Source organism: Tenrec ecaudatus, chromosome 1 (assembly GCF_050624435.1).
Source record: "Tenrec ecaudatus isolate mTenEca1 chromosome 1, mTenEca1.hap1, whole genome shotgun sequence".
Lineage (NCBI taxonomy): Eukaryota > Metazoa > Chordata > Mammalia > Afrosoricida > Tenrecidae > Tenrec > Tenrec ecaudatus.
This window is the reverse complement of record NC_134530.1, coordinates 312,700,482-312,844,660: the sequence shown is the minus strand read 5'-3', so window position 1 is coordinate 312,844,660 and position 144,179 is coordinate 312,700,482. Positions and strand designations below refer to the sequence as shown.

General features: G+C 42.6%; 1 protein-coding gene, 1 non-coding gene and 1 pseudogene across 2 annotated transcripts in view; 1 reads left to right on the top strand and 2 right to left on the bottom strand.

Moving 5' to 3' along the window:
- Positions 1–9,575: 9,575 nt before the first annotated feature.
- LOC142437659 (5S ribosomal RNA) lies at positions 9,576–9,693 on the bottom strand (annotated as a pseudogene).
- A 51,048-nt stretch (positions 9,694–60,741) lies between these two features.
- LOC142442141 (cytidine monophosphate-N-acetylneuraminic acid hydroxylase) lies at positions 60,742–128,735 on the bottom strand. Its single transcript, XM_075543499.1, has 17 exons — positions 128,637–128,735; positions 125,810–125,843; positions 125,496–125,521; positions 124,605–124,612; positions 118,400–118,654; positions 115,149–115,240; positions 107,228–107,337; positions 104,856–105,046; positions 98,474–98,621; positions 96,907–96,988; positions 96,047–96,184; positions 93,428–93,563; positions 89,921–90,061; positions 86,474–86,648; positions 84,149–84,265; positions 66,747–66,862; positions 60,742–60,817 (listed from the first exon to the last, which is right to left on the bottom strand). The coding sequence occupies exons 1-17, from the start codon at positions 128,733–128,735 to the stop codon at positions 60,742–60,744; spliced, it is 1,944 nt and encodes a 647-aa protein (XP_075399614.1).
- Positions 128,736–144,175: 15,440 nt separating this feature from the next.
- LOC142437690 (small nucleolar RNA SNORA13) overlaps positions 144,176–144,179 on the top strand; it is a 135-nt gene continuing 131 nt past the window's right edge. Inside the window, exon 1 of the small nucleolar RNA XR_012782223.1 lies at positions 144,176–144,179. This exon is cut by the window's right edge and continues 131 nt beyond it. This is a non-coding gene — a small nucleolar RNA (small nucleolar RNA SNORA13).

Here is a 144,179-nt window from a genome sequence, read left to right as displayed (position 1 = left end):
TATCTTCTAGGTTTTGCTTTGAGGAATGGTTGACCTTTTGGTACCATTGCAGGAGAAAGATGAGGCTGTCTGTCCCTGTAATGATTTGCTGTCTTGGAAACCCCGAACAGTAGTTCTACCCTATCCTACAGGGTCACTAGGGTCAACTGACTTGATGGCAGTGGGTTTGCAATATGATGGTGGGCAATATCCTTTATTTGGTGTGCCGCCGTACAATTTTCCTAAAAGGTGATCTCAGCGATAGGTTCACTTCTGGGTATAAAGCGTGCCTCAGGGTGATAGCCTTAGGGATTCCTCTGTTCCCTACTGTTCTACTTTGTCTGGCTTTTCTTTTCCTTTATTATTATTTTTTAAGAATTTGAGTTCTGATTCACATTTTTTCTCACATTCTATCCGAGACCATCTATTGTGGTCCAGGTCAGAATGGTCAGTGGTGAAAACCAAGAATTGACCATCTAGTTCTGATCTCAAGGTAGAAGAGGTCGTGGCTGGTGTAGATTTATTTCTCCTCTGAGCTTTTGGTTATCTGCTTACTGTTGCTCCTGGAGAGTAGACATCCATAGCTGTATCTCATATGGCTTCTTATAAGCTTTGAAGATACCACACACTAATCACTTCACTGGGATGTCGATCATAATTTTTGTGAACTACTCTAAGCCAATTGACCGAGGTGTCATGAGATTTCAGCCCCAAGCTTTCAAAACAAAACAAATCCCCCCACCCAAAAAAAAACACTAATCTTGGAGGGTGTTTGGTTATGCTTGTGGAGTACCTAAATTTGTGTCTTCCATGAATATATATGTCTGAGCAATAGAAAATTAATACATTTCAACTGTTGAGTCAATTCTGACTCATCAGAAGTGGCACCTAAGGATTTCCTGCATAGTTAGGCACTGGGCATAACCAACAGAGGTTGGTGGTTGGGGTCCATACAAAAAAAACCCCAAAACTTCAACCAAACTCACTGTCATTGAGTCAATGCTGAATCGTAAAGGCACCTTGAAAGAAAGGTCTGAAAATCTACTTTTAAAAATTCATCATTGAAAACTCTATTGAGTATAACTCTACTCTATCTGGATGGACTTGCTATGTCAGACTTGACATCAGCTGATTTGTGTTTTGCTGGTTGGTTGGTTTTTTGTTTGAGGTTGTGGGCCAAGCTAGGACATTGTGTTGGAAAGGATTTTGCTATTGGGCCTGGAGTCCTTTGAAAACAAAACAAAACAAAAAGAGATAGAGAGAGGTGTGGTTGATTCACAATGGTGGTGTAGTGGGTTACGTCTTGTGCTGCTGACTGCAAGATCAAGATTTCAAAACCACCAGCCACGCAGCAGGAGAAAAATGAGGCTTATACTCCCACAAAGAGTTACCATCTTGGGGGTGCATAAGTGAATGTGGTGAAAAAAGCTGATGGTGCCCGGCTATCAAAAGATATAGCATCTGGGGTCCTAATGGCTTGAAGGTAAGCAAGAGGCCATCTAGCTCAGAAGCAACAAAGCCCACATGAAAGAAGCACACCAGCCTGTGTGATCACCAGGTGTTGAAGGGTTCAGGTTTCAGGCATCAAAGAACAAAACATCATATCATTGTGAATGAGGGGGAGTGTGGAGTGGGGATCCAAAGCTCATCTGTAGGCAATTGGACATCCCCTTATGGAAGGATCGCGGGCCAGAGATGAGGCACTCAGGGTACAGTGAAGCAATGATGAAACATACAACTTTCCTCTAGTTCCTAAATGCTTCCTCCCCAACCACTATCATGATCCCAATGCTACCTTACAAATCTGGCTAGACCAAAGGATGTACACTGGTACAGATAGGAACTGGAAACACAGGGAATCCAGGGTGGATGATCCCTTCAGGACCAGTGGTGAGAGTGGCAATACTGGGAGGGTGGAGAGAGGGTGGGTGGACAGGGGGAACTGATTACAAGGATCTACAAATAGCCTCCTCCCTTGGGGATGGACAGCAGAGAGGTGGGTGAGGGGAGATGTTGGACAGTGTAAGATATGACAAAATGATAATTTATAAATTATCAAGGGTTCATGATGGAGGGGGTAGCTGGGAGGGAGGGGGAAAATGAGGACCAGATCCCAGGGATTACATGGACAGCGAAAGTTTTGAGAATGATGAGGGTAACGAAAGTACAAATGTGTTTTATACAACTGATGTATGCACGGATTGTGATAAGAGTTATATGAGCCGCCAATAAAAAAATTTTTTTTTAAAGAGTTACCATCTTGGAAACTTACAGGGGCTGTTCTACTCTGTCCTGAAGGGTGACTGTGAGTTGAAACATCCTCTACTCGGTGGCAGTGAGTCTGCCATGGGCAGGGCAGTAAAGCGTGGAAGCACAGGCGCCTTCCAGGGCCATTTAAAGTCTGAGTGTTTCAGGAAGGAAAGCACTCATTAACTTATCGTTCTCACTAGTAAAATAACCTCCAGGGGCAACATAGCTTTGGTTCCCAAGCTACAGGGAACACTGACCTGTGGGGAGGGGCCCCAAAAGAGAAACAGGGATTGCAGCATTGTCCCTTAGCATCTCTCTCCTTGTCCACTACCTCCTAGTTCTCCGACTTTACACATGCACAGGCTTTCCCTGGCTGGACAAATCCACCCCCAGCAAGCGCACTTGACCTTGCTACTATTTCTATCTCGAGATGACGTCAACACAGCAGCACTTTTGACCACTCTGGAGAAATGTCACAGGTTTCTGCTTCCTTAAGACACCATGGAGCCCTGGTGTAGCTGTGGGGTGAGTGTTGCTTGAATCACCACGTGCTTGGTGATTAAAACACACCAACCAGAAAGATGAGGCTGTCTGTTCCTGTAAAGGTCTACAGCCTCAGAAACCTTACACAAGGCCCGCATGCATTGCAATCTACTTGACGACGGTGGTTTGGGTTTGAGAGTCCCAGTGGTTCTCAACCTGTGGGTCGCGGCCCCTTGTGGGGTCAAATGACCCTTTCACAGGGGTTGCCCAATTCATAACAGTAGCAAACTTACGTGATGAAGTGGCACCGAAAATAATTGTATGGTTGGGGGTGCCACAACATGAGGAACTGTATTGAAGGGTCACGGCATTAGGAAGGTTGAGAACTACTGGTTTAGACCCTTAAAAAGGAGCCTTGGTGGTGTTGGAGGGTACGCATTGGGCTGCTAACCTCAAAGTCTGTGGCTCAAACCCACTGAGGTAGTTAGTTAATTTTGCCAACCTGGCTGATAAACACATGTGGGATTAATTCAAGGGCGGAGGGATAAATGGCTCGATGAACCGCGCCTATCCAGTTCTCAGGTCTCTTGCTTTCTGATGGTTGAACCAGGGTGCAGCTGCCTTAACAGTTCCCTGCTTCAGCTTGCAAGTCTCACTTCCTGCAAGACATCCCCAAGGAGAAGCTGCATGGACCTACCCCGATGCCGCCCTGGGTGCTGGAGCAGCCGTGTGGAGACCCCTGCCAGCTCTGAGATGCTTACACATTCACTGACTCGGCTTTCCTCCTGCAGAAGGCATCATTACATCTGTTTTGTGAGATGGAGGAGGACTTTGTGGATTGGTGTTGGATATATGGGTTAGTGGGTTAATATTGGCCTTGTGGGCTTGGGCAGCACTGGGTTGGGATGTTTTCTTAATGTGCACTTAACCTTTATATAAAACTTCTCTCATACATGAGTTTCTGTGGATTTGTTTCTCTAAAGTTCCCAAATAATACACCCATCAACTACTCTAAAGGTGAAAGCCAAGGCAACCTGCCCCCAATAAAGATGCACAGCCTTGGAAAGCATAGGGATCCAGTTTTATTCTGTCCTGTAGGGTTGTTGTAAGGCTGATTAGATGTGGTGGTAGCAGGGTTTTTTTATATATTTATGACAGAGATACCAGCACCAAGCTTAGATTAGTCATCTATCAATGCATCACCTTTTCTTGTTAAAATGACATAGAATCACAGGACAGTGTGCAGAAGCCGGAGCGTGTTTAGAGTGTAACTGATTGCTCATCCACACCGGGGAAGCGACATAGGACCATACAGTTCATCTTCCCTCTGCAGTGACACAGCCTGCAATTATTGTTCTCAGCCTCTGAGAGCACACCTGTTGGACTATGACACACCTGTTGGATTCTGAGGTGCCTCATAAACCAGACGTTGACCCCACTGGAGGCTCCAGTGCAAGAAGCAGTTGAACAGGAGTGGACGGCCCCGCGGTAAACTACCAAAGGCATCTCTAATGATTCAGAACAAGAAGGAAATATTTTACTTGGAATCCAACCAGACTGGCTGGCTTCTTAGACGAGTCAGCCATGACAGTGTTTGACCCACGTGCTCCTAGACGGCACATTTGTCTTAATGTGACTGTCTTCATTGGGGGCTTTTAATGCCTAAGAAAGACTCCGGGACACATCAGTAGGCCCCAGTGACACCGTGTGACAGACATGCAATGAAACCCGCGCCCAGCGCTTGAAGCAGGCTGGGAAACGGGTCGGGAGTCGGGGGATCCAGGGTGGTCACATTTTGCGTCGGAGCACAGTATTATTTGCTCTGGAGTCGCATTTTTTTCTTTCTTTTTAATTGTCATGATTTACAGTTTTCAGTTGCACATTTATCTCTTGGGTTTTCCTTTTAAACTTTTTAGAAAATCTGACAGACGGGACCCCCATTCCTCCTGACACCAATCTGAGGTGTGGAACTGTGGTTCTCTTACCCTAGCAGGGCAAGTGATCTCCCCTTGGCCACAGTCTCTACCAGTCCCGACTGCCTGCGCACACATGTGGAGGCCAAATGTTCGTTGTAATTTACCACCATGGCCGCCTCCTGGAGCTTCGTATGGCACAGAGAAGAAGAAAGCGAGCTCTTCCTGACACCTGGGCAAAGAGAACTACTTCACTCAGTGGTGGGAGCAGCCGTGGTAGTGCAGTGGGTTAAGCTTTGGACTTCTAATCTAAATGTTAGCAGTTCTAACCCTTCAGCTGTTTCTCAGGAGAAAGTGGCGGCAGTCTGCTTCCAGCAGGAGAACCTAGGATTCAGGGATAGCCTGTCCTATGGGCTGACTACGACTGGAATCAACTCGGGGACAGTGAGATTACCTTTGCTTTCTTTGCTCATCTCAGAAGCCTGGTCCCTACACAGCCACTTGAATTGGCTGATGTTTGAGCTGAATAAGGCGTTTCTGAGAACTGCAAACGGTTAAGCAACTGTCTGCCAACTGAAATTCTGGCAGTTTGGATCTACCCAAAGTACTGCAAAAGAAAGGCCTGGCAATCTACTTCCAAAAGTTTGCCGTTGGACACGCTGTGGACCATGCCACTCTGATGCACAGGGAGCTGCCGTAGATGGAATGGACTTGGTTTTGCTTTTGAACTAGATAGACGTCTACAGCCACAGACACACTCATCTCTTACTGGTTGGTAGAAGACCTCCTTGGCCTATACTTGGAATGCTTTTTCTTCCTTTGGTTATTTTAATGGCAAAAATCTCCCTGTGGGCAGAGTTCCTATTGACTTACCAGGAACTTTGGGATGCATTTAATCAAGAGAGAGGAGATCGGGTCTTTGAAGGGAGTAGACTCGCTGGCCCTAGACATTCATCCTATCCTATTGACACCTCTGAAGTCTATTTGACGCAGACATTCCGTCTTTGACCACTGTGGTCAGTGAAAGGTTCACGGTCACATGACCCCTTGACGGATGATGTACAGTTTTTATTTGTGCGATCCATGTCAATGGCGATGTAGCGGAAAGTGGCCTTCTCGCACTCACTCTTTTGAAATGCAGTGTATTGAGCGACCCCCTACCCATGGTTGCGCGAAGGGAATGCGGAGAGAACGACCAGCAGGTGGAAACGTGAATTATAAGATGATGGGAAGAAGGCATGGGGAAGTGAAAGGCAGAAACGAGGGAGGGGGAGAAGTACGCGCGCTGCAGGGAGGCGAGGAGGCCAGACACTGGGGGCGAGGCCATTGGGGGCGGGGGGCACTCACGGTTGAGCTGCCGCCTCCGGATCCGGTCCCTCCACGGCCGGTTGCGGATCCAGTGTAACCGGGAAGGGAGCACCATCGTTCCAACGTGCCGGCTAAAGCTTTCTCATGGCGGGCAAACAAAGGGTTCCTCGGTCCTTCTGGAAGTCGAGTCCAGACGTTAGAGACACAACAAAAACCAACGAACCAACCAAACAAACAAAAAGTCTTGTTTTATATCCCAGACATCGGTTGACTTTTCCTTTCTTTTTTAATCTATAGACTTTCCTTTCCTGCAGCAGCTGCCACGCTGGGCTGCCCAAAGCGAGCCTCTCCCAGCCTCCTGTGGCATGTTTTATGCATGAACGTTTCTTGGAGCTGAGACCTCGCCGGCTCCTGTGTCTGCCCTGGACTTAAAGGAGCCTGCCTGTACGATGATGGCGGAGGGCGGACAGGTGTGTGTCTCTTCAGGAGATAGTGACCTGTAAAGGGAATTCCGCTGCGGAGGCAGCAATGAAGAGCAGAGCTTGGCTGCCAGGAGCATGGAGCACGACTCAGGGCGACACCACTCCCAGGATAACCCGTGGTGAGCCGTTGTCAGTCACGTTGACTCTGACTCACGGCGACACGAGGGTCCGAGGACGAATGTTCTGAAGTCGATCACGAGGTCTGTCTTCCCAGACACTTCCGCTCGCTTGCTGTGGAATATTCGCCCTGAGTTGAAATGGACTTTGATGGCAAGGACGAACAGCAGGAGGGAAAGCTGTTCTAACAGTTTCCAGTAGCATCTGTCCACGACTGTTCATTGCAACACGCTTCTGTTCTCTAGTGGACTAACTTCTTTTAGCAAAAAAATCATTTTATTAGGTGCGCATACAACTCTTATCCCAATCCATCCATCCATCCATCCATCCATCCATCCATCCATCCATCCATCCATCCATCCATTGTGTCAAGCACATTTGCACATTCATTGCCCTCATCATTCTCAAAACATCTGCTCTCCACTTAAGCACCTGGTATCAGCTCCTCATTTTCCTCCTCCCTCCCCACTGTCCCCTCCCTCATGAACCCTTGATAATTTATAAATTATTATTTTGTCATATCTTTCACTGTCCATTGTCTCCCTTCACCCACTTTTCTGTTGTCCGCGCCCTCCAGGGAGGAGGTTATATGTGGATCCTTGTAATCGGTTCCCCCTTTCCACCCCACCCTCCCTCCACCCTTCCGGTATCGCCACTCACACCACTGGTCCTAGTGGACGTAACTTCTACATGAAGACGCAGGTCCGTTAAGATGGCGAAGGGTGCCATGCTTGGTAAAGTGGCGGAACAGCAAAAGAAGAGCAAGACCCACATCAAGATGAATGGACACAGTGGCTGTGACAATGGGCCCCCACTTAACAATCGTGAGGATGGCTCAGAGCCAGGTGGTGTTTCGATCTGCACAAAGTGGGGTCACTAGGAGTAGGGACTGACTGGGTGACACCTCACACCCACAGCACAAGTATAAGCAGGTAGATCAGGTAGCTGCCGATGAGGGAAATTAGACATGAGGGGAAACTCAAATAAATGTCACGTACTGAGCCCCAGTGGTGTAGTGGGCATGCATTGGCTGCTAAGTAAGGCTTTCTCATCCCATTAAGATACAATCTCAGAACCCACAAGGGAAGTTCTACCTGGTCCTCAGGGTCAGTAGGAGTTGGGATTGACTCGGTGGCAGTGAGTTTGGGTTGGGTTTTGTTGCTCAGGTGGCACTGTTGAGTAAGTGTTGAACTGCTAACTACAGGATCAGTAGTTCAAACTCACCAGCCACTCCTCGGGAGAAAGATGAGTCAGTCGATTTCCATAAAACTTTACAGCCTCAGAAACCCTATCAAGGGTCCTTATGAGTCAGAACTGACTCGTTAGCAATATAACTATTGAGTTAGTTAGTTAATTTTGCCAACCTGGCCGATAAACACATATGGGATTAATTGAAGGGTGAAGGGATAAATGGCTCAGTGAGCCTCACCTTTCTAGTTCTTGGGTCTCTTGGTTTCTGATGGTTGGACCAGGGTGCAGCTGCCTTAGCCAGTTCCCTGCTTCAGCTGGCAAGACTCACTTCCTGCAAGACATCCCTGAGGAGAAGCCACATGGACCTACCCCGATGCAGCCCTGGGTGCTGGAGCAGCCGTGTGGAGACCCCTGCCAGTGCTGAGATGTTTACACATTCACTGACTCGGCTTTCCTTCTGCAGTCAGTATCTTTGTGTCTGCTTTGTGAGATGGAGGAGGACTTTGTGGATTGGTGTCAGCCATGTGGGTTAATGTTGGACTTGTGGGGTTGGGCAGCACTGGGTTGGGATATTTTCTTGATGGGCACTTAACCTTTACATAAAACTCTCTCTTATACATGAGTTTCTGTGGACTTGTTTATCTAAAGTACCCTGACTAACACAACTATATCTTGTTTTCTTTTCTTTGATGATCATGCCAGGGCCCCCCTCTGTCACTTTCTTTTACTGTTGGCTCTTGACACTCCGTGTCTACAATGGAATTAGACATTGGGGTGATGAGGCACAATGAAACATGTTTTGTATTTTTTTTGCCTTCAGTATCAACCCTTCTTCATTAAGCCACACCTTTCCTACAGCTTCTGGGCTGTGAGTCAGCCTGTTTGTCTGTTGCACATTATTCACAGCAGGGCATGAAGGAGAACAGCGGGCTGGCGGGGGCGGAAAGTACACTTAGGTCTAAAAGGAGAGGCAGTTAAAGTTTGTATTTCCTCTTCTCTTGTGAATTCAAACACAAATATTGCCAACTTCCTTGTTGTAATTGTGGGACGATTGGAGAGCCGGGAGATGGAACAAGAAGCAAAAGCCTTGCCACCAACTTTTCTTTTTTAATTAATTAAATTTAATTAAAATTTTAATTGTGGTTAAAAGAAAAATAAGCACGACAACTATAGCTCTTGGTCACCCTTCAGGCCCGGAACTGAGTTCACCCCATGTTAGACTAATCAGAAAAATTTGTGTGAATCATTGAATATAAAATTGAGCATCTGCTCTGTAAACCTCCGCCTAATTCACAGTAAAAAAGAGTTTATACACACACACACATATAACAAAACATGTGCCAATTCAACCATTTTATACATATAACTGTGATATTGACTATAATAGTCACACTGTGCAGCCATTGTCATTGTCATTTTCCTTGTCAAATTTATTGAACCACCACTAATATAAGCTGCCTAAACTTAAGCCACTGCCATCAAGTCCATTGTGACTCCTTGACACCCTACGGAGAATTTTTGAGGCTGTAAAACACTAAGGAAGCAGACAGTTTCATCTTCTTTCCTAGGAGCCACCAGTGGATTTGAACAGCTGACCTTGTGGTTATCAACCCAATGTTTACCCAACAGTGCCACCAAGGCTCCTAAGGCCCACTCACTGCTATCATGTTGATGCTCTCAGTGACTCTATGGAAAGAGTAGAATTGCCCCCTGTGAGTTTCCAAGACTGTATTTCTTTATGGGAGTAGAGAGTCTCATCTTTCTCCCAAGCAGCAGCTGGTGGTTTCAAACTGCTGACCTTGCTTTAGCAGCCCAACTCAGAACCCACAAAGTCACCAGAGCTTCTTCGTAGGGCCTATAACACCAGTATTCCCAGGAGGTCACCCCTCCAAGTACTAACCAGGCCGGACCCTGCTTAGCTTCCAAGATCAGAAGAGACCAGGCACATCCGGGGTAGTACAGTGATAGAAACCCACTGCCACTCACAGTGAACTCAGTGCTCCGTAGACAACAACTTAGCTTCCCCTCCCTTCTTTCACCCTTGGTAACCAGCTACTAATAAACTTATGTTTATTTATATGTGAGGTGTTACAGTAATGATCCTTTTCTGATTGACTTATTTCACTCAGCCCAATATTTCCCTGGTTCATCTATGTAATGGCATATATGAGAACTCCATTTCTCCTTACGGCTGAGAAACATTCCATTGGACATATGTATGTACCATGTTTTGTTTATCCACTCTTCTGTTGATAGAGTTTTCCCACTTTTTGACTTTTGAAAATAATGCTAGTAATAAACATTGGTGTTCAAACTTGTGTTTTCACTCCTGCCTTTAAATCTTTTGGGGGCATCCCTAGGATTGGGTTACTAGGTGTGGTAGTTACATAATCTGGTGTCAGTTTGGGACTTGATAGGATTAAGAGTGAAGGAGTGGAGTCTAGTTTATGAATTGAATCATAGCCAATGAGGCTTATGTGTGGGCATGGCCTTCTCCTGAGAATTCTGGGAATTCCTGGATTTTTTTTCCTCCTTTGAGATGGGAGTCTCTCTGCTCCCCCCCTTGGAGATGCTCTAAGGACAAGACACATGGCATTACACTGATAGAACCTCGTGTCCTGGGAACTTGAGAAGCCATATGGAGACCCCTGCCAGCGCTGAGATGCTTATAACGCCGCTGCATCCAAAGACTTTCTACCCACTGGCCTGTGATCGTCTTGCATTTGGTGTCATTCCACGTGTTTCCTGAGTCTGAAGAGGTTCTTATAGGTTGGTATTGGACATATGGGCTGATATCAGACTTATGGGCTTGAACTGCACTGGGTTGGGATGCTTTCTCAATGTACAATTACTCTTTATATAATACTCTCTCATATACACATACAAGTTTCTCTGTATTTGGTGGTCGTTCTATGTCCATGTCTCAGAAACCACCAAACTGTGTTCCACAGTGGCGGATCCATGACTCGCCACCATCTTTTATCGTCATTATTTCTGGTGAGACTTGCAAATGGGCAGAACCGTGGCTTAAGAATGGTGTCCTTTTCTGACGGGGCCTTCCATTTTTTCTTTTATTGAGGACACTCACAAATGCCTGGAGTAAGTCATCTTGTGCAGTGTTAGCCTCCGGGGAGTGCTTTCACTCATGTGAGGGTTGACTAGCAGTTTTATTCTTCTCTAGGCCTTCCCGGCTTTTACGTTTTCATAAATTGCAGAATGTCAGGGCCGGGACACATGGACTGCGCTAGGAGCGGCGCGTGGGTGGGTGAGAAGGAAGCCATAAAGGCACAATTATGCGATCCTTTCTTACTTGCTCCTGTAGCTCATTTTCAAGGAAGGAAAGCTAAATGTTGGACTCGAGAGAAAAAGCAGCAGCAGGTCGGCTTCTCCTTTGAAACAATCATGAGGAGAAGCAGGCCCTCAATTACTCAGTGGAGAATGCAAACCGCTGAGCGGAAGCACACAGTGCTGACTCCGAAATGGGGGTATTCTGCTCGAATAAAAGCTTATCAAACACCAGGAGGAAAACCAGAGCACAACACCTGACTTGCTGTTCAGTGACACGCTGGCACAAAAACAACAGAAGTCGTCAGTTTAGTCTTTGGAAATTCTAATGTGCTTGAGAGTCATGTCTAGCTGTGCTTATCAGGTTGCCTATTCACCCATGTTTACTAGACACCAGCGAAGGAGCTTCGAAAAGTTCATGGAAACGTGGAATTAAAAGATAAAGGAGCGTTCTCGTGACTTGTGGAAGTCACTCCATCCTAAGAGATAGGGAGATGGGAATGGCCTGGCTATCAGAGAGTAATGGAGAGGCAATTATAGTAAATTTACATAAGTATGACTGGACTGGTTAAAAGCTTGTCATTTGATCTCCATTTGGATACACTCTGAGCTTGATCTGGTTTTTAATAATTTCTGACTTTTTTTGCTTCTATGCTGATTGGGGCTTATCTATAGTGTATTTTGTTATTGTTTGCATCATTCTTGACTCTCTGTTATGTATCTTTCTATGTTTTTCAGTATGTGAGCTCCAGGTTAGGTGAATCTAGAAAGACAAATGCTTGAATAAGGGTTCCCAGGGGAAATGGCAGAGGAGGGAAGGGATAATGGGGAGCCAGCATCAAGGAGTACGAAAAGGAAGAAAGTGTGTTGGAAAATATATTGGAATTGGTTGTGGTAGTGATTGTACACTTCTTGGTATTACTGAACTATTGAATGATATGCTGTCTGGTTTATGTGCTGATAAAATTATTTGTGTGTAGAAGATTATTCAGCTCTCGTGCTCATCTGTTCACCCACAATCTGTATGAACTCTTCATGCTAACTACATTTTTTTAAAAAAAGGCAGTGAAATTTTTCCCCGTATATCAGTGATTCTTAAATTTGGTGAGACTATTCCATTTTTGAAATGCCCACCCTGAAGTTTTGACAAAGACAATGGCTGGATAAAAGAAGCACTTGAAAATTTGACAATTATTAGAGCATTCCCTTAGGCGACATCACATTCTGAAATCTCAGAAAAGCTGAGAGTTCAAGCAACATCAAGTTTGCTCAGGAAGTCAGTGAGCCAGGGCAAAGTCTTACCCTCACCCATAAGCCTCAATACAATCTTCTTTCCTCGGCCGCCCAGACAAGATTTCACAGTAGATGTGGGACCTGGAATCTTTTTTTAGCGGGTGGTTTGGGGAAGATGGAGTAGAAGAGGATAACTTTGAGTTCATCTGTGAAAAGGAGCCCAGTGGTACAGCGGAGAAGCACTCACATGCTAACCAAAAGTTTAAATATTTGAACCCAAGACAAGGCTTCCTACTTTTGTAAAGAGTTACAGTTCCAGAAACCCACAGGGCCAACTCTACCCTGTCCAAGAGGGTTTTCTATGGGTTGGAATTGGCTCTAATAGCAGTAAGTTTAGCAGCTCTCAGAAAACAAAAAACAAAAAAAGACCCTGGAGTTTTGCTGCTACAAAGCTCTATTGTTGCTGTTGACAGGTGACTTTCAGTGGGTTTTGACTTATAGTAACCCTAGCTACAACAGAATGAAATACGCTCAGTCTTGCACAATCCTCCCAAGTATGATGTCGAGCCTGTTGTGGCAGTCACTGAGGCAATCCATTCCCTTGAGGGTCTTCCTCGTTTCCCCTGATTCTCTGCTGTACCAACCATGGTGTCCTTTTCCAGGGACTTGAGTCTCATAGCATGTCCAAGACACGTCACACAAAATCTCTCCACTCATGTTTCTCAGGAACACCTGGTTGTACTTTCTCCAAGATAGACTTGTGTGTTCTCCTGGCAGTCCTTGGTGCTTTCAATAGTCTTTGCCAGCATCATAATTAATATGCATCCATTCTTCTTTGTTCTTCCTTTATGTATTGTCTAGTGTCACATGCATATGGGGTGATTGAAAATGGGAATATCCTTGTTCATCAACACTTGAAGAAAAATCCTGTGCAGTGGACCTGCCCAATGCAATACACCACTTGACTTTTTGACTGCTGTTACCATGAGCAATGATTGTGCGTTCAAGTAAAATTAATTACTGGGCAACTTCAATCTTTTTGTTGTTGTTTATCATGAAGTTGTTCAGTAGTGACAAATTTTGTTTTCTTTACATTCAGTTGCAATCCATACTGAAAGCTACAGTCTTTGATTTTCATTAACAAATGCTTCAAGTTCTTCTGGATTTCAGCAAGCAAGGTTGTGTCATCTGCCTGTAGCAGGTTGTTGTTAATAAGCCTTCCTCCAATACTCATGACCCATCCTTCTTCATATAGACTGGCTTCTTGGATTACTTGCTGAGCATATAGAATGAAAAAATATGGTGAAAGATATAACCCTGATGCATACATTGCATGATCTTAAACCTTGCAATATTACCTTGTTCTGTCCAAATGACAGCCTCTTGATCTATGTATAGGTTCTGCACAAACACAATGAAGTGTTCTGGAATTATGTTGAAGTCCACACAGCCAAAGGTCTTTGCATAGTCAATGAAACAGAGATAAATAAAATCAGTTCCTGAAAGTGATTGTTTTCAGTGCACCTGAGCTTGTTGACATATTTCAATTTGTAGTGTGTCCAGTGTGTAACATTGCCCTGTGTACCAAGTCCTGGAGACTTTTTTTTTTTGCCAATGCTTTCAGTGCAACCTAGAGTTCTTCCTTCAATACCATCATTTATTCTTGACCAAACGGTAGCTCTTGAGATTGTTGAACATCAACCAATTATTTTGGGTACCCTGAATTTATATGTCCTTAGCCTATCCTACCCTACTGGCTTGCTTAACTATTCACTACCCGCTACTAAAAAATAACCCCCCAAATTGCTAACTCAACTTTCCTGGTGAATTATATTTTCTCCGAAGCCTTGTCTCACAGTCTCTCTACCCACCTTCACCTAAGGCAGGATTTCCTTCTCTAAGTTTCCATGTTGTTCTTGCTGTTAGATTTTCAAGTTGGTTCTGACTCATAGCAACCCTATGGACAACAGAATGAAGAACAACCTAGCCCAGCACCATCCTCATAATAGTGCCTACGTTTCAGCCCATTGTTGGCAGACACTATGTCACCGGGGGGTGGGGGGAATTCATTTTTTTCACAGACACTCTACTTGTGGAAACATGATGCCCTTCTCAAGGGAATGGCCCCTCCTGATAACATGTCCAAAGTACATGACATGAAATATTGTCATCTTCTCTTCTAAGGAACATTCTAATTATACTTCTTCCAATACAGTTTTGTTGGTTCTTCTGGCAGTTGATGGCATGTTTCATATTCTTCACCAATGTCATAACTTAGAGGCATCAATTCTTTTTCACTCTTTCTTAGCCGTTGTCCAGCTTTCATGCACATATGACTTGAATGAACTGTACCCTGGCTTGAGACAGCCTTCACTTTGAAAAGGTCTTTTGAAGCAGATTTACCCAGTTCAATATGCCATTTGATTTCTTGACTGAGGCTTTTATGGGTGTGGATTGTGGTAAAATGAAATCCTTGACAACTTTAATCTTCCCTCCCCTTATCATGATGTTGCTTATTGGTCCTGTTTGAGGATTTTTCATTTTTGGTGGTAAAATCCAGAATGAAGGCTATAGTCTTTGATCTTCATAGTCTCCCCCCAATTCTCTTGCACATTATACACTGTATCTAAAATTATTTGTTCTATAAAAGTCTTTCCTACCAGATTCTTAATCAGCTTCTTGATGCAGGGAATAAAGGAGATTTGTCCTTCATTGTACCATTAATGCCCAGAATGCATGGATGATATTCAGATAATAAGTAAAGGTCTTCCAGGAGAGTCCCCTTTTGTCCTTTAAGTCTTCCTTTTCTTCCCTAGCCTTCTCTTCCTTGTCACTGTATCCAAGTGTCCAGTGAGAGACCGGTTGCGTAAGGTAAAGCTGATGCACAAGACCTCTTTAGAGCATTAGAAAGCAAGAGTGTTACCTTGAGGACTAAGGTGCCCCTGACCCAAACTATGGTATTTTTTTTGGTAAGAAGTATATTTTATTTGAAACATGTATCGATAAATCAACTATCTCTCTATCTATCTATCATCATCTATCTATCATCTCAATTTCAATCTCAGCAGACCTATCTTCTAAATATTCTCTGATTAGAAAATCCCAAAACAGGAAAAGTTGGTTTTCTGAGATGATAATAGTAAGTCATCAAGAATGATTAGCATTCATAATCGAAATTGCAGCTATTTAACATTTTTTCTTTCTTTTTTTTACATTTTATTAGGGGCTCATACAACTCTTATCACAATACATACATATACATACATCAATTGTATAAAGCACATCCGTACTTTCTTTGCCCTAATCATTTTCAAAGCATTTGCTCTCCACTTAAGCCCTTTGCATCAGGTCCTCTTTTTTTTCCCCTCCCTTCCTTCTCCCCGCTCCCTCACGATCCCTTGATAATTTATAGATTGTTATTTGGTCATATCTTGCCCTATCCGGAGTCTCCCTTCCCCCACTTCTCTGCCGTCCATCTCCCAGGGAGGAGGTCACATGTGGATCCTTGTAATCAGTTCCCCTTTTCCAACCCACTCACCCTCCACTCTCCCAACATCGCCCCTCACACCCCTGGTCCTGAAGGTATCATCCACCCTGGATTCCCTGTGCTTCCAGCTCCCATATGCACAATCTCTGCCCTATCCAGTCCTGCAAGGTAGAATTCGGATCATGGTAGTTGGGGGGGAGGAAGCATCCAGGATCTGGGGGAAAGCTGTGTTCTTCATCCGTACTACATCGCACCCTGACTGACCCATCTCCTCTCCTAAACTCCTCTATGAGGGAATCTCCAATGGCCAGAAAATGGGCCTTGAGTCTCCACTCTGCACTTCCCCCTTCATTCACTATGGCATACACACACACACACACACACACACACACACACACACACACATACATATACATATATATACACATATTCTTTTTCTTTTTTTTTGCATGATGCCTTATACCTGGTCCCTTTGGCACCTCGTGATCGCACAGGCTGGTGTGCTTCTTCCATGTGGGTTTTATTGCTTCTGAGCTAGATGGCCGCTTGTTCACCTTCAAGCCTTTAAGACCCCAGACACTATCTCATTTGATAGCCGGGCACCATCAGCTTTCTTCGCCACATTTTCTTATGCACCCGTTTGTCTTCGCCGATGGTATCATGGAGGTGTGCAGCCAATGATATGATTTTTTTGTTCTTTGGTGCCTGATAACTGATCCCTTCGGGACCACCAAACCATGGTATTTTCAATGGTCTCATGTGCATGTGAAAGTGTCCCATTGAATAAAGAAGACCAGGTAAGAAAAAAAATAAAGAAGACCAAAGAAGAATTGATGCATTTGAATTGTGGTGCCAGAGAAGAATATTGAAAGTACCATGGACTGCTTCAAGGACAAACCTATCTGTCTTGGAGGAAGGGTGACCAGAGTGCTCTTTGGAGGTAAGGATGGTGAGACTTCTTCATCTTTTATACTTGGGACATGTTGTCAAGAGAGAGCAGTCCCTGGAGAAGGCCATCATGTTTGGTAAAGTAGAGACGCATCAAAAAAGAGGAAAGTCCTGGAGATGGATTGGCACATGGTGGTTGCAACAATGGGCTCAAGTATGGGGACAATTGTGAGGCTGGGGCAGAACTAGGTGGTGTTTCATTCTGTTGGGCATAGAGTCACTATGGGTGGGAACTGACTCAATGGCACCTAACAACAACAACAACAACAGCATTGAGAGACCAGGTGTGAGGGCCATGTTGACCTTGGGCACCTCTTCTCAATCAAGTTGGGTTCAAAGGTTATGTGAGAGGGCTTCAAACCATTTGTGGGACAATTCTGTTGCCTTTTAATTCCATGTGTTCATAATTTTTTGTGGAGGACTTCCTTATATAAAACAAGAGAAGACAAGCTATATTCTTCTCTTTTTCTATTACAGATTGAAATGTGTCCTTTGAAAATATGTGCTAAGGTTTTAATCCCTATCCCTGTGGAGTTCATCCTGGTTAGAAGTATGGTTTCCTATGTTATGTTATGTTTTGTTATGTTATGTTATGATGAAGTCATGCTAGTGTAATATCTACCCAGTCAATACCATGGAATCAAGTTAACTCAAATTGGCCCTATGGGATAGAGTAGAACAGAGTAAAACTGCTCCCTCCTTGGGCGCATGTTCTAAAAAGCCTAATCACTTCTGAGTGGTAAGGAAAGCAAATTAGATCCAGATGTCAGGTACACCCACACCAGTGAAGGCAGATGCTGTGGGAGAATCATCTGCAAGTCAAACAGTCAAAGCCCACCGGAGCTATCAACAAGGAAGGTCTCCAAGGCCAAGACTCAGAATTTGACTTAGCCTCCCAAATGGTGAGAAGATGCATCTCAGTCCTTTAAGACCACCCACCTGCAGTATTTCTGTTGTAGTAGCACTGGAAAAGTCAGCTTTTTTCCCTTCCTTTCCCACGCCTTCCCTTCCTCTGCCTGCCCCCTCCCTTCCTTTGCCCTTTCTTCCTACCTTCCTTCTTCCATCCTACCTTTAATACACATGTCTCTAAACGAAGACCAGAAAAACAAGGACTTCTGTGGGCTGGAGTGGCCACACAACTTTCCTTCCTTCCTTTTGAAATCATGGTAAGAGATGCAAGAGTACATAAAAAAGTATTGCTACAAAATCAGAGAAACCTTTATTAAACAAAAATATCAGAATGTGAACCTATTATTTCTCCACATAGCCTCCATTTAGGTCAAAACACTTCTGAGTGTGCTGTTTCCATCTCTGACCCTTCCACAAGGAGCCTTGCGGTTTACTGGGTTGTATGCTGGACCGGTAACCCCAAGATTAGCAATTTGAAACCACCAGCCCATTCATTTTTAAAATCATTTTACTGGGGGCTCATACAATTCTTATCACAATCCATACGTACATCCATTGTGTCAAACACATTTGTACATATGTTGCCCTCTTCATTCTCCAAATGTTTTTTTCTACTTGAGTCCTTGGCATCAGCTCCTCGTTTCCCCCCTCCCTCCCCACCCCTCCTCCCTTATGAACCCTTGATAATTTAAAATTATTATTTTGCCATATCTTCCACTGTCTGACATCTCCCTTCATCCACCTTTCTGCTGTCCGTCCCCCAGGGAGGAGGCTATTTGTAGATCCTTATAATCAGTTGCCCCTCTCTACCCCATCCTCCTTCTACCCTCCTGGTATTGCCACTCTCACCACTGGTCTTGAAGGGATCATCCATCCTGGATTCCCTGTGTTTCCGATTCCTATCTGTACCAGTGTACATTATCTGATCTAGCCAGATTTGTAAGGTAGTATTGGGATCATGATAGTGGTTGGGGATGAGGCATTTAGGAACTAGAGGAAAGTTGTATGTTTCATCGTTGCTACATCGCACCCTGACTGGCACATATCCTCCCCATGACCTTTCTGTAAGGGATTGTACAATTGCCTACAGATGGGCTTCGGGTCTCCACTCTGCATTCATCCTCATTTACAATGATATGATATTTTGTTCTTTGATGCCTGCCTGATGCCTGATCCCTCTGACACCTCATGGTCACACAGGTTGGTGTGCTGCTTCTTCCATGTGAACTTTGTTGCTTCTGAGCTAGATGGCCGCTGGTGTGTAGATAGATAGATAGATAGATAGATAGATAGATAGATAGATAGATAGATAGATTTACAATCTCACATGGAAGAAGAACACCAGCATCAGTCACTGAAGGATGGAATCCATATAACCTGAAGTCAAAGGCGGGATCAGTATCAGAGCCTAAATTGTGAGAATTCGGTGTGCAAAAGGTGATGGATGACAGTGGGCGCCCAAGATTCCTTTGTGGAACCACACAGGAAATAAGCCTCCAGAGAACCCCCACTAACTAAAATTCAGAGTTGGGAGGAAAGTGGTCACTAAACAGAGTTGTTGGGAGAGAGGAGTATAGAAGATCAAAGACATACGTCTGACCTGGATAGTTAAAACTTTGTCAGTAGATCCCACCTATGGTGTAGGCGGGACCTGATCTGGTTTGCAAATTTTCTGTATTTTTGGTTTGTAGCTTTTTTGGGTTTGTTTTTTGGGCATTTATAGTAGAGTGTATCTCAGAGGTGTTATGTCCATGGAGGTCACCCTCTTGAAGCTTTTTCCATTTTTCAGTATACGAAACCCAGGATTGCTGAGCCTAAAGGGACAGCAAGTAGAACAAGGGGTTCAGGAGAGGTGGGTACAGTGGTGGTGGTGGTGGTGGGGTAAAAGAGAGACGATTTTAAGGAGTCCATGTAGAAAAAGAATGGTTGGAAATTGACTGCGGTCGCAATTGTGCAATTCTACTTGACATGATTGAAATATGTATTAGATTCCAACTAATAAAAAAGAAAATGAAAAAAATATTACAATCTCAAAACCTGCAGGAATGATTCTACTGTGTCTCATAGAGTCGATGTGAATCATAATTGGCTCGATGACAGGGAGTTTTAATTCTTGCCTGAAGGAATTTTCCATTGATACCTCGTCAAAATAGCTGTTTTGGTTTCCTCAAGGAATGCAAACTGTGTTCTTTTGAAATGTTTTTTTCAGTTTGAGGAACAACACGAGAGCTGAACAAGGAAGACAGAGCTGTAGGGTGGATGGGGGAAGGTTTCCCAACAATATCTCCATAAGAAAGCCCATGCTACCCTCAGAGAATGAACCGATGCCTTGTCGTGATCAGAAAAAACGTCCTTGGTGTAACTCTCCTGGCCTTTCCCTCGCCAGTACAGGTTTCCATTTTTTTTAAAACTGGGTAATAAGCCCTCCTGATTACCCTGTGTCCTTTGATAATTTTACCAGGACTAGTCCTTCGAAATGCCCCACAGCAGTTACTGTAACCTTCTGAGCTGACCACTCTGCTCTTAATTTAATTGATATCTCAGATTCCCCAAAAGGAATTGTTCTGCTTTTTATTTCCTTGAAGGTACCCTAATAAGACTCAAAGGAGTACGTGACTGAGAGAAGTTGTCTGCAGCGACTGCTCGCAGAGACATGTTTAAACATGGGTAGCTTGGAATAACCTTGTGCATGTATGAACCAGCTCTCTAGCAGCAATACCTTTTGACTCATCCTTGTGCGTAACAAAGTGCCGTGGGTTTTTGAGGACTGACCTTTCAGATGTAGAGCGCCAGACCTTTCTTCTTGGTGTCTTTGGGTGGACTTGAACCTCTAGTCTCATGGTTAGTAGCCAAGCCCATTAATCAATTGTACCACCCGGGGCTCTAAAGTGATGTGAAATGCAGTGGAGAGTGAGGCTCATGTGAGCAAAGGTGAAAGGACAGGTTTGGATTGGAGAAAGAGAGAGAGTTTGGCACAGGAGTGCAGTGTGGAAAGGCAGGTGGATGTAGAAGAGTCCTTCTCATTACTGGAAAGACTAGGGAGCCTGTGTGGGACATCCATAGCCTCCCCCATCTCCCGGGTGCAGTTATGCATCGAATGTCCCACGGAGAGATATGCCCAAGTCCTAACCACTGGCACTCGTACCTGTGGGCTTCTTTGAACATAATCTTACAGGAGTCCCATGCGTCCCTAGCCAACAGGAGTGGCGTGCTTAGAAAAGAAGAGAAAAGAGACACACAGAGCAGATGGAGGCAGATTTGGAACTCTGAGCAGCTGTGGGTCAAGGAACACCTGAGCCTCCCAGACTGGGAGACACCCAAAGGCTCCTGCTGCCCAAGAGCCTTCAGAGAGCATGGCTCATTGAGTGCCTGCCTGGGGACTTCTGGAGAGCACATTTCTGCTCCTTAAACTCACCCACTTTGGGGCAAATGCCTATGAAATAAATCAGACTAGAGAGATCAGCGTTCAGTCTCCTCCTCCTCCTCCCCAGGAATGTTATTCTGTCTTGTGCTTCCTCCCACCCCACAGCTGCTCGATGTGAACCGATCAAGGATACAGTTATCGCAGAGGGTGCTGCCATGTGAATGGGCCAAAATAAGATGCTGTCTGGAGAGACAAGAGGCTGCCCATTGAGAGCCCAGGGTAGGAGAGGCGACTTGATGGAAACATCATGTTCCCGGGAATGTTCTTCAAGACTGGAGCTGAAACTAAGAAGCAAAGCAGCAAGAGATGAATGGAAGCAGATGATTGTCTAAAGAGCAGGAAAACTCCCAAGAAAATGAAACATTCCAGGGAACTGGTCAATATGTCTTTATAATAAATAAAACAAACAAGCAAACGAGCATTGAGCCTACTGCTTATTATATGCCTCATATTGTGCTATTGGGGGGACATTATCCCTCAGACAGAAACCCAAGTCACAATAAAACTGTGCTTAGTACGAGTAGAATCTCTGAGCCCAGTCAGTTAGTTGATAGGGGTGACTTGTTCACCAAATGGAGAGAGCCACTTTGTTCCGGTTTGACTATTGCTCTCCCAGCTTGAGCACCGAAAGCCAAGTGTCCTGGGAACGCCTTCCTGCCTCAGTAAACTAGGGTGGGTGGCCCAGAGGCACTGTGGGTCTACTTCTGGAATATCAGCCTTGAAACCCCCATGAAGCCCGGTTCTTCTCCAACAAACAGTTATAGCCAGTAATATAGCAACTAGTGGTAGTGCAGATTATGGTACGAGAGAGAGGGCTATTTAAAAGACGAACCCTTCAACACCAGCCACCAGGAGGGAAGGGGGTGTAGAAAAGGAGAAGCGATCTTGGGGATCTATGTGTAACCTCCTCTCTGGGGGATGGGCAATGGGAGGGTGGATGAGGGGAGATGCCGGTCAGTGTGAGATAAGATATAATAATTATTTATAAACTATTAAGGGACCAGGGGGAAGGGGGGAGCCGGGAGGGAGAAGGAGGGGAACAAAAAGGGAAACTGAGATGATTCCAGGAACCCAAGTAGAAGGTGAATTTTGAGAATGACGAGGGCAACGAATGTATAAGGGTGCTTTGCTCAATTGATATATGTATGAATTGTGATAAGAGTTGTATGAGCCCCAATAAAAAGATTTATTAATTAAAAAAAATAAAACTTTTTCTTTAAGCCAAAAAAACCCACAAACCTATTGGCAAAGCCACGCCCAGATTCCTAATGGCAGTCACTGGAATCAAGTCACTGATGCTGCCCATTCTGGTATAATGGTTACATATTGGGCTGCTAACCCGGAGGCTAGTGGTTCAAAGCCACCAGCAGCTCCACAGGGAAAAGATGAGGCTTCATACTCTCATCAAGAGTTCCAGTCTCAGAAACTCAGAGGGGCACATCAACCCTGTCCTATAAGGTCCCCCACAAGTCAGAATTGACGCAGTGGCAGTGAGTTTGTTTCTCTCTGAGGCTATCAGAATTCTAAGTTGCTGACTTTATTAGCTTTACTCAGGAAATCAGACATTTTAGTCGCCTTGCTTTATAAATAATTCTAGAGATATAAGCTACAATTGCATTTGATGTGAGGAATTGAATAATTATTGACGTAAGCTCTTGAGGAATGTCAATGCTCTGTCAAATATGTCTTGCTCAGTAAAGATAAACAAATGAAGATTAAAGAATATTTACATTCTAGTGATATTTTGTATGGTGATTGGCTTCTGAAACATAAGCCCTTGAATACCCTATGCCGTACTTTTATTCTGATAAACATGTATGTTACCATATGCACACACGTACATGTATGTATCTATTTGTATATGTGTGTGTATAAACACACATATATGGGAGTCCTGGTGGTGGGGTGGTGATGCGTTGGACTGTGATCCTCATGGTCGGCAGTTCAAATCCACCAGCACCTCCTTGGGAGAAAGATGGGGCTTTCTACTCCCATAAACAGGTACAGTCTCAGAAGCCCACAAGGGGTCGCTATGAGTCAGCATTGACTCAATGGCAGTAAATTTAATTTGGATATACTTATGCAGATAGACAGAGGATTTAAAACATTTATGGGATAATTCCATTATCTTTTAATTCGTTGTTCCAGGAGATCTTCCATAAGTTTAAACATACACATAGTTCACTTCTTATAGTAATGATGACAACTTTTCTCTCATATTCAACCGGAGCCCTCATGGCACAGTAGGTGAAGAGTTCGGCTGCTGATTCTAAAGTTGGTGGTTCAAGCCCGCCAGCCGATTCTTGGTGCTCCTGTAAAGATTTACAGTCTTGGAAACCCCCCAGAGCCATTCCACCCTGCCCTACAGGGTCACTATCAATCAGAATAGACTTGATAGTGGGTTTGGATTTTGTTTTGTTTTAAGACTCAACAGTTTTAGAATGAAATTCTATTTAATCCTCCGTGAAGCTTGTAATGTGTGTTTATAATAGGAAATTCTATTTTTTGATTGACTGTAGAATATGAATATCACAGGAAGTAGAATATATAAAGCTATGAATGAAGCCCTCTATCTACCTGGAGTTAATGCTCTTTACACTAGGCTTATGATCAGCCTCTATTGTCTGACAGAGACCCTTGGGATGGCCCTTCCTGCGGCTGTTGAAAGCCATGTGGCCCCAATCCCTATAAAACACAGAGCACGGATCCTTTGCAGCTGTGGAGCAGGGGCTCCTCATTGCCTCTCCTTTATAGTACCTACACCTGAACAGGCTCCTTTCTCCTGGATGGTTCTTACTCTCCCCTTCACAGGAGGACCACAGAGTGGGGTTGCCATGGAGATGTCCAAGGCCATCCACTAGCTCACCTCACCTGACTGAGGCATTGCCTATTCTGACAAGACAACCTCAGTGTCCAGCCTGTGTGAGACGCCCAGGCATTGGGCTTGGGTATGAGGGTGTGTTAGTCTGGGTACTTTAGAGAAACAAATCCACAGCAACTCATGTATAAGAGAGTTTTATATAAGGGTTAAGTGCACATCAAGAAAACATCCCAACCCAGTGCTGCCAAAACACACAAGTCCAACATTAACCCATATGTCCAACACCAATCCACAAAGTCCTCCTCCATCTCACAAAACACATGCAATGATGCTGACTGCAGGAGGAAAGCCAAGGCAGTGACTGTGTAAGCATCTCAGCGCTGGCAGGGGTCTCCACATGGGTGCTCCAGCACCCAGGGCTGCATTGGGGTAGGTTCATGTGGCTTCTCTTCGGGGATGTCTTGCAGGAAGTCAGCCTTGCCAGCTGAAGCAGGGAACTACTAAGGCAGCTGCACCCTGGTATGACCATCAGAAAGCAAGAGACCTGAGAACTAGAAAGGCGAGCCTCACGGAGCCATTTATCCCTCCGCCCTTCAATTCATCCCACATGTGTTTATCGGCCAAGGTGGCACAATAAACTCACTAACTCAGAGGGCACAAGAGAGAACTCTCCACCTGGTGGAGAACTGAAAGCACCTTTGGCTTTCTCATTTCATCAAGAGCAGGTGTCCGTGCTCAGAATCGTTTCATTGCAAGCAATAGAGATCTACCAGTGGAACCTGAACTACAGAAAAGCAGTTAGGGATGGTTTACATAAAGGCAACAGGGCAAAGTTTCAACCTGGTGCCTGAGGAGTGAGGACCAACTGCCATCAGGGAGCCAGGCAGCAGCCTCAATCAGTCTCTGTCTGACCCTGGCTTGCTCTGGGAGCTGCAAGGTCTCTCAGCTGGGCTTCGAAGCCCACTGAACCCCGAGCCCACCCTTTCAAACTGTGTGACCCTGGGTAATGTCCGAAGCCATCTGAACCTCAGAGAGAGTTGCTGTAACTTGTAGGGTTGTGGGAAGGATACAAAGAGCTCAACCACGTGAAAACAGTGCTGGGCTCACCACGGTGCCTGTTAGTGCATTCTGACTCACAGCGACGCTTCAGAAAGAGTGGAACTGCAACCCCGCCCCCTCCCGCTTGCCAGCTGGAAGAACAGTTTTAGCTTTCAGGGGAAAAAAAAAAAAAGATTCTTCCTGCCAAGTCTGACTGTTTGGCAGCTAAACATGGGATGGACAAGACGTGGAGGCAGGACAAGGAATGACATTTCGAGGACAAGCTGCCACCTTAGCTCATTCTCACTTAGTCTCCATCCTAATTCTTCTTGCAGGGATTGCTCCTGCTGACTGTAAGGAGCAGCGCTTGGGATGGACTTCAATGAGAAATGTTCTCGGATGACAGCCTCACACAGGACTGGCATGTTTCCTCGGGCCTGAGGCCAACCGAGAAGCTCCTTGGAGCCAAGTCGGTCAATTCTTTGAACTGGACCAGTCTCAGTCCTAGACAGAGTAGGCAGTCGCTGAGGGGCTGTGATCTAAGAGTCTCTTGTGCCTAGCCCCACTTCAAAGCCTTCTGGCCACTGCACATTGGCACTAATGACTGGAAGCCGGCCCCACAGATTAATCTGTTTGGGCTGAAAACGTGTGTGTTGTTAAAATGTAAACCTTCCGAGCGCAATGAGACTTCTTTCTCTTGCATTAACCAGAACTTTGTTGGTGGCATGTGGCAGCACTTAGCTCAAACTGGAATAAACAGAAAACAGGATTGCATTCACTCCATCTTCGGGGTAGATTGGTTTCAAGCACAGCGACCCCAAACAGTATCGTCCCTCTATCTTTCTGCATTCACTAGCTCTGCTGTTGTTCTTGTTGGCTGCCGTGAGTTAGCCCTCAGCTCATGGTGACCACGTGCACAGCATGACCAGACTCTTGTGACCCAGAGGACTTCCATTTGCTGGCTTTTGGCAGTATGCCACTGTAGGGAACTACGTGTCTCCCTACCCTGGATTTAAGCCATGAATTTACTCTCGGTTTCCTGCCATACAAGCTACCCTGAGGTTTTACTGCCCTTTGTTTCTTTCCCGCCAGAGGGTGGCTGCCCTGACCCTTGCTAGGATTGGTTCTCTTTCACCAGCAGCTGCTATGCTCATTGGTCAATACATGTCTGATGGCATCTCCCCCCAGGCTCACCAGGAACGCTTCATTAGCATACTTACCTGTTTGATCAGTTGCCCTCCATTCCTTCCTTGTTTAGAGATACACGACTATTGGCTACCTCAGCTGTACCTTATTTTACATGTGACATAATGCTGCCAGCCCCTCGCTGGCTATTTAAACCTCTGCTCTCAACTCAATAAATGAGGCTTGATCAGATTCCTGTCTTGCCTCCATCTCTCTGCGCCCTTGCCCATCTTCATTCCCAGTCCCTCTTTCAGGTCCACGTTGTTGATGTCCCGTAGGACGGGACAATGCCACCACGCTAGGATGAGCCTTCAGTCAGACAAGAAGAACACTGTCTTTTGGCTGGGAATGGAACCCAGGTTTCGTACCGGGAATGTCAGAATGCTACCACGGAACCACCACTATCCCCTTCATTTTGAGGTCCATTATCCCCAACCTTGGCCTCTCACAGCTTCCTACCTTCTTAGCAACCACAAAGGAATGCGTGCCTTTTATTGTCAGCCCAGCACAAACTCAGGGATGCTTCTCATTGGCTCATACTGAGTCAGATGCCCTTCCATGAACCAATTACTGTGACTCTTGTTGATGGGTCCATGGTTGGGCTGGGAAAGAGAAGTGTCCCCAACCAGACTACATATAATAGGAATGAAAAGAGTGGCTAAGCAAGAACAAGTCTTATGATGAGAAGAGAGCATGGATATGATGAAGGCAAAACCAACACCCGTCCCCCCACCACACTTATTACCAATTGCCCTATCAGCAGGAGCAGTGTCCTGTAGGGAAAAAGACCGTTTGAGGCTACAAAGGTAAGTCCAGAGCTAAAGGGACTATAATGGGAAAGTAGGCATGGAGTTGGTGCAGATCTACATTAGGGTTCCTTGAGGAGTGAAGGGCAACCCAGAGGCTGAGAAAAATTTAAGATGCATAAGAAGTAACAATGTGACCCAAGGTCATGATTTGCCAGCTAGTACATGGTAGAGCCATGGGAGAAAGATGAAGCTTTCTACTCCTGCAAACATGTACAGTCTCAGAAACTCACAAAGACAGCTCTACTCTGCCTATCGGGTAGAATAGAATCAGAATCAGCAAGGGAAATTGTAGAGGCACTATCAGTCCATTCCAACTCACTAATGCTTAGAACATAACTCATTATGCATTCCATTTCATTTTTGATGACTTCCAATTTCCCTAGGTTCATACATAATATATTGAAAGTTCTGAGTATTAGTGGATGTTTGCAGATAGTTCTTATTTTGAGTCAGGCCCCAGCAGCAAAGGAAGATTCTGGAAGCTTTAGTCAATTCGCAGCATGAAGATTGACTCTACTTTGTGGAGGCAAGTCTTTTTTTTTTTTTATACATAATTATGCTTCTTTTTATTTATTTTTTTTAACAATTTATTGGGGCTGATACAATTCTTTTCACAGTTCATACATATACATACATCAATTGTATAAAGCACATCTGTACAGTCTTTGCCCTAATCATTTTTTTTCTCTTTTCTTCTTTTACATTTTATTAGGGACTCCAACAACTCTTACCACAATCCATACATATACATACATCAATTGTATAAAGCACATCCATACATTCCCTGCCCCAATCATTTCAAAGGCTTTTGCTCTCCACTTAAGCCCCTTGCATCAGGTCCTCTTTTTTTTCCCCCCTCCCTCCCCTTTCCCCCCTCCCTCATGTGCCCTTGGTAATTTATACCTCGTTATTTTGTCATATCTTGCCCTATTCGGGGTCTCCCTTCCCCCCTTCTCTGCTGTCCCTCTCCCAGGGAAGAGGTCACATGTGGATCCTTGTAATCAGTTCCCCCTTTCCAACCCACTCACCCTCCACTCTCCCAGCATCGTCCCTCACGCCCTTGGTCCTGAAGGTATCATCCACCCTGGATTCCCTGTACCTCCAACCCTCATATGTACCAGTGTACAGCCTCTGTCCTATCCAGCCCTGCAAGGTAGAATTCGGATCATGGTAGTTGGGGGGAGGAAGCATCCAGGATCTGGGGGAAAGCTGTGTTCTTCATCGATACTACCTCACACCCTAGTTAACCCATCTCCTCTCCTAAGCCCCTCTATGAGGGGATCTCCATTGGCCAACACTTGGGCCTTGGGTCTCCACTCTGCACTTCCCCCTTCATTTAATATAATATAATATATATATACACATACATATATACATATACACATATATACACATACATACACACACTTATATCTTTTTTTTTTTTTTTGCATGATGCCTTATATCTGGTCCCTTGGGCACCTCGTGATCGCACTGGCCGGTGTGCTTCTTCCATGTGGGCTTATTTGTTTCTGAGCGAGATGGCCGCTTGTTCACCTTCAAGCCTTTAAGACCCCAGGCACTATCTCTTTTGATAGCCGGGCACCATCAGCTTTCTTCACCACATTTGCTTATGCACCCATTTGTCTTCAGCGATCCTATCATGGAGGTGTGCAGTCAATGATATGATTTTTTGTTCTTTGATGCCTGGTAACTGATCCCTTTGGGACCACTCGATCACACAGGCTGGTGTGTTCTTCCATGTGGACTTTGTTGCTTCTGAGCTAGATGGCCGCTTGTTTATCTTCAAGTCTTTAAGACCCCAGTCACTATCTCTTTTGATAGCCGGGCACCATCAGCTTTCTTCACCACATTTACTTGTTCACCCACTTTGGCTCCAGCCGTTGTGTCGGGAGAGTGAGCATCATAGAGTTCCAATTTAATAAAAGAAGGTATTCATGCATAGAGGGAGTGTTTGAGTAGAGGCCCAAGGTCCTTCCGCCACCTTAATACTTGACCTATAAATATCGACACAAAGATCTATTTCCCCAACCTCCTATATATATTTGCATGTACATGTCTTTGTCTAGACCTCCATGAATGCCCTTTGACTCCTAGCTCTTTCCTCCATCTCCCTTGACCTTCCTCCTGCCCTACTACCATGCTTCATCGCCACCTGGGCTAGAGTATACCTCTTCTCTAAGCAACCTTACCCTTGATCATTTCCCATCAGGCCTGCCACTCCCCCTTCTCTACCATTTGGGGTCCCATATTTTTCCCTTGTCCCTGGGTTTGTTAACACCACTTCCTTACCCCCCCTACCCCCCACCCCAAGTCCCCCCAGAACTGTCGGTCCCGTTGTTTTTCATCCAGATAGTTCATCCAGCCTGTCCTATTCAGACAGACCTGTGGAGTCACTAACATGCACGAAAACTAGACAGAGGAACACAAAGCAACAGTATACAACCAGACAACAAAACAACCAAAACAAACCACTGAAAAAGAACAGAACAAAACAGTTCACAAGAGAAAAGCTTGTAGTTAGTTCAGGGATCTTTGCTGGCCCTTAGGAGCGTTTTCCAGTCCAGTCTGTTGGGGCACCACGCCCTGGCCCCAAAGTCCACTTTCAGCATTCCCTGGGGACCTTGCCACTCCATTCCCTTGCTGTTCCGCTGCACTCCCCCAGTGATTTGCCTCGGTGTGGTGGGATCAGGTCAGGTGCAATTCCCACACTGTGTCTCCGGTGCTGTCCCCTGTATCGCCCTTAGTCACTGAGGGGCATCATGTCTCATAGTAGGGCCAGCCATGTTGTTCTCTCTGTGGACTGGCTGCTCTACTCAGGAACATCATCATCACGGCCTGGTGGGCCAGGCTGTGCTCCACTCTCTCCTCCTGCCCCTTCATCTGCTCCCGTGTGCTCTGATCAAATATGTCCATCTCCCATAGCTGCAGGGTCAATGTCGTCCTTTGGAACAAGTTCTTTTCGGGGGAGGGGCAGGAATCCACTTAATTTATGGTGCTGGGGCCAGCCTCCCAGACCTCTCCACCGGTTCCGTCCTCCACGCCGGGATATTGCATTCACACCTTGCGACACTGGGTTGAAGTCTGGTCCCACTTTCCCTGTGGAGATATAAACCATACCCTCCCCTTGGGTGGATTAATGCCCCATTTCTGTCATGCTGATTGTACTTACCTCAGGGGACTCATGTTGTACCTGTCCCTTTGGGTCTGGCTTACCTCGCTTAACATAATTCCTTCCAGCTCTTCCCATGAAATAACGTGTTTCATGTGCTCATCGGTGCTTTTTAGTGCTGCATAATACTCCATTGTGTGTATGTGCCAAAGTTTGCTAATCCACTCGTCTATCGATGGAAACTTAGGCTGTTTCCAAGTCTTTGCTATTGTGAATTGTGCCGCAATAAACATTGGAGCGCATATGACTGGTCGTGTTTTATTTGCTGCTTCAACCGGGTATATGCCCAGTAGAGGGATGGCTGGGTCGTAAGGTAGATCAATTTCCATTTTCTTTAGGTATCGCCAGATTGCTTTCCACAGTGTCTGTACAAATCTGCACGACCACCAGCAGTGGAGGAGGGTTCCTATTTCACCACAGCCCCTCCAACACTTGTTGCTCTCTGATTTACTGATCTGAGCTAGCCTGAGGGGTGTTAGGTGGTATCTCATGGTTGTTTTGATTTGCATTTCTCTTATGGCAAGGGACTTCGAGCACTTTCTCATATATTTATTGGCCATATTTATCTCCTCTCTAGTGAAAGTTCTTCTCATTTCTTTTGCCCACTTCCTTAGGGGGTTAACTGTTTTCCTCTTTTTGCAGGTCATGATGGTGTTGTAGATTTTAGTAATGAGCCCTTTGTCTGACGTGTCATTACTAAAAATCTTCTCCCAGTCTGTGGGTTGCCTTGTCACCCTCTTGGCAAAGTCTTTCGAGGTGCACAGGTGTTTTATTCTTATTAGATCCCATTTGTCGATTTCCAGATCACCTGTGTGTGTCCCCTTCCCTGTTGCAGTGAGCCTATGTGCTCCCTGGGCCAGTGCTCTGAGATTAGTCCCGATTCCCTCCTTAATGGTCCTGATGGTTTGGGGTTTGACTTCTAGATCTGTGATCCACCTTGAGTGTATTCTTGTGCATGGGGTGAGGTAGACGTCTTGTTTCAACTTTCTACATGTGGATATCCATTGTTTCCAGCACCACTTATTAAAGAGGGCATCTGCTTCCCACTTGACGTTTTTCGGACCCTTGTCGAAGATCAGTTGTCTATATGCTGATGATTTTACTCCTGGGCTTTCTATTCTTTTCCACTGGTCTGAGTGTCTATCATTGTGCCAGTACCATGCTGTTTTGACCACTGTAGCTGTGTAGTAGGCATTAAAATCAGGCAGGGCGAGTCCTCCAATTGTGTCCTTCTTCTTGAGGAGTTCTCTGCTAATTCTGGGTTTCTTCCCTCTCCATATGAAGTTGGTGGTCAGTTTTTCCAATTCTTTGAAGAAGGTTGATGGTAATTGGATTGGTATAGCATTGAACTTGTAGAGTGCTTTAGGAAGAACTGTCATCTTTACTATGTTCAGCCTACCTAACCATGAGCAGGGGAGCTTCATCCATTTGTGAAGGTCACTTTTGGTTTCCTGTAATAGGGTTTTATAATTATGCTTATATAGGTCTTTAGTATTTTTTGTTAAGTATATTCCTAGGTATTTCAGTTTGTTCTTGGCTACTGTGAAGGGTACTTCCCTCTTAATCGTGGAGGCAAGTGTTTCACAGTAATATTTTGAGTTCCTTCCAACTACAGAGCCTCATTCTCTGTCACTCCATCAGGCAGGGTTCTACTGCTGTTCCTATGGTTTTCAGTGGCTAATTTCTCAAAGGAGGTCTCTCTTTTCCTTCTTCCTAGTTTTGTGTGGGTTTTGTTGAAACTTGTGCACCATGGTCAGAGGCAGCATGACTTCCAGTATTACAGCAACGTGCAAGCTACCCCAGTCTGACCAAGTGATCAGGTAAGTGTTGGCATATTGAAGAGGAATGAGAATGAAGAGGATTAAATTCACCATCAAACAGAACAGCTCAGGATGTATGTTGAAGCCAGTACTGTCTATGATAGGACAGTATCTGTATATCTACTGTGTTAGTCTGGGTAGTCTAGAGAAACAAATTCATAGACACTCATATGGGTATAAGAAAGAGGTTTATATACAAGAGCAGTTGAATATTGAGAAAACATCTCAGCCCAGGCCAGATCAAGTCCATAAGTCAGATATTATCCCACATGTCCGATACCAATATATATAAAGTCCTCTTCAGATTCATGAAAAACATTCAATGACACCGAGTGCAGGATGATCACAAACACATGCAATGATGCTGAATGCAAGATGATCACAAGCCAGCGGGTAGAACATCTTTGGATCCTGTGGTGTAAGCATCTCAGCATCTGGCAGGGGTCTGCACGTGGCTTCTCCAGTTCCCAGGGCACAGGCTCTATCAATGTAATACCATGTGTGTTGTCAGTAGAGCATCTCAGGGAGTGAGTTGAGGGAGTTTCTTGACAACTAGGATGTTTCACAGGGACTGAGCAGAGAAAGCGAGGTGTTGCCGCCTCCAAGCAGGAACACCAGGAATTCCCAGAATTTTCAGAAGGCCATGCCCACATAGAGATCTCATTGGCTATGACCCAATTGACAGACCACACTCCACCCCTTCACTCTTAATCCTATCAATTCCCAAATTGACATCAGATCATGGAACCACCATACCTACAAAGAGAGTTGTTATGAAGATTTACACGCCAAGCCCTAACGCCAATGATAAAGACACTGAAGAATTCTAATTTCTACAGTCTGAAAATGATCAACCATGTGATCAAGATGCAGTGATAATTCTTGTGATTAGAATGTGTAAGTTGGAGGCAAAGAGTAAGGATCAGTAGTTGGAAATTATGACCTTGGTGATAGAAACAAAGCTGGTAATCAGATGATAGAATTTTGCAAGACCAATGGCTTCATTGCAAATATTTTCAACAGCATGAACGGCGACTCTACCCAAGGACGTCACCAATGAAATACTCAGGAATCAAATGGACTACGTCTGTGGAAAGAGAGGATGGAGAAGCTCAACATCATCAACCAACACAGAATCGGGCTGACTGTGAAACAGGCCATCAATTGCGCATATGCAAGTTCGGGCGGAAACTGAAGAAAGTTAAAACAAGTCCATGAGAGCCAAAATACAACCTTGAGTATACCCCACTTAGATTGAGACACAATCTCAAGAACCAGTTTGATGCACGCAACACTAGAGGAGTTGTGGAGTCAAATCAAGAACATCATACGTAAAAAAGGAGAAAGGTCACTAAAAATAGAGAAAAGACTAAAATACACATCAGAAAAGACTCTGAAACGTGCTCCTGATGTCAAGTAGCTAAACAGGAAGAAATAATGAAATTAAAGCCCTGGACAGAAATTGTAAGGGCAACTCAAAAATACTAAGCCTCAGTAAAATGGCCAAAGTTCTGGAGTCAGGAGAAATCAAGGGCAGAGGAGAACCTGGGGATTTTTAAGTAGAGGGTCAGCAAAATGAAGCAGCCCCTCGAGAAGCCGGGTGACACAGTGGCTACAACAACAGAAGGAAACAACAATTGTGAGGATGTGCGGGGCTGTATGTTAAGTCGATATACTGACTTGATAGCACCTAACAATTTGGATCATCTATGGTAGTGTAGTGGCTTACACAATGGGCTGCTAACCAAAAGGTGACCATTCAAAATCACCACCCACTCTGTGGGAAAAGATGAGACTTTCTACTCTCGTCGAGATTTACAGTCTCGGAAATCCACAGGGACAGTTCTTCTCTGTCCTATAAGGTTACTATGAGTTGGAATTGCCTCCATGGCAGCAAGTTGGGTTTGAGTTATCTGAATAAAATCCTTAGTGCTTCCCAATATCCTAAGAAAGGAACCTTGGTGGCACAATGGTTAAGTGCTCATCACTAAACTACTGAATGAAAATTCAGCCATTAGAACTCACCCAGCGTGTCGACAGGGGAAAGTACAGACAATCTCCTTTGGTGAAGCTTACAGCCTAGACACCCCTGGGGAGCTGTTCCACCCTATCGCGTGGGATTTTTGTGAGTCAAAGACTTCCTGGCTTTGAAGATGAAGGGAACCACTTCATCTTCAACCCCCACCCCCCCACACACAACAACCCCCACCCCCACCCCCAACAACAGCCAGTAATTCACCTGAATGAACCTGGAAGGAGATTCTCCTCCGGACTCTCCATAAAGGAGAGGGAAAGGCTGAGGGAAACAGGGCATTGCTTTATTGAAACAAGGCATCTAAGCCCTGGCCTCATGAGGACTCACCAAAAGAAAGCTTCCTTCCCCAGCACCTGCCAAGTTCCGGAACAACAAAAGGGCAGGAGAATGGAGACCGAGTGTGGTTTCTTTGAGGGCTGCCTGCACACTTTTAAAGGACCCGGGCACAATGCAACACCATGTTGGGCTAATTAACTGGGTTGGCCCATGAAAGCATGGCCCGATACCAAGGTGTTTGGATTTACATAAGCAGACTGTGTGTACAACTTGAAGAATGTAGTCGATGTCACTGAAGTACACGTATAGAAATTATTGGATTGGCACCTGCTCACTGTGCATATTTTCAACAGCATCAGCATAAGGGTCTTCAAAATATTTGGAGGTAAATTCCATACATTAAAAAATTTTATTTTCTTTTCTTATTTTGTAAAATCATGTTGACCCCTCCTTGGCATATCATGTACTTGAATGGTTTGATCATATTAAGAAGCTTGGTATAATCATCCCCACAATCTATTTCGGAACGTTTTCTTCTCATGCCCATCGTTGTTAGCTTCCCACCTCCCGGCATCCTCCCCACCATGCCCCTGGTCGATTATCACTCCAGTTACTGTCTCTGTAGATCTACCTCCGTTTCAAATACAGAGAGTCATGCAAAACACAAATAAGAAGCAAACCACCCAAAGCACCTTAACAACAAGCATTAGATAAAACATAGAAAAGAATCGACAAAAAGAAAGCAGAAAATATTAAAAATGGAAACAACTTTAAAATGAGTCAAAAGGGAGATTACATGTATGATTGAATGTCTGAACTATTGAATTGTATGATATGTGGATTAGGAGCCAATAAAATATTTTTTAAAAAGTGTGTGTGGGGAGATCCAATAATAAGGTATTTTTGTCATTTAACCTAACTACATCTGTCATAATTGATTTTATGATGCTCTCTGTCTGAGAGCATAGTTATTCACATCTCCTAATTCACCAGAGGATTAATCCATGTGGGAACCCAGCCAATGAATTATGGACATCATCGTCAGCCACAGCCTTCTACAAACTGGGTGTTCCCAATTGAAGCTCTGATACCATTCCTTCTGATTTGGATTTTATTATTTACAATCCTTGGATCACAAAGGCTGATGTGCTTCTTCCATGTGATGCCTTAAATGATGACTATGTGTTTGAAGACAAGCCTTCAAGACCCCAGACACTCTTCTTTCTGACAGCTGGGCACCATTTCCTTTCTTCACCAGACTTCGTTTTATCACCTATATTTTCAGTGATGTCTTTATGGGGTGAACATTGAGCAGGGCCAAGTCAAAAGAAATAATTATTTTTAGATTGGGGCTAGAATTAAGTGTGAGCCCAATATCTTGTATGAATATATATGTGTGTGTATATATGAAGTCACTGATGGAAGATGAGAGCAGTGTTTGGTATTTTGTGCTCTTAAAGAGAAGAGTAGCTTTCAGATGGGGATCAAGCTCAAAACGGTTCTCCCTTGGGGCAGGATAACAATAGTCATCTTTTTGGGATAGTGTTATTGAATCGCCTGTCTGATTTCATGAATGCTTTGCAAAAGGATACAAGGATATCATGAATGTTAGCATTATTATTATCAGACGTGCCATTTTCAAATTGACTATAAGTTCTACAAAGATGTGTCTGGGTAGGCTGCAGCTGGGACACACTATTACAATACTCACCAATGTCCCGGTCATTGTATCCCAAAAGTCTAGTTGAACTTAATCCCCAATAATGTGGTCTACCTACAGGTCAACGGGTTTGTTCTTGGTCTTTGAGTCTATTCACATTTTAATTCTTTCCACCCCAGAGAAATATTGGCCAGAGGCCCCTGAAAGCATTGCCTAGCCTTCTAAAACACTTGCTTGACTTATTTTGTGGAGGCAAATCAACACTGGTCGTGGAAGGGTGTTTGTTTTCTTTCTTTTAAAAGGACTAAATGAACGTTTCTCCTGCTGAATAGGCCCCATTGGCCTGAGTCGGTGTCAATCACTAAAATAACCAACTCTGTAAAAAACTTTTTAATGGAAACGAGACCTTCACAGGTCCAGACTGGTTATGAGTAAATCGCATTACATTTCTCAAAATGAAAATGATCCGCTTTGGTCCGTTAGCTGGATGAATGAGCATAAACCCCACTTAAAGGTCACATTACCATGAACACTCTTCCACCAGGACCCATGTCTTCCTACCTTGGTTTTCATATCATTCTAGGAGTCCTGATGGTGATGTTGGGTAAGTGTTCGGCTGCTACTCTTAAGGTCAGTGGTTCAAATCCACCCATCGCTCTTCAGGTGAAAGATGAGGCGGTCTACTCCAATAAACATTTATAGTCCCAGAAACCCTATATTGGGTTGCTATGTTGGAATTCCAAATCCAGTGGGCTTATTTAGCGGGTGGGAGGAGATCCAAAATTCAAATATATTTTATTTAACACACACACATTAAATCCATTTTTGACTCACAACAGCCCTATAGAACAGGGTAGACCTGCCCCTGTGCCTTTATAAAGCCTCATCTTTCTCTCTCAGAGGTGCTGGTGGTTTCAAACCGATAACCTTAACAGCCCAATGCATTACCATTACACCACCAGTGATCCTTAAAAATACTGTATAGAGATCCCTTTATTAAGTCTTGAATAGGCCAAAAATAAGACAAAGACAAAAAGGAATCATTTAGATGAGGTCGTCATGGCGTGCATGGGATTCACAGCCACGGGGCTAAATTATAAAGCAGGGAGGAAATTCTCCCCAGAATCCTGCTTGGCAGCAGATGAATTCATCGCAGTTGCAGGAGGCACTGCAGAAATCGGAGAGGGGCCTTGACTGGGTTAGGTGCACTGCCGCAGAATAGAGAAGTTCACAGGATGGTGAACTTCCACATCTTGGTCCGGGTAAGGCTTATATATAACCAAGCCATCTTAGTACTCTAATTGCTACCACAAGCACATGGGAAAATCCCTGTCGGTTAGACTGCCCCTCCCAGGAAACACTGCCTAAAGTCCATGCGGTTTAGCTTGCCGGGCCGCGGTTACAAGGAAAACACAGCGGAGACTAACTCCTTCAAAGCTCAACATAGATGTAGGTCTCCTGTTGTAAACCAAGCCTCCAGTCAACCTAGCATCCGGCTTTCAGCTCTACTACTGTGATCAACGTAGAATAAAAGTCTCTTCCTATCCATCCACAGGCTGAGAAAGACATCAAAATTCTCACCATCACAAGAAGAGATTTCAAAGGGAAAGGATTCTGGTCTTTGTTGCCCCAACTCAAACTCACTGCCACTGAGTCAATTCCGAATGATAGCAGCCCTATAGGACAGGGAAGAACTGCCTCTGTGGGTTCCCCGAGACTATAACTCTTTACGGAAATAGAAAGCCTTGCCTTTCTTGCAAGGAGTGGCTGGTGGTTTTGAACTACTGACCTTGGGGTTAGCAGCCCAACTCGTAACCACTGTACTGTCAGGGCTCCTGTCCTGTGCCCAAATAGATCTGTTCAAAATGAGAAGTATACTGCAAGTACTTCCTTCCTAGCAGACCCAGGGTGAACTCAATACCAGCGGAACTGCCAACTCTTTAGTTAGCAGCTAAGCCCTTGGCTGTCAGCGCTATCCGGAGATACTGAAGAGGTGGACAGTCCAGCTACCGGGTCAATGGGGAGCCTTTCTGATTTGTGGTGTCTGGTTGTCGTCATACACCTCATCTTCTCCCCCTTTGGGCATGGAACCAAATTAAGGCACATGACACACCTGCCATCCATAGCTTAGATATGCTACATATCCCAGGTATTTTCCCATGAAATAGGGATGTGGGTTGGGGAAGCACATTTGGGGCACAATGTTAAGTTTTCCCCCCCAGCTTCATAATTATTGCTCCAACTTGTTTGAAGGGCACCACACCCACCCAGCCCAAAAGCGGTGGGGTAGATGTTAGGGTAACAGGGTGTCGGTGCCCTGCAGAGAGCAGTGGCTGCAGCGCCACAGAGAAACTGGAGAAGCCATCCAAGGGGAAGGCCACTGGAGGTCAAACCAAGCCCCTCTCTTCTTCCTTGTAATAGGGGAAGGAGGTTCTTGAAAGGGGGAGCGGCATTAAGTTGAGGTTATCAGCCAATCGGCAGTAGCGTACAGCATGCACCTTAGGGCTATGGTTTGTTGTAGTCCTCTCCTGCCACCTACCGATAAAACTAGATCATTACAGTTTCCAAAAGCATCCAAATATAGTGTTAATGAGAAAACAATTCAGAATGACAACCAATTTAGGACATTTTCAATTATTCAGAGCCACATTGTCTCTGTTCACATGATTTTATTAAATCCGTGAAGGAAAAGGCATACTTGGAATCTGAGTTGGCTTTTCGATTGTGTAGAAGAAAATCAATGAGAAAACTACCCTTAATTCTCCGCTTCTACAGTAATATGGGTTGCAGATTGGATTAGGAAACAAGATCCATAAATCTTCTGCTTCAAAAGAGACACCTCAAACTCACGGACAAAACAAGACTGAGAGTCAAAGGACGGAGAAAATTTACCAAGCCGATGTCAAACACTAAAGGTAGGAATGACAATATTAATCTCTGACAAAAATATTTCAAAGTAAATGACATAATGAGAGATAAGAATGGACACTATTTAATGACCAGAGGATCAATAGACCAATACACATAGCCTCAATAAACTCACATGTTCCTAAATTAGACTGGGTCGACTAGAGAAATAAATACAGACATTCATATGTGCGTAAGAGACAGCTTTATGTCAAAGAGCAATTGTATATTTGGAGAACACCCCAACTCAGTCCAGATCAAGTCCATAAGTCTGATATTAGCCCATAAGTCCTAAACTAGTCATAAGTCACTCTTCAGACTCAAGCAGCCACATGCAATGATGCTGAATGCCAGAATATCACACGAGGCTGGGTGGAAAGTCTTGTGGATCCAGTACCAAGGAAGCATCTCAGCCTGGCTCCTTCAGCTCTCTGAGTGTGGTTCCTCAAGAGGAAGGTGAACCAGAGAGATAGTGCAGCCCACCTCCCCAGAGAAAAGAGGAAGTTTCCAGAAACCTCATGAGAAGGTCACGCCCACAAGGAGAAATCATCAAGCTGTGACCTGATTGGCAGGCTTGACTCCACCCCTTCACACTTAATATCCTCAAGTTGACAAGAGATTATGTAACTACCATAGTGCCAAATGAAAGATCTTCAAAATATATTAACCGAATCCTCAAAGAGATGAAGAGAGAAATCACCAGATCAACAATAATAGTAGATTTCAAAACACCACTCACAAGGAAAGATAGATCAACAGGAAAGCCATTCAATAAAGAAACTGAAGAGCTGCACAACACAGTCAAACAACTCAATTTACTAGATATTTACAGAGTTCTCCAACCAACAGCAAAAAAGTACACATTCTTCTCCAATGCACCTGGCTCATATTCTACAATAGACCACCTTCTGGGCCATAAAGCCAGCCTGAACAAATTCAAACATGTGGAGATCACTCAAACCATCTTTTCCAAATACAGTGCTACAAAGCTGGAACTCAACAAGAGAAAGAATAAATTTAAAAAGAGACCAACACTTGGAGACTTAACAACACATTACTCAAAAAGACCGGGTATTAGCTCAAGTAAGAGAAGAAATTAGGAAGTTCATAGAAACTAATGAGAATGATAACACAACATACCTACACAAATGGAAGCATATCCTATGCTCACAGATAGGAAGACTCACTATTGTGGAAGTGTCAATTCCTACTAAAGTCATCTACAAATTCAATGCAATCCCAATCCAAATCCCTGTAAAGAAATGGAAAAATGAATTACCAACTTCATATGGAAAGGAAAGAAGACCAGGATAAGCAAAACCACAACCAAAAAAAAAAAAAACTCCTCTAAAAGAACATGGTCTTTCACAACCTAACCTCAAAACCTACTATACAGTCACAGTTGTCAAAACAATCTGGTACTGGTATAATGATAGATGCATGACTGAAGCCTCAGAATAAAAACAGGACTGAAGCCCCAGCATAAAATCCCAGACATCTGATCTTCGACCAATGCCCAATAAAAATTAAATGGGAAGAGGATGCCCTCTTCAACAAATGGTGCTGGGAAATATCCATCTGCAGAAGAATGAAACAGGACCCATACTTCACCCCACGCACCAAAATGAACTCAAGGTGGATCAAGGGCCTAAATGTCAAGCCCAATGTTATCAGGATCATCAATAAGAAAATTAAGCCAAATGTATTGGTCCTATGATGGGGCATATATGGGCTACCGATTATAACAAAGGAAACTCACACAGTGGAAGACAAGATAGATGACTGAGACCTATTAAAAAGAACACACTTGTGTACATCAAACAATTCCATGAAAAGAGTAAAACAAGAGTCCACAAATTGGGAAAAGATATATAGCAATGGCAAAAGGGCAAAGTACTAATTACTAAAATCTATTGAAGACAGCAAGCCCACAAAAAGAAAAACACAAATAACCCTCTTAAAAGATGGGCAAAGGTCTCCAACAACAAAGGTGGGGTGGTGGTGAGAATCACATCACCGTGAAAGAGGGGGAGTGCATGATGGGGAACCAATGCCCACCTGTAGACAGCTGGACACCCCTTCCAGAGGGGTAGTGAGGAGGAGATGGGCCACTCAGGGTTCAGTGTAGCAACAATGAAACTCAAAACCTTCCTCTAGTTCCTGAACGCTTCCTCCACTCCCAACCATCATGACCCCAATTCTACCTTGCCTTGCGGACCTGGTTATACCAGAGGATGTACAGCGGTGCAGTGGGGATCTGGAGGCACAGGGAATCTAGGACAGACGAACCCCTCAACACCAGCGGTGGGAGTGGCGACACCAGGAGGGAAGGGCGTGTAGAAAGGGAGAACCGATCTCGGAGATCTATGTGTAATCTCCTCTCTGGGAGATGGGCAATGGGGAGGCGGGTGGGGGGAGACGCCAGGGAGTGTAAGATAAGATATAATAATTATTTATAAACTATCAAGGGACCAGGGGTGGGATCGGGGAGGGAGGGGGAGGGGGGAAAAAAAGGGAAACCGAGCTGATTCCAGGAACCCAAGTGGAAGGTGAATTATGAGAGTGACGAGTGCAACGAATGTATAAGTGTGCTTTGCCCAATTGATGTATGTACGGATTGTGATAAGAGCCATATGAGCCCCAATAAAAAGATTTTAAAAACAAACAAAAAAAACAACAAAAAAAGGTGGGCAAAGGACCCAAATAGACAATTCACAAAAGAAGACACCGAATGGCAAACAAGCACATGAGGAAATGCCCCCATTCATGAGCCATCCAGGAGCTGCAAATTAAAACAATGATGAGATACTATCTAACACCTACAACCATAGCTCAGTTAAACAAAAAAAGAACAACAACAAAAATACTAGAGAGTGGAGAGATCGGAACCCTTATACACTGCTGGTGGGCTTGTAAAAACATACACCCACTGGGGAAAGTGATATGGCGATTCCTAAAGTATCTAGCAATAGACATTCCATAAGATTTGTCTGTCTAAATAAGACAGGCTGGATGAACAATCTAGAGGAGAAAAACAACAGGACCAACAGTTCTGGGGGGACATGGGAGAGGGGGAGGTTGGGGCAAAGGTAGTGGTGTTAACAAACCCAGGGACAAGGGAACAACAAGTGATCCAAATCCGTGGTGAGGAAGGCATGGGAGGCCTGGTAGGGCACAATCAAGGGTAATGTAACCAAGAGGAATTGCTGAAACCCTGGTGGGGAATGAGCATGATAGTGGGACAGGAGGAACGTGAAAGGAAACAGAGGAAATTGCTGGGAGGCAAAAGGCATTTACAGAGATCTAGATAAAGGCATATACACATGCAAATACATTTATATATGAGGATGGGGAAATAGATCTATGTGCATATATTTATAGCTTTAGAATTAAGGTAGCAAAAAGACATTGGGCCTCCACTCAAGTACTCCCTCAATGCAAGAATACTTTCTTCTATCAAATTGGCATTCTATGATGCTCACCTTCCTGACACAACCACTGAAGACAAAGCAGGTGAATAAGCAAATGTGGTGAAGAAAGCTGATGGTGCTGGGCTATCCAAAGATATAACATCTGGGGTCTTAAAGGCTTGAAGGTAAACAAGCGGCCATCTAGCTCAGAAGCAACAAAGCCCATATGGAAGAAGCACACCAGCCTGTGTGATCACAAGGTGCCGAAGGGATCAGTTATCAGGCATCAAAGAACAAAAACTCATATCATTGTGTGCTCACCTCCATGATATGATCGCTGAAGACAAATGGGTGCATAAGCAAATGTGGCAAAGAAAGCTGATGGTGCCCGGCTATCAAAAGATATAGCATCTGGCGTCTTAAAGACTTGAAGGTAAATAAGCAGCCATCTAGCTCAGAACAACAAAGCCCACATAGAAGAAGCACACCAGCCTGTGTGATCACGAGGTGTCAAAAGGATCAGGTATTGGCAACATAAGAACAAAAATTTTACCATAGTGAATGAAGGGAGGGGGAGAGTGCAGAGTGGAGACCCAAAGCCCATTTGTAGGCCACTGGACATCCCCTTACAGAAGGGTCTTGGGTAGATGAGCCAGTTAGCATGCGATGTACCAATGATAAAAAATACAACTTTCCTCTAGTTCCTAAATGCTTCTTCCCCATCCCCCACTATCATGATCCCAATTCTACCTTGCAAGTCTGGCTAGACCAGAGGACGTGCACTGGTACAGATAGGAACTGGAAACACAGGGAATCCAGGACGGATGATTCCTTCAGGACCAGTGGTGTGCGTGGTGATATTGGGAGGGTAGAAGGAGAGTGGGTTGGAAAGGGGAAACCGATTACAAGGATCTACATGTGTCCACCCTGGGGGATGGACAACAGAACAGTGGGTGAAGGGAGATGTCAGACAAAATAATAATTTCTAAATTATCAAGGGTTCATGACAGAGGGGGGAAGCATGGAGGGAGGGAAAAATGAGGAGCTGATGCCAGGGGCTTAAGTGGCGAGCAAATGTTTTGAGAATGATGAGGGCAATGAATGTACAAATGTGCTTTACACAACTGATGTGATAAGAGTTGTATGAGCCCCTAATAAAACAATTTTTAAAAAGAAATTCCATAAGATCAAGCAATACCATTGATGGGCATGTATCCCAAAGAAATGAGACAGATCATGAACAGAGGTATACTCTCCCATGTCCATTGTAGCAAACTTCATAATAGCAACAAGTTGGAAACACACCAAATCCCCATCAGTAGAAGCATGGATTAAAAAAAAACACAAAACTTTGCTATGTACACAAATAGAATACTACATATCCCTAAAAAACAGTGATGAAACCCCTCATGACATGGAGGGACCTGGAAACTATTATGCTACATAAAGTTAGTCAATCCCAAAAAGGACAGATACGGTCTGAGTCCACTACTATAAAGATTAATACCAGATGGGAGCGGGCTCAGGTTTTCAGGCTGTCCATTCCGGTGGTCAGGCTGGCCAGGCAGTTCAGCAGAGAGTCTGATGGGTGTCCAGGAACTGTGCACTATCTTCTCTTTGTGTGTATCATGAAGGCCACACACTTTGTGTGTGTGTGTGTGTGTGTGTGTGTGTGTGTTGGGGTCCTCATGTCAGCTGGGATAAGATTTTCGAGAGAGGGAGAAGATGATTGCTTAGTCATGCAATGATGTGACAACGTCTGCCCAGACTGGCAGAAATTCCCAACAAAGTGATGAGGATACTTATGGGAAAATCAAGTCAGTAGTGGAGAAAAAGAGCATATATATCTTGGAGAAGATGAGTGCTTGTCTGTTGGTAGAAAAGGGGAGAGGATCAACTTAATTGCAGGGGAAAAAATGATTGTGCTAGGCAGGGTTCTGTAGAACCAGGACATTTATGACTATAAACATGAGGATAGGTTTATATAACAAGAAGGACTATAAGAGCTAATTAGTCCACACAGCAGTACAGAGGACTCAGTTCAACTCACTTTTGTGCAATAGTTAATATACTGGAAGTCTTTCAACTCACGAGGGCTGCCAGGTCCAAAGTCAAGGAAGTAGACAGCAGAGTCTTCCCTCAGGCAAGGCATGCAGAGTCTGCCCAGAGGCAACAGACAGCATGATGGGTTAGCAACAGTCAGTAGCTTGGTGACAGGATCCACTAGATACAAGCTCAAGCAATGTATACACCAGCAGCGTGGTGAAGCAGGACTTGAAGGAGCTTCACGCTCAAGTAACATGACCCACTGGTTGGCTAACCCCACAGGTAATATAGCATACAGGTTGAGGCATAGAACTAGCTAAAGCAGCAGAATTATGGTTTGATCACCAGGGAGCAAGAGAAATATGGGATGCTGGCAGCTGGCGTTGGGGTGGAGGCAATCTCCATCACCTCCCCCACCCCAAATCAAGGTGTAACCTGATAAAACTCCACCTTCATGTTCCTATTAGCATAGTTGACACAATAAACCTAACCATCACACTGATTAATAATACTTTTAAGAACAATATTTGGGGGGGGGGAGTATGCTCCTAATAAGTCATATCGTTCCAAGTTTCTGTACACCCCTGGGGACCCAAGCTATGTGCCATATAACATTGGGACATTGAAGCCAGGATCTTCAAGACACACATCCTCCAAGGCCATACCAGAGGCATGCGATGTGGACACCCCCTAGATGTTGCCTCAAACGCATCTGTAATCTGGGGATTTAAGACTGAAACCATGTGGTGTGGGAAGAAACAGAGGACAGATATACCACGAGTATTCAACTGTTGGTGATGGACTACCATTGATTTTCTACTTCAATGACCTACTTCCTCTATTAAGATGTGTATTACAAGACTATACTTTCAGGGATCATTTCTATAGTCGGTTGAAGCTGTGTATTTTTCCGACAGACAAGTGTCTGTCATTGTCAGTGAATAGTATTCTAAATTTTGCCTGGCCACCAACTTCCAACGTCTGTGTAAATTGTGTACACTCAAACACTCAACTAAGGATTTATTCTGTACAAGTCCATAGTCTCTGTATTGCAATTTGTAGTGAGCCTACCCTTATTAAATCTCCCTTTTTCAAACTCTTCATATTCCAGGGATATAATACCAGACATGGCCCTGCTCAATATGAGGTCTCATGAAGGAAAAATAGGCAAGATGTGAGTGCTATAGCAAAGTGTGGTGAAGAAATTGGATGGTACTCAGTTATCAGATAGTCTTAAAGGTTTGTTTTAAACAAGAAGCCATTTAAGTGAGATGTCAACTAAGCTCACACGGGAGAAGCACAGCAACATCTGTGATCCAAGAATTGTAATTTATGTAATCCTAATCCAAAGGCAAGAATAGTATCCAATTTTAAATTGTGAGATTCTGGTGTCCTATGGATGACAATAGAATCCCAAAATACATTTGTTGGATTGTGTTAGGCCAAGTTGACTAGAGAAACAAATCAAGTGGCATTCCTATATATATGAAAGAACTTTATATCAAGATATAGTTATATATCAAGAAAACATCCCAGCCTAGTCCAACTCAAGTTCATAAGTCTAATACTAGTCCAGGAATCCATCTTCAGACTCACACATTCACATGCAATGATGCAGAATGCAAAATGATCAGAAGCTAGTGGGTGTAAAGACATGTGGGTCCAATGGTGGTGTACACATCACAGGGCCCTGGCAGAAACCAGGGCCAGCCAATAGGAAGATGAAGGCAGAGACAGGGGTTAGGAGGAGGGGGAAGTTCCCTGAGGCCTCCTTATATCTCTTTTTTTTTTCTTCTTTTACATTTTATTAGGGACTCATACAACTCTTACCACAATCCATACATATACATACATCAATTGTATAAAGCACATCCATACATTCCCTGCCCCAATCATTCTCAAGGCATTTGCTCTCCACTTAAGCCCCTTGCATCAGGTCCTCTTTTTTTTCCCCCTCCCTCCCCATTCCCTCCTCCCTCATATGCCCTTGGTAATTTATACATTGTTATTTTTATTTTGTCATATCTTGCCCTATCCGGAGTCTCCCTTCCCCCCTTCTCTGCTGTCCCTCTCCCAGGGAAGAGGTCACATGTGGATCCTTGTAATCAGTTCCCCCTTTCCAACCCACTCACCCTCCACTCTCCCAGCATCGTCCCTCACATCCTTGGTCCTGAAGGTATCATCCACCCTGGATTCCCTGTACCTCCAACCCTCATATGTACCAGTGTACAGCCTCTGTCCTATCCAGCCCTGCAAGGTAGAATTCGGATCATGGTAGTTGGGGGGAGGAAGCATCCAGGATCTGGGGGAAAGGTGTGTTCTTCATCGATACTACCTCACACCTTAATTAACCCATCTCCTCTCCTAAACCCCTCTATGAAGGAATCTCCATTGGCCGACACTTGGGCCTTGGGTCTCCACTCTGCACTTCCCCCTTCATTTGATATGATATATATACATATATACACATACATATATACATATACACATATATACACATACATACACACACTTATATCTTTTTTTTTTTTGCATGATGCCTTATACCTGGTCCCTTGGGCACCTCGTGATCGCACTGGCCGGTGTGCTTCTTCCATGTGGGCTTATTTGCTTCTGAGCTAGATGGCCGCTTGTTCACCTTCAAGCCTTTAAGACCCCAGACACTATCTCTTTTGATAGCCAGGCACCATCAGCTTTCTTCACCACATTTGCTTATGCACCCATTTGTCTTCAGCGATCCTATCATGGAGGTGTGCAGTCAATGATATGATTTTTTGTTCTTTGATGCCTGGTAACTGATCCCTTTGGGACCACTCGCTCACTCAGGCTGGTGTGTTCTTCCATGTGGACTTTGTTGCTTCTGAGCTAGATGGCCGCTTGTTTATCTTCAAGCCTTTAAGACCCCAGTCACTATCTCTTTTGATAGCCGGGCACCATCAGCTTTCTTCACCACATTTACTTGTTCACACACTTTGGCTCCAGCCGTTACTGTTATGTATTTTTCTATGTATTTTTGGTTTATGAAACACAAGATGAATCTATCAAAACAACTAGAATAAAGGTTTCTGGGAGATAGGGCAGGGAAGATTGGGGTTAAGGTAGAGGTGATATCAAGGAGAATGAGGAGGAAGAAAATGTTTTGAAACTGATTGTGGTAATGATTGTACAACACTGCTTGATACAATTGAACTATGGAATGATGCTGTGACAGTTACATAATTTCATCTCAACTTGATAGAGGGAAGGCATGGAGTATTTCCCGTCAATCAGGTCTCAGCCTGATGATGCCTCCTTTTGGGTCTGGCCTTCTCAGGAGGATTTTGGGAACTTCCTCTCTTTCTCCCTGGAGGTGGGACACACACTCTCTCTGCTTCACTTTCCTACTGCAGAGAGAGTTGGAGGAGCCTTAGAGAGTTGGAGGAGCCACGTGAAGACCCACACCAGAGCAGAGATGCTTCCACCAGCATTGTATCCATAAGACTTCTCATCCACCAGCCTGTGATCTTCCTGCATTTGTCATCATTGCATGTGGCTACATATGAGTCTGAAGAGGAAATTATGGACTAGTATCGGGCATATGGGCTAATATTGGACTTATGGACTTGATCTGGACTGGGCTGGGATGTTTTCTCAATATACAATTTCTCTTTGATATAAAGCTTTTCCTTATACATATATGAATGTCCCTGGACTTGTTTCTCTAGTTAACCCAAACTAACATAGGTATGATGTCTAGATTAGGTCTTAATAAAATGGTAGGAAAGAAAAAAATATGGGCATAACAAACCAAAAAAAATCAAATTTGTGGTTGAGCAGATTCCAACTCAGAGCAAACCTATGTTAGAGTAGAATTTCACCTCTGAATATTCTGGGCTGTGTATCTTAGAGAACCATTGCTGCATGTTGAAAATGGTTTAACACTTGGCTGACAAAGGTTGGTGTTTCGAATCCACACAGAGCTGCCTCAGAAGATGTAACTGGTGATCTGCTTATGACAGGTGTTTTAAAACTGTATGGGGCAGTTCTACACATGGGTTGAATATGAGTTAGAATTGTTTCCAAGGCACAAAGTAACAACTGTTGTCAGATATTTCTTCCACAAAGCCTCAGGGTGCGTTCTGAGATGTAGTCACTATGACCTTCAAGCCATAATTCCTTATGTGAGCAATAATTCTGGACTCGATACAAGTGAAATTGGGGAAGACATTCAAATACGTCGATTCTTCTCTTTTAAAAAATCATTAAAAATAATTTTATTGGGAGCGCTTGCAGTTCTTATAACATTCCATACTTCAATTGTACCATGAGTATTTGTACATAAGGTGCCATCATCATTTCCAAAGCATTTTCTACTTGAGTCCTTGTATAAGCTCTTCTTTTATCCCCTCCCTCCTTGATCAATTATATATTGTTATTTTGTATCTTACACTGTCCATTGTCTCCCTTCACCCACATTTCTGTTATTTGTCTCTTTTGGGGGTCGGGGGGCTACATACCCAATCTTGTGATGGGTTCCCCCTTTCTCACCCTTTCTCCTCCCTGCCCATCCCCCTACTCTCATGATGTAACTACTCCCATTACTGTTCCCGAGGGGTTAATTGTTCCTGAATTCCATGTGTTCAGTTCTCTAATCTGTACCAGTGTGTGTTCTCCGGTGTAGAAAGGTTTGTAAGATAGAACTGGCTCATGGTAGTGGTGGGGAGGAAGTGTCCAGGAACTAGAGGAATGATGTGGGATTTATTGTACTGCACATCCCTCCCTTATATCACTTCTATGGGGAAATCTCCAATTATCTACAGATGGGCTTTGGGTCTCCATTCCAACCCCTCTCTTTTGCATTGATAGGGTTGTTTATTTTGACTCATTTGATACCTGACACCTGAGCCCGTTGACACCTCATGATCACACAGGCTGGTGTGCTTCTTCCAAGTGAGCTTATTTGCTTCCCTGTTAGATGGCCATTTGCTTGACTTTAAGCCTTTAAGACTCCAGATGCTATCTCTTTGGATAGCTGGCACCATCTGCTCTCTTCACCACATTTGCTTAGGCAGAAATTTTGTGTGCAGTGATCTTGTGGGGAAGGTGAGTATCAAAGAGTGCCAGGTCATCAGAATCAAGTATTCTTGTGTTAAGGGAGGCCTTGAGAACAGGTCCAAAGTCCATCTGCTACCTTACTACTTATCATATAAATACATGTGCATTGGCCTCTATCCATTTTGTTATAAATTATATTTACATATATATGTCTATAGCTATACCTCTATAAATAGATTTGCCTCCTATTTGTTTCCTCTATTTCCTTTTACCTTCCTCCTATCCCACTACCATGCTCACCCTCCATTTGAACCTCAGTTACTCCTATCGGATACATTGCTCTTGATCAAGCCCTACCCGGCATTATACGCCCTCTTCACCATCAATTTTAGATTTCTTGTTGTTCCATTATCTCTGCATTTGTTGACTGCCCACTCCCCCTCCCCGCCGCCTCCAGTCCTCTGCACCTCCTCCAGAATTGCCAGTCCAATAGTTTCTCCTGCATATTGGTCACCCTGCCTATCGTATATAGACATGGCAAAACAACAAACAAAACATAACAAAACAAACAAACAAAACAAAATAGAATGAGAAAAAAAAAAGAGAGCTAGTTCCAGGTCTGTCTGCTGACTCTTATGTGTGTTTTCTGATCAAGTCTGATGAGGTGGCAAGCCCTGCTCCCCAAGTCAGAGGTCTATTTTCAGGATTCAATTGGGACTTGGTTGCTTTGCTCCTCTTGCTGCCCTGTTGCACTCCGTTCCCCTTTCACCCCCACTGTTCATGGGGCAGACCGAGTACACTTTCACCACAGGGTTTCCAGTGCTGTCCCCCACAGTGCTATGAGTCCGTGAGGGAACGTCATGTCTCATGGTGGGGCTGGCCCTATGATCCTTTCTATGCACTGGCTGCTCTGAGCAGGAATATTGTCCCTGGGGCTTGGTGATCCATGATGAGGCGCTCCCGCTCCCGCTCCTGCTCCCGCTCTCTCACCCCCTCTTAGTGCACTCCTGTGTGGTCTGGACAGACCCTAATTTCTCCCCGGGCTATATCTTCAATGTGGTCCTTTGTATTGACTTCTGGGGAGAGGGTCAGCATAGCGCAGCCTGACCAGCTTGGACCTGGCCCCGTCATCTTCTCTGTTCGTTTGCTGCTCCATGCCAGTGTATTACTCTCAAACCTTGGCGTTCTGGGGTGGGGTCTGCTCCCTCTCTCCCTTTCCCATGGAGACATAAATAATACCGCCCCCCAATGGGTGTATTCGTGCCCTGTTCCCCATCACCCTCATTTTCTTTTTTTTCTCTCTCTCTTCCCTTCCTTTTTTGGTTGGCTGCCATTTGTATTTCTGAGTTGGGTCAGACCCCTGCCAAAGTACCTGGACCTCAACCCGGGATTTATGCATTAAGTAGCTTATCCTCTATGCGTATTGTACTCAGTGAACTCATGTTGTACTTGTCCCTTTGTGATGGGCTAACTTTGTTTAGCATCATTTCCTCCAACTCTTCCCATGAGGCAAAGTGCTTCATGCATTTGTCACAGCTTTTTAGGGCTGCATAGTACCCCATTGTATGTACATAGCAGAGTTTTTTTAATCCATTCGTCAGTTGACGGAAATTTAGATTGTTTCCAGGTCTTTGCAATTAATGAATTGCACCGTGATGAAGATTGTAACGCAGATGTCTGGTCTTGGTCTGTTTCTTACTTCTTCTGGGAATATGCCCAGGAGGGGGATTGCTGGATCATATGATAGCTCGATTTCCATCTGTTTTTAGATATCGCCAGATCAATTTCCGTAGTGGCTGCATGGATCTACAGGGCCACCAGGAGTGGATAAGAGTTCCTATCTCACCACACCTTCCCCAGCACTTGCTGCTTTCTGTTTTTTTTTTTAATTGGGCTATCTTTGAGACTGTTAGGTGGTATCTCATAGTTATTTTCATTTGCATTTCCCTTATGGAAAATGATCGGGAACATTTTCTCATGTGTTTATTAGCCATTTGGATTTCTGCCCTTGCGAAACTTCTGTGCAGGTCTTTTGCCCACTTCCTCAGTGGCCTGTTTTTGGGGTTTTTTTTCTTATTGTAGGCTATCAAAGTATTGGAAACTTTAGTAATAAGTTCTTCGTCATTGATGTGTCATTACTAAATATATTTTCCCACTCTGTGAGCTCTCTTATTATTCTTGGTGAAGTCTTTTGATGTGCACAGATGTTATATTCAGTATATCCTCTTGCCAATTTGTGACTAATCTGTACTGGTGTCCTATTTCTGATAGCCAGTGTATTCCCTGTGCCAGATTTCTTAGGTTTGCTTTTCTTTCCTCATTGATGGCCCTAATATTTTGGGGTTTACTTCAAGGTCTGTGATCCACCTTGACTTTATTCTTGTGCATTGAGTGAGGTGAGGGTCTTGCTTGATTTTTCTGCAGGTAAATGTCCATCTTTTCCAGCACCATTTGCTGAGGAGGGTGTCCAATGCCCATTAATATTTTGGGGGCCCTTATCAAACATCAGTTGTCTGTGTGCTGATGTTATTTCTGGATTTTCTGTTCTTTTCTTCTATTGGTCTGAGTATCTGTCATTATACCAATGCCATGCTGTTTTGACCACTGTGGCTGTATGGTAAGTGTTAAAAGTCAGGCAAAGAAAGTCCTCCTACTTTGTCCTTCTTCTTGAGGAGTTCTCTGCTAATCCTGGGCTTCTTCCCTCTCCATAAGCAGCTGGTAGTCCGTTTTTCCAATGCCTTGAAAAAAGGATGTTGGTATTTGTATCGGGATAGGGTTACATTTATATAGTGCCTTGGGTAGGATTGACATCTTTACTATAGTGAGTCTTCTGATCCAAGAGCATGGAATATTCTTCCACTTGTGGAGGTCACTTTGGTTTCTTATAATAGTATTCTGTAGTTCTCCTCATACAAATCTTTTGCTTTTTTGGTTACGTATAACTCTGGGTATTTCAATTTGTGCTTGTCTATTGGAAAGGGTACTACCTTTTTGATCTCTTCTTCCATGACCTTGTCTGGTGTATCTAGCACTCCAATAGACTTCTGTTTGTTGATCTTGTATCCTGCCACTCTGCCATATTCTGATATCACTTCCAACACTCCTCTTGTGGAGCTTTGGGGGTTTTCAAAATATAATATCATATCATCTTTGAATAATGATAGTGTCACCTCTTTTTCACCGATGAATTCCTTTATTTTTCCTTTGCTTTATGTTGTTATCTAGGACTTTCAGTATGTACATCAATTCTTCTTGAATCTTTTTTATTTAATGTCCAACTTTCACATACATAGGAGGGGCTTGAAAGCACCATGCCTAGGGTCAGATGCACCTCAGTGGACAGAATCAGGATGGGATTACGACCTGACCTTAGTAGAAGGGGTGAACAAGCCCCACCCTTTATTTCCTTGGTTGCATCTTTTACTCTACTTTAGTAGATAGTGTGGTTTAAAGCCCCACCCTTTGATAGCTACTGGTACCATCACATAGTTCTAACACACATTACCTCACCTGGAGAGCCATCTCCTGACTAAGCTTTGGCAAAAACAAGAAGACCTGCTTTGACTTTCATCCATTTTGGGCTTCTGGCTCTGGATCTTGTATTTGGCTTGCCTCTGCCTGACCTTCGGATCTGGCACTGAATGGCACCCAACACCACATGGGACACTTCCTCAAAGTTTTGTGAGTTTCTATGTGACTTTGAGAACTCAGAATCCAGGAAGATGAGGGAATACACTCAAGGGAGGACAGTGGGGAGAAATGAAGCAGAAGAGGGTCTTGGAAAAGCTGGATATTTGGTACATCTTAATATCCAACTCCTTGGGTATAATCTGGAATTGATTCTTCTAAAAGAAATTGTTGCCACAGGTTCCAACCACCAAACATTCTGTTAGTAGTTGGATGCAATTTTTTTGTCTCACCCAGGGAACTTTTGGATATAGCAGGAATGCAGAATTCTAGTGATCTCCCGCCCCCTTAATTTATAGCTTTAAATTTTATAAAGGGATTACATAGCTGGAATCAATCTCACAGCCAGCAGCAAGCACAACTGAAGGTAAGGTGGCCCGCACGTTCACAGGACGGTTGAGATGTCATTACAAGCCATAGCTATCGCATCCTCTGGCTCCATTATCCAACTTTGGGAATTTTACCTGGAAAGAGTAGAAAACCCTGAAAAAAGAAGTGGATATGACATTCTTCATTAAATTGTTTAAAATAGAATCAAAGCATTCCATGACAGAAGATCAAAAGTTGTAGTTCACTCTAAATATGGAATATTAGATAGAAAATAAATTTAATATGAACAAGATGAGATATAACTTACTTTGTGATGCCTCACAATGCCAGCCACAGTGATATGATGCATGCATACCTGAGAAAACTTAAAGCATATGTTAAAATGGAAATATTTACCAGAGTCGGAAAAGTATGTTAAAAATAACGCTGGGACCACTTCTGGTGCTGCTTGTGTGCTCGTTCAGTGCGGATCCGATCCTTCTGTTGTGAAGCGGCTTGCTGAGGACAATGAGGAACCCAAGGAAGGAGCCAAGACTGAACAAGGATCCTATTCATTTGAAGGTGGTGCGGCAGGATGGTGCCGTCGCAATTTAAACCGAAGAGACATTGGCGTCATTTAGTAAACTAATGAAAGCCGATTGCGAATGACAGTTTGTCAGTGAGGCAACTCAGATTCTGATTTGATGGACAGCTTATTCAATGAAAAGACATGGAGGATGAAGGTACCATCGACGTGTTCCTGCAGCAGGCAGGAGGCGTCGTCTAAAGGGGAGCCTGGACCTTTCCCCCTGGACTCGATTCCTGCTGCCCAAGAACCCATTCTCAAACAGAAAACCATAATTTGGTCCCACAACATCCTCACAACAAGAGTATCATTTTCTCTCTTCTCTCATTTCCCCTTCTCTGTTCCTTCGTTGTTGGCAAAGTAACCGGTGCACATACCCACGCACACTGCATTCTTTCCCTTTTATTTTTTAACGAAATGGCCAATAGTATGTTTTGATCAACATCCAGGGGAAATGAATGGGGAAAGTACTGGTTCTGGGAAAACAACCTCTTCCCCACTAGTGGCATGCTCACCCAGCTCTTATCTGTATATTCCAATAAGTTATTTTGCTCTTGGTGCTTCACAAAAACAAAACAATAAAACCAAAAAAATCCTTGCACACTTTGTTCGATTGGAGAGTTTTATTGTTTTTCACTTATCATTGTAAAATCAAGGATAATTTATAACAAATTTAGAACACAGGGGTGGTTCTGCTGTGTTCTATGAGTTGGCCACCGTGAGTTCAAGTCCACTCAATGACAGTGAGTTTGTAACAAGTCTTCTAGATTTGCTTTCTTGGAGTTAGTTACAAACACACATGTACCCACTATTATATATAACATTTTTACACAAAACAAATGCTCTTGTATTTCTTTCAAGCTGTGCATTATAGAGCTTTCTGGATCAGTAAATACAGATCTACCTATTGTCTCTTACTGCTATATTATACAATGTTCCACTATATATATTTATCACTTACCTGAGAGTTACTTATTTCTTTTAATTTTTAAAGTGTTAATTTTGCAAATGATCTTTAGCTACATTTCTCTTGGAAGGCTCTATTAATGGGGTCAAGTTTCTTCCATTTATCGTATCCATTGGCATTTGCATTTGCTCTTTAAAAATTCCCTACTCATCTCTCTTGCAAACTTTAACATTTCCTTGTTTATCTTTTTTGTCCTTACTTGTGAGAGCTCTGTGTGAATTTTAGATTATTGAGATTTCACTGAATTTAGAGATGTCTCCACATGGAATATTTCCATCCAGAGCATATGTCTCCCCAATTGGCCTGGTCTTCTTTGAATTCCTTTGGCAACATTTCATTGTTTTCTTCATTCAAGTCTTAAACAATTCTTGCGATGAATTGTTACACACCTAAACATTTTCACTGCTTTCTTCATAACTAAAGTACATTTTCTTGAGATAAATACCTGTTAAAAGAATTATTTGCTTAAGGCTATAATTACCTATCACAGAATAACTCAGAGGAGAATAGTTAATGTGCTTGTATGGAGGCATTGAGGGTTCCATGTTAGAATTCTCTCCTTCTATGGTTTCACTTCCTGGCCAGTGTGCCTCATGTTCGGTCACCATTCTTCTGTCAGGGGAGGCTTTTGTGTTGCTGGGATGCCCAGCAGGTTTGAGTGGAGCTTCCAGACTAAGATGGTCCAGAAAGATAGGCCTAGTGACCTACTTATGAAAACCACCTAGTAGAAGTCCTATGGATAACAACGGTCCAATTGATTCACAACTGATCCTGGAAATGGTGGAGGATCAGTGTGTCATGATGATGTACATGAGGTCGCTAAGAGTTGGGAACCACTGGATAGCAGCTAACAACAACAAGATGGTAGGAAAGAAACTGAGGACTTCAGTGGTTGAAGTCTGGTCAATGAATTAGATGTCCTGGTAATATCAAGGAATTATTGGTGTTAGACTATGAGAACGAGAAAATGAGAAACTATAGGATGAGCATATAGATAAATTTGGTAAAGAGAAAAACAACTCATATTTTTAATTCTTTATTTGTCCATCTTGTGTTTTATAATGTGGGTTTTACTGATATGCATTACATTTATTTCACAATGACAATAGGATAATTATAAATTAAGATACATGATCCCTGATGACAAGCATTTCTATAGTGCATAGTGTCTGAGTGAATTGGCATAATCAACCATCACTGATGTCAACAAGTAGTTAATCAGCAGTTCTATTACCAAATGTGAATTCAGATATTTGTAGAGACAAATTCCAGTATTAGCTAGTATGCCATTTATTCAGAAGTAAAGAGGTATGTTGTGTGATCACAAAAGAGATTTTGGTGCTGTGGAATATGCATGTACTGGAAAAATCAACATGTAAGACAGATGCCTAGGTTTGCAATCATGTTTTCCTGGGAATAATTGTGTATATGTCTTAAATACTTATACGAATCATCAAAAACTACAGGCATTAACAAAATGAGTTAAAATATGTCCATTTAACCACTAGAATTGTATTTTTCAATGTTCAGAATCAGAATTGTTAAATTTTTAAAGAGGTGACTTCATAGTGGGGGTGAAGATCTTTATTACTATTCCTTCTGTTTATTTTGAAAGATTTATAGTTGCCAAGCTCACTGTAGTAAGTAAAAATTAGTGTTAATATTTTAACTCATCAAAGACAACCTAATGGTTAGAGCTGCTAAGTTGCTTTAAATAACATATTTGGTCCCTAGCTCGATATCAGTTCATTTACCCAGTGAAATTTGACCTTGAGGGAAGCCTCTCTGTCTTGATTTCAGAATAGAAGAGAAGGAAGAGGAGAAATAGATTTCATGATTTCAGCATGGCACTTCTCTTTTTTAAAGGAAACGTTCTGAGATGCTTCCCACCCAATGCTCTTGGTCAAAGACCTGGGTACTCAGTCTATTGAGGAACAAGAGGCTGACAGCTTTACAGTTTCCACTTAATTTCAAAGACCATCTTAGTTTTGTCTCCTTCCCAGTTTTTCCCCCTTCTGGCTTTTCATTTATCTATTTCTCCTCTTCCTTCCCTTCTTTTTCTAACCTAACACCAGGTCATGAGCCCCTTCCCCCTATGTCTTCTTTCTCTTAAGCTTTGATTTTCAAAGGCAATGTGTTCCTACTGGGTCTAGTGGTTCTTTGATCAGAGAATTGCGGATGGCATGAGTAAAACATGTATGAATCTCTGTAGGGACCTACAGACACAAGGCAGACAAACATCTCACAAATGCAGCATGTGATTATCAAGGTCAAGAAGGCGTGGTCTCCTTTGGTATGAGCTTCCTGAGTTCAAGATGTAACATCAGTAAATCCTTCGCTGTCTCCTCCCTGTGAACTAAAAGCATTAACCATGAAGAACAGTATGCAAAGGTTTTTCTATTGTAAAAATGTACATAACAACATGTGCTAATTCCTTTCCCACATGTAGAGCTTAATGATATCGATCACACCAAATGCTGTGCCACCCTCAGCAATAGAGTACTGATAGTCTTTCTTATCTTTAATATCAGGAGATGGGTTGTGATTCTCATTCTTTAGTTCAAAGCATGTATGAACGAAAGAGGAATTAAGATAAAAGCCTCATTAAGATGAATGGGAATCAAAAATTATCATGAGGATGAAAGTATGACTCTCTTCAGAACTTCTTACTGCTTTCCCAAGTGACTGCCTGCCTTCACAATGACTCTCTTGTTTCTTTCAGAAGGCCAATAGATTTGGCTTTTATTTTTCACGTTGTGCCTACCTGTCATCTGCCAGACCAAGCACCACCCTGCAAGGGAGGGGCTGGTTAGAGACAGGTATGCGAGAAACATGGAGGTTTGTTCATTGGCCCCAGGCCCCATAATTCTAAGGCAAGAGGTTGAATGACAACTGATTATATTGCGTATCCTTCAAAATATATACATTGATCTCCCAATTCCTATTATCTCCACTTCATTCTCTCACTAATGAAGAAACACTTTTAAGGCCACGTTCCCACTGAATTTCTCCATCCCCAAGACCTTGAACTTGGAGCACTTCTTTTCGGGCTGCCTCGTCTTTCCCCACTCTGGCTTTTTCTTAGTGCATGAACCTGCTTCACATCTTCATTGAACCCTCTTGACTGTTGTTAGTCTAGAAGACTCCACTCCTGCCCTTTCCTGCTTCCTTGACTTCTCTGATCCACCAGGATGGCTTGCTATTGTTCACCTCCATGCTGCACACTCTCTGTACTTTGACCTCCCCTATCCATTCTGCCTGATATATTCTTTTTACCTTCTCTCCCTCCCACTTTGACTTTTTAAACCTTTAATCCATCTTCCATCCCCACTCTCTCCCCATATGACTGCCTTCTCCTCAATACCCTTCCTGGTTCCCTCAAAAAGGCACGTGGAGTCCCTTTCTCTTCCATAATCTCAACATTTAATTTGTCCATCAACTACGAAGGGGCTTCAAAAATTCTGTGAAAAAAAAATAACACTATCTTTTAATTCCATTTCCCCACAATTTTTCTGAAGTTCCTTGTGTAGTACTTATAGAATCTTGCATGACATGCAACTCCATTGCATGTGTATCTTCCTTTCTAGCCAATAATTATAACTTCGCTCAATGCCTTGGACTAATGCAGAGTGTGGAACAAAAATTTTACAACTGAAAGAATGTTAAAGATATTCTAACTTGACTCCCTAATTTTATTAGTAAGGGCATGGAGGCCTTTTTCTTTCTTTTTTCAGGAGGCAAAGCAAGAAGGAGACAGAAATTATTTGTTTCTCCTTCTGCTGCCACCATATGTTTGAAATGAACTAGTATGTCAATAAAGACTCTGAGTCCACTTCAGTCTGACTTTCCCTTTTCGTCTTACTAATATTCAGACCAATATTTAGGTAAGAGATTTGGAAGGATTCTGTTTTTTTTGTTTTTAAACAAGCATACTCTATATACGCAGCCTATTTCAACAAGTGAGACCAGTAACAATATCCCATTAAATCCCTGTAAGTGTGGTTCTCTTTCCTTTATTGTTCCTGGCATCCTCCCTCCCTCCCTCCTCAATATCCTCTCCCATCCCTCTCCCCTCTCCCTCACCCTCCGTGTAGTCATCAAGTCTTATCCTTTTTAGAAATTTTACTAGTTGGGATTTAATACATATTTCAATCATGTTGAATAGAATTGTACAATTATAGCCACAGTAAAAAAACACGTTTCTTTTTCTTTGTTTTTCCGTATAGTTAGGGTATTATTAACTATGTATCTTTGTAAGATCAACCAAGTTCACAAAGCAGAGCATTCTCTCATTTTTTTCCATGTCTTGCAGTGTTTGCAGAGTTGTCATTGTTCTTTCTCACTGTACTGCAGTCTGTGCGTAAATGTACCAGGGATGTTTGTTCGTTCATGAAGCACCTCTTGTAAATACAATTGTGTGGGTGTGTTAGGCAGTGTGCCGGGTACAAAAGATGCACAAAGTATAATCTCTACTTTTAAGAATCTCAGTCTAGATGGAGAGAGACTACATTAGTATGATACATTGCAATGGGATACTTCCCCGTGAAATAAATACATGAAGGCATAAAGAAATAGCGGTGCGTGGGTCAAGGGATTGATTCTCTTATAATTAATAATAATAATAGTACACAGTGCTGAAGGCATGCAGCTGATAACTAGAAAGTTGGCTGTTCAAAGCCATCAGCTGCCTTCTGAAAGAAAGATGAGGATGCCACCTCCATAAACATGGACAACCTTGGTCACCCTACAGAGCGGTTCTGTTCCGTCCTGTAGTGTTGCTATTAGCTGCCATCAAGTCAGCAGCTGTGGGTTTAGGATGAGGAGAGTAATAATAATATGATTGTTTCCACATGGACATGGGTACAGATAAGTGCTCCCAACACAGGGAATCTAGAACAGGACCAATAAGGGGAGTAGCAATACTAGCAGAGTAATGGTAGCAGTGGGGGAAGGACATGGACAGCAGAAGAGTGGCTGAAAGGAGACCGCGGTCAGTGTAAGACATAAAAAAAAAAAAAGAAGAATTCATAAATTATCAAGGGGACATGGAAGAGGAAGGGTGGGGAAAGGGAGGGAAAAAAGAGGAGCTGATGCCAGGGGCTCAAGTAGAAAGAAAATGTTTAGAAAAAGATGATAACAACATATGTACAGATGTGTTTGAAACAAGGGATATATGTATGGAGTGTGATAAAAGCTGTAAGAGCCCCCAATAAAATAAAACTAAAATAAAACGTAGAGCATGGACACAGGTTTTATCACTCAGTTAATAAAATCACATCCCAGCTATAGAGGAAATGCCAAATCAGATGGATGCCTGATAAACTGCTCTCTCCCACCTGTCAAGACAATGGATTACTGGAAACGGAGATGTGATATTTTCCATCTTACTCTGTGCATTTTAGTTTTCCTCCCTGCAGTGTTTGCTGCTCCTTTCCTTGTGTACCCAGAATTTATCTCTGAACACTTGCTGACAGCCTGAAGCAATTTCCACTGTGCTGAATAATCGTTCACTTTGGAAGAGCCAAGATACCATGACCTTTGGGCTGAACACATATTTTGTTCATTTTATTTATTTGTTTTTGAACTTGAAATTCCTTCCTGTAAGTTTAACCAGCTGATGACCAATTGATTCTGACTCCTGGTGACCTCGTATGTGGCAGAGCAGGCCTGGGCTCCCCAAGGGTTTTAATGGCCAACATTTGGAGAAGTCCACAGCCAGGCTTTTCTTCCAAGGAGTCTCTAAGTGGACTCCACCCTTTCATGTCTCACTTAACAGCCTATCGTACCAAGTGTTTTCATCTCCCAGGGCCTCCTCTTGCGGTGTTAGCGTCACTCATTCTCCCTTAAGTTACGTCCTCAGAGAACAATGGCATCTGCTTCATCCAGGTGCCAAATAAAAGGTTACAGACACATCATTCAGGTGTGGCTCAGACAGACGGGCGACCTTACCTGTGAGATTCCAGGTCTGCTCTATCCACAGTGCATCAGGAAGGCCCTCCAGTTGGGCGGCATGAGGGGGAGTTTTATTTGAAAATGGTTCCAAAACCTGTCAGAGAGATGAAGCAGGGAATGTGATTTTTGGAAACACCCAGGCCTGTCCCTTTGCCAGAATCTCTCTGGTTCCTGGTACTCAGCTATCCGCAGAGATCAAGTTTCTGTGGCTTAGCATTTTCAGGCTGTTGAATGTGACCTCTTTCAAAGTTGGTAGTGGTGCCTTGTTTTTATTTTAGCATAATCTTTCTCACTTTGAGGCATTCTCATACACAAATACCTAGATGGCATGCTGTATACAAACAATTGGGATGTGGTGTCTGTGTGCGGGGCCAGGGGCAGGGGCAGGGACATGGCTTTTGCCTGTGTCATTGATGGGAGGTTAAAACAGGCTTCCTGGGGTGAGATCAGCTAGAATGCCTCAAAAGCCTCCAACTGCCCTGGATGCAGTGGACCCAACATCACAACTCTAAATAATTGATAAAAAAAGAAGAAGAAGAATTGATCCCAATGAAAAAACATGCATTTCCTTAGGAAGACACACCTACCAAATAATTGTTTTGAATAGAGAAATGTTAGAAATCAAGTTCGACCAAGCGTTGGGTAAATAATGGATATAACAAAAAACCCATTGCTATTCAGTGGCTTCTGACTCATAGTACACCTATACAACTGAGTAGAATTTCCCCCTTTGGGTTTACCAGGCAATACATCTGTACAGGAGCAAACAGGCTCATTTTTCTTCCATGGATATGCTCATGAATTTTGAACCACCGAACATCTGGGTAGCAGCCTCATGCTTAGTTCACTGCACCACCAGGGCTCCTTTCCCTAAAGGATGGCCATTGAGTGGATCTAACTCATAGCAACCTTGTATATGACAGAACAAAACCACCCATTCCATGTAGAAAATAACCAAAGTATATTGTTCAATAAACATACTCGACTCACGGTCAGAGTTGATTCCAACTCATAGCGACCCTATAGAACAGAGTAGAAATGCCCCAGTGGATTTCCAAGACTATAAATCTTTATGGGAACAGCAAGTCTCATCTTTCTCCTAATGAGCACCTGGTGGGTTTTCACTTCTGACCTTGAGGTTAGCATTCCAACAGGTATCCCACTACACAACCAGGACTCCTTTTAATAAACACATAGGTACAAAAATATGTGCATTAATACCCAGTTGTATAAAAAGTCTAAGGGTATATGTGTGTGAACAGATAAAGTTTACCTAGACATTTAAGTATAAATTTCTCTATCTGGTTGATGAGATTATTTTGTGGCTTCCTTTATTTTTCAATTTTACAAAATTTCTTCAAAATTTTGAGTGTGTTTATATGATTTCTGTGACCAGAAAAATGACTGCTTGACTGATAGATCCAAAGAGAAGCAACAAAGATTAGTTGAGCTGTGACTGCTCACAGCATTTATGTTGGACCCTCTTATGTTGATGACACATGACACAGTAGTCTCTAGCACCAGTGTCTGAGAAGTTCCCAAAACAACAACTCAGCTCTCTGCCATCAAGTCAATTCTGACTCAGAGCCACTCTATAGAAGTTCCCAAGATAGAATCAATTGCTTTGGAAAAAGAATCTCCAGAATCCACTTATCTCCATTGTTGCTACACTCCTTTCTTTTCAGAACAAAAATCTAGGTAGGTGTGCTGTTGAAAATGACCAAAAAATAGCGTGTTTTAAAACCCTTAGAAGGTTTGAGGTTAATTTGTGTGATACTTAAAGAGATGGGGGGAAGGAGAGAAACATCGATGAAAGAAAGCAAGTCCAGGGAGAAAGCCATGGGACCGACACTTCCCGGAGGACTTGGGGAGAGGGGGAGACAGGAGGAAGGGAGTGGTGAGCAACCAATGATATGGATAGGGGAACAACTAGGGAATTAAAACCAATGGCAAAGAGGGTGTAGGGTCCCTGGTGGTGTTGGAGCAACAGTAATCTAGCTGAGGGGAATTACTGAGAGGCAAATGAAGGGTGAGCATGCAAGTAGGGCAGGAGGAACATAAAAGGAAACACAGGAAACAGCTAGGAAGCAAAACAACTGACAGAGGTAGAAACATAATTGTGTCCATATGTAAATATATTAATTCAAACAAATAGAGGTATGACCTATGTACATATTTTTATATGGCAATATTGAGGAAGTAGGTGGACTCTGGGCCTCTGCTTAAGCCCTGTCCCAATCTAAGACAATCACTTTGTTCTAGCAACCTGGCATTCTGTGATGTTCACCCTCCCAGCATGATCACTGAAGACAAAATGGGGCATAAGGAAATGTGGTGAAGAAAGCTTAAAATGACTGGCTATCAAAAAATGGCTTGAAGTTAAACAAGCGGCCATCTAGCAGAGAAGCAACAAGCCCGCATGGAAGAAGTATAGCAGCCTGTGTCATCACGAGGTGTCGACGGGATCAGGTACAGAAAATGCAAAACAATCATATCGATGCAAACAAGGGGTGTTGGGATGGAGACGCAAAGCCAAACTGTAGACAATTGGACATCCCCTCACAGAAGGGTCACAAGGAAGGGATGAACCAGCCAGAGTGCAGTATAGCACCAACGGAACACAACATTCCTCTAGTTCTTTGATGCTCCCACCCCTCAACCCCCTCTATCAGGACCCCCGCTCTAACAAATCTGCCTAGATCAGAGCATGTACACTGGTACAGATAAGACCTCTGGACACATGGAATCCAGGACAGATAAACCCCTCAGGAATAAGAGGGTAGGGGAAGGTGGGGGGGGGGGGAAGGGGGTTAACCGACAGCAATGATCGATGTATAACTATCACCAGCCCGCAAAAGGGAGGAACAACAAAAACAAGGTTGAAAAGAGACAGCGGCTGGTGTAAGATACGAAAATAATGATAACTTATAATTTATCAAGGGTTCACAAGGGTGGGAGGGTGGGGGAAGGAGGGAAAAAGAGGAGCTATTACCAAGGGCTCAAACAGAATGAAAATGTTTAGAAAATGATGATGGCAACACATGTACAAATGTGCATGATACAACTGATACACGTTATAAAAGCTATAACATACATCATGATTGGAAAAAAGATTGAAAAAGTGCAAATTGCAGAACATGTGTGTGGAGATTACATTAAAAACCCAAAGTAACAATAGCACCCCTTCTATAACTCTATAGACATTTTCTTGAGAGGGCAATATATTTAGAGCAGCAGTTCTCAATTGGGGGTCGAGAACTCACAGTTCTCAATTTGGGGGGGGGGTCGAACGACCCTTTCACAGGGGTCGCCCGATTCATAACAGTAGAAAAATTACAGTTATAAAGTAGCAACGAAAATAATTTTATGGTTGGGGGTTCACCACAAGGTGAGGAACTGTATGAAAGGGTCGTGGGGTGAGGAAGGTTGAGAACCACTGCTTTAGAGAAATAGGTCCAGGGGAACATTGAGTGAATTGTTATCAGGAGTTGTCCTGGACAGTGGGAAACCAAGATAGGGAAGAGTTTAGTGGGTGGTGCCAGATGGGATTACTTACTTTTCAATTGATGATTTTTTACATTATTAGCATCTTTCATCATTTAAAAACACTTAAAAGCATTTCAGTTAGAGGCATCAACTAAGTATACATGAAAGAAACACACCAGCCTATGTGATATAAGGATTGTAAATAAGATAATCAAATCTGAAGGAGGAAATGGTATCAGAGTTAAAATTGTGAACTCCTGGTTTGCAGAGGTGATGGACAGCAGTGGAAACCCAAAATCCATTTGCAAGGTCAACACGCGGATTGAACCTTAGTTGAATCCCCTCTGACCATAGTTGAAGGATGTGAACAGCTTTCTTTATGGACAGTTGGGTGAAAAGGTAATATCTTATCATTTGATCTCCTTTTTGACACATTTTAAATTTGTTCTAGTTCTTACTATTTTCTACTTTCTTTTCAATTGAGGTTTTTCTCTGTTTTACTGTTATTGTTGCTATTTTTTCTGTTTGCTTTTTATCTGTTTGGGGTTTTTTTTTAGTATAAAGACAGTAACTTGATTAATGGTTGTTTGGAGATATGACAGAGGAGGTTGAGGGCAAATGGAGAGCTAATAACAATGAGTAAAAAAAAGAAGAATCTTCTAAAATTGATTGTGATGCTTGTATAACTCTTCTTGATAAGATTTAATCATTAAATTGTATGATATGCCAATAAAACAGTTTCTAAAATAATAAATAAATAAAAATACAACACCCCCCCCAAAGCAAATTTAACATATTTAATAAGTACTTGTGCTTACAAACAGCTAATTAGTGGCTGTTGCTGATATATTTTAGATGATTAAACTTTTAAAAGTTACAATTCCTCTACTTTCAGAGGATCAATGGTAATGAAAAGAAAGTACTCCCTTTTTCATATTGTGCAATATGAAAAGGAAAACAAGACAATGATGACCGGGGTCTTAAAGGTCATGAGCAACCATCTAAGGTGCAACTATCAGTCTCTTTCCATTAAGAGGAAAGAAGCCTGATAAAACCAGAGAGACACATGGAAACAATTCTTCCAGAGGACTAACTGGATCACACAAACATCAATCTCCACCACTCTGAGACCAGAAGGACTAAATGGTATGCAGCTACCAATAGTAATGGCTCTGAAACGGATCATACTAGAGAGTCCTGGCTAGAGAGGGAAAAAAATATGGACCGGAACTCAAAATCATACAAGCGATCAAGCTTATTTGTCACATAGAGATTGGTGCAAGCACATAAGATGATAAGTCTTAGTTAATCTAACGGTCCTGAACTGAGCTCACCCCTGTGAGAATACTCAACCATTTACTATCAAAAGGGCAGCACTTATCCAAGGGCAGAGTACAAAGGCTTAGGAGAGAAGAAGAAATGGAAGTAGGAAACATTCAGAAGTAGGATGCTCCATGGTACATTGAAGGGATTGCAATGTGTGTAAATGGTGGAATGTAAAACTAGTAGCTGCTCTAAACCTTCACCTAAAGCACAGTGGAAAAATTTAAAAAGAGAAAACAAAAAGGCCCAGCTGAGACTTCCACACAAACACTCCAAAAGAATCTTAAACATAGTTTTTCAGTGAAAGAGGCAGACAGGAATCCAAGTCAGTCAGCTAGCTTGCCTAATTCATACTCAGGGTTGGGCACAGATAGGCATGTAATATGGGAGATGGCTGTCTTCAGTGACCATGATCTTGAGACATACATACTCACCCCTTCCTCATTATTGTCCTGGAAAACCACATCAATCCTTCCAATCACACCCTTCCCTTTCTTAAACCAAACACTATTGTACTGGAAAGGCTGGGAAACACACTCACAGGAATGTCTAAACAGTGACTTAAAATTGTTGTTAACCAGATTTTCTTTTTCAAAGGCTAGTGTGGCACTTACATAATCTGATGTCAATTTGAGACTATTAAGAGTAAAGGGGTGGAGCCTAGCCTTTCATTCAGGTCACAGCGTGATAAATAGCTCACTGGAGGCCAGACACACACTCTCTCCTTGTGAGGCATTCTTCTTGACAAGCCCCTTGGAGCTCCTTGAAGCTCCTCCAGAGCCATGGAGCCGGAAGAGCCACGTGCTCTGAGATACTTCCACCACCACTGAATCCACAAGACTTTTCAACCACTGGCCTATGATCTTCCTGCATTCAGTGTCATTTCACGTGTTGTGTGGGTCTGAAGAGGAACTTACAGACTGGTATTGGACAGATGGGCTAATATTGGACTTATGGACTTGATCTGGACTGGGATGTTTTCTTTATATTTGCTTTTTCATGTAAATATCTTTTTCACACACATATAAGCCTCCCTGGATTTGTTTCTCAAGTTTACCCAGACTAACACAACTAGCAAAGGAAGGAAGCTCTTGTGAGGAAATTCCATATATCCATCAGAATTTGGAGGCATAGGGAGGTGCTGGAGCTGCCAACCTCTCTATCCATGGCATTCTCTGGTGTGGCCTAGGCATGTCAGGGGTTTTCAGACTTACGGGTGATGGTATATGTCAGGATCCCTCTGGAGTCGAGTCTGGAACCCTATATACAGGTCATCCCAGAGCAGACCATTCTTCACCACATGTCTCATTACATCCACCCTGCTCCGGATCTGAAACAGATACAGAACAACATGCAGTAGTGGCCCAGGCAGCATGGAGTACCTCATGCCCCGTGACCTGGGAGAAGAAATACGGGGAAAGGAGCCTACCAGAGCAGTCATCATAGGCTGAGGGAGGAAGGAGGGACTCTGTGCAGGATAAATTGAGGGAAGGAACACTGAAGGCAGATCAAGAGCTGGCAGAATGGAGTGTCCAAGCCCAAGACTAAGGTCAGATTACATGCTCAAATCCAAACTCTAGCATGTGATCTTGGTGACCGTATTAAGGCTCAGTTTGATCGTCTATAACATGAAAATAATGATAGCAAACGCTTCATAAGAGTGTATGTTGGAAGGACTAAAACAGTCAATGTATCTAAAATACTTATAATTATGTCTGGTATATATTTGACTTTCAATAAATGTTCACTTTCTTCTTCTTCCTCTCCTTCTTCTCCATCATCATCATCATCATCATCACAGTCCTCATCAGGAGTAGCGCATCATTACCACCCTATTATCATGATTCTCTTCAAAGTGGAATGTTTGTTTCCTTTCTGAACAGTCGCCGGCAAAACAGGGTCTTCTAGTTTGTAACAATCTGTTGTGTTCCAGATCTACTATAATGCAGGATTAATTTGGGTCAGTTTGCCAAGGTTTTTCCTTAAAGAATCTCTACCTCTGATATTGAACCATGAAATAACACAGAATTTGGAGTCAAGTAGAGATGGTTGAGAGTTCCAACTTGGCTCTCACTTTTTATGACCTTAACCTTGCTAAGCCTTGACTTTGTTATATAGGACTGTTGAGAGAGAGATCATTTATGTGAAGTGGTATAAACAGAAGGTTTTCTTTTAAGAATTCATCAGTGCCCATGTTAAAGTGTTACTAGGAATTGCTCCTAACTTACCTAAATGGGAGTGTGAAATGGCCAGTAATCAAGACAGCAAACGAGGAGTAGTTTAGAGAAGATGATGAGTTGGATTTTGAACAAGTTGAATGAGGTGGCACACATTGACTCCAGCACTCAATGATATTGGTGGAAGGCAGGGAGAGGTCTGGGATGAATTTCTGGGCTTTGGAGGGAGGGTAGCGGGAGAGTGGGTTGGAAAGAGGGAATCAATTACAAGGATCTACATGTGACCTCCTCCCTGGGGGATGGACAACAGAGAAGGGGGTGAAGGGAGATGCCGGACAGGGCAAGATATGACCAAATAATAATTTATAAATTATCAAGGGCTCATGAGGGAGGGAGGGGAAAAAGAGGACTTAATACAATGGGCTTAAGATGAGAGCATATGCTTTGAAAATGATTAGAGCAAAGAATGTACAGATGTGCTTTATAAAATTGATGTATGTATGGATTGTGATAAGAGTTGTATGAGTCCCTAATAAAATGTTTAAAAGAGAGAGGGGGGGGGGTCTTAGTAGATATGTTCACCCATGAGGAGATCTGAGAGCAAAGACCCTTGGTAGAAACCAAGTCCGTTAAGTAATAGGTGAAGTGAACAAGAAAAGCCCGAAGAATGTATACTAATCAGGAAGTGAAAAAGCCAGGGCACAGTTCCATGGAAACCAAGGGGAGACGACCCTCGGGTTCAATATGATGGCAAATTGTACGCATAACATGTCTTCGCAACACTTCCTGGTCCAGCTAGAATGCTGACAAAACCGAACAGAATGCCACAACAAAGAAAACACAAAGGGAATTGTTGGCAAGCACAATTTGAGAATCTGAAAAGCAGATAGATAAATAACAAGCAATGAAGCAGGGTTGAGACAGCTGAAACCTCTGAGTCTGTGGAGCAGTGGTCAAACCTGGAAGTGACACAGATGACAGAGGAACAGAGGAATGCACAAGACACTGTTAGCCCTTCCTGTTCCCTCTTCTTAAGGAGCCCTGGTGGGATTGTCAAATAAGTGTTGGGACTGCTAACCCTAAGATCAATGGTTCAAATACACCAGTGCCTCTGAGAGAGCAAGATGAAGCTATCCATCCTGTAAAGATTTACAGCCTCTGAAATTCTCTATATGGTCCTGTGAGATGGACTTTACCTGATAGCAATGAGTTGGGGAGGGGTGTTAGGGGTGGGTTTGTTTGTTTTTATCACTCTGCATGGCTCCTAAATAAATGAAAGCCATTTGGGGAGAATAACTAGAGCAAGTAGTATAATAGGGGTACCTCAGAGCAAGATCACAATTTTGGCACCTAGGGATCCCTCAGTCTAGTAGTCGGCTCCTCACCTTTAAAATACAAGCCAAGTGGTAATTCTTTGGTCAAATAGATCCTTTAGCTCTTTTTCATAAAGCCTAAGTTCTTTTTCCATCACCTACCTGTCAGTTTGTTGTACTGTGATGGCTTACACCTTGCTAAGATGCTGGAACCTATGCCACCAATATTTCCAATACCACTCAGACCACTCAGCAGAGCTTCCAGAAAGAGCCTAAAGGGGAAAGACCTGGTGACCTACTTCCAAAAATTAGCCAATGAAAACCTAATGGATCACAACAGAACACTTTCCAACTCACTTGTTTGGACATGCCCCCAGGAAGGATCATTTTCTAGAGGACATTACGTTGTGAAATGTGGAGGATTGGCACACTAGCCCCAACAATGGACTTGAATATTTCGCTGGTAAGGATAACACAAGACCAGACAACGTTTGGCTCTGTTATACCTAAGGCTGCCATCAGTCAGAGTTGGCTTGATAGCAGCTAAGAACAGCACCACACACTTCCTTAAAATTGAATGAGCTTTCGACATTTATAAATCTGGATATTTCAGGTGAAAATAGAGAAGCCTAAATTCTCTCTCTCAAAAAAAATAAGAAACACAGTTGAATATAATTAGAAGCCCTTCTGACGGGAATTTACTTACCACTTGACACCATTCCCAATCAGTTCCACATATTTACAACAAGCCTTGAGCTAGAGGTAACGCCTGTTGTCAATAAAGCTCACTAATATCCCTATGTATGCTCATAGAACCTGTTCCATAATTTCATATCAACTTGAAGATATGTAAAAGGGCAGGAGTGGTATCGAACCTGTCAATCAGGTCACAGCCTGATGGTACCTCCTCATGGGCATTGCCTTCTCATCAGGAGGGCCTCTCTCTTTCTACCTTGATCTTCCTACTTGCTGGACACTCTGAGAGTCGTCTGAGAGCCTGCCATGTTCACTGATCTTGGATCAACATGATTTTGCAATCACTGACCTGTGATATTCCCGCATTCTGTTTAATTGCATGTAGCTGCATGAGTATGAAGAAGGATGAATGGGCGAGTATCGGACTTATGAAATGAACGTGAGTCGGACTGGACTGGGTTATTTTCTTGATATAAATCTCTTTTTTACACATATATGAGTGTCTCCAGATTTGTTTCTCTAGTCAACCCGGCTAACACAGAACCTTAAACTGGTTTCTAAAGCTCTTTGCATTGGGCAGTGTGAAATAACTCCTTAATTCTTACTCCTCTACAGAGGAAGGAGGATCATCCCGGCATCTTGTCTTATGAGAAATATGGTGTGAAACTAGAAACCAAAGTAGAAATCCCTTTGAGTATCTAAAAGAAGGACTACCACCTGGAATGATAAACTCAAATTATCAAGCAGCATGAGACAGTGAAGTCCTTTGTGTTTAACTCCCATGAACCCTGTCTGAGGAAGTGACTTAAGGAGAAAAGCCCACAACTAAATAAAGCAAGGAAGGGGAAGTCATGTGTGAGTTTGGGAAACATGATAGGAAATCCCAGGTGAGAGACTTTCAGTTGACTAAGATAGGAGCCTACCAATAGCAGAGCATAAAGGTGGAGAGCTACAAGAACCAGGCATCTAGAAATGATGCAGAATTTAGTGCTTAAATGGGAACCTGAAGGCAACTAGTGCCCCCCAAACCCCAAAAGGGTAAGGCAATATGAGATGTCTCTGGGTAGCAAGAAGAGGAGGTCTTCCAAGTATAGGTACAGTTCTCTTTGTGCAAAGCCTTACATATATGGTCATGTCAAAATCCTGGTAGATAAAAATACGGAAAGAGATATCGCAGACCGCCACATCTAAGGCAGGTGGAATAGAACATCTGCTAGGGTTCTTGAGTACAAAGCCCTGTACCACCATCTGCTGATTGTATGGCTTGGGGAAGTTATTTACTTTTTGATATGGAAGCTTTATCATATATAATGTGGGGCATATTATAATTCACCGGGTCTGTGAGTTGTTATGTAGCTTAAAACATGAAATGAATCACTATTTGTAAGGTGTTTCAACCTGCACTTACTCTAGAACAAGCTGTTTGCTCATTAAATAAAGTAAAATAATAGATTCCAACAGGTGTGAATGTGTTTTTTATCTGCAGGGTAATTCACATGGGGTTTGCCTGTATGTGAAAACCAAGGTTTTATTTTTAATACTCACAAATCAGGAAGTAGGTTATTGGTTTTACTAAAGTTTCATTATAGGATTCTCTTCAATAACAATTGTGAAAGTGCCTCAAAAAGTTCATGGGAAAATGGAATGGAAAAATGATGTCATTTCTTCATGAACTTTTTGAAGCTCCCTCGTATCTTACTGAACATAACAGATCTAAATCACTTTGTTAAAATGTACTTTAAGAACATACCTATCCCCACTTTCTCTCGGTTCCTCCCTTGACCTCTCCTCGGCTCCCTCTCCTCCCCTGTTTTCCTTTCCCCTTGTCTTCCTTCCCTTCCCCCTCTCTCTCTCCACGTGGACCACCAAGCAGGGCTGAGGAAAAACTGAAGAAACGGGCATTCCAGGAAGATGGTGAGGGAGTCACATACCAGAAGGACTCCACAGAATTCAGCCCAAGAACGTTGTTTAGAGGGAAATTCAATGCTGCTGGAACACAGAAGGACCATGATAAAGATAAGTAGGCAAAGACCCATGGGGCTGTGAGGAGCTGGGGACTTTTGGCTTACCTCAGTAGAGGCCGGATGGGACATGGCCTTGGCCTGCCACTGTCTCTGCCCCAGCTGGGACCATTTGGAGCCCATAGATAAAGTGACCAAATTTTAACATTGGTAAAGCAGGCAGCCAGCGGGACACCATTGATAAAACTCATATGCTGGCTTAACAGCCACATGGCAGCCGGAAACTGTATACCCTAGCTTGTCATGCATTCTTTCCAAAAATCGGGACTTTTATAAAATGCCGCAGGACACAGGAAAAATTGTTAAAAATTGGGACTGTCCGCCAAAAGTGGGACGTCTGGTCACCTTACCATAGGAGGGCTTGGTCTCAACACAGTCACAGTTTGTCGCCACCTGCCTCGGAGAAGGGAATGGACCCTTGCAGCTCCAGGGGCAGGGATCAGGGTTCAGCTTCATTGTTACTTTTACTTCCATCTCTTCTCTCTATCTGCCCAGTCTTAGAAAGCTGCGCAGGTGCTTTTTCTCAACACAGCCGGGCATCCCCTGCCCACCCTCCGCAACACCGAAGTAGGCAATCCACCAGCCTTCTGGGGCACTCCCCTGAGAAGGAGAACAAAGTGGTAGGTTAATTCCATAGCGAAATCAGCTATAGGCAGTTCAAAGAATAATTCCTACCCCAAAGAGAGCCAGTGCTCTTCAAATCCCTGTAGAATGACACCTGGCTCCTCTAAAACAAGGCAACGCCAACAGCCATCAGCCCCAATGACCTCAACAACAAAAAAACAAAAACAGGAGAAACAAAAGACAATGGCAGAAGATGTCCCGAACATAACGACATACATAGAAGAAGCAGACATTGAGTTGCCACAGAGATAAATTTTCAGAATGCTGCTTGGAGTCATACAGGATATGAGGGAAACAATACAGAAAAAGGATGAAATAATAGAGTAGATAAAGGCCATACAACAAAGGGAAATACAGGAGCTTAGGGAGGAGATAACCAAAACCAGTTGCAGAAACACGAGCCTCCAGAATTGACAGGAGGAAGCAGAGAACCACACCAGTGACTTGCAGGACAGCCAAGCATACTTTAACAAACGTGAAGAAAAATCTAATAAGATCATCAGAGAAGCTGAAGAAAACTTAAGAACTATGTCTTATGCTATGAAGTGGAACAAGATTAGAATTATTGGCTTACTGGAGGAAGAAACAACAAAGAAATCGTCTGCAAAAATAGTGAGAGAATTCTTGGAGGAATACTCCCCCAGCTTAATGAATGAAAACCACATAACCATTCAGGTGGCTGAAAGAACACCAGCTAGACTGGATCCCAAGAAGAAGTCACCAAGGAACATAATAGTTAAACTATCCAACTTTGAGAAAAAGGAGAAAATAATGAGAGCAGCTAGGTAAAAACAAACAATTACATATAAAGGTTCCCAAATAAGAATATTATCAGACCTATCAGCAGAAACTATGAAGAAGAGGAGAGAGTGGAATAACACATACAAAAAAATTGAAGAAAAACAATGCAAACCCAATAATACTCTACCCAGCCAAATTATCAATCAAGATGAATGGAGAAGTAAGACTCTTCCAGATAAGGAAAAACTCCAAGAATACGTTAGAAGAAATCCAATCCTAAAAGAGATCCTTGCCGACCCAGTATGGGCAGAAGAACAACACTCACCAAGCATAAATAAGAGACCATCATATATAACAACCTCACCCAGAGGGCAATAAAGAGAAAACAGACCCCAAGATAGCACTGGCTTAAGGATGGAAAGAAGTCAAGAATGATTCATGCAAACACACATGCACAATACACTAATGAGAAAGGGAAGTAGGAAAACACCCAACACAAAAGGTATAAGAGGACTTCACAGAGTCCTTGGAAGGAGATAATAACCCTGAAGATCAATGGCCTTAACCCAGGCATCAAAAGACTGAGACTAGCAGACTGGCTTAGAAAACACAACCCATCAATCTGCTGCCTACAGGAGACACATTTCAAGGCTACAGGCAAAAATAGGCTAAAAATCAAAGGCTGAAGAAAGGTATATCACGCAAACAACAATTCAAAAAAAAGCAGGGGTTGCAATCCTAATCTCAGATAAAGTTGAACTCAAAGTGAAAACCATAAAAAGAGATAAGGAGGGACACTATATAATGCTCAAGGGGATGGTAGACAAAGAACCACTAAGCACTATAGACATATATTCCGCAAATGAAAGACCCGCTGAATACATTAACCAAACACTCCAAAAGATGAAAAATTAAATCACAGCCTCAACAATTATATTAGGTGACTTCAATAAACCACTCTATGAGAAAGATAGATAACAGGAAAAGACATTCAACAAGGAGACTAGAGCTCTAAACACTACAATTAGACAATTTGGCCTGATAGATATTTACAGAGCTTTTCATCCAAATTAAAAAAATTCACATTCTTCTCAAGGCCACATGGCACATATTCAAAGATAGACCACATGCTGGGGCAAAAGGCAAATCTATGTAAATTTAAGCACATTGATATCATAAAGACCTCTCTCTCTGACCACTGTGCCATAAGGCTGGAAATCAACAAAAGGAAGATGACGAAAACAAGAGCAAACAATTAGAGGATGAATAACTCTCTACTGCAAAAGGAGTGCGTACTGGTGCAGATCAGAGATGAAATTAGGAAATTTCCAAAAATTAACGAGAATGAGCAAACAACATAACAAAACATATGGGACACAGCAAAGGCTGTTATCCAAAGAAGTTTCATAGCAATACATGCACACCTGAGAAAGGAAGAGAGACTCATGATTGATATGCTGGACAAAATTTACAACTAGAGCAGAGTCAGCAGGACAATCCTACTAATAGCAAAAGAAAAGAAACAATAAAAATCTGGGCTGAGATTCAGTAGAGGGAAAATAAGAAAATTATGGAAAAAATTAATGCTGCTAAAAGTTGGTTCTTTGAAAGGATAAACAGAATCGACAAACCTAACCGAAGAAAGGAGGGAAATTTTTTCAATAACAAGAATAAGGGATGAAAGAGGGGACATTACAACAGACCCTAATTAAATAAAAAAGATAATTACACAGTACTATGAAGGACTGTACTCCAATGAATTCAACAATTTGGAAGACATGGACAAATTTCTCAAAAAACAATCCCTCCCTAGACTATCCTCAATGTATGTCATGAATCTCAACAGACCCATAGCAACAGAAGAAAGAGACAAGGTTTTCAAGGGATTACCAACAAAAAATCCGCTAGACTAGATGGCTTCACTGGAGAATTCTACCAAGCATTTAGGGAAGAACTAACACCAATCCTACACAAACTTTTCCAGAACATAGAAAAGACGGCAAACACCCGAACTCCTTCTATGAAGCTAGTATAACTCTGATACCAAAACTGGACAAGGATCCCACGAGAATCAAGAACTACAGACCAATATCCCTCATGCACATCGATGTAAAAATCCTTAACAAAATACTAGCCAACAGAATACAAAAGTATATAAAAGAAACAATTCACCATGGACAAGTGGGATTCATACCAGGGATCCAGAGATGGTTCAACATATGAAAGACCATTAGTAGTATTCATCACATTGACATGAAAGAGTATAAGAATCACATGATAATATCAATAGATGCAGAAAAAGCATTTGACAACATCCAACACCAATTCCTGTTTAAGACACTTGAGAAAATAGGAATGGAAGGAAAATTCCTCAAGACAATACAAGCTATATATGAAAAACCAACAGCCAATGTGGTAGTCAATGGAGAAAAGACTAACACAATCCCACTGAAAAAGGGGACCAGACAAGGATGCTCCTTGCCCCCACTCTTATTTAATATTGTGCTGGAGGTTTTAGCTAACAGCATAGGGCAAAGATAATACATCAAAGGTATTTGTCTGGGGAAGGAAGAGGTGAAACCATCTTTATTTGCAGATAATATGATTATATATATATGGAAAATCCCAAAAGTCCCACAAGGGGAGTACTGGAAGCAATAGAGGAGTTTGACAGAGTGGCAGGATACAAAATCAACAAACAGTCCATCGGACTGCTATACACATCAGATAACACCACAGGAGAGGAGATCAAATAGGTGATAACTTCACAATAGCCGAACACAAATAGAAATATCTAAGGATATACCTTACTAAAAGAACAAAAGATCTATATGGGGGAAACTACAGAAAACTATTTAAGGAAACCAAGAGCGGTCTCAATAAACGGAAGAATATCCTGTGCTCGTGGATTGTAAGACTCAATATAGTCAAGATGTCAGTTATAAATTTAATGCAATCCCAATACAATTACTATCATCTTTCTTCAAAGAAATGGAAAAACTGATTACCAATTTTATATGGAGAGGGAAGAAGCCCAGAATTAGCAGAGAACTCCTCAAGAAGATGGACACATGGGAGGGCTTGCTTTACCTGACCTTAGCACATACTATATAGCCACAGTTGTCAAAACCACATGGTATTGGTACAATGACAGATACTCAGATCAATGGAACAGAACTGAAAACCCAGAAATAAAATCATCAGCATACAGACAACTGATCTTTAATAAGGGCCCAAAAATATCCAATGGGAAGCAGATGCCCTCTTTAAAAAGTGGTGTTGGGAAAAATGGATATATTATCTGCAGAACAATGAAGCAAGACCCTTACCTCACTCCATGCACAAGAATAAACTCAAGGTGGATGATGGACCTTGAAGTTAAACTCCAAATTATTAGAGCCATCAGTGAGGGAATTGGGACCAACTTGAGAACTTTGGCACAGGGAAGATATACCGTATATACTCGTGTATAAGCCAAGTTTTTCAGGACATTTTTTTTTGTGCTGAAAAACTGGGGTTTGGCTTTTACACAGGTCAGTGGTACCCCAGCAAGGTGTAACATCTCACTGCCAACCCCCACACCCACCCCCGCCCTGAGGTAACAGGACAAGTGCCCGTTATCTCATGGGCGATTGCAGTTTCTCCACTGTTCATTCAAAGCCCCACTGACACTGTAGGGCTTTGCATGTTTGTTTACTCACATCTTACCAATCAGAGCCATCCTATGACGTGGATGGCTCCAATTCGCAGAAGCACCTGTAGTGATTCAGTTATGCCGGCATCTGAACTGGTAAGGATGTGTCTGTGGCTGCGCTCCATCTCTCCCCTCTGGTCTCTGAGTTAATTCACATCCTGCATCCCCCACCCGCACGGACTCCGCCCCCCCCACCCTGCTAACACGTCGGGGTGGGGACATTACCTTGAAAGTTCTTTTTCAAAGTCTTGGTTTTTTATCCTATTAAAAATGGATACTCCTGAACCCAAACAAAAATGCCGGTTATATGAGGCTGGTTTAAAAATGAAGGTTGTGTCAAGAGCTGAAGAGAGCAATAATAGTATTGCAAATAGGTAATTCTGTGTTGATGAAAAGCAAATGAGGGAGTGGTGGAAAATAAAGCCTGATTTGGAACAGATCCCCAAAGCTAAAAATGCTCGTTGTGTTTTAACGTCTTTTTATGGGGCTCTAGAGAGTGAATTGCATAAATGAGTTATGGAGTGTCATCAAAATGGTTACTGCGTAACACGCATGCAAATCTGCATACATGCTCTACAAATGGTTAAGGATGACAAATATAAAGCACCAGGCATAGAAAATTTTGCTGCGTCAGCAGGATGGTGTACCCGCTTCATGAATAGGTTTGGCCTACTGGTATGTTTGAGACAAAGAACAAAGATTTCCCAGAAATTGCCACAAGACCTTGAAGAAAAAAATACCTTATATCATTCCAGCCATTTAATATAAAACTAAGAAGGATTTATAATTATGACCTGGCAGATATTGGGAATATGGATGAAACCGCCATGACTTTTGATCTTCCGAGCAACAGAACTATGGCAAGTTTAGGAGAAAAAAACATTTTTCTCAAAACCACAGGAAATGAAAAAAAAAAACAACAACAACACTTTGCAGTTGTTCTATCATGTTTGGCTAATGGAACTAAGCTGCATCCTGACATTATTTTTAAAAGAAAGACCTTGCCTAAAAAGATCAATTTCCCACCAAGAATTACTGTGCGTGCACATGTTAAAGGCTGGCTGGATGAAGATGGAACGAAAAAAATGTCTGGAAGAAATTTGAAACCGACGACCAGGAGCAGCCTTAAAGAAAAAGCCATCGTTACCCACCTATCTGATGACAAAAAAAATTGGCAAAATGTAGTAAAGTTACTTTAGCTATTATTCTGGGTGGGCTTACATCTGTACTGCAGCCTCTGGATGTATCTTTGAATAAGCCTTTTAAAGACTGTGTGCGAAGGATGTGGCATGAATGGATGTCATCTGGTCAAACACAACTATGAAAAGGCGGAAATCTCATGAAGCCTGACATAGAGTTACCGGTAATAGCAAAGTGGGTTCGAGATGCATGAGAAGACATTCCAGAAGACATGGTGCAACGTGCTTTCCAGAAATGTAGTATTAGTAATGCTATGGATGGCAGTGAAGACTGCGCTTTGTATGAAAATGATAGCAGTGATGGTGATGACGGCAATCTCAGTGAGGACAGCGTCTATGATGACCTCACACCAGCTGAAGCTCTGCATTGGGATACAGATGATGATGAGGAATCCAATTTTGAAGGATTTTAATTCTTTACATTTTAGCTTGGTTGCTGATTGAGCTCAGGGAATAGTACGGTTAAGGTATCATTGTTGATACCTTATTGTTTTTGTTGAACCTATTTTCCATTTTACTGTGCAGGTTTACTAATGTTAAATGACTTGTTGTTCTTTTATTTAAAATAAATATTTAAATACATTAACCCACTGATGTCTCAATTTTTAATAATTTTATTTTCATTTGTTTTGATTATTGAAACTCACCAATAGCTTCTGCATTTTCCACCCTAGGCTTATACTCAAGTCAATCAGTTTTTCTGGTTTCCCAGGTAATAATTAGGTACCTCGGCTTATACTCAGGTTGGCTTATATTCGAGTATATATGGTAGGCTATAAGAAATAGGGAAGGATACAAACACAGAGGAGGCACAAGTTGACTAATGGGATATACTGAAGATAAAACACCTGTGGAAATCAGAATTCACCAAGAACGTAATAAGAGAGTCTACAGACTGTGAAAACATCTTTAGCAATGACACATCAGACAAAGACCTTATTACTAAAATCTACAATACTCTGCTAATTTCCCAAAAGAAAAAACTAATTGCCCACTGAGGAGGTGGGCAAAGGACCTGAACAGAAGCTTCACAGGGTCAGAAATCCGAATGGCCAACAAACATATGATAAAATGTTCCCGATCTTTAGCCATAAGAGAAATGCAAATTAAAACAACAATGAGGTACCACCTAGCACCCTCAAAGGTAGCCCAATTCAAAAAATCAGAAAGCAACAAGTGTTGGAGGGGCTGTGGGGAGACAGGAACTCTCATCCACTGCTGGTGGACCTGTAAGTATGTACAGCCACCATGGAAATCGATCTGTCAATATCTAAAACAGATGGAATTCAAGGTACCATATGACCCAGCAATCCTCCTACTGGGCATATACCCAGAGGAGGAAATAAATAAACCAAGGCCAACCATCTGTGCTCCAATATTCATTGCGGCACAGTTCACAATTGCAAGGAGTTGGAAACAACCCAAATTTCCATCAACTGACGATTGGATTAAAAAGCTATGGTATATAAAACAATGGACTACTACGCATCGCTAAAAAGCAGTGATGAACGTATGAAGCACATCACTTTATGGGATGAACTGGGGGGAAAGCATGCTTAGTGAAGTAAGCCGAGCACAAAAGGACAAGTACAACATGAGTCCGCTGAGGTAAGGTTTAAAAAAAAAAAAAAAGCAAAATTGGCATAGGGAAAAAGCTATTGTATGCAAACATTCCTGGGGTGTGGACCAAGTAATACGGCAGGGACCAGACCAAATAAGGGAATACATGGTAGACAACTAAAAAGGAGATGGGGAAAGGGAATAAAAATAATAATAAAAAAGAAATGGGTAATGGAGACACAGGGCACTAACACACCCAATGGGATGGTATTATTTATATCTCCACAGGGAAGAGGGACCAGATTTCAACCCAGTGCTCCAAGATGTGAATGCAACATGCCATCACGGAGTAGGGGACTGGTGGAGAGGTCTGGGGCCTGGCCCCAATCCCAAGTACTACGTGGACACCTGCCCCTCCCCCCAGAAAATTTTATTTTAAAGGATGGCATTGAATCTGCAGCTCTGGGAGAGGGACATATCTGATCAGACCACACAGGAGGAAATGAAGGGGGAAGAGGAGAGAGTGGAGCACATCCTCGCCCACCAGGCCATGAAGATGATATTTCCAATTACAGCAGTCCACAGAGATGACCAAATGGCCAGCCCCACCATGAGACATGACGCCCCTCACTGACCCATAGCCCCACAGGGGACAACACCGGAGACACAGTGTGGGAATTGCACCCGATCTGATCCTGCCACACTGAGGCAAAACACCAATGAGGTGCAACGGAACAGCAAGGGAATGGAGAGGCGAGGTCCCCAGGGAATGCTGAAGGTGAACTTTGGGGGCAGGGCATGGTGCCCCAACAGACTGGACTGGAAAACACTCCTAAAGGCCAACAAACAATCCTTGAACTAACTACAAGCCTTTCTTTCTTGTTGTGGTTTGTTTTGTTGTCATTGGTTTGTTGTTGTTGTTTGTTGTATATTGTTGCTTGGTTGTGCTGTCTTGTTTTTGTGCATGTTATTATCTCTGCAGGTCTGTCTAAATAAGATAGGCTGGATGAACAATCTGGACAAGAAAACAATGGGACTGACAGTTCCGGGGGGATATGGGAGAAGGGGAGGTGGGGGAAAAAGGTAGTGGTGTTAACAAACCAGGGATAAGGGAAAAACAATGATCCAAATTGGTGGTGAGGTGGGTGTGGGAGGCCTGGTAGGGCATGATCAAGGGTAATGTAAGCTAGAGGAATTGCTGAAACCCTGGTGGGCCCTGAGCATGATAATGGGACAGGAGGAAAGTCAAAGGAAATAGAGGAAAAAGCTGGGAGGCAAAGGGCATTTATAGAGGTGTAGATAAAGACATGTACATATGTAAATATATTTACATATGAGGATGGGGAAATAGATCTATGTGCATATATTTATAGGTTTAATATTAAAGTAGCAGAAAGGCATTGGGCCTCCACTCAGGTACCCCCCCAATGCAGGAACACTTTGTTATTAAATTGGCATTGTATGACGCTCACCTTCCTGACACAACCGCTGAAGACAAAGTGGGTGAATAAGCAAATGTGGTGAAGAAAGCTGATGGTGCCTGGTTATCAAAAGAGATAGCATCTAGGTCTTAAAGTCTCGAAGGTAAACAAGCGGCCATGTAGCTCAGAAGCAACAAAGCCCACATGGAAGAACACACCAGCCTGTGCGATCATGAAGTACTGAAGGAATCAGTTATCAGGCAACAAAGAACAAAAGTTCATATCATTGTATGCTCACCTTCAGGATACGTTTACTGAAGACAAATTGGTGCATAAGCAAATGTGGCCAAAAAAGCCGATGCTGCCCAGCTATCAAAATATATAGCATCTGGCTTGAAGGTAAACAAGCGGCCATCTAGTTCAGAAACAACAAAGCCCACATGGAAGTAGGACACCAGCCGCCTGTGTGATCACGAGGTGTCGAAGGGATCAGGTATCAGGTATCATCAGAACAAAAAAATCTTACCATAGTGAATGAGGCGGGTAGTGCGGAGTGGAGATCCAAAGCCCATTTGTAGTCCACTGGACATCCCCTTACAAAAGGGTCTCGGGGAGGAGATGAGCCAGTCAGGTGCAATGTAGCAATGATGAAAAATACAACTTTCCTCTAGTTCCTAAATGCTTCCTCTCCCCCCGCCCACCATCATGATCCCAATTCTACCTTGCAAGTCTGGCTAGACCAGAGATGTACACTGGTACAGATAGGAACTGGAAACACAGGAAATCCACGGTGGATGATCCCTTCAGGACCAGTGGTGAGAGTGGCAATACTGTGAGCGTGGAGGGAGGTTGGGTTAGAAAGTCGGAACCGATTACAAGGATCTACATGTGACCTCCTCCCTGGGGGATGGACAACAGAGAAATGGGTGAAGGGAGGAGTAGGACAGGGCAAGATAGGACAAAATAATAATTTATAAATTATCAAGGGATCATGAGGGAGGGGGGAACAGTGGAGGGAGGGGATAAAATGAGGAGCTGATGCCAGGGGTTTAAGTGGAGAGCAAATGTTTTGAGAATGACGAGGGCAATGAATGTACAAATGTGCTTTACACAATTGATGTGTGTATTGATAGTGATAAAATGATTTTTTTAAAAAGAACATACCTGTCATAGGAAAGCACATTTGAACCTCTACAAGCAGGGCACCATACAATAAAATTCTTAAGGACAAATGGGGTGTCCTGAACCTTGTTATAGCACTTCATTTGATTTGGGGAATCTAATTAGATTTTGGGAGCCCTACTGGCACAGCCAGTTACATCTTTGACCGCAAGGTTAGCATTTTGAAATCATCAGCCTCTCCATGGGAGTAAGGCAAAGCTTTGTACGCCAATAAAGGATGAGAGTCACACAAGCCACCAGTGGCAGGGCTGCCCTGTTCTATAGGGTTTGTCAGAGTCACAGTGGACTTGTCAGCAGTAAGTTTTTTGTTTTGAGTTAGATTGATTAATTTTATATCCGTGTAACTAACTAAATCCTTGCAGCAATTTAATGATAATGCTTGGGCACATTAATGATGTTACTTGGCTCTCACCTGGTAAGACTAAGTCCTATAAAACTGAAAAAAAAAAATCTCCGGTCAATTACACAATGTCTTCACACTCAGAGTTAGCAGGTAGGGCACCAATAGTGAGACTTTCTACAAAGATACAGCTCTCTCCTTTTCTCCATTTCAGTTAATGGATTTATTCAGAATTGACCCTCAGCAAAATGCATGGATTTATGCGAATTCCTTCTCTAGAGCCTCCCATTGGATACATCTGGGGAAGGAGACATCACTGTAGAGAAGGGAGTTGAAGGTAGAGATCACTGCTCACAGACTTTGGAATAGTTTCTACTGATCAGGTGTTTGAAAGGGAGCAGGCTGAACAAACCTGATGTTCAAGAAAAGCTTGAAAATAAATAAAAATGCACTTTATTTAACAATAATGTCACACACCAAAAAAGAGGACCTGATGCAAAGGGCTCAAGTGGAAAGCAAATGCTTTGAGAATGATTGGGGCAGGGAATGTGCGGATGTGTTTTATACAATTGATGTATGTATATGAATGGATTGTGATAAGAGTTGTATGAGCCCCTAATAAAATGTAAAAAAAAAAGAAAGAAAATGATTAGGGCAAAGAATGTGCAGATGTGCTTTATACAATTGATGTATCTATATGTATGGATTGTGATAAGAGTTGTATGAGCCCCTAATAAAAAGTTAAAACAAAACAAAATAATAATGTCACAATATTGGCCCACTGTCCTTGTTAGAGGTCCACAGTTAGTTTTGTCTCATAACAACCCCATATATAACAGGACAAAATGTTGCCCAATGCTATGTAGGTATGTAACCACTGTGCCTGTCCATCTCATTGGGGGTCTTCCTCTCTTTTGCTGACCCTGTGCTATATCAAGCATGATGTCCTCCAGGGAAAGGTCTCTCCTGATAACCTGCCCAAAGTACGAGACAAGGTCTTGCTATCCTTGACGCTCAGGAGTATTCTGGCTGTACTTCTTCCAAGATGGATTTGTTTAATTTTCTGATAGCCTGTAGTATATTCAATATTCTTTGCCAAAATCCTAATTCAAATGTGTAAGTTCTTTTCCAGTCTTCTGTTTTCATTGCCCAGCTTTGGGATACGTATCAGGCACCTCAAAAGGCCATGGCTTGGGACAGGGGCACATCAGTTATCAAAATGACAGCTTCCTTTTCAGATTTGAAAGAGTTCTGTTGTACCAGATTTGGCCAATCACTGTTTGATTTCTTGACTGCTGCTGCCGGCGAGGCTGCTGACTGATCCACGTAAAATGAAATCCTTGACAACATCAATCTTTCTTACATGTATGCGGATGTCGCTTATTGCTCCTGTTGTGTAGAGTTCTGTTTTCTTCAGGTTGAAGTTGCAACAAATGTGCTATGTTAATGTTGGGGGCTAACATTGTTCTCCTTACTAGCTTTGCGATTTTTCTGTAAATTTAAAACTCTTCTAAAATAAGTTTCTTTAAAAGGAATGAAAGAAGGAAGGGAGGGAGGGAGGAAGGAAGGAAGGAAGGAAGGAAGGAAGGAAGGAAGGAAGGAAGGAAGGAAGGAAGGAAGGGGCACTTCCACAGGTGTTGCGGCTTACTTCCTCATAGGGATGATCCCGGCTTGGTCTTTTCTTTGGAAAGGATAAATCTAGAAAGTCAACCAAATAATCGTATCCTCCAGGATAAGGGTTGAAGTCCTCATCTGTCTCAACCATCTGTGCAAAAGGCAACATGGTCAAGGGAACAGCCATAGCAATCCGGTGATCAAGGTCTTTACAAATTTCAGACTATGTAAAATTCCACCCCCTTTGAATTAGCAGATATAGGGGAAAAAAACTCCTTTTCTCTCTCTTTCTTGAACTAATAATATCAAAATCCTAGTATTTATCCCTAGCAAAATCGCTGCATGCCATTAACCTCCCTCAAGTTTAAAGAGGAGCTTGTCATTACCTTAAGTACTGTTATTAGTAATATATCAGGAATAAATAAAAGAAGGGGTGTCATGGAGGAGCAACATTAAAACATTTCATTGGAAGTTTTCTAAGTGTTCTCTTTTCCACATTAATTGCTCAATTCAGATGATTGTTTAAGCCAGTATTTTCCAACTCCAAAACCAAACTCATTGCCATGGAGTCAATCCTGATTCCTAGTGACCCTACAGGTCTTTGGATTTCAAAGGCATATTCCTAAAAATTATTTGGGATCTAATGAAAAAAAAAAGAAAAGGAATTTTAGCTCCGGTGGGGGCTGAAAAAATCCTATGTCTGCTATCACTAGTGTCTACTATGCTTTTGTTTTATGAAAGGATGTTTTAACCACTCAAAAGTAGCAAGGACATAATCTTGAAATAATGACAGTTCAGTCCATGGAAAAAGAGTTGATATCTTTGCACAAACAACATATTCATACTCACTTCATTAATACAAATGGGAATTTGGACTGCCATGGACCGCCAGGGAGGTTTGGAGGTGTCACTGCATTAGAGAATGGGGAGTGCTGCCTGACAGCGATGCTCAGGCGATGAACAGTGCATTTGAGAAGAGTGCTCACTACGGGGATAGCGATCCCTGTCTTTAGAAGCATGAATGATGCCCATTTCCCAAGGCCTGGCCTGAACTCTGCTCTTCACACAGAACCTCAGGCACGGAGTGTGAGCCAGACGTGGTCCGTTACTCACCAACCTTGCAGTTATTCCTGGCCCACTTCTGGTCTCTTATTTCTCCTACAGGGGTCCCCATTGTTGCTGCAGAGTCAAATACTATACACGAAGACCCCACGTGTGTCAGAGGAGAGCTGTGCTCCATGAGGTTTTCAATGGCTGTGACCTTTCAAAGGGTTATTGTCAAGTCTGCCTTCAGAGGCAAAGCTGGGTAGATGTAAATGGCTCACTTTTCAATTAGTGGCCAAGCACATTAACTGTTTATACAACCTAAGGACTCCTACAAGCACTACCTGGGTGCCTCAAATGGCCAAGCCAAGATCTGTGAATATTAGATCAAGAAAATAACTAAAAAGAAACCAAAAACCAGTGGTCCAGCCAAAAGTTTGACAGTGAGCCATTCCTGAAAGGTCAGGGCCATCAAAAACCCTCTGGAGCCCAGCCCTGCTCTGACAGACATGGGGTCACTGTGAGGTGAAATTGACTGTTTGGCTTTTTTCCTCTAGCATCTCCTCTATGTTAGGACTTAAATGTTGCTTTTGGAGACACCCCCATTTGGTGAGCAGGTGACAACTGAAACGATTTGGCCCATGTGCTGGAGCTCAGCTTAAAGTCTAGCTCTAGGTTGACCTCTTTGTCTGGGCACTGCAATCCTCATTGCCACTGCCGAAGAAAATAGTTAGCTACTGCTTGCCTGACCCTTTCCAAGACACTCCCTTGCCAAAGGGATCCCAGCTTCTAGTCCAAGTGGATCCCAGTTTCTAGTCCCGTAGTGTAAATAGCTGTTTCTACCATGCTAAGTAAACAAATACACACATATCCTCTAAAACAAAAAACGACAAACAGATGTTGACAGCAGGTAACAGCATGCTCCAAATGAGAAACCAAATTGAACTTCCCAACGGTCTCCAAATGTTCAATAAGGGATGGTTTATCACCCTGTGAAGCCTGTTATTTGCTAGGCAGGCTGCAGGGCTTATGGAAGAAGGCCTAGTGACCCAATGGGTTCAAATCAGCAGTTCAAATCTACCAGCTGCTTCTGAGGAGAGAGACAAGGCAATCTGCTCTATTAAGTATTTACAGTCTCAGAAACCCAAAGAGGTTTTTCTATTCTGTGCTATAAGGTTGCTATGACCTGGAATCGACTCAATGGCAGTGGGTTTGGGTTTGATTTTTAGGGTTTGAGAAATAGTTTGGGTTGAGAATGGGTTTTTAATATATTATAATAATAAAGAACAAAGATAAATCATACTTAGTAGCTTACCCTGACCACAAGGTTATAGTCCTTAAATCCAGCCCAAGTGTAGTATTCTTTTATCCAAGAGGAGTGAAGAAATATTTCATCTCCTACAGCAGCATTCAAAATTTTTAAGTATGGTCCAAAGTCCCAGGAATCCTTGTAAATTTTAGTTCCTTCTGGAGGCTCTGTGATGCCCTTGCTTAAAGACACAAGAGAGAGAGCGGGTGGTGAAAAAAGAAAGTTGAAAATATGGACTGAGAAGGTAAAAGTTGTCACCTGTATATTAAATATCAAAAATTGGCCAGGCTAAGAGCTTTGAGTAGCTCAAGTGATCTTATAGGAGTCCCACAGAGCTGCCACAGGGATGGGGATTTGGGGTAAGCTTACATGTAGGCCCTAAGCAGAGCAACTCCTGTTAATTATTTAATATGATGGTTTTAAAACTCAGATCCCTTTGAAGAAAGATGTCCATGGCTGAACAACAAGCATTTGAAAACCACCAATTTGGACCTTCTTGCCCCAAATAAATAAACTTGAACATATTTATTATCCTCTGATCAGATTGACTTTGTGGCTGTCTATACATCCTCCCTGGCTGCCCCACCCTCCAAAGTAGGATAATAAGTTCTGTAAAAGTAGCAACCACAGTTGACCAGAACATCTAAGGGGTTCAATAACTGTTTGTAAAACATATGAATAGCTTTAACCTATTTTTGAGATAGGTTTACAAAAAAGGTATAAATCCAGAAATTTGTATTTTCAGCAGTACAGTTCTAATACTGTACTAATCAAACAATTACCAGCAAACAGATGGGCAACTGGAACCTTATAATAATATGGAGAAGACAATTCCACAATATTCCTAGAGCTTGTCCATCCCTTGTGAGGATGTCTCATTGCATGAACACGCGAAGTACAATCCTATGATATTGCAATGCTATGATTTCCCTAGAGCTTATGTATGCTGTGTGAAAATGTCTCATTGCAAGATGGGAAAACAGATTTGTGTGCCTATATTTATAGGTTTTAATGTAGCAGATGGACATGGGGGCTCCACTCAAGTCCTCCCTCAATGCAAGAATACTTTGTTCTATTAAACTGGTATTCCATGATGCTAACCTTCCCAACACAATTGCTGAAGACAAAGCGGGTGAATAAGCAAATGTGGTGAAGAGAGCTAATGAAGCCCAGCTATCAAAAGATATAGTGTCTAGGGTCTTAAAGACTTCAAGGTAAACAAGCAGCTACCTAGCTCAGAAGCAACAAAGCCCATATGGAGGAAGCACACCAGCCTGTTTGATCATGAGGTGCCAAATGGATCAGTTATCAGGCATCAAAGAACAAAATGTCATATCATTGTGTGCTCACCTTCCCGATACGATTGATGAAGACAAATGGGTGCATAAGTAAATGTGGTGAAGAAAGGTAATGGTGTCCGGCTATCAAAAGATATAGTATCTGGGGTCTTAAAGGCTTGAAGGTAAACAAGGAACCATCTAGCTCAGAAGCAACAAAGCGCACATGGAAGAAGCACACCAGCCTGTGTGATCACGAGGTGTCGAAGGAATGAGATATCAGGCATTAAAGAACAAAAAAATCGTACCATTGTGAATGAGGGAGAGAGCAGAGTGGGGACCCAAAGCCCATCTGTAGGAAAATGACATCCCCTTACAGCAGGGTATGAGGATGAGATGAGCTAGTCACGGTGTGATGTAGCAACCATGAAACATGCAACTTTCCTCTAGTTCCTAAATGCTTCCCACCCCCCCTCACTATCATGACCCTAATTCTACCTTACAAATCTGGCTAGACCAGAGATGTACACTTGTATAGATAGTAACTGGAAACACAGGGAATCCAGGACAGATGCTCCCTTCATGACCAGTGGCGAGAGTGGCGATATCGGGAGGGTGGAGCAAAGGTGGGGTGGAAAGGGGGAAGCGATTACAAGAATCTGCTTCTAACATCCTCCCTGGGGGATGGACAACAGAAAAGTGGGTGAAGGGAGACAAAGTAATAACTTATACATTATCAAGTGTTCACGAGGGAGGGAGTAGTGGGAAGGGGGGGCAGGTAAAATGAGGAGCTGATGCCAGGGGCTTAAGTGGAGAGCAAATGTTTTGAGAATGATGTAGGCAATGAATGTACAAATGTGCTTTACACAATTGATGTATGTAGGGATTGTGATAAGAGTTGCATGAACCCCTAATAAAATGTGTTTTTAAAAAGAAAAGAAATTATCAGCTTAAAAAAAAAGATATAGCGATTGGAGTCTTAAAGGCTTGAAGTTAAACAAGCAGCCCTCTAGCAGGGAAGCAAAAAATCCCACATGGAAGAAGCACACCAGCCTGTGTGTGATCATGAGATGTCAATGAGATCAGGTACCAGGCATGAGAAGACCCAAAACAATCATATCGATGCAAATGAGGGGGTTCATAGTGAAGACCCAAAGTCCATTTGTAGATGATTGGATATCCCCTCAAATAAGGGTCACAAGGAAGGGACGAGTGAGCCATGGTGCAGTATAGCACTGACAAAACACGCATTATTCAACATTCCTCTAGTTTTTTTAATGCTTCCTTCCCCACCCCTCCCCCACTTTCATGACCCCAGTTCTACCTTACAAATCTGCCTAGACCGGAGCATGTACACTGGAACAGATAAGAGGTCTAGACACAGAATCCAGGACAGATAAACCCCCTCAGGAACAATAATGAGAATAGTGATACCATGAGCATAGGGAGAAAGTGCGGGGAGAAGAGGGATAAGGATGGAACCAATCTCAATGATCAACATATAACATATACACAGCCCAGGGGGACGAAAAACAGAAATGTGGGTGAAGGGAGACAGCAGATGATATAAGATATGAAAATAATAATAGTTTATAATTTATCAAGGGGTCACAAGGGTAGGAGAGTGGGGCGGGGGGGCGGAGCTGGTGCCAAGAGCTCAAGTATAAAGAAAATGTTTTGAAACGATGCTGACAACATATGTACAAATGTGCTTAATACAATTGATGTAGGGGTTGTTATAAAAGCTGTAAGAGCCCCCGATAAAATGATTTATTTTAAAAAATGTAAATGAACTCTCATGCTCCCTTTAGGAACATGCAGGTGCCAGCACTCCAAGGATTGCTGGCAGCTATCCTGAATATGTATTCTAGCACATTACATGTACCAGAAGCTGAAATAGACCAAGAAAGATCTCCCCACTCGTGCCATGACCTGAATAAGGACTTCTGGTTTCCGGAGATATGTTCAAATACATTTCTGTTTTTTAAGCTGCTTGCTTGTGTTGGTTTTGTTTTAGCAACATTAGATAGTAAGACAGTATGTTACTCAACAAAATCACAGTATTGGTACAAGTTAAGAGCTGTGTCAGGAGGTAAGGTGTAAGGCGTGTACTTTCTCATAAGATTGAGAGGGATTCATGAAAACATTTTTATTCTCTAGAAACATTAAGGAACACCTGTCTGTGGGATCCTTTAGCATCCTCCCCAGATCAAGGGTAGCGCCTGGTCGTGGGGTCCACGTCACCACATCAGAAATTTTCTTGATGAGGTTGTTGAGTTCATTCGGATCATTCTTGATGTTTGTTTCCTTGATGTACCTGAGAAATGAGAGCATTCCAACCATGTAAGGAAGTTTATTCACAGCGGCACGGGCTGCTTTGTCCATTGACCGAACTGTTTCCTCTATAGTCCTACTTCTCAATACCGCTCCTTGTACAACGATAGGATCATAAAGAGCATCCTTGGGCTGGAGTCTATTATTAGGGAAGAATTATTAGTTGAAGAGGGTTGTACTTATTCTTCATTTAAAGGTTTAGTCATAAGGTGGGTGGCATTTAAGTGGTAAATACTGAGGCTAATTCATATAAATACGTGGGGCTGCAGACACATGTATTTACTATTAAAGATTTTAACCAATTTAATCTTTACATATTCAGTATTGCTTGCAAGCTTTATCCTAAGTGCATAACAGGAGTGAAGCAATTTTATCTCGACCGTGTGCTTTGGAGAGGGTGGCCTCTATTATGGTTATTTTCTAGGAAAAGAAGGAAGGAATTGCTGGGTGGTGCTAATGGTGCTAAGGCTCATGGCTGCTAACTGAAAGGTTCATGGTTCAAGTCCACCTAGAAGCACCTTGGAAGAAACATCTAGGGATCTACTTGTGAAAAGTCAGTCATTGAAAGCCCTGTGGAACACAGTTCGACTGCTACCCACAGGGGTGGACATGACTCAGAGTCAACCCGATGACAACTTGTTGTAGAGAAGGAAGCTTTGCGGGGCCCAAAGACTTGCCTGAGCTCACCCCAGGAGGAGGCAGTCCAGCCCCGCTCCAGCTCCGCACCCTGCTCTCTGTTGTGTAGCTGGGTCAGGGCTCCGCTTTCATGGGAGGCCAAAAGGAGATGTTCTCCCCAAGTCTGCAGGTAACATCTGAAAAGTCTCTCCATTCAGGGCCATTAAAAATCTACCCACATTTTTAAAAGCATTCATATTCATGCTGAGATCTAGTGTCAGGATGGCAGGGAAGGAGGTCCAACCTTCTCATTTCACCTCATCCCGGGAGAGTGAGAATTTTTCTCTGCCTCACCGATCCAGGGCTGACAGCAGCTGGTCCGACCTCAGCACTCTCTACATCTCTACGGGGTTCATTCATTCATTGCAATGGCCACAAGCACTCACAGACCTCTGTTATGACCAAGTGTTATGAAGGTGTTTGTTTGTTTGTTTGTTTGTTTTAGATCTACTGGTAAGTTTTCAGAGGCACTCCATTCCTCAACTAAGCGTCAGCCCAAAGGTGCTTGGCCCTCTCAAGTGTGGGCCAGGAAGCCCACTGCCTGGTCTCTTGCCAATCTCCTGGGTCTGCTGCTATTGTTCCTCTGTAACTTCTTCTTGCCACCTCTTGTCTCCAGTGTTACAACTTTCTCAATTCCTCTAATCTCCCTCTCCTTCTTTCACTCCCTCCTCCCCGCTTGGCCCTCAAAATGAAAATGGCATTTAAGGGTACGCAAAGAAAATTCATGGACCTCTGGGCATCTCATTGGAAAACAAGACCTGTAAGTTGTATTGCTACAAACATAATCATTTCAGTTATCCAAAATATCAGACTTGAATTTGATGATGATACAATTCTATTCTAACCAAAACTCATGCTAAACCGAACTAGTAAAAACACAAAACAAAACAGAAACAAGAAAATGTGCCCACAAGTTGATTCTGACTCATCACACACACACACACACACACACACACACACACACACACACACTCACACACACACTTCCACAGAGAATTGTGCTCCAAATGAGGCAAACTAGCAAAAAACAAACAAGCAAAAAACCCTCCATTTTTGTTAGCTGCTAAGTGATTGTCCGCCCTTCCCTCCCATCTCAGAAAGTTGACTGCTGGTTGACCTGCCCGTTTTCCCTCCCCTTATGGGAAAGTCTCTGTTGATGATTAATTTTAGAATGAACTCCCATGTTCCAGGGTTCTGGACAGTACAATTAGTTTCGACTAGTCTTCAATAGATCGTTTGTTCTAATTACTTTTCAATATTGTTCCCTTTGATGTTGTCATCTGAATGATGTAGTTAATCTTGTCATGGTAACCAGGATGTTACAATCAATTTTGTATTGTTTCTTTTAAGATAAGAAATGTACCTTGTAATGCATGCTTAATCTTCTTGAAGTTACAAGCAATTCATTAGCTTTGCTTTCTACTTCTTTTCACGCTTGCTTGAACCCTAGACGGGTGATAAATGAGTTTTTCCGGCCTTAAAGATGGGCTGAGACGTTCACTCAGGGTTGCTCTGAAGGGAAACGTCTTTAGTTTCTCTGTAGGCCAGCTCACTGAATAAAGACTCTCCCAAATGTCAAGACATTATAGTGGCTGTCATTTCTTTGAATCCGCAACCCATAGGGTTGCCAATGACTTTCAAGTATGTTTCAAGACCTTCCTTCCACAGTGCTGCTGGGTAGGTTTGAACCAGCAACCTTTCAGTTAGTAACAGAAAGCAAACCATTTGAGCCTCCCAGGGACCTAAGCTTGCATACCAGAAACAACAATAAAACGTGTCAATGTCAAGTCAATTTTGACTCATAGTGACCTTCAGGAGGACCATATAGCACCGCCTTCAAGACTGTAAATCTTTCCAGATGGAACTCTGGGGGCACAGTGGGTTGTGCACTGGGCTGCAAGGTCAGCAGCTCAAAACCACCGGCCACTCTGAAGGAGAAATATAAGGCTATCTACTCCCGTATGGAGGGACGGACTCGGATACCCACAAGGGCAGTTGTACCCTGCCCTGTGGAGTCTCTATGAGCCAGCTTGCACTCAATGGCTGTGAGGTAGGGTTTTCTGGAAACCATTATGGAAGCACATTTCTACATCTTTCTCTTATGGAATGACTAGGGGTTTGAAGTGCTGACCTGCTGGTAAGCAGTTGAGCCATTTAACCACTGTATCACCAGGGCTCCTCTGAGCTAGTTTAATCCAGTACCAAACCCATTGCCATCAAGTCCACTTGAACTCCTAGTGACCCTGTATACCAGGGATCGATTCTTAAATCCAGTGTGTCCAAAGGGTGCCTTTGAACAAGTTTGTTGGCTGCTCTGAGTTTCAGATGCCCTATCTGCTCAAAAGCCATAATGACACCTAACTCACAGTGTTACGCAGAGGACTGAGGTAGAAGATAGTTCATTAAAATTCCCCAGTTTGATTTGTAGCATGTGCTGACTGCTTATCTGTTGCCTTCCGCTTCCCTGGGGATCCTTTCAGAGAACATCTGAGCGAACTCTGGCCGCCAACCTTGCCTTTCATTCACGCCCTCTGTTCTCAGGCAGCTTGCTTAGATCAGTTCAGGCCTCTACTAGCACTCGCTGTCTCCTCTCACGAGGCACACACAGCCAAGTCAGATGTTCTCACGCGCTTCCACTCATGCATAGACTGTGGAACAAAATGTCCAGCCGTACTTGTCTGATGGGTGGGATTCCACGAAATACCCAGCAAAGGGGCAATAAATCCGGGGTTGCAGGTCCTTCACCAGCCGAGCCTTGTAGTTAAGAAGCTTCTTCCTTTCTGTTCTAACGAACTGGGCTTTCCATTCCTCTGAAAGAGCAGGGTGTGGGTTAAAGTCTCGTCTGATTGCAGAAATAACAGAGAAACAAATGTTCTGCTCTATTGGAACTCTTTGGGGGCAATAACACAGATCGATAACGACAGCAGAACTAGAACAGAGCTCCCTGTCTCACCTGCGGACAGTCTTCTCCTGCTTTATTTTTCTCAATCCACTTCGGGAAAGAACTACAGCTTTGGAAACCATCCCAGCAGATCTCTGTTGTCCTGTGGGGTCACTGTGAGCTGCAATAGACTCAATAGCAGCTCAGGGACAGCGAGGGGATCTTTTGAGGACTGAATCCCACACATAACTAATATCTTTTGGTTAAAAAAATAGCCAACAGTATCTTAGTTGTTCTGGGTGCACACAGATCTGCAATGACTGCTCTGGGTGATCCAATTTGCTGAGAATTTCTACATGCTCAGCTCTGCAGTCTGTCCTTCTAAGGGGGAACCTGCCCACAGCAAGCAAGTGGTCATTTGCCCTTCTCTATGCTTTAAGCTTTTGTAGAGAGTCACTGTTGACAGGGACACCCCCCAGTCCCCCATCCCCATCCCCACCCCCTGCCATTCATAACTACCTGAAACAGTGTCAGTAATTCTGCCAAATTCTAGGACTCAGGATTATCAGGACCCAGTGCCTAACCAATGCAAAGCCCCATCCTCAAGTCTGGCCTGGATCCATTGTGAAGATGATATTATTTTTTACCAGTTTTGTCGACATATGATTCACATCTCAAACAAGTAACTACTTCATCACACTAAAAAGGATTGTGCAATCCTCGCCACAATTAATTTCAGAACATTTTCTTCTTCCTTGTACTCGTTTTAATCCATTTCACGCCAGCCTCCCCTGCCATAATCCTAAGGAACTATTAATCCAGTGTTATTGCTATAGATTTACCTATCTTGGGTTTAATTTACAGAAAATGCTTCAAAACAAAAGGAAAAAGAAAAACAGAACCCAACACCAATAACAAAATAAAAACCAAGAAAAACCTCAACTGAAAAGAAAGCAGAAAATATTAAGAACTGGAACACATTTAAAATGCTTCAGAAGGGCAATCAGACAATAAGGGGCTAAATTTTAACCTAACTACATTTGGAATGATCCATTTTCCAATGCACTCTGCTTTATAATAAGGCTATATGCATCCCGGGTCTACGGTCAGAGGGGTCTCAGCACAGACTTAATCCATGCGGGGATCGTACAAATAGATTTGGTACTTTCACTGTCTCTCATAGGGCGCAGGCTATAGCTTTACTCCAGCCTAGCTCTTCGTTTTATTCCCCAGTTTATTTTAAAACTCAAGTGGGCCTCCTTGGTGAACAAAGCACATTAGGAGTCTTCAAAAAGTTCATTGGAAAATGAAAGCTAAAGATAAGCTAGTTTTTCTATACATGTTTTGAACCTCCCTTGCATATTTAATAAAACTCAGGCTTGGGCCATAACCAAACCAAACTCATTGCCATTGAGTCTAGTTGATCTCATCTTGACCCTACAGGACAGAGTAGAAATGCCCCTATGGGTTTCCAAGATCAACTCTTTACGGAAGTAGACAGCCTCATCTTTCTTCCTCAGAGCAGGTGGTGATTTCAAACGGCTGACCTTGCAGTGAGCAGCCCAGTGCATAACCCCTAATACACAAGGCAGGGTGTGAAATTTGAGACTATCTGTCTCCTTGTTTCCCCCACAGCCATGGGGTTTTTTGTTTTTGTTGTTTTTAATTAATTTCTTTAAAATTAGAAAATGCAAACACAGTATCTTTCACCTAGTGGGAGTTCCTCCCAAAGAGTATAAGCTTCCTATATGTAGAGACCTGGTCTCTTTATCTTTGTACTCATCCACAGAGTATTTGGCAAAGCGCTAAATCGATAGTGCTGCTTTTTACTCAAAGTACCCTGGTGATGTAGTGGTTATACACTGAGATGCTAACCACAGAGTCAGCAGTTCAAAACTCCCTACTGCTTTGAGGGAGAAAGATGAGGCTTTCCATTCCCATGAGGAATTAGTCTTGTAAGCCCACAGAGACAGTTCTACCCTGTCCCACAGGATTACGATGAGTCCGAATCGACTCCTTGGCAGTGAGTTCGTTTTCTTTCTTTCTTTCTTTTTTTTTTTTTTTGAGTTGCCATTTACTATACACTGTTAAATTGTTTTGCCTCCTGGTAACCCTACATGTGTTCGAACAGCATTGTACTTCATAGGGTTTACATTGACTGAGCTTTGTCCTCTTTCTTCTGTGGTCCCTCTGTGTGGATTTAAACCTTTATCCTTTGTAGTCCAAGGCATTACCCATTTACACCATCCAGGGCTTCCTTGCTTTATATGGTCCACTGCCATAGAGCTGATTCTCACTCGTAGCAACCCAGTAGGACAGAATAATGCTATGCACAGCCTTTCAGAGAAGGGCTTAAACCACTGAGCCCTCAGGTCTGCATTGACTTTGTGTTGCTGCAGTATAAAATCATACCAGAAAACTTTCCACCGCTGAAAGTCATTGGGAAACCAGATGCTCCCCCAGCAAAATCACTCATCATGAGGGCAGCTTTTGTAGGCAGCCTTCCCCCATTGGGTCTGGTGCAGTCCACCGTATTGAGTATCTTATGACCTGTGGAGAAACAAGAAGGTGTGGGGAGGAACTCTCCAACACGGTGGGCTTGACTTTCTAAACCGATGTGCATTGAAAGGTATATATCCTATACAGACTGCAGAGTGTATAACCTGCAATTATGGAATAACTACTTAGGTAAAACAGTAAGATGGCAAGAAAAGAAAGTCTTCAGCAGCATATCTTCAAGGGGGTAATTTCATCCTGTTTGACCTGGTGGGTTCCAGGCATCTCAGTGGGATAGTTGGTTTGGTCTCACTCCACGTCTGTAGACAGACTGAATTGCTGCCTTCAGGCGGCTGCCTGCAAACACTGAACTCTAAGGATCAAGGGGAGTGACTGGGTCCACCCAAACTCTTCATCCAACTTTGGCAAATTTCAGGAAGAGCTCAACTGATCATGGGGTCAGTAAAGATACCTCCTTACACAAAGGGTAAACATGTATAAAATATTATCATGTCATGTCGTATTCAATCGAGGCAGGTTTTAACAAATACCGTGGGTACAATATGAAATATCTATTGCCTTACAGGCAAAGCTTTGCACCACCACCATGTGGATTACACTACTAGTAATAAGTTCTCTGGAAAGATTATCTAAACAATGGCCCACTCTCCTGAGACAAGAATACAATATACTATATTCTACGAAATTTTTGAATAGCTAGTGTTATCCTTTCTTGCAGCAGTATTTTGCATTGCTGATGAGGAATTAAAAAGTACCTTTGTACTCCACAATAATGCAAGTATCCATCTCTGGATGAACCCCATCCATCAAGATCATGAATCGGAGATTCTTGTCCACCTGAAATTTAACAGTAAAAGCAACAACCGTGTATGGCAGTTTGGCTTCTAATTCAAGAAAGGGCCCCTCACTTCCCAAAGGACCAGTTTTCAGCCACATCATAGACAGCCCAAACCACAATAAAAACAAATTGAAATGGGGGGGGGACACTTGATAAATCTTCTGGATAGACTGGCAAATTAGTAACTTAAAATAACTTTCCTTGGCTCTTTCCATCAACCAATGAATGGATTAAAAAAAAACTCTGGTATATACATAAAGTGGAGTACTATGCATCCCTAGAAAGCAGTGATGAATGCATGAGGTATCAATGGGGTCAGGGATCAGAAGACCTGAAACAAACACATATACAGATGCAGGTGGTGGGTGTCTGAGTGGAGACCCAAAGCCTATCTGTAGACAATTGGACATCCCCTCACAGAAAGGTCACACAGAAAAGAACAAGATAGCCAGGATGCAGCATAGCACCAACGGAACACGCATTCCTCTAGTTCGTTAACGTTTCCTTTCCTCCACTCTCATGACCCCAGTTCTACCTTATAAATCCATCTAGACTGGAACATGTACACTGGAAGAAATAAGAGCTCTGGACACATGGACTTCAGGACAGATAATGGGAGTAGTGCAATACCATGAGGGTAGGCGGAAGATGGGAGGAAATGGGGGAGAAATGGGAAACTGATAACCATAATTGACTTATAACCCCCACTCCCAGGGGCGGGGGATGAACAACAGAGGTGTGGGAGACAGTGGACAGCATAAGATATGAAAATAATAATCATTTATCAGGAGTCCACAACTGGGGGGTGGGGAATCGAGGAAGAGAAAAAAGAGAAGTTAATATCCAGGGTCCAGACAGAAAGAAAATGTTTTGAAAATAGGATGGCAACATATGTACAAATGTGCTTGATACAATTGATATATGGATTGTTATAAGAGCTGTAGGAGCTGCCAATAAAGTGTACTATATGGTAAAATAATAATTTATAAATTATCAAGGATTCATGAGGGAGGGGGGAAAAAAAGAAAAGATATATGAGGAGCTGATTCCAGGAACCCAAGCAGAAAGCAAGGGTTTTGAGAATGATGAGGGCAACAAATGTTTAAGTGTGTTTTACACAATTGACATATGCATGGATTGTGATGAGTTGTATGAGCCCCAATAAAATGATTTTTAAATGATTTATAATAAAATAAATGAATATATTTCCTCATTCATAATTGGATTTATGATTAACCTGTACTCCAATGATTTTACTCTATCATTGTAAAGTAATAAAGAGAAATGAAAGAGAAACATCTTTATCAAGGACAGTTTTTCCCCATCCTCGGAGTTCCAACAAAGGTCGTATTTTACACTGTAACAAATAAGATGAAACTGATCATTGTTTTCTTAATAACTACCTACTACCTTACCTAAAACTCACCTGGAAAGGTTAACTGAAAACTGTGGACAAAGAGGGGGGAAAGAGGCAGATATCTGACCTGCTGCCACACTCCAAATTGTACAACCTTGATATTCGTCAACTGGACACCGCTCTGACTCAGATTCCAAAAGACGGGTCTTTCTGTGTTTCCAACATAAATGGGAACATCTGGTCTTCTCTTAGCGAGCTTATTCAGAGTGGGGTAACTAGGATCAGAGAGATGGAAAAATGGAGGGGGTTTATAAAATAAAGAAAGATCGTCTAGTACAATACAGTTCCCCATGTTATGGTGACCCCTTTTGTGGGCATGTCTGCATGTAGGCGGACCCACCTGGAGATGGATAAAGAGGAGCGATGTCTTGGTTCCTAAGACCATCAGAAATATGGTCTTAAGCGACCCCTGTGAAAGGATCGTTCAACCCACAAAGGGGTCGTGGCCCCAGGTTGAGACCCACTGATCTAGTACGTGATGGTTTGCGAACATGGTAACTAAGAAGTGCAGAACTTAAGCAACAGACTCTCACCAGATTCTACCCTTGAGTTCCTGCTCAAGAGTGCCTGTAATAGTGAGAGGGATTTTCTGGAAGATTCTTCTCTATCATGACAAGATATCATATGTCATCATGGGTGCACCAGCCAAGTGCAAGTTCCATCTTCTACATGGATGCTGTTTGGAGTAGTGAGAGTTCTAACAAGTCCAAAGTGGAAAAGTCATGCTGAAAAGGCTGTGGGCTAATGGGGATCTCCATGATCTCCATCTCTTCTTTACCAGCTTCTCTCAGTGAGGTAGAAGATTAGCACACAGCACCAGACGAGGATTACCCATGACTACGACTTTTACAACCGTCAAAGCCCCAGTTCAAAGGTTCATAGCCAAAGAAAGTGCTTTGTCCATAAGGAAGGTCAGCTAGGTGAGGCAATACATTGTAGAGGGAAATTACATTGAACATTTATAGTAATCCTGACTCAGCACACAATCAAGTATTTTTTGAATACTAGACCCTAACTGACTTTAATTCATCAAACATTAATTTATATTAAAGGGCTAGATATAACTGTGGTTAGTGTTAGATGAATAATAAACAAATCAATATCTCAAAACCAAACTCATTGCCATCAAGCCAATGCCAACTCATAGCAACCCTATAGGACAGAACAGAACCGGCCCTGTGAGTTCCCAAGACTTCAAGTATCTCTTGAAGATAGTAGAAACTCCCATCTTGTTCCCTGGGAGCAGCTGGCTGTTTCAAACTACTATGTTTGCAGTTAGCAGCCTAATCCATAACCACTATGCCACCAGGGTACGGGGAAAGATCATTTAAAAACAATTTATCTTCTCAAAAAATAGTTTTAAAAAACTGTGTTCATCGATGTAGAAAAACATGCAGGACTATACAACTAACATTGATAGCAATTTGATAGTCAAGTTTGAGTTTTCTGATTCTGAGCCTAGTGTTCCTTTGATTACATGTTGTGGTTGTGGTTGTTAGGTGCCATCAAGTCAACTCACACCCATTCATTCAAAGAGACGGAGACCCTGGTTGGTCCTGTGCCATTCTCACAATGGCTCTTACGTTTGTACCCATTGTTGCATCTATTGTGTCAATCCAGCTTATGGAAGGGCTTCCTCTTTTACACGGATTTTCTAGTTTACCAAACACGGGGTGCTTTCCCAGGCCCTGGTCTCTTCTGATAACATGCCCAAAGGAGATGAGTCTTGCCATCCTCAATCGGGGAGCAGCATCAGGAGGAGCAGTCTGACTCTATTTCCTCCAATAAAGATGTGTTTGTTGTTATGGCAGTCCATGGTTCTTTCAATATGCTTTGTCAACACCATTGTTCAAATGCATCAGTTCTTCTCTGGGCTTCCATCGTCATTGTCCAGCTTTCACATGCATATGAGATGATTGAAATTACCATGGCTTACATCAGGTGCACATTAGCCCTCAAAGTGACACTCTTGCTCTTTAATACTTTAAAGAGATCTGGTGCAACAGATTTTCCCAACGCAAAACGTTGCGCCATTTCCTGATTACTGCGTTGATAAGCATTGATTGTGGATCCAAGTAAATTGAAATCTTGACAACTTCCATCTTTTCTCCATTGATCATAATGTCTATTGGCCCACTTATGGTTTTTGTTTTCTTTACATTGAGTTGCAATCCATACTGAACACTGCAACCTTCATGAAAGAGGACTTTGAGTCTTCTTTGCTTTCCGTGAGCATAGTTTTCATCTGCCTATCACAAGTGGTTATGTAGTCAAGCTTCTCAGATGATGTGTTCAGCAGACAGATTGAATAACTATGATGAAAGGATACAACCTTGATGTTTACCTTTCCTGATGTTAAAACCATGCAGAATTCCTTTGTTTTGTTTGCACAACCGCCTCTTGGTCTATGTATTTCTGCATGTGTTCTGGAACTTCCATACTTTGCAAAGTTAGCCATAGTTTGTGGAATGTCTTTCCATAGTCAATAACACACAGCTAATCATCTTTCCGACACTCTCTCCTTTCAACCGAGATTCATCTGATGTCAGTTATTGTCATATGCAATCTCTTGAAATAAGTGGCTGCGTAGCAAATTATAAGACAGTTCTCATTTTTAGTGAAACTTGTACACAGATAATAATGTCAGGTAAAAGCATATCAGAAAAGTTTACACAATAGCTGCTTATCAGCACCTGTCATGGTAGTCAGGTTCCAACAGTGTGTTAAAAGTTGTCCAAATAGCAGAATCAAGAGAGGGGAGAATTGGATGGATTCCCTGCCCACCCCCCAGCATTTATCACCAAAATGATGTCTTGAAGGAGTTGCATGAAGTCACTTTAAAAGGCACCTATACTAGTTTTGATTTCTTTCACGGCAGATAACTCTTACCGATGTTTGCTAATAGCTTCTTATATCAGAGTACTCTGAGTAGTAAAGTCACATGTCTTTGAATAAAGGCTGTTTAGTGAGGCACTTTGGTCTTTCTCTGCCCCCTGAATCAGAGAGGTTTTATTCTATAAGCAATGGGCAACAGAAAGGACATAGGCTCATTGGCAAATAACCCCCATGTTTTATCAGTGAATTATTACCGAGTCACAGAATAAGGACCTATCGAGGAAAGAGGACCAAAACAGTGAAAATGACAAGACTTGGCAACGTTTTGGCATCACGCCATTTATGACATACTGCCCAGTAGTGTGCTGTGATACTGCGGCTGGGAACTGGCATTCCAATCCTTGGCATGCCTCTGTCCACACAAGGCTCTGAATCTGGAAGCAAATTCGATTTTAGGCCAGGGTGGAGGATCCCTTTAGGACCAGTAGTGTGAGTGGCAATACTGGGAGGGTAGAGAGAGAATGGATTGGAAAGGGGGAACCGATTTCAAGGATCGACATGTGACCTCCTCCCTGGGGGATGGATAACAAAAAAGTGGATGAAGGGAGACAAAATAATAATTTATAAATTATCAAGGGTTCATGAAGGAAGGAGGAGTGGGGAGGGAGGGGAAAATAGGAGCTGATGCCAGGGGCTTAGGTACAGAGCAAATGTTTTGAGAATGATGAGGGCAATGAATGTACAAACGTGCTTTAGACAATTGATGTATATATGGATTGTGATGAGTTGTATGAGCCCCTAATAAAATGATTTTTAAAAAGAAAAATAGATATAAATATATAGATAAATAGATAGATGGATGGATAGATAGATAGATAGATAGAGCTCAGTGTACGGAAGACCAAAATCCTCACAACTGGACTAATTGGTAATGTCATGAAAAAGAGAGAAAGTTGAAATTATGAAGGATTTTGTATTACTTGGATCCACAATCAGTACTCATGGAAGCAGCAGTGAAGAGATCAAAAACCTTATTGCACTGGCTAACTCTGCGGCACAAAACATCTTTAGATTGTTAAAGAGCAAAGATGGTACTTAGAAGACTGAGGTGCACCTCACCTAAGCTAGGGTATTCTCTAGTTCAGCGGTTCTCAACCTGTGGGTTGCGACCCCTTTGGGGGGTTGAATGGCCCTTTCACAGAGGTCACCGGATTTATAACAGTAGCAAAATTACAGTTTTGAAATAGCAAAAAAATAATTTGATGGTTGGGAGGTCACCACCACATGAGGAACTGTATTAAAGGGCCACTCCATTAGGATGGTTGAGAACCGCTGCTCTCTTGCATCATATGCATGTGAAAGTTGGACACTGAGGAAGGAAGAACATAGACTAGATACATTCGAATTGTGCTGCTGGAGAAGAATACTGAAAGCACCATGGACTGCTAAAAGGACAAACCAGTCTATATTTGAAGAAGTAAGGCCAGAGTGTTGCTCAGAGGCAAGGAAAGCAAGACTTTATCTTACATACTTTCGGATGTATTTTTAGGAGTAACCAGTACCTGGAGAAGGACATCATGTTTGGTAAAGTGGAGGGCCGGTGCAAAGGAGGATGGTCCATGACGAGACGGATTGATACCGTGGCTGCATCAATGGGCTCAGGCACAGGAGCAATTGTGAGGATGGCACAGGATTGTGCAATGCTTCATTCGGTTGTGTAGAGGTTCGACTCAATGGCACCTAACCACAATGCCAGTCCTGTCTTCGGAGGCTCCTCCGAGTGGACTCAAATGGCCAACCTTTTGGTTGGCGGTTAAGGACATTAACTGTGCCACCCAGAGACCAAACTCCCAAATTCCTTACCATCGGACATACCTCTGTATTCTCACAGAATGTCTTTCAATGGGATTTGGGGCAACTGTATCTTATGTTATAAAAGAATCACCACACTTATATGCTATTTTTCCCACCCCTACCCCAAGTACCAACCACGACTCTCTGGTGGTGTAGTCCGTTCCTCATTGGGCTTCCAAGTGCAAAGTAACCCTTTCTATTCCTGTAAAGAGCTCCAGCCTAGGAAACCACAGTGGCAGCTTACCTTGTCTCACAGGGCCAGTATAGTGAGAACCGACTCAATGACCGTGAGTTTGGTTCTTTTTGGTTATAAAAGCTAGTAAAAAATTGTCACCACCCATTACTGTTACTACACAATGCATAGACCCGGGGCTCTTATAATCCTGGAATTGTCCAAACTTGGTTCAAGAGTTTTTGTGGGACAAAAAGATAGCATAACAGGCAAGGAATTTGTAATTAGATCACCACAATCTACTAGCAGGCTGGATGTATAAAGAGGTGTGTTGCAGATAATTCATCACCAAGATAGCTTGTTATTTATGTGTAAATTATTTCCTTTAAAAATCAATTTAGGACATATTCATACCTCAGAAGAACCATATGCTAGGAGTCAGTTGGCCAGGAAATGACATCTTATCTTGGATCTTTCTATCAAAGGATCCCCTACATATGAACTTTGCTTGTCAGAGAGCTCACAGAAAACGAAAAAGCTGAAATAACTTAATTGGCTCACTGTGGGAATTGCTGTGTGTTTATATTGGCAATCGAAACAAGAATAAAAGACTATGACCCTGTAATTAAGCAAAAGAACAGGGATCATAATTCCTTCCACCCACTTCCGGTAGCCCAGTGTTTTTACAAATATGCTTGGCCTCTTAAGTGGAAGTTGTTCTTTCTGCCTTCTAGTCAGGTCCTGTCATATCATTTTGCTCTGGTTTCAATCATCATTGGATGAGGCACACTTGCAGTGAAAATGTCTGGAGCTCAGAGTTGTTGTTAGTTGCCGTGCTCAAATGGATTCTGACTTCTGGCAATGCAGTTTTCCAGATCGTGATGTTTGGGGATCAGATCACCAGATAAGTCTTCTGACGCATCGCTGGGTAGGACTGAACCATCCATTTATCATTGCACAGTCAAGTGCTTAGCCGCTTGTGCCACTCAGCGTCCAGCTCAGTGTGGAGATATTGGATACCAGGAGATGGCAAACTGAAACTCGTGGGCCATAACTGACCTGCTGCCATATAATCTGCAAGCTGAATGGCTTTAACCTTATTCAATTGCTGTCCAAAGAAACCAGAGGAAAAGAGTGCTTTGTGATGTGTGAAAAGTATATGATATCAAAAAAATAAGAAAGTGATATAATCCCCAAAATTAATTGTCTCACAGCCATGCTCATTCACTTCAACAGTGACAGAACAGGCAGTGTTCCAGCTGGTGTATATATGGGAGCCAACTTGGCAGGACCTAACTACAATCATGGTTACTCTTGTGCTTCAAGGGCAGAGCTGAGTCATTGAGGGAGTAAGGGGAAGCCTTGAATAGCTTAAGAATTCTATAACAAAAGTAAACAAATGCATCACCATCCAGTCAGTTCTGACTCATCAATACCCTATAGGACAGAGTAGAACTGCCACTGTTGGTTTCCAAGACTATATATCTTTACAGGGGTAGAAAGCCTCATCATTCAACTCTGGGAGGGACACTCTAAAATGGAAAACCTGCTATGTCTTTCCTGGAGCTCTCTTGTAAGACTTGTTTACCTCAGGTGGTCCGAGTGCATATGACTGATGTAAATTAAGTCGGCTTGGCACAGCCTCTCCAGCCAATCAGAGGGAGGCTCATGGAGTAACCACCATCCTCGGGCGAAAGCAGGACCAATTAACCAAGGGTCAAACACCATCCTCTTGTCTCCCAATTTGAGGTCCATGCAAGCATGAGTGAGGTATGTCACCTGTTGGAAGAACATGCAATTCATAGTCCTGAATCATTACTAGCTGGCAACAATGAACTGGTTCATTGAGAAATCACACTGGTGAACTTTGCTCCTAAGCACAGTCAGGCAAAAGCATAGGACTCGAGTAAAAGTCAACAGATTCTATTTGAAGATTGATGTGGTGCCCGATGCCAAGCACAGGCAAATCCGGTTTACCTTGGAGTCCGTTCCAACTCCTGTAACCCTTTGGCTGTAAGAGTAGACCTAGGTTCCAGAAGGGCTTCAGTGTGTGTGATCTTTCCCAAGAAAACTACCAGGTGTCTCTTGCAAGGTACCTCAGAGTGGACTTGAACCTCCACTCTTTCCGTTAGCAGATGAGCACTTGAACCATTTGTACCACCAATGGAGTCCTTCGGTATCAAGTCAATAGATTGCCTATTTTTGCTCTGAAGCACCTACCTGTACTGTGGTGGCTTGCATCTTGCTGTGATGCTGGATGCTGTGAGCAGAGATATCTGTGGAAAATTTCAGCAGAGCTGCTACACTAAGACAGACTAGGAAGAAAGCCCTGGTTTCTGAAAATTATCTGATGAAGGCCCTATGGGTCCCACCAGAATATTGTATAAGCTAGGGCTGGAAGAGGGGAAGCCTGCATTGGAAAGCGCTCACAATACACAATGACTATGGCAACAGGCTCACACATATCAAGGACCATGAGGCTGGCAATGTTTCCACCTGTCATACATGCAACCACGCTGAGTCACAGCAGACTCCGTGACCACTAACAAGCTCTACCCTGCTTAAAGTTGCTCCTACGTACTTATCTACAGTTTGCACTGCAGAATGACTCTTCTGGCCATGTGCTAGTTTATAAGCAAAGGCAGTAGATGTGTTATGACAGGCACTTGGGTATTTAAATGCCAGAATGGGTAAGAATGAAAACATGGGTGAATGACTCTGTGAGCTTGGGAAGCTTGGCACAGGGGACTGGCAACTGGCTCAATATACTTGGAAGACTTTCTCTTCCAAACCTCCTCCTAAATCACGCTTTCAGGATGTCATGGTCCTCTGAGAATGACTGCAGACAATGGCTTGGAGGCAAGAACAGGCTTGGAGACTCCCCACTCCCTGTCCATGCCCTGACTCATCCATGGGGAAACGAGAACCATCAGGGAGCAGAGACAAGATTATACAAACTCTAGTGTGGAGAGCCAAAATAGTGCGTGGGGAGAGGTCAAAGACCTGTATAAGTCTTATACTCTTCCTATTCTTGGTACAAAGCGGCTGGGGACTGCTAATGACTGAGCATTCAAGTAGAAGCCCAAATGTGGGCAATTCAAACCCACCTACCTGAAAAGGAAGGCCTGGCAATCTGTTTCCCAAAGACCACTGTCTTGAAACCCTGAAATATATGCCATTGCCAGAAGCGGGCTCCACACCCGACCGTGGGCTCGTTCGTGTACTGTCGTTGTTGTCGTTTAACTCTGGGGACAATCCCACTTGCTGCCTCAAAAATACTTGCTATTTTCATAAGCTTCAAGCATCAAGAAAAATGAAGCTCTGCTGGTTGATATCTCCCAGACTACCGCGGGATTTCTGGTGGAGGAACACTCCAGACAAGGTCAAGAGAACACACCAGGAAGGTTGTATACAGTATGCTAACAGGAAGGGACAAGCGGCCATGCTGTCAGACACAGAACTGCCATTAAGAGTCACTTCTGACATTCCTTCATTTGTTTGCATAGCTTGCTTTGGGGAGTTTCCACTAAAGTTTCTTTCTGACTCTATTTCCTTGCAATTCTTGCCGAAATCTGGAAGTCCCTAAAAGAAACCTATTCAAGAGACTGATTTTATTATATGTTCTTACTAGCTTGTCGGATCAAAGAGTACTCAAGATCATTTACTCATCACTGCTATCAAACAGGTTCCTATAAAGATCAGCCCTATTGGACTGGGTAGAACCACTGTGGAAGATTTCTGAAACTGGAAATCTTTGAGAGAGCAGAATGCCTTATCTTTCTCCCATGGCTCGACTGGTAGATTTGAACCATCAAACGGTGGGCTAGCAGTCCACTGCTTACCCCACCGGGCCACGAGGGCTCCTTCAGAGTAATATAAGGTATATAAACATCTATAGCAATAATAAAGACACATCTGAGTTTTATTTGGAAGGATATGTTCATTATAATATTTCCTTACCTGTACTTCTCCAAAAGCCAAATCTTCAATAGTTCTGGGATCTGAATCCCAGGGATTAGGAGGATTCAGTTCAAGCAGTGTAAGTCCATTTTTTTCATCCATTTCAACAACTAGAAACAAAGGGGCACAAATCTGGATTAACAACCAAAATATGACATTTGAGAAGCATCACTGAAATAGATGTCCACAGTCCAGATATGCCAGAGTGTCCAAATCAAAGGAATATCAAAACAAACGGCAATGTTTCTTGGGCCAAGAAATACCTGCTGAGATGATGGGTTAAGGCCAACACCAATTCATTTCCTTGTTCAAATTTCACCCCAGACCTCATGAGAACCCAGCCATAGCAAAGACACAGACACACACCACTTCACTACAATTCAATTAGCCCTATAGAGATGAATTAAGATAGCTTAGTGAGTGATGTGTTGGGCTGCTAACCACAAGGTCAGTGGTTCAAAATCACCAGCTGTTCTGAGGAGGAGAGATACACTGAGGTTGTGAACAGACTTCAGACCTCAGCTCATCCCCTCCCTCAATACAAGAACACTTTGTTCTAAAAAACTGGCATTTTGAGATGCTCACCCTCCCAGCACAATTGCTAAAGACAAAATGGGTGCGTAAGCAAACATGATGAAGAAAGTAGATGGTGCCCAGCTATTAAAAGATATAGTGTCTGGGGTCTTAAAGGCTTGAAGTGAAACAAACGACCATTCAGCAGTGAAGCAACAAACCCACATGGAAGAAACACACCAGCTGGTACAACCACGAGGTGTCATCGGGACCAGATAGCAGGTATCCGAAGACCCAGAACAAGCAAACAAACAAAATACTATTGTTGAGAATGAGGGGAGTCACAGCATAGACTCAAAGCCCATCTGTAGACAATAGAACATCCCCCACAGCGGGGTCGCAGGAAAGGGATGAGTCAACCAGGGTACAGTAAAGCACCAATGGAACACACAATATCCCTCTGGTTCCTTGAGGCTTCCTCACCTCTACCCCCCACCCCCACCACCACTATCATGACCCCAGTGCGACTTCTTACTCTGGACTAGACTGGAGCATGTACACAGGTATAGATAAGAGATGAAATCTCATGACACACGGAATCCAAGAACAGGCATGGGACTAGTGATCCCAGAATGGTAGGGGGAAGGGGGGATGAGGAGGGGAAGAAGGGGGATCTGCTCACCATGATTGACACATAAACTATACACCACTCCTGGGTAAAGAACAGAAACCATGGAGGAAGGCAGATGGCAGTTTGTGTGAGATATGAGAATAACAATAATTTATATCTATGAAGGGGTCATGAGGGTGTGGGGGGAGGGTGGCGAGAAGGAGTTGATACCAACAGCTCAATAGAAAGCAAATGCCTAGAAAAGAATGATGGCAACATATGTACACCCCCACCACTAATCACGGGTCTGGTAGGTGCAATTGTATGGTTGAGAGAGATATGTATTATAATAAAGTCATAGAGAGCATGAGATATAAAAGAGACTGAAATAATAGAGTCAGACACATTTCATGGTAGCATGCTTACCTCATTCCTGCTTGGTGGTCCATGTGGAGATAGGAGACTGGAGGGCAGGGTGGGGGGAAGAGGACAAGGGGAAAGGGAACAGGGGAGCAAGGACAGGGGAGAAGAAGGGGAAGCCAACCAGAGGCCAAGTGGGGGGGGGTGGTGCCTGAGAGGGCGTTTTATTGCTAACGCAGGCCTATACACCTTCAGAGGGGCATGCAAGCTCCCTAATTACAGATAAAGACATAACTCATAGGAAGGGGTTGCACTACAGGTTCTACAGCAATGAGAGGGGGACAATCTAGGGATATACACATAATAGGAACAGGAGGGATTGGGGTATACATGTGACAAGATGGGCACATCCTAGATTCAGGTTGGCAGCCTATCTTTGAATGTCACTGAGCATGTTTGACCTGTTCTCTGGATCTCCATAGGAACCATCGCAAGTAGGGTGTAAACCCACCCTACAGGAACCAAGGGAATGGTTGCAAGCCTTTAGGGAGAAGTAGCCTATTGTCCTTAGCAGCAGGGAGCGGGCCCTACCTATGGTGGGACCAGACAGTTGTCTGGCAACTGACTGCCTTCAGGAGGGATGTCTCTAAGCATGTCACCTCCCCCCATATGCTGGCAAAAAGCCCCTAATGTTTGGCAGGTCTTTTGGGGAGACAAAGCTGGGGAAAAGTCTCTTTATAATCCCACAAATATGCCTGATACAGTTGACATATGGAATGTTATGAGAGCTGTAAGAGCCCCCAATAAAATGATTTTTTAAAGAATTTTTTTATTAGCATCTCAGAACTCACAGGAGGCAGTTTTACTCTGTCCTATAGGATTGTCATGCGTTGAAATCAACTGGGTAGCAGTGAGTTAAATTTATAGATACATCATGAGGCGGGATCAATAATTAGAGGAGGGCCTCAGATTTGGTGAAGTAAAGTGCGCACCAGGGCATAGGAGATGCTTTGTGAGCTGGAGGAGCACAAAACGGACTTGAACATGCTGGTGATCATGAGGACGAGGCAGGAGTAGACAGCATTTTGTTTCTGTTATCTATGCAGTCACCCTGAGTCAGAGTCCAGTTGGAACAACTAACATTATCGTGGCGGTATGGAGGAAGATGCACTTGGTCAGTTTCCAAGAGTCAAGTAAGATTTCAAATAGAATCTCACCCTTGAACTAGACATGACAGATGAAAGATATGGAGGCAGACGAAAGAAACATGATCTTGTAAGGTAAATACAATGAAAGAACAGCCTGTGTAAAGGTGTGGAGACATTGGAGAGTTGGTTGGCACAAAAACAAAATCAAACTCACTGCCACCCTTTTCAGAAAGCAAAGCTACGTCATCTGCATTTCACAGGCTGTTAATACGTCTTCTTCCAGTCCTGATGCCACATTCTTCTCATAGTACAATGTCTCAAATTATTGATTCAGCATAGGAATTGAATTAGTATGGCGATAGGATACAGGTCTGACCCACCCTTTCCTGAATTTAAGCCACAGAGTATTCCTTTGTTCTATTCAAGAGTGTCTCTTCGTCTGTGTCCTGGTTCCAAATGATCAAATGAAGTGTTCTGGAGTTCACATTCTTCTTTTATTTATCATTATTATTTTTTAATCATTTTGTTGGGGGGCTCGTACAACTCTTATCACAATCCATACATCCATGTTATTCACAGTTTGTTATGATCCACACAGTCAAATGCCTTTGCATAGTCAATATACACAAGTAAACATCTGTGATATGTTCTGCTTTCATCCAAGATCCACTAGGCATCAGCAATGATATCTCTTGTTTCACATCCTCCATGTGCTCAGATATAAATTCAAATCGACGTGGGAGAAAATTAAAACAAACCCACGAAAGCCAGCTGCAACCTCGAGAACCTCATCTCAAAGCCACCTTATATAGCGCTCCCAAGAGTGTAAATCTTAAGGGTGCAGACAACCTCATCTTTTCCCTGCAGAACTGCTTTGAACTACCAGCCTTGCCGTTAACAGCATTCTTCGGTGTATACACAAAAGATCTGAAAGCCAGACCACAAACAGACATTTGCATACCAGCGGTCATAACAGCCCAAAGATGAGAATAACCTAGTTGCCATCAATAGATGAACGGATAAGAAAAATGTGAGCGCATATTTAAAATTGAAAACTCATTCATAACGAGAAAATAAGTTCTGATACATGTTTTGTTGAGAGATATGAAGCTTGAAACTATTGTGCGAATTAAAATAAGTCAGAAACAGAAGGATAAACATTTTATGATCCTATTATGTGAGATATCTCAAAAGGCCAAATACAGAGAGATAATGGCAGATCAGTAGTTTCCAGGAGCTGGGGAAGAGGAGAGTGGGGAGTTAGCCATTAATTGGTGCAGTTTCTGTTTGGAGTGGTAAAAAGTTCAAAACAGATTGTGGCTGTGGATCTAATTAATGTCACTGAATCGCACATTTTGAAATGGTGAAAAATGGCAAACTTTATTATATATAATTTTTACCAAACTTTATTATATATAATTTTTACCCTATCCATAAAGACTTTACACAGACCTTCCAAATCAATATTGACCACACTCATACTGAGACAACTACTTTTGAAAGACACTGAAGCAAAATATTTCCCATCAAAGAAAAATCTGCTATTTCAGAAATTTTCTCATGAGTTTTGATCTAAGACACATCTTCCAATTTTCAATTTTGTAGAACATCTTAAAGGATTTGCTTAAAAGGTATGCTGATGGAATGAGAGCGAACACCGGACTATTCCTGTCTACAGGCAGGTCAGTAACTTCAGTTCACAACTGAAAATAAAGTATGAATTTCATAGTATGAAAAGCCTAGTAAGTTGAAAAATCTCCATGAAATGACTTTTCTTTCTAAAAATAAGAATTACTCAAACTGATTATTTTCCGTTCAGACAGGAGCACAATTTAGTGTTCCGGAATTCTCATTCTTTGCCATATTATTGATAATATGCTTTGATCCAAAGAGTCAAATGCCTTTGCATAATCAATAAAACACAAACAAACTTCTTTCTGGTATTCTCTGCCTTGGGCCAACATCCATCTGATATCAGCAGTTATATTCTTTGTGGGATACTAGCACTGAGGGAAACAGAACTGGGATTTAGCCCTTTAGTTCCTGACTGGTACGGAGGGAATCTGGAAGACTAGCATTCCACGGCAGGAAGACTGCCACTCTGGTCGTTGGAGATATAGTCCAAGTACATTTTCCTGAAGTAGTCTATCATCTCCACAGCTTCTCCCCCTAAAGCTGTGCTACTTTAAAGTAAGCAAAATAGTTGTTGATCTCCCTATAGAAGCAGACATTCCTATTGGCTCTATTTCTTCCCATCAAATCCCTCTCATACCTTCCTCCAATAGCAGATGGGTATAGGGGGACTTTATCCCAGTACCTGAATTCAAAATGTTTATGATAAGCCTGAATTTTGGGCTATATTAGTTTGATCATGAAGTTTTGCCTTGACAGCCTTCAATATGTAGAAAATAACCATGTCGCCCATGTGGCTCTTTTGAATTATATATATATAAAACAAAAGGGGGAATTGTGGGAAACAGAAAGATTTCTCCCAAGTCGTCTCCATATGTTATTCTTAGGGCACTGCTTGCAGCTAATGGTAAATGATTGTCAAGTTACCTCCCTGAAGGCAGTCAGTTGCCAGACTACTGTCTGGTCACACCACAGATAGGGTCTACTCCCTGCTGTTAAGGACAATGGGCTACTACTTCTCCCTAAAGGTTTGTGGCCATCAGTTGGTCCCTGCAGGGTGAGTTTACACCCTACTGATAATGGTTTCTATAGTGAGCCAGAGACCAGGTCAAACTGGCTCAGGGACATCCATAGTTAGGCTGCCATTCTGAATCTAGGATCCGCCATTCTTGTCACATGTATACCCTCACTTCCTCCTCTTCCTATTACGTGGATACCCCCTCCCATTACTGTATTACCTATAGCAGAACCCTTTTCTGTGATGTATGTCTTCACCTGTAATTAGGGGGCTTGCATTTCCCCAGAGAATATAAAAGCCTTGGGTGGCAATAAATCTCTCTCTCTCTCTCTCTCTCTCTCTCTCTCTCTCTCTCTCTCTCTCTCCACGTGGATCACCAAGTGAGGCTGAGATGAACATGCTACCATGAAATGTGTCTGACTCCGTTCTTACAATCTTTCTTCTATCTCTCATGCTCTCTATGACTTTACTATAATCTGTACTTATTATTGCTGTACAATTGCACATACCAGACCTGTGATGATGTGTTAGGGGCTGGCCTTTCTCCTGGCAGTTCTTTATTTCATGTCTCTTCTGAATCAGCTTGGCTTTCTGGCAGTTCACTCTCAAAGTGAACTGCTGGAGCTGCTTTGATTTATCCTCAGCAAGACTTTTATTTGCATTTAATATTAATAATATTGCTCAATAATTTCAATACTGTTGGATGACCTGTCTTTGGAATTGGCACAATATAGATCGCTTTCACTTAGCTTGCCAGGCATCTACAGTTCAAATGCCTTGGCCTAGATAAATGAGCACCTCCAGCACTGTGTTTGTTAAAACATCACCTGTGGTATTCCAGCAGTTGCTGGAACCTTGTGTCTTGCTCGTGCCTTTAATACAGCTTGATTTCAAAGTGTCCTCAGAACTAGACCATCTAGGGAAAATGAGTTGTCATTCCTTGTCCTTTCATTTCAGCCCATGGGACCCTTCATGACTGTAATTGCCATAAAGCTTATATTGAGAACCATTGTGAGTAGGTGTGGGGGTGTAGAAAACACTTAGTAGTAGGTGCTAGTAGTCATCTATTGTTCTTGAGTAGACATTGCAGGTGTGTCTGTTTCCCTCCCCTCTTTTCCTCTGACTCATCATTATAACTATCCGATATTTCCTCCAAACAAACTTCAGAGTGGCTGTTAGAAGAACTAGAAGGTGGCCGGCTATTACTGCCTAACTTCATCTGAAAGAGATTTTAATAGAAGGTCCCGGTGGGAGTTGGAAAAAGAGGGTGGAAAAAAACAAAATCTGTTAAAAACAACAACAACAACAGGCTTACTCATCTGATAGAGATTGCTAGGACCCTTGACACCAATCCATTCATAACTCTGTGGCTTTAGAATTGAAGTCACCCCCAAGCTCAACTTTCCGCCAAACCATAGGCTGATCTATAAGATGAATAGCAACACACACTGCTTAGAACCATCAGCCACACGAGACCAGCAGGGCAGCACCTGCCCAGGGTTAAAGAAGCCCAGGAAGGACTAGGAAAGAAGAATGGATGGAAATGGGAAGCACAAGGAGGAAGTGGGAAGAGTCTCATCACAATGCAGTCAATGTCATGAAACAAAATGGGTACAAATTGTTGAATGGAAAACTAATTTGCACTGTGAACTTTCACATAAAAAGTTTTTAAAGACAAAGAAAGATATGGTTCACGGGGAGGAGACGAGCCAGTCAGGGTACGGTGTAGCAACGATGAAACATATAACTTTCCTCTAGTTCTTAAATGCTTCCTCCTCCCCACTATCATTACCCCAATTCTACCTTACAGGTCTGGCTAGACCAGAGGATGTACACTGGAACAGATAGGAACTGGAAACACAGGGAAGCCAGAGCGGCTGATCCCTTCAGGACCAGTAGTGGGAGTGGCAATACTGGGAGGGTGGGGGAAGGGTAGGTTGGAAAGAGGGAACTGATCTACCTATAACCTCCTCCCTGGGGGAGGGACAACAGAAAAGTGGGTGAAGGCAGACGTCGGACAATTTAAGATATGACAAAAATAATTTATAAATTATCAAGGGTTCATGAGGAAGAGGAGAGTGGGGAGGAAGGAAGAAAAATGAGGACCTGATGCCAGGGGTTTAAGTGGAGAGCAAACGTTTTGAGAATGATGAGGGCAATGAATGTGAAAATGTGCTTTATACAATGGATGGATGTATGGATGGTGATAAGAGGTGTATGAGCCCCTAATAAAATGATTTTTAAAAAGAAAAAGAAAGACGCTTCTCTCAGTGGTGCAAATCTTAGTTGTTTACAGACTTGTCTTAGCCACCACTTCCTGTAAGTAGAATCTCATTTATGCTAAGGACTATTCTACGCACCTTTCTGTCTATTAATAGCCAGCACTATATTTACACATAGTATGACCTCAACAAGTAATTGCAGAACAAATGAATGAAGGAATGAAGGCCTCTCTTGATGAAATCCTCTATTTACATTTGCCGTTTTATCATTATAATATCTATAGATAGATCACTTATGCTCACAGTTTAAAATCAGAATATACCCCAAAGTGGCACATGAGACTGGAAAGAGATTGACAGGAAAGACCTTTGAAATCATTTACAAGAGAATGTACTTATCAAAATTAAGAATATTTACCCAGTTCTTCTTGGCAGAAGCTTCCTGGAGGGTTGATATATCTCATGGTGCTTACATCTAACTTCCAGTTATGCTTCGTGCACCGAACAGCCCTGGATGAAAAATGGTACTTATATTGAGCAAATGGTGAACATAAAACATAGTATTGTTTAGGCTTACAGGTACTCTTTTTGCATTTAAGTTAAATTAATGGGATACATGTTGAAAATGCAGGAAAGTTACTAATTCCCAAACGCTCGGGAAAATAGAAACAAGTCGTTAATCAGAGGATATTTTTAAAATGGAAATTAACTCTACATCGCTAAATGGCACTTGAATAAATGCCAGGATAGATTGGTCTTCCCCAAAAGGCTGTCATATAAAAGCTACACTAAATGAGATCCAATTGGGGCCAGGAGAAGGAAAGAAGCTCATGGAAAGCCCATGCCTATGATTTACAAACCCACCACTGCCTTTGACCCCTTATGTAAGGCTGGAGTGAGTTTTAGTTTTTCAAAGAGAAAAGCTGCTCTTTGCAGTTTAAGCTTTCAGAGCAGGGCTTCTTAGATAAAATGCAGGATGCCCAATTAAATTTGAATCTCAGATAAACAACAACTAATTTCCTAGATAAGTGTATCCTACACGATACTTGTGGCAAGCTATTATAATGAAAAAGTCATTGCCGATAATTAACTTTAACTGAGTGCCTTCCATCCTCCTCGGCTACATCTGGCAGCCTTGTTTAACAGTGAGAAGCAGATTTGAACCAAACCAACTGCTTAGTGTTTTTTCCATTTCCTACCACAACTTTGGGGCAGGGTATGTGATAGTTAGGGATGGAGTATGACAATCTCCATGTCTTTGTTTTGGTAGAATTTTCCATAATGTATCTTAGAGTTAAAAATATTGTTTTTATAAAGATATGCAGAAAAATATGTCTCAAACCCGAAAGAGTTTTTTAAAAAAAAGAAGAGAAACCACTGAGATGTCTATTTTTAGCATATAAATAACTCATAGTGATATTCTTCAACTGCATTAGGCCCAGATTTTTTTTAAATCTCCTTCTCAAGGTGTATGCTCAAACTGAAGAAGGATTATAAGGTGGCCAGGACCGGGCAGCAGCTCACTCAGTGACACGCATGATTTCGACAAGTTGTAAGGGACTCGACAGCACCTAACAATAACAACAGCTAGGGAGGCACAGTGCATAGTTCATGTCTGAATTGATTTTGATGATTGGCACTCCCTTCTGACTGATGAGTGCCCATCAGCAGGCCTCCAGTAGACTGGGCCATGAAAGAGGAGCAAATAATGGTAAGAGTTTCACAGAAGAAAGGGTTATTTTAAACAACTTTTGTTAAAACTTTAAAAATGAGCACCACAGCCTATGAAGCTTGCTGATCTTGCACATTAAGTTCCAAGAAGCTGAATGACTGAGGCAGATAGTGTTTAACAGGTAAGCCTTTGCTCTTGATGTTTCCTGGGGGGAAAAAGAATTTTCAGATAAATGACTTCCCAGAAAACCCAAGTAGAAGGAACCAAATTTGGAGAGGCAAAGGGTAGAGTGGTATGTAAATTTCTGTGGAAGCATTTTCAATACATAAATGCTTGGTGTGTTACATATGGGTTAACGCTGGGTGAACCTGGCTCCTGGTATCCAGGAGAGTTGACAGAGTACGATCCCAGATTAATTGGGACTGGTCATCACCCGCCGAGGCTCTGGATTAAGGCGAGAGGCGCACGTGTATTTAAACTATCACTATGTTCTGATGAACAAACTAGGTTTGGATAAAGAGAAAGAAAAGCAAGTTCCTTTAAATAAGTCACTTGGACCTAAGATGCATATGACATTTCTGGTGTAATCATACTAGTCATGAACATTGCATTAAATGTTCACCATACTACAGGCATTTTCTTAAGTGCTTCATGTGTTTGAAATTATTCCCTCCTCTCATTAGCAGCCCTACGAGGTGGAGAATGGTCTCATCCTCATCCTGTTGACTGAGATCTAGAAGAATAAAGAAACTGGTTCAAACTCACTGGGATGGAAAGTGACAAGGCCAGGCTTCTCGCCCAAGCAGGCGAAGATAAGAGATCAAAATCTTCACCACTAAATTAACCGTTCAACTCTACATTTCCTGTATCCAGCTGGCTACATGGGTACAGTGTAAAACCACTTAAGTAGGAGAGGAAGACCAGAGATGGAAGAAGAGAAGAAAATTGGAGTTTCAAGCGGCAACATTTGGAAGAGAAAACCCCTATGTCCTTCAGGAGTGACCGGAGTGACCAGTGATGGTCCTATGTTGGAGATACCCCTGCCTTAAACCCACTGAGAAGGTGGAAGGAAGTCCACCTTTAGCTAGTTGTTAGCTAAAGTATGTCCCACTTGGGCCATATGTATAGTAAATACATGCAGGTATACAAGCATGCATGTATGTGTACCAATTACATATCTATATATCCTTCTGTAAGTGTACATGTAGTGTCTACCTGAGATTCAATTTTCCTGGGGCACTCTATATTTTATTTGCTGAATCTGGCACACCTCTCTGAGGAATCAAGCAAGATGTGGAGCAATTCTGACCAGGTTTCTGGAAACAGACAGTCTCTTCTTTTGACCAAGGTGGATTCAAACTGCTGATCTTGTGGTGAGTTGCCCAATGCACAGCCCACACCACCACCAGGGCTCCCACCCAGGACGAGTGGGGCTGATCTGCAGTAGGTATCCTCTACGGACACATTAGAGAGGCACAATGCTAGCTCTCTGAAGAAGCGATAGAGTTACTATTCCATTGGGACTCTGCTTCTTATTCTTTCTTTCTTCCTTCCTTTCTTTCTCTTAATTGCAACCATTGTGTCGTGGAAATACTACAAGGGTTTAGTAAAGTGCTCCCCTCCACCACCACCCAACTCCTACACAGAGAGAGAGAGGGAGAGAGAGAGAGAGACAGGGAGAGAGAGAGACTTCTAGGTCAAGGGGAGAGGACCTAGGAGCCTGTGTCTGGAGACCACACCAACTAATCTCTCACACACATACCACAGAGCCTTCCTGTTCAGTGAGCTAAGAGCTGGTTTTTACATGAGAAGTCTTAGGACACAAGAAAGCAAGTAAAGGTTTACGAACTTTTGAAATCCGAGAAATTCCCTAAATGAGCAAGAAGTGCTTTGGCACGTAGTAGAGAGAGGCACCATTAACAGTTTCTAAGAGAACACACCCCCATCGAGCCTAGTCCCCCACAGTGACCCAGGAGAAAGTGAACGGTCCTTGGTACCTTCCATGGAAATCTTCGATATCTTTTATGAACAGCCCCCCTTGGTGCTTGCACAGATTCTTGCATGCCTTCAGGTGGCTGTTACTCTTGTATACAATGTAGCTTTTGCCAGTACTCTTATTCTGCACAAAATTGATTCCTTCTTTGAGGTTGTCAACTTCAGCAGGTGACAGGTGCAGCAGGGTCTCGGTTGTTTGTTCGATGCTATGGAGAGAAGGGGGGGAACATTTTGAGGGGAGACGTTTATAATACAAGCTTTCAAGAGGTAATCATTTAGAACGGACAGCTCGAGTACTTCTTACAACCTCCCTCTAATTGCCAAGGACCGAGGGTGGAGCAAAGAGTGGGCATTCAACCAGCCTCTTCAAGGTTGGCAGTTCAAATCCACCCAGCCGAGACGCAAAGAGGACCACCGAGAAAAACCCACAGAGAAGTTCTCTGTGCAACGCGCAACTGCCAGGAGGGCCACCCGGCTCGATAGCAAGCCGTTTGCTTTCTCCTTTCCAAGGACCCGGCTGGGGGCTAAAGGGTGTACTTTCTCCTTTCCTTTAAAAGTTCAGTCTACCTCTCGTACTTCTCTCTCCAGTCTCCTTGGCTGCCACTGCCCTTCTCACGGGCCTGCACTTGCCAGCCCATGGTCTGCAGGCTCCTCTCTCTGGGTAGTAGCTGCTTGTGGCTTCAGCTCTTCCTGTCTCTCATAAGGTGTCTCCCCTGAGAGAGAGGTGTGTCCCTTTCACCCACATTTCCGTTGCCGCTGCTTCCTCTGTGCACCACACCTAACCCTGAAACCCACCAGTGCATTTGCCGCCACCACCCCACAAGGCTCTTCCACCTGTATGCCTTTGAGCCTGGATTCCGTTCTGCTTGACAGGCAGGCCCTTCCCCATCACCTGTCACCACCACCCACTGGTCCTTGTCTCCTCGTTGTGCTTTCTCCTCCCTAAGGGGCGGTCTCTCATGAGTCGCTGGAACATTGGAACCCAGTGTGTTGGCTTCTCTGGTTTTCTAAGCCAGTGTTTTTGTCAGTCACCTTCCACCGGATTTATCATCAGAAGCCATCTGCCTCTCTCTCTGGCAGCAAAGGAACATGTTGTTTTGTTTCCAAAGAAACTTCAGAGGTGACATCGCTCAAACTCCGGGCTCTAAACAGCCAGTCTCTGTCGTGTAACCCGGAGGATACAGAAGAAGACCCATTGAGCCCCCAGTGTCCCCTTATGTTTGCTGGCACATCCTTGAGACCAAATCAGGGTATCGTTTGTTCACCTGTGCACCCCACTCCATACCAAAATGGCTGAAGTTCACTTTGTATTGTAACTTAACACTAATTGGGTCCCCAGGCCCATTTGTTGGTTTGATTTGGTTTGGTTTTGAAGAGCAGCAAAATTCCCCAAGGGAGGGGATAAAATCCTCTCAAAGAAAAACAAACACCGAGGTGTAAAGACTGCCAGCGAAGCAATTTCGAATGTTAAACAGGTAAAGATAGATAACTGGTCCTCCTTGCCTTTTCTGGTCTACGTTCCTGGGAATCAGATTTTCAACAGATGGGAAATATCTCCAAGAGATAATGAAAAGTTTCTGTAGCTCACAGACCCACTGCCATCAAGACAATATCAATCCACAGCCACTCGGTAGGGCAGAGCCCCACTGCCTGCCGTAAGGTTTCCAAGACCATAAATCTTTATGGAAGCAGACCACCTCGTCTTCCTCCTGCAGAGCAACTGGTGGAGTGTAATTGACTTTTCAGCTAGCATTTGAGCATATATATATATATATATATATATATATATATATATATATGATTATAATAATATAACATATAATATAAATTATATATTATATAATCATTTTATTGGTGGTTCATACAACTCTTATCATAATCCATACGTACATAGCATTTGGGCACTTTAACCACCTTGTCACCAATGTCCCTTGCCCAGTGGAAGAATGGGGAGATGCTTCTAGAGGTCACAGATCCACAGGGATAGGAGTGGCGAACCCAAACAAGTAGTACAGACAGGGTGAAAAGGTCAGCTCAGGAAAGTTTGAAAAATAAATACAAAGTAAATAATAGCCCAGTAGACATACCGATGGCAAGTAAACCAACAGATGCTCAGCATCATTGATTCTTTGGGACTTTCGAGTTAAAATAGCAATGAAATACCATTGAACTCCTATGAGAATGATCCAAATCCAAAACAATCAAAACCCTGATCATGACAAAGAGCGTGAGGGTGTGAAGTGTCAGGGGATCTAATTCAATCCTGGAAAGCAAAATGTCACTTTGGAAGACAGACCGACCATTTCTTAACCATGTTATTACTCTTAGGTGCCATCAAGTCAGTTCTGACCCACAGTGACCTTATGCTCAACACTGCCCGGTCCTGCACCATCCTCACAACTGTTCCAGTGCATGAGCCCATGTTTGCAGCCACCGTCTCAGTCCGTCTGGTGGAGGGCCTTCCTCTTTCTCGCTGCCCCTCCACTTCGCAAAGCATGGCGCCCTTCTCCAAGGCCGGTTCTCATAACAGTATACGGCTACTCTGCCCCTAGCCATTTGCCCAAATGAATAAGAAATGTATATCTATACAGAAACCCACACATAAACAAAGCAAGTTACTATTTTGAGCAACTTTATTCCAATATTCTAAAATGCCAAGGAAGTGGCTAAACTCCTAGAAAATAATAAGACTCCAACAAAATTTAACCCAAACTAACGAACTCAAATATCCTTCAGTTACTAATTTTTTTTTAACAATTTATTGGGGCTCATACAATTCTTTTCACAGTTCATACATATACATACATCAATTGTATAAAGCACATCTGTACAGTCTTTGCCCTAATCATTTTTTTCTCTTTTCTTCTTTTACATTTTATTAGGGACTCATACAACTCTTACCACAATCCATACATATACATACATCAATTGTACTAATTATTATGGTTGGTGGATAATACTCTTCCCACAAAGAAAATCCCAGACCCATTCAAAGATTCCATAAGGAAAGAACTTCAATCTTCTTTTTTTTTTTTTAAGAACTTCAATCTTATTAAAAAGACCTTGAGAATTGAAATGGAAGAAATCCTCTCCACTGTAATGCATGAAGTCAGCCTAACGTTAAGACAGCAAAACTGTATGACAAAGCATGTATAAAACAAGCAAAATTAACCTACAACAAGTATCCAAGATGACATGTTGAAAACTTTCCCTTTAAGATAGGGTACCTGTAATTACTACTGCTAGGCAGTAATGCATTAGAAAGCCTTGCCAGGGTATTCAAGTGGGAGGGTGTGAGGCAGGTGGTAAGAAAGAAAGGAAAACAATCAAAGTATTGGAAAGGGCAAAAAAGAAAGCTTTCCTTAGTTAAAGGTCAACTGTGTGCATAAGACTACAAAAAGCGTTCGTAAATAAATTATGAGAATATATAACAGAGTTTAGCAGCGTTGTTAGATATGTCATCTACTGTTTAAATGACTTATTCTCCTATTCCAGCAACAAACAATAAGAAAGTGGATTTATGAATGTGTCTTTAATGACCCAGGAATGAATTCATCGGGAGACAGAAGGATCCCTTTGGAGAACATGACAGAGCTGTGGGGGGCAAAAGTAGGGTCAACCCGCTGTTGTTGGGCATCATGGGTGGCTGGGATTCACACCGACCCGACAATAAACCACTCCATCTTCTTCACTGACTGGCTGTCCCTCCATTCTAAAGATGTTCGCCACCGCAAATCGATTTATGGATTCACTATCATTTCAGTCAAAATCTCAGAATGTTAATTCGTTTGGTTTGATTTTACGGTGTGCTTGAATTTTTGTGACTTAAAACCTAGTCTCAGTCAGACTTGGAGGCACTGTGGCCTGTGCTGCCCTGAGCGTGAACGCTATACTGAAAAGTGACCCCGAGAAACCAAAGGGCAAAAATGCCTGCTTATGCCTTTTGTGTGCAGACATGCAGCGAAGACCAGAAGAAGAGAAACCTGGAGATCTCTGTCAATGTTACCTCATTTTCCATGAAGTGTTCAGAGTGGGGGAAGACAATGTTTGGCAAAGAGAAATTCAGATGCCATGAACTGGTAAAGGCGGACAGAGTGCCCTGCGATGGGGCAATGAAGGATTATGGACTAGCTAAGGGTGCATCTGGAAGAAAACCTGCCCCTCCCAGAGCCCTCAAAAACCACCATCTGGAATTTTCCTCTTCTGCCCCAAGATCAACTCTACAGGTCCCCGCATCACAATGTGTGATGTCGCCAAAGACCTGGGTGACATGTGGAATAACGCAAGCGGCAGCGAGTAGCAACCCTGCATTGACAAGGCAGAGAAGCAGAGGAGAAGTGGGGGAGGATGTGGCCCCGTCTGAAGTCTAAAGGGGGGTTGGTGGCTCAAAAGGTCCTGCTAATGTTACCTTGAAAAAAGCAGAGGAGGGAAAGGGTGAATAGAAACCCTTGTGAATCCCCTTGTGAACACTTTAGGCCCTGGAGGGTCATGATTGACCAGTCTTACTGAGCCTTGTCTGCTGTCCTGGGTTTCATTCCACAATTGCATCATGCCAATTGGAGTATCTCAAAGGGCTTTGGAAACCATCTGTCATTTACCAGATGCAGTCAAGGGTTCCTGGAGCGCCTGGAGCTTGTCTCAAACATGTACATATTGCCAAGCTTTTTTAAAAGAAAAAGGGCATCCATGGTCTCATTGCTCTGTGCACTTGGCTGTTGGTGTGGCAAAGCATTTCAAGTGGTTCCTGGTGATTTTGTTTGTTTAATGTGTACAGTGGTGTTAACTACAAAGCCTGTGTTATCAACGCTACATAGGGTACAACTGTACGAGTGACAAACTCTTGGTGGGCCATGCTTGTCAGTGAGGTTGGGGGTGGAGGGGATGTGCCCTTAGGAGGGGCCGGAGCTCAGAGCATGCACTGGGAAGCAGACCCGTTGACCCTGCAGTGGTCATCCATTTCGCTTCCAGTTGTTTTGTTTTTGCATAGGGCGACGTTGTTGGCATAAAAAAAACTGTTTGGGTTTTTTTTTCTTTAGCTAAGTGCTGTTGTGTGTAAGCTATTGGGTTGTAAACTTGTGGACCTCTTCCCTGTCAGCTAGAGAAAGAAGCCCTGCATGGATGGGCCCGTCTGTCCTGAAACACGCTTTGCAGTCTGCTGCTCCTTGCTGCATGTTTAGAAGGCTGAGGTGTTCGTGAAGTTAAATAAACAGTATCACAGTCTAAAAATAAACGAATTAAGTTAAATCTATTTTGAAATGCAAAGGATCAAAAAGATAAATAACTTTCTTTAAGAATAAGATGGTTGGGTGTGTTCTTTCAAATCCTAAGACATAAAATAAAGCTGCAACAATTAAGATACGATAATATTGGCTTAGTTTCGGTAAAATGCAACAAAAGGAGAAAATACAGGCTTGAAATAAAACTCACAACAGCAAATCGACTATACTTGGTTATATAATACATGTGATAACAGAAATCATTTGGGAAAGATAAATTCATTCATAAATGCTACTGGGATAATTGGTCATTCACATTAGAAAAAATAAATTAGACCCTGCCTTTTATTGCAAATAAAAATCTAACCCGAACAGATCACATAAAAGGCAAACAATAAAGCTTTCTGGAAAATAATCCTGGTGCTGTAGCTCAGATGCTGGCCTGCTAGCCACCAAGTCAGTGGTTCAAACCCACCAGCCCCTTTGCAGGAGAAAGATGAGATTCTCTGGCCCCATGAAGATGTGAAGTCTTGGAAACCATATAGAAAGTCTCTATGAGTCAGAATCAACTCAATAGCAGTGAGTTTGCTTTTTAAATTTTGGAATATAATATAGGGAGATACCTTCATGATCTTGGAATAGATTGGATTTTGTAAAAACAAAATACACAAAGTGCTACTAAAAAGATGATTGATATCTTAAAATAATAGCATATGTTCACCCAACATTTTCACAAAAGAATGAAAAGACAAATTACAAAACAGGATACTTGCAATACACATGTAGTAAAGGACTTGATATAAAGAATACTCAAGAACATCTATACGTTAATACTTTTTTAAAAGCCTACTTTTAAAAGGCCAAAATTTTGACCATACATGTCACAAAAGAGGATATTCAAAGATTAGAAAATATGTAAAGATGCACTCAACCATAGTGGTAATTGAGGAAATGAGAACTAAAACCACATGTGATACCACTATATATTCACCCAAATGGCTAAGGTTAAAACAAGCGAAAAGACCAAGTGTTTTTGACAACGAGAGCAATGGAAACTCTCATGTTATTGCAGGAATGTAACTTGGTTCGATCACGTTGAAAACAATGTGGAAGATTCCAGTGAAACCGAATATACCCTGTAACCTCAGTTTGACCCTTAGCTAAGCCTCAACCTTAGAGAACTTCTTCTCTGGCATACACGGAAAGGATGCACACCACAACATTATTCAAAGTAGCCTCAAATTGCAAACAACCAAAATATCATCACTATAACTGATAAATGACATATTTTGTAAGCAGATGGAGACCGGCTATCAAAAAATATAGTGTCTAGGGTCTTAAAGACTTCAAGGTAAACAAGTAGCCATTTAGCTCAGAAGCAACAAAGCCCACATGGAAGAAGCACACCAGCCTGTGTGATCATAAAGTGCCAAAGGGATCAGTTATCAGATACCAAAGAACAAAAAAATCTTATCATTGTGTGCTACCCTTCCCGACACAATCACTGAAGACAAATGGGTGCATAAGCAAAAGTGGTGAAGAAAGCTGATGGTGCCCAGCTATCAAAAGATATAGTGTCTGGGTCTTAAAGGCTTGCAGGTAAACAAGCATCCATCTAGCTCAGAAGCAACAAAGTCCACATGGAAGAAGCACATCAACCTGTGTCATCATAAGGTGTCGAAGGGATGAGGTATCAGGCATAAAAGAATAAAAAATCAAATCATTGTGAATGAGAGGGAGTACAGATTGGGGACCCAAGACCTATCTGGAGGCAGAGAAACAAATGAATGGAAACTATGAAAGAGAAGTTATAAAAGATATAGCACCTGGGGTCGTAAAGGCTTGAAGGTAAACAAGCCGTCATCTAACTCAGAAGCAACAAAGCCCACATGGAAGAAGCACACCAGCCTGTATGATCACAAGGTGTCGAAGGAATAAGATATCAGCCATCAAAGAACAAAAAATCAAATCATTGTGAATGAGGGGGAGTGCAGATTGGGGACTCAAAACCCATTTGTAGCCAATTGGACATCCCCTTACAGAATGGTCATGGGAAGGAGACAAGCCAGTCAAGGTGCAGTGTAGTAACAATGAAACATACAAATTTCCTCTAGTTCTTAAATGCTTCCTCCCCCAGCACACCCCCTGCCCCCACCACCAACTATCATGATCCCAATTCTACCTTACATATCTGACTAGACCAGAGGATGTACACTGGTACAGATAGGAACTGGAAACACAGGGAATCTAGGACAGATGATCCCTTCAGGACCAGTGGTGAGAGTGGTAATACCAGGAGGGTGGAGGGAGGGTGGGTCAAAAGGGGGAATCGATTACAATTACAAAATCAATCTACACATAACCTCCTCTCTGGGAGATGGACAACAGAAAAGTGGGTGAAGGGAGATGGACAGTGTAAGATATGACAAAATAATAATAATTTATAAATTATCAAGGGTTCATGAGGGAAGGGAAAAATGAGGAACTGATACCAAGGACTCAAGTAGAAAGCAAATGTTTTGAGAATGATGATGGCAACAAAAATACAAATCTGCTTCACACAATGGATGGTTGTATGGATAAGAGTTGTACGAGCACCCAATAAAGTGATTCTTAATGACATATTTTGTATTATATAAATAATGTGATTTCATTTGTGGCATACCACAAATGGAATATGAATAATACATAAATACAAATGTACTAATCAAGACTACTTGTAACAGCATACATCTGTCTTCAAGCATAATGTAGAGCAAAAGAAGTAAGTCTCCAAAAAAGGGAAAAAGAAAGCCTCCTAGGAGGGGGGGGTGGGAAGTTCACAAACAGACAAATTAAACTATGCTGTTGGGGGGAGGGGGTTTACAAAAGGCAGAGTAGCATATAGTCCTAGTGAGGAGAGAGATCATTACAATCAGAAAGGGATATGTGACATAGAACACAGCAAAAGCAGGACATTGAGGAAAATGTATAGCTTTCCATGGCTATGTTAGAAAAGAAGAAAAGCTCTCGATTAATAACCTAAAGTTTAACTCTAATCTGAGGATGGGGGAGGGGACAGATTAAACTAAACCCACCATAAGTAGAAGGACAATTAGGCAACTAGAACATAAATTAGTGAGGTAGAAAACAGAAAAACAGTAAAATAAATAAAACTGAACATATCCTTTGAAAGATCAGCAAATCAATAGGTAGATTGTCCAAGGTAAGGATGCTTCTACAGAAATTAAAAGATCCATAAGGAAATACTATAAACAACTTACTCTGAACAATCGGTTGTATGCCAACTGATTAGATAGGTCAAAAATTTACATGAAATGGGTAAATTGCTAGAGATGCAAGTTGTTAAAATGCAGAAAAATCTGAATAAAGCTATAACAAATAAAGATAGTGAACTGGTAATTTTAAATATTTCCATAAGAAAGTCTCAGGCTTATATGGCTTGATTGGTGAATTTGAACAAACATTAAAAAATAAAAGGATTAATACTAACCCTTCAGAAACTCTACCAGACCAAGTGGGATTTAACCCCAGAAAAAAAATTGACTTACATCTAAAAATCTATTAATATAATATTAAGAAAATCAAGATGGAAACCACATGACCTTCTAAAAACCTACAGACAACCCTCAGACAAAACAATATCCTTTTCTGATTTACAAAATGAGACCACTCAGCAAATGAGGAATAGAACGAAATCCTCACAACTTAGTAAAGGACATCCATGAAATACTCAAAATTGATCTGATCCTGAATAGTGAAAAATTGGATGTTTTTCCCTGATACCAGAAATAAGATGAAAAAATGTCTGTGGTTGACCTTTCCACATTTTGCTGGTGGTTCAAGCCAGGGCAATTAAGCCAGAGAAAAGAAGAAAGAGAGAGAGAGAGAGAGAGAGAGAGAGAGAGAGAGAGAGAGAGAGAGAGAGAGAGAGAGAGAGAGAGAGAAAGAAAGAAAGAAAGAAAGAAAGAAAGAAAGAAAGAAAGAAAGAAAGAAGCATCTATATTAGCCAGGAACAAGTACCATTATATTTGTAGTTGACAATCTCTCATATTAAAAATCCTAACAAATACATTATTATTTTTCCCAGAACTAATAAACAAGTTCACGGAGGTTGTGATATAAGATCAGCCTTTAAGGCTCACTGGCATTTCTACATGCTGGCAAGGAACAGAAGTTCTGGTGATGTTGGAAGTTGAGCATTGAGCTCTTAACCACAAGGGTCAGTGATTGGAATCCACCAGCCACTCTGCAGGAGAAAGATGAGGCTGTCTAGTCTGATAAAGATTTACAGTCTCAGAAACCCAAAAGGGCACTTCTACTCTAAAAGGGTAGCTATGAGGTGAGATTGACTTGAATCCAGCAAACAATGAACAAATCCAAAAATGAAATTAAGAAGACAATTTTATTTCACAATTGCACCAAAAATAATAAAATACTTAGTAATAAGTTTGGCATACATGCCCAGCTAGCCTTACTGAATGTTGTAACTGAGGAGAAGATTTCTTGATTCAAAGGGTGGAGGTAGAACAGAATTTCAAATCCTCAGTGGAATCTAGATTTTTCTGGAGCCATTGAAGTTAGATGAACCCATAAAACTTGTTCTTAACTAATCTTAAACTACAAACCTTAAACCAAAACTTTCCACTGAAGTCTTCTTGAACTGAACAATGTCTTTGCCTGCCTGGTAATGTTCACCTTAAGCATTGCACTCTTTATAAAGTTTTCTATGTGAGACCAAACGAGATTAGATGAAAAGGGTAGAGGTTAGTGACTTTGTGGCAGTGGTGGTAGAGGATAGCTAGAATGAGTAGCAAGAATGATTGCAGAATTTGAATAATGTAATCAATCTCACTGCATTGTACATGTAGAAAGTGTTGGAATGGTGTCTGTCGTTGGGTTTATTACCAGAAAAAGAAATTTAAACATATGTTCACATAAGTCTTGTGACATGAATGATTGTTTGGCTATTACAGGCAGTCCTAGATTTCAAATACCTGACTTGTGGACAACTCCTACTTACCCTGTAGCATGATGCAAATTTGCCCTCACTGAGCAATGATTTGACCAACCTCTCCAAGCCAAAACCAAACGCACGGCTCTGAAACCTATTCTGCTTCATAGTGACCCTACAGGACAGAGTAGAATGTCTCTCGAAAGCCCTGTTGAAGCAAGAGATGGCCAGTGCCGCTTCCAGCCAAGCAGGTGGTTCTGGAAACTTCCATGGTGGCCAAGCAGGTGGTTCTGATGGGAATGACAACTTTAGTTGGGGTGGTGGGCGTGGTGTCTTTGATGGCAGCCATGGCGCTGGTGGACATGGTGGCAGTGGGGACGGTTACAATGGATTCGGAGGTGGCAGAAGCTACGATGATTTTGGCAATTACAATGAATCGTTCCATTTTCGATTGATGACGGGAGGAAATTTTACAGGCAGAAGCTCTGGCCCTTATGGTTGTGAAGGTCCATAATGTGCCAAACCACGAAACCAAGGTGGTTAAAATGGTTCAAGCAATAGCTGGTGCTGTGGCAGGAGGAGATGATTTTAATGACAACCAGGAAACAAAGCTTAGCAGGACAGGAGAGCCATAGAAGTGACAAGGAATCTACGGCCAACAAGTGATTTGTGAACTCAGCCAAGCACCGAGGTGTCAGGGAGGGCCCAGCTGCTACAAAGAGACATGTTTGGGCAAAAGATCTGAGAAAGGTATTTGCGACTAATTGTATAGCATGTTGTTTTAGTGTCTGTTCTGTGGAAAGTGGAAAGCATTCCAACAAAAGGTTTTAGAAATTGTGCTAAGTGAAAGAAGCTAGGCAGCAAAGACCGCGTATATTCGGATTCCATTTCTATGAAATGGCCAGAATAAGTAAACCTACTTGGGGGGGGGGGGCAATCCCAATCCCAACTACTAAGTGGACACCTGCCCCTTCCCCAAGAAGAATTTATTTCAAAGGATGGCATTGAATCTGCAGCTCTGGGAAAGGGACATATCTGATCGGAGCACACGGGAACAGATGAAGGGGGAGGAGAGAGTGGAGCATATTATGGCCCATCAGGCCATGAGGACGATGTTCCCAATTAGAGCAGCCAGTCCACAAAGAGGACCACATGGCCGGTCCCACCATGAGACATGATGCCCCTCACTGACCCATGGCCCTGCGGAGGACAGCACCAGAGACACAGTGTGGGAATTGCACCCGATCTGATCCCTCTACACTGAGGCAAAACACTAAGAGGGTGCAACAGAACAGAAAGGGGATGGAGAGGCGAGGTCCCCAGGGAATGCTGAAAGTGGACTTTGGGGCCAGGGCATGGTGCCCCAACAGACTAGACTGGAAAACACTCCTCTAGGCCAACAAACAATCCTTGAACTAACTACAAGCTTTTCTTTCATGTGTTTTGTTTTGCTTTGTCATTGGTTTGTTGTCATTTTCTTGTATATTGTTGCTTGGTTTTGCTCTGTCTTGTTTGTGTGCATGTTATCTCTCAGGTCTGTCTAAATAAGATAGGCTGGATGAACAATCTGGAGGAGAAAACAACAGAACCAACAGTTCTGGGGGGACATGGAAGAAGGGGAGGTGGGGGAAAGGAAGTGGTGTTAACAAACCCAGGGACAAGGGAATAACAAGTGATCCAAATAAGTGGTGAGGAGAGTGTGGGAGGTCTGGTTGGGCATGATCAAGGGTAATATAACCAAGAGGAATTGCTGAAACCCTGCTGGGGACTGAGCATGATAGTGAGACAGGAGGAAAGTCTAAGGAAATAGAGGAAAGATCTAGGAGGCAAAGGGCATTTATAGAGGTGTAGATAAAGACATGTACATATGTAAATATATTTATATATGAGGATGGGGAAATAGATCTATGTGCATATATTTATAGGTTAAGCATTAAGGTAGCAGAAGGACATTGGGTCTCCACTCAAGTACTCCCTCAATGCAAGAATACTTTCTTCTATTAAATTGACATTCTATGATGCTCACCTTCCCGATACAACCAATGAAGGCAAAGCAGGTGAAAAAGCACATGTTGTGAAGAAAGTTGATAGTGCCCGGCTATCAAAAGATATAGCGTTTGGGGTCTTAAAAGTTTGAAGGTAAACAAGCGGCCAACTAGCTCAGAAGCAACAAAGCCCACATGGAAGAAGCACACCAGCCTGTGTGATCACGAGGTGTCAAAGGGATCAGTTATCAGGCATCATCCGAACACAAAATCTTACCATACTGAATGAAGGGGATAGTGTGGAGTGGAGACCCAAAGCCCATTTGTAGGCCACTGGTCTTGGGGAGGATATGAGCCAGTCAGGGTGAGATGCAGTAATGATGAAACATACAACTTTCCTCTAGTTCCTAAATTCTTCCCCACCTCCACCCACCATTCATGATCCCAATTCTACTTTGCAAGGATGTACACTGGTACAGATAGGAACTGGAAACACAGGGAATCCAAGGCAGATTGTCCCTTCAGGATCAGTGATTTGAGTGGTAATAATGGGATGGTAGAGTGATGGGGTTGGAAAGGAGGAACCGATTACAAGGATCGACATGTGACCTCCTCCCTGGGGGTCAGACAACAGAAAAGTGGATGAAGGGAGACATCGGGCAAGGCGAGATATGATAAAATAATAATTAATAAATTATCAAGGGTTCATGAGGGAGGGGGAAGCGTGGAGGGAGGAGAAAAAAGAGGAGCTGATGCCAGGGGCTTAAGTGGAGAACAAATGTTTTGAGAATGATGAGGGCAATGAATGTACAGATGTGCTTTAGATAATTGATGTCTGTATGGATGGTGATAAGAGTTGTATGAGCCCCTAATAAAATGATTTTTAAAAAATAAGCAAACCTAGAGAGATTAATTAATGGTGGCCAAGGGTTGAGTGAGGAAGAAGGGCATGTAAGGGACTTCACAACGGGACCGGTGTTATTTTAAATGAACTGAGAGATTCTAAACTTAGGTTGTGTTGATCACGGTACCATTCTGTAAATGCGCAAAAGCATGTTTGCATTGTGTTCACATGCAAACCAAGTTAGTTTCTGCTAACTTGCAGATCCATAAATCCATCTTTCTAAAGGGAAAGTCATGTGAGAGACTTTTACAGTGCTTATCCTGTTGTATTTTTACCTGGGCTGGACTGGTGTTTGCTGTATCATTTTTTGTTAAATTGTTAATTCATGTTTTTGAAGCCTTTTTATAGGTTGTATTTCCCCTCTGTGATAGGTTATGTTTCACAATAGAAGTTATGGGAAATTGGTATAAAAATATGCCTTTTCAAAGTGCATGATCAACATGGAAAGTCCTGTTACAAGTAAGTTTGACTGTTTAGGCCAAGCTTCTCCTGGTTAGTGTTTTCTACTGATAAGACATTGGGGGATATCTGGTTAAGGAGGGCTCCCCGTCCGTTATACATGGGTAATGAATGATGATAACTAATAAATAAGCTGAACCTGAGGGGCAAACACTAAAGAAAAAGATATTCCTCCAGAATATTTTTACTAGATGAATTTTCTCTCTCCTCTCTCCTCTCACCTTTTTCTCTCTTCTCTCCCCTCTCTCTTCTCTCTCCTGACTCTGTGGGTTAGGCATTAGGCTGCTCACACAAGGTCAGTGGCTCAATTCCAGCAGCCCTTACAAGAATGAATAATGAGGCTGTCTACTTCTCTAAAGATTTAAAACCTTGGAAATCCTCAGGAGCTGCCCTACCCCACCCTATGAATTCCTATCACTAGATGGCATGGGTTTGATACCTTTCTCCAAATTGCCCCCGAATGGTGCTGTTTTATATAAGTACACTACCAAGATCAAACCAGGACATTGATTCTATCTATTGTTGAAATGACAAAATTAAAAGGATGGAGAACAGGCCAGTGACTTTATTAATCAAGAGCTAAGAGAGTGACACACTAGATCCTGCCCACAAATACAGTGGTGGTCTAGCTACTTCCGCACCACCTGCTGAGCGCTTCACTCCTCTGGCCATCCCTCTCTCCAATCTATGACTCTCCTCAGCAGAGGAAACAAACCACACACATTCGATCTTGTTTGAAGCTGGTTCGCGTGCTACAAAAGGACGGAGCTCAGTTTCAATGTGATTATTTCTCCCTATCAGATCTTACCTTTATCCTTAAAAGAGCTAACCATTTGTCAACATTTCAGGCTGTCTTAAAGACACCTGAAAGTTAGTATGTCCAAAACCAAGCTCAACACTTTTCACGCATGCCCAAACCTTCAGATGTCCTTCATGTATCAGGAACACTTCCTTTTTCTTACGACCCACAGTCAGCCCATAGTTAAGCCCTGCCCATTCTATGGCTTAAGGCGAATTTTGAGAATGACGAGGGCAATGAATGTCTAAGGGTGCCTTACTCAATTGATGTATGTATGGATCATGATAAGAGTTGTATGAGCCCAATAAAAAGATTTATTAAAAAACACAACCATCTCACAGTCATTGCCATCTCCCACGTTCTCCAAGCCACCGCCATCTCCCTGCTAGCAGCGCCATGGCCTGCGCCTCCACGCTCAACTGAGTCCTCTGCATTCATTCTTGTCCAGTTTGTTCTTTCCACGGTAGCAGAGCAACATATTGTGACCTTTCAAAAGGACATCATCTGGTCTCTCAAGATGCGTCTGGTGGTTTAAGAGTACCAAGCTCTCAGCTAGCAGGAAAGCACCTAGCCACTTATGCCCCCATCAAATCCCTGAGGTAACACCCACTGACCACCTCATCACTTCTTCTAGTTCATTTTAAACTTAGCCCTTCCACCTAAGAACACCTTCTGTCATGTCCTCAAAGGACAGTCCTCCGTACTTCTTTGAGACTCTGTTTTCAGAATAGTCTTCCTTAACTTCTTCACAGGTTCAACACTCTTCATGATTTACAGTCCAGCTAAATAAATATCACCTCTGCTTGGAAGTATTCTCTGATTGCCTAGAGAAGGTCAGATCCCGCTATTTCCCCCTCACAACATGATGTGGCTTATCTTCTCCTGACTTGCCAGATGTGTATTTTCATATCTTCAAGACTGAAAACTTCATATCTGTACGGCTTTGAAAACTGTCCACTACGCAAGAGAAATTATGTTTCTGTGTGTTTGCCATCGCACCCCCCCTAGAGCCTAGCAAATATTGGGCATTCAATAAATATTTGTGGAAAGAATAAATGAGCGTTATGACTTGTAGCTCACAATAATTACTTTTACACAATCTTTTAAAATTATTAACTTGAGAGTTAAACATGCCACCATTCCTAGAATATCTTTGGAGTAGCTCCATGATTATTTGAGCACCAGCACTCACAAAAATGTCACATTTACATTTTTTTAATTAAGCCTCCTGTAGCCACTTAATCTGAGGGAGTGGTTCTTAACCCAGAGCACCTCTTTGCTACAATCCCTGTATTCCTCCCCAGCCCATTTCAATCCTAAATCTTGGTCCTGAGCAAAGCAGCAAATGAGGTATTGCCACAGGAGAGTCCCACAAACTAAAACATCTGTTAGGCACCAGAGAGAAAAATAAGGGTGAGCTTCGAAAAGCTGGTGCCGCTGCTGAGGGTGTTGTTGAAGGGGGAAGTAAGTAAGAGAGATGACTTGAGATCAGACAGAAGATCAAAGGCAAGCAGAGTACATAAAGGCAAGCTCTCCACCCACCTCCAAGGTGAACGCACATCGGATGTTCTTTAACTGCTCAAGGAGCTACTATATATTCGAAATTTATTTTTAAACTTTGATCCTCACGCCATTCCACCAAGACCTCTCTATTCTTGTACTTTGTCACCAGAAGCGAAGAGGCATTGCAAAAAAATAAATAACTTATACTAAATTCCATGGGAAACAAAAAAGATGAAAAAATTATAATCATACCTTCGTTCCATTGCTTGAAGAAAGGGGCCAAATGGCACAAAAACAGCTCCTTAAAGAAAGTCGAAACGCAGTCAGGCTGAAGACTTCTTTGAAAGCAGTGTATGGTGAGAACTTCCAGACAGAATGGCAGCAGCTGGGCAATTTCAATTTGCTTATTAACAAATTTGACTGGGTTTCTTTGGAAAATAGGAAAATTTTTCAAAAGCAATTACAAGTGCAAAATAAGTAAGTGAGATCTCTGGTATCACAGGTGCTTGGCCATCCACTAGAAATTCACTTGTCTTTATATATCTGCCAACCTTTGTATTCTCCTCCCAGCTCCACCCTCTGAAATGCAGGAAATGGAATGTGAGTTTTAGATAAACATTTAATACTCTGCCAATACACAGTGTATGAGGGTGTGTGTGAAGAGGAGTCTGTATGAGTATACGTACACATGCTGAGTGTGTGTATGAATGAGCGTGTGTGCATGTGTGTGCAAGTGTCTGTATATGGTGTGAGTGTGTTTGTACAGGTGAATGCATCGGGGTAAGTTTGTGTAAATGTGTGTGTGCGTACAGGTTTTGGTGAGGGTATGTGTATGGGTGAATGCGTGCCTGAATGTATATTGTGTAAAGGGGAAGCATATTTGTACAAGTGTGACTATGTGTATGTAAGGGAAGGGTTTGTCCAAACTTGTGAGTGTGGAGAAAGAGGATCATCTACCAGGAAGGGTGAATATATTTTCTATGGAGGTAGAGAGTCACTTCACTGTTCTTACACTCCTCTGGCTGTATTTGTCCTCCTAGTTTCTCAGTTCAGAGATATAATTGTATTTCTTGATAAGTCTGCAATTCCTTTTAGTAGTTTCATTGTTTCTGGTTTGACAAATATTTTGTGTTTTGGCTGGTCACCTTATTTCAATGCTAGTAAATAGGTTTCCTATGGTTCTTTAGACAGATACTTTTTTTCTTTTTAAAACTTCAATTTTTTTTTGCACACACACCCCAATCACTCCCTTTTCCCTGTTCTCACCCCCATCCCTGACTTCTTATAGTCTTCAAAGTCTCGTCTATTGGCTTATAAACCACATTTCTTCTTTGTTTTTCCTTAAGACAATGGTGATATTGAATGTTTATCTTTCTAAAATTGAACCAATTTGCCAAGCATAATGTTCTCTAGCTTTGTCCATGTCTTGCGGTGGTTTTTTTTGTTTTGTTTTGTTTTGTTTGCGATATCTTGCGGTGTTTAAGAGAATTATTATTGTTTTTTATGGATTCATAAAATTTCACAGACAAGTGCAATTGCTATTTAACATGTTGTCTGCCCTTCCATCAGTAAGAACTCCCCTCTTGTCACCCGTTCTTTAAGATCACTTACTTCATTTCTCACCAGCTTATCCTGAATGCCTGGGAAATCTTTAAAGAAGCAGACTGTCACATCTTTCTTCCATGGAGCACCAAGTGGATTTGAACTACTGACCTTTTGGTTAGCAGTCCTTCACATAATCACTGCACCATTAGGGCTCCTTAACCATAGGTATACAGATTAAGATTTACAGTATGTATTTCTGGATGACACAATTCAATCTATAAATGCATAATCTCTTGGATCTGAGAGGGTTTAAGAAATCAGGGGAAAGTGAAGTAGAAAATGTAGGGAAGACATGGGAGAAAGGATTGTACATTGGGGAGATTTCAATGGATGAGTTGAATTAGAATGTGTATTAATTGTCAATTATTGTTGGATATAATTGCCTGTTCTCTAAATGTTGACCTTAAAGATGTAAAGATGAAGCAAACCTTTCAGGAGAATCACATGCTGATGATATATGCCTCAAAATGAGAACAGCTGTAAATATCAATTAATCATTTGAACTTGGAATATAGAAAGTATGAATCTAGGAAAATTGGAAGTTGTAAACAATGAAATGGAATGCATAAAATTCTACCTTCTTGGCATTGGTGAGCTGAAATGGACTGGTCTAGGCCCTTTTCATTAAGACAATCATAATGGTTTACTATAGCAGCAATACCAAAAACAACAGGAATGGTGATGCATTCATCATCTGAAATAATGCATCTGGAAGCACAATGATCAATATATGCTATAGGATAGTATCTATCTACCTACAAGAAAATATAATTAAAGGGATCAGTTATCAAAGAAAAAAAGTCGCTTCATTGTGTGCTTACCTCCCTGATACAATCACTGAAGACAAATGGGTGCATAAGCAAATGTGATGAAGAAAGCTGATGGTGCCTGGCTATCAAAAGATGTAGCGTCTGGGGTCTTAAAGGCTTGAAGGTAAACAATTGACCATCTAGCTCAGAAGCAACAAAGCCCACATGGAAGAAGCACACCAGCCTGTGAGATTACAAGGTGTCGTAGGGATCAGGTATCAGGCATCATCAGCACAAAAAATATTACCACAGTGAATGAGGGGGGTAGTGCAGAGTGGAGACCCAAAGCACATTTGCAGGCCACTGGACATCCCCTTACAGAAGGGTCTCAGGGAGGAGACGAGCCAGTCAGGGTACAATATAGCAATGATGAAAAATAGAACTTTCCTCTAGTTCCTAAATTCTTCCACCACCCCCCACTATCATGATCCCAATCCTACCTTGCAAGTCTCGTTAGACCCGAGGATGTACACTGGTGCAGATGGGAACTGGAAACACGGGGAATCCAGGGCGGATGATCTCCTCAGGGCCAGTGGTGTGAGTGACAATACTGGGAGGGCCGAGGGAGGGTGGATAGGAAAGGGGGAACCGATTACAAGGATCTACATGTGATCTCCTCCCTGGAGATGGACAACAGAAAAGTGGGTGAAGAAAGACATCGAATGCTGCAAGATATGACAAAATACTAATTTATAAATTATCAAGGGTTCATGAGGGAGTGGGGATCAGGGAGGGAGGAGAAAAATGAGGAGCTGATGCCAGGGGCTTAAGTGGAGAGAAAATGTTTTGAGAATGATGAGGGCGATGAATGTAAAAATATACTTTACACAATGAATGGATGGATGTGCAGATTGTGATAAGAGCTGTATAAACTCCTTATAAAATGATTAATTAAAAAAAGAGAGTGGAATGATGAATCTTATGCTGACTTTGTGTCCCGACTGGAAAACTCTATCTCCAAATGTACAAAACATGTACAGGCAGTAAAACATTTAGTACATAAGCTATCTTATGAATTCCCTAGTAAACACTGTAAAATGCCTTGCATCCCTACAGGGAACAGGGCACGCTGCTGTTAGATTATCTTAGGATATGCAGGAATATAGAGACAGATGAATACAAGGCCAGCCTCATGGCAGCTGCCTTGGCAAATTACACCAGACCTAAAAAAAAATGTTTTAGTTGTGGAAAGATAGGTCATCTTCAAAAAGAGCGTAGAGAACACAGGCAAATCAGCCTGGCCACAAAAAAGATGCTGCGGTCTGCACCAGAGCATGGGCCAGGACCACTGAGTTTGTGGTTAAAAGAACCTGAACTTTGTCCCTCTGCAGCAAAAGAACTCCCTAGGCTAGGAGATGTTGCTAAAGATTCAACAGTAAAGGATTGCCATTAGCAAACACTTCCTGGCAAGGAAATAGAGAAAGGAACTTTGCCCAACAAAGCAGGGAAGGCAAGGTCTCTGCCTATCCCAGCAAAAGAATCTTTGAATGGCAGAAATCTCAGGTATCCCCAAGCCTCACAGCAGGAGACCAGACCTCACCAAACTTGCCAAAGCCCGGTCTCTGTTCTTGCACTAAGTTTCACTAACCAAGAAAAGGCGAAAAAGCTTGCAGTAGTTTGTTGATTCTAAGAAACGGGAGCCTCTTATTGAAAAAGTGATACAGTTTTTATCAGGAAGAGTTAGCCTAAGTACTCAAGGAATTCAAATTGATACTGGAATTATTCAGTTTTGAAGGAAAGCTAAAAGGTGTAATTGAACCAGAAAGTACTAAGAGCAGCAATTGAGGTGCACAACCTAAAAGAACTATGGGACGTTTATTAGGAAGGTCTAATCTAATTTCTCAAAGTGTTGTGATGGTCACTGGAATTATTGATCAAGATTATAAGGAAGAAATTAGGGCAGTAATTAAATCTGATATACCAGGGTTTATAAAGAAGGAAGATTGCTTGAGCCATTTTTTTGTGTCCTTGCATGTCCAGAGTAAAAATGAACAACTATCAGGAAAGAGTACTTGAGAAGTCTGACCATGCTATATTAAATCAAGGGGGTTTGGGGACTGCTGGTGTGAGGAAACAACAGCGCCCCCTCATGGAATTAGAAATTGGAGGGGAAAGGTTACTCAAATGTGGATATGGGGTCATTTCCTTAGGGCATTCAGGAGGGCCTAAGACCCACCCACTGAATTCCTCTGAATCCAGCATGGAAGGAATGAGAGAAATTAACCAAGGCAGAACGTAAAATCCTACGGTGTAAAACGCCTGAAGGGCAATGCGGCTCAATTGAACCTGTAATCTTATTGGTAAACTTTGAGAAACAATGTCTGTTTAGGAAATTACTTCAAGGACAGCAGAACAAATGTATTAAGAACATTTTCAATCTAGATTCTCTGAGAGTTGGAAGCAGAAATTTAGTAACAATGAATTCTCTATAAATAGTTATACTGGTCCCAATCCAACTGAGATTGCTAGTAGTGCTTTAAAATCTGCATTGTTAAAATGGAAGGGGGAGAAATCTTATGTGTGACAAATTTAATTTGGTAATTTTAACCAAACAATGTTTCTCCTTAATAAAAACTTGCAACAAAGTTAGGGCAGATAAACACATTTTCACTTCCACAGAGAAAGCTGGTCCTAAGAAGTTCCAGGAAGATAGACACTGTATTTGGGACCCAGGTCCATTTATCACCTGGAGAAAGGTCTATACATTTATGTTTTTGCAGAATAAAGCTGATGGACTCCTTATAGAAGGGCACAACCATGTTTGGAGAAAGATGGGCAAAGAGGAGATGAAGAGATTATCCAATCTTTGTCTATCTATTTATTTGTTTATTTTTGAGACCATCCAATCTTAACCATAATTCTGCTCCCAGGTTGCCAACACCCTGAAAGGAAGGGCTATTTGTTTATGTTTTCACAGGCAAAGGAGATTGGTGGATTTCCTTTCAGCCTAGAAAGGAGGGAAGCTGGTGCTATGACCTGAGACATGAAGGAACAGTCAAATACCCCGATGAAGAGGGCAGAGAATTTTAATTTCAATCTAGGTTTTAAAACTCTGCCAGCCCTAGCTGTTTAGCCATAAGTCCTCAAGCATGGAATAACTGGCTGGTCAGTAATAAAACCAGCTGTGGCTTCTATGTGATAATGGGTGAAGCATTTGCAGACTATGAAGACCCCACTACTGTGGAGGGGAGAGGAGATATTTAAACCTATAAAATTATGAGTTACCAGCATTTCGTTGCTGACACATTCAAATGGCCCCAAATGTCAGGGACCACATGGAAAGGTGTTAAGAAATGATACTACAACTCTTATTGATTGGGGTCCCCACGAAAAGTTTCTAACTAATTGCTCAGAGGAATCCAACATCACCTCATGTGATTATATCAGTAATTGTGAGTGGCACAAGATCCCTAATGGCATTGCCACTACCAGGTCAGTTAATTTCCTGGCATGAAGGGACCTTTGACCCTCCCTGCCCCAGGTTACTGAAGCCTTTGACAGGACCTGAACACTGGGACCTGTGGGAATGACCACTTGCCACTAAGCCATTAGCAAGCTACACAAGATTTACTGGCACCAGTCTCTCTGGCTATACTTATGCTTTTTGTAAGAATGAGACTCGATACATAGTCTCGTGTGTAAAGCTGCCTTATGTGCTCGCTGTAGGAAACATCATCATAAATGAGACTGCTCCCAGTGCCACTGGCCACAATTGTAAACTGTTCACTTGCATTAATCACGCTCTGCTTATAAATCTTTCAAAAGACAGCACCCTCATCCTAAAGAGCAGGGTGGGGGTGTGGATCCAAGTGGAGATGAAGCGCAGATGGGAGAGCAGTCCAGAAGCTTCCTTCATGATGCAAGTGGTGTCGGAGATGCTGAAAAGACCTCGCTGATTCGTGGGAATGTTAATCACAGGTACAAACTGACTTATAGCAATCTCCACCATTGCTGCCACCGCTGGGGGAGCTCTACAAGAGTCTATCTAAACTGAACATTTTGTGCAAACGTGGCAAGTGAACTCACATGAGCCCTGGGCCACTCAGGCAAAGGTAGACAATGAACTGGGGGGAGGGGGGAGCAGGAAAGTAGCGGAGCAGCAGCAAACTGTCCAGTGACTGGGAGATCAAATTATGAACTTGCAACATCAATTAATGTTAAAATGTGATTGGAATGTAACTTATTTTTGTATAACTCCTTACCCATACAATAAGACACTGCAAGGTTGGGATTTGATTAGAAAAAATTTACAGGGGTTTAAGGGAAGCATTTAATTAGATGTTAAGCAGCTTGAAAATGATATTTTCTATACATTCAAACAGACTCAAGGCATCGCCTGGCTTTGATATGATTAAACAATTGGTGAATGGCATGGAAGAGTGAGGCCATTAAGCTAGGTCTCAAAGCATTTCACATAACTTAAGTTCCAGTCTGACTGTGCTGTTTAGCATAATTTGATGCTCGCAGTCTCACGTCGCTTCTATAGGAAGCTAAGAGATATGAAGAGAGACCATGTTGCCTCCATCACACTATTAAATCTTAAATGTAATACAGAAAGGGGAAATGTGGGACACTAACATTCAGGGAAATATGACTAGGACTTATTCCCTGACTGATATGGAGGGAATCTGGAAGACTAGTATTCCATGATAGTAAGATGGCCACTCTGGTAGTTGTAGATACAGTCCAAGTACATTTTCCTGTGGTGATCTATCTTTTCCACAGTTTCTCCCCTTAAAGCTGTGCTGCCTTAAAATAAGCAAATGGTTGATTATCTCTCCCTATAGAAGCAGACATTCCTATTGGCTCTATTTATTCCCACCGTGGAATCCAAATCCCCTTTATCTTCCTCCAATAGCAGATGGGCATAGAGGGACTTTATCCTCCATGCCTGGATTCAAAATGTTTGCCATGAGCCTGAATTTTTGGCTATATTAATGTGGTCGTTAAATTTGCCATGATAGCTTTCAACATATAGAAAATAATCACTTTGCCCCTATGGCTCTTTTGAATTTTTTATATAAAACGAAAGGGGAAATTGTGGAATACAAAAAAATGTCCCCGAGCTCAACACCCCGAAATATATATGTTAGACTTAGGACACTGCTGGCAATTAATGGTAGATGATTTTCAAGTTATCTCCCTGAGGTATCTGGCCCACTGTAGGTGGGGCTCACACCTTACTGATAAGGATAATAATTGTTTCATGGAGAGCCAGAGAAAAGTTCAAACCTGCTCAATGACATCAAAAGTTAGGCTGCCATCCTGAATCTAGGATCAGCTCATCTTGTCACAGATGTATCCCCAATCCCTCAGCTTCCTATTGCGTGTATACCCCTAGGTCGTCCCCCTATCATCACTGTTTTACCTATAGCATAACCCCTTCCTGTAATGTATGTCCTTACCTGTAATTTGGGGGTTTGTACATCCCCAAAAGATATATAAGCCTGGGTTAGTAATAAGCCCGCTCTCTCTCTCCTGCCCAATGCCACAAAGAGAAGCTGAGGTGAGCATGCTACCATGAGTTATATATCACTTCTTTAATTTACTCTTCAATTACTCTCCTATCTCTCTCATTCTCTATGACTGTAATATACATATATACCATAAAATTGTACTTATCAAACCTTTCCCCCAAACCTTTGCTACCCTCTCCACAGTTTCAGCAGGCTGCTTTTGTGTTTATTTTTCTCTCGTCCATTTTCCTTCACATGCCAAGGCTGACCTCAAGGCCACTCCCCTTAACCTAGGGTATTAACACCTGCCCTCCACCCAGCTGTGGGAGCTCCAACCTCTGCATCATAACATGCTGCTGGGGAAATCCAGCCCCACCTTCTTCCGAGGGAAGTCCCTCCTGCATGGGTAGGCAAGCTTCTGCCAGTCCTCTGTGGTCCCACATGACTGAGGGAACTTCTTCCCTCCTGCCTTACATGGCCTAAGGCAGCTCAGCCAACACTCTCCATTGCTCCATGCTCTTGCAGGAATCCATGCTCAAACGCCATGGCTATCTAGCTGACCAGGGCAATTCTTCCCACCATCTGCGGTGCTCTACACCAAAATGGGCACACCCACCTGCCATCTGCAGCACTCACATTGCAGCACACATGCCATCTACAGAACCCCAATTTGCCATGGCCCACATGATCCAGCTTCTTGTGAGATCATGCTGCCATGGGCCACATGATCATGGCTTCTTGTGAGATCATGCTGTGCCGCATCATCCTTTCGGGTCCACAACCACCCAAACAGCTGTGAGGAGCATTCAACTTGCCCTCCAAATAACACAGTACTGGTTGACTAAACAAAGAGTAAATCCACAGGAGGATAAAGCAGTAGGCCAAGCCCATAGTGCAATTATCTGCAGGCAGTTCAAAGAAGCATTCCTACAAGTCTCCCAGAGAGAGCCCAATCATCTTCTACTCTCTGGAAAATGGCATCAGGCTCCTCTAAACTAACCTAACGCAATCATGAATCAGCCCAAAGACCTCAACGTAAAAACAGGTGAAACAAAAGACAATGACAGAGGATGTCCTGAACCTAATGACACGCATAAAAGAAGCAGACATTGATCTGCCATAGAAACAAATTTTTAGAATGCTTCTTGGAGTCATACAGGATATGAAGGAAACAATACAGAAAAAGGATGAAATGATAGAGGAGAAAAGGAGCAAACTCCAAAGGGAAACACAGGAGCTTAGGGGTGAGATGACAAAAACCAGTAGCAGACTCAACGAACTTTGCCAACCACCTGGAGGAAGCAGAGAACCACACCAGTGACCTAGAGGACAGCCAAGCACACTTTAACAAATGTGAACAAAAGTTTAATAAGATCATTGGAGAAGCTGAAGAAAACCTAAGAGCTATCAAGAGGAACAACGTCAGGATAATTGGATTACTGGAGGAAGACATGACAAAACATTTAACTGCAGAATAGTGAGAGAATTTTTGGAGGAAAACCTCTCCAGCCTAATGAATGAAACCAGGCAACCATTCAGGAGGCTGAAAGAACACCAGCAAGATTGAATCCCAAGAAGAAGTCACCAAGGCACATAATAGTTAAGCTATCCAATTTTGAGGAAAAGGAGAAAATCATGAGAGCAGCTAGGGGAAAACAAGCAATCACACATTAAGTTTCCCAAATAAGAATATGCTCAGAACTATCAGTGGACACTGAAGAAGAGGAGAGAGTGGAGTAACATATTCCAAAAATTGAAGAAAAATAATGCAAACCCAAAAATACTCTATCCAGCCAAATTATATATCAAGATAGATGGAGAAGTAAGCGTCTTCCCAGATGAGGAAAAATTCAAAGAATACATTAAAAGAAACCCAGTCCTACAAAGATCCTTGCCAACACAATATGGGCAAAAGAACAGCACTCACCGAGCACAAATAAAAGACCTCCACATAGAACAACCCAACCAAGAGAGCAACAAAGAGAAAACAGCCCCTAAGAGTACTGGCTTAAGGGAAGAAAAAAGTCAAGAATGAACCACAGACATACACACATACACAGCACACTGATAAGAAAAAGAGGCAGTCCCAGCC

Excerpts from the sequence above, each read along its gene's own strand:
- LOC142442141 (XM_075543499.1), bottom strand. The coding sequence starts at position 128,735 with ATGAAGCAGAATAGGTTTCAGAGCCGTGCGTTTGGTTTTGGCTTGGAG. Across the intron at positions 107,338-115,148 it reads CTTCTGCCAAGAAGAACTGG|TTGTTGAAATGGATGAAAAA; the intron begins GTAAATATTCTT and ends CTTTGTTTCTAG. Across the intron at positions 66,863-84,148 it reads GGGATCATCCCTATGAGGAA|ATCCGGAGCAGGGTGGATGT; the intron begins GTAAGCCGCAAC and ends TATCTGTTTCAG.